The 144,179-nt window shown below is 38.6% G+C and overlaps 3 protein-coding genes and 3 pseudogenes across 4 annotated transcripts; 4 read left to right on the top strand and 2 right to left on the bottom strand.

Moving 5' to 3' along the window:
- Nucleotides 1–38,140: 38,140 nt before the first annotated feature.
- On the top strand, nucleotides 38,141–38,710 carry LOC149205310 (inositol hexakisphosphate and diphosphoinositol-pentakisphosphate kinase VIP2 pseudogene; annotated as a pseudogene).
- A 20,475-nt stretch (nucleotides 38,711–59,185) lies between these two features.
- On the top strand, nucleotides 59,186–121,081 carry LOC149205306 (UDP-N-acetylmuramoyl-L-alanyl-D-glutamate--2,6-diaminopimelate ligase MurE homolog, chloroplastic pseudogene; annotated as a pseudogene). The gene is made up of 8 exons (XR_016252438.1): nucleotides 59,186–59,479; nucleotides 95,338–95,442; nucleotides 98,054–98,158; nucleotides 110,607–110,727; nucleotides 110,850–110,976; nucleotides 111,099–111,219; nucleotides 111,342–111,468; nucleotides 119,791–121,081. The product of XR_016252438.1 is annotated as a UDP-N-acetylmuramoyl-L-alanyl-D-glutamate--2,6-diaminopimelate ligase MurE homolog, chloroplastic pseudogene (transcript).
- On the bottom strand, nucleotides 95,471–110,598 carry LOC149205307 (membrane protein PM19L-like). Its single transcript, XM_089394985.1, has 5 exons — nucleotides 108,506–110,598; nucleotides 101,709–101,904; nucleotides 99,669–100,811; nucleotides 99,177–99,396; nucleotides 95,471–96,677 (listed from the first exon to the last, which is right to left on the bottom strand). Exons 3-5 carry the CDS (start codon nucleotides 99,793–99,795, stop codon nucleotides 96,587–96,589), a joined length of 438 nt encoding a protein of 145 aa, XP_089251111.1. The 5' UTR covers nucleotides 99,796–100,811; nucleotides 101,709–101,904; nucleotides 108,506–110,598; the 3' UTR covers nucleotides 95,471–96,586.
- LOC149205309 (membrane protein PM19L-like) lies at nucleotides 100,588–101,205 on the bottom strand. The gene is made up of 2 exons (XM_089397370.1): nucleotides 101,079–101,205; nucleotides 100,588–100,811 (listed from the first exon to the last, which is right to left on the bottom strand). The coding sequence occupies exons 1-2, from the start codon at nucleotides 101,203–101,205 to the stop codon at nucleotides 100,588–100,590; spliced, it is 351 nt and encodes a 116-aa protein (XP_089253496.1).
- Nucleotides 106,636–107,424, top strand: LOC149205308 (uncharacterized). Its single transcript, XM_089394986.1, has 2 exons — nucleotides 106,636–106,969; nucleotides 107,215–107,424. Exons 1-2 carry the CDS (start codon nucleotides 106,814–106,816, stop codon nucleotides 107,383–107,385), a joined length of 327 nt encoding a protein of 108 aa, XP_089251112.1. The 5' UTR covers nucleotides 106,636–106,813; the 3' UTR covers nucleotides 107,386–107,424.
- Nucleotides 121,082–121,363: 282 nt separating the features above from the next.
- On the top strand, nucleotides 121,364–122,881 carry LOC149205305 (UDP-N-acetylmuramoyl-L-alanyl-D-glutamate--2,6-diaminopimelate ligase MurE homolog, chloroplastic pseudogene; annotated as a pseudogene).
- The last annotated feature ends 21,298 nt before the right edge of the window (nucleotides 122,882–144,179 follow it).

Here is a 144,179-nt window from a genome sequence, read left to right as displayed (position 1 = left end):
ACCACAATCCTTAATCTTTTTAATTCACCACAATTCTTAAATTTTAAATATTTACAAAATCTTTTAATTCACCACAATCCTTAAAGATTAGCTATTTAACATTCACCACAATCCTTAAAGATTAGCTATTTAACATTCACCACAATCCTTAAAGATTAGCTATCTAACATTTTCCCCTTAGATTGGTATTTAACATTTTCAATTCACCACAGTTTTGTCTTCCAAGATTCGAATTTAACATTTTCAATTCACCACGGTTTTGTCTTCCAAGATTTCAGTCTCTTTTTACTATTTTTTTAACATTTTCAATTCACCACAGTTTTGTCATTTTCAATTCACCACAGTTTTGTCTTCCAAAGATTCGAATTTAACATTTTCAATTCACCACGGTTTTGTCTTCCAAGATTCCAGTCTCTTTTTACTATTTTTTTGTTTTATTTCTATTTTAAATATTTACAAAATCTTTTAATTCTCCATACCACTATCCTTAAAGATTAGGTATATAACATTCTTCCCTTGGATTGGTATTTAACATTTTCCCTTTAGTCCAAGAAGTGATTGGTATTTAACATTTTCCCCTTAATCCAAGAAGTGTTTGTGAGTCCGAGCAATTTCCCCTTAATCTTGGTATTTAACATTTTCCCCTTCCTTAATCTTGGTATTTAACATTTTCCCCTTAATCCAAGAGGTGTTTGTGAGTCCAAGCAGTTTCCCCTTAATCCAAGGGGACCCCTTAGATTGGTATTTAACATTTTCCCCTTAATCCAAGGGGTCCCCTTGGATTGGTATTTAACATTCTCTCCTTGGATTGGTATTTAACATTTTCGCCTTAATCCAAGGGGTGTTTGTGAGTCTAGGCAATTTCTCCTTAATCCAAGGGGTCCCTTTGGATTGGTATTTAACATTTTCCCTTTAATCCAAGCGATATTTGCGAGTTCAAGCAAAAAGATGAAGTATCTAACATTCTCCCCTTAGATTGATATCTAACATATTGGTATCTAACATTCTCCCCTTAATCCAAGGGGTGTTTTTGAGTCCAAGCAAAACGATGAAGTATGTAACTCCCCTTAGATTGGTATCTAACATTCTCCCCTTAATCCAAGGGGTGTTTGTGAGTCCAAGCAAAAAGATGAAGTATCTAACATTCTCCCCTTAATCCAAGGGGTGTTTGTGAGTCCAAGCAAAAAAATGAAAGACAGCTGCCCATGAGTGGTTTTGGGATGACCACAAACAAGGCTGGATAGCTGCCAATGACTGAATATGTTTTTTCTGAATCCAGTGGTTTTGGGATGACCACAAACAAGGCTTCCTTAGAGGGTGGTTTAAGGATTACAACAATTTAAATCATGCTAATTTACTATGGCTCTGGCTACATCTCTGACTTTAACATTCAAAAATTGCAATGGGCAACAATGTAATTAGCAGATTTAGATGCTCTATCTTTCACCGAATTTGATTCCTCATCTCCATCCTTTATGACCTTGCCTTTCTTTGATCAGAGGACAGAAGGGATTTCTTCATAACCATTTTGGCTACAACGGTTGTAGTGAAGATCATATCTCTTTTTACTTTTACTGCCTCCATTCCTTTTATGACCTTGCTCCTCTTTGATCAGAGGACACATGGGATTTCTTCATGTCTTCACTTCATGGGATTTCTTCATGTCTTCACTTCATGCCCATTTTGGCCACAACGGTTGTAGTGAAGATCATATCTCTTTTTACTTTTACTGGAAGAGGATCATATCTCTTTTTACTTTTACTGGCTTCTCTTCCAGAAGATCATTTTATTGGTTCCTCCATTTTTTTTTATCAAGGCACACGGTTTCTCTAATGGCTAGGCTGTTCTTTTTTTCCCAAAGCTTTTTCATGTTCCACAACTTCATGAGTCAAATGCGATGGACTTCATGAGTCAAACGTGATGGACTTCATTTGGCAAGAATTCAAGAAAGTGATAGTATGTAGGATTGAGGGAGAGTAGGTAGGGTAGAGGGCTTTGATAAAGTTTGTGAGAGGAATGTCTGTCTTTACTCAGTGGCATCTATGTGAGACTATGTCATGCATCAGGTTTTGATCTGAGAGGCTAAAATCATGGGATCATCATTCTTCATCTTTCAACTCTAGGTTGAAGAGCTTCAATAACAGTTGTACAAGTTCTAAAATCATGGGTCATCATTCTTCATCTTTCAACTCTAGGTTGAAGAGCTTCAATAACAGTTGTACAAGTTCTAGTTACGAGTGAGTCATATAAGGTTTTAAATTCTTTTAAGGCTCCATACAAATTAAGTTCTAGTTATGAGTGAGAGTCATACAAATCCTTAACTTCTTTAAGGCTCCATACAAATTATTAATATGAATTATATGACGGTTCACCTCTTTACTTGCGATATCTCTTTACTTACTATTGAAGAAATTAGGAAATATGCTTTCTTGGCAAGCTATTTAACTGATGTAGCCTTGTTAGGTGCACTAGGCTTCTGTTGCACCTCTTCACTTACTATTGCAGAAATGAGGAAATATGCTTTCTTGGCAAGCTATTTAACTGACGTAGCCTTGGTAGGTCCACTAGGCTTCTGTTGCACCCCTTCTTCAATTCCTCCTTCACTGATGCCATCCCATAAATTTTAAAGATCTTTTTCCATCTCTCCTTCACCGACGCCATCCCATAAATTTTTAAAGATCAATGTGTTTTTGATCTTTCTAATGCCATTCAACACCAAACCAACGATGAGAGAATGCATCTCCAACCGAGCTTAAGAAGACTCGGGCAGTGAATGGTGGGAGAGTCCGGCTAATGTATTGCCATGGGAGCAATTGCCATCATATGCTGTCCAGACTTCAACCACGTGCTAGAGAAGACTGAATAGACATTTTTCCATCTCCCTTCCTCCAAGACAATCTTCTCTTGCATACAACCGAAGTAGTTTATGTGATAGATCGAAATCGAGCCATGTGTTTATTGGATATCTTTTCCCTCTGTAATTCGACAATATCCTGACGGTTGGTTACGCTAGAGCACCCAGGCACATGAGAGGCCGCTGATGTTGAGAGAGAGGGCATTCGAGAGAGTAGTGGGGAACAGAAATCAAGCAGGTGAAGGTGCCAAAAACCTTCATGGCCTTGCGAATGGGTAAGCAGAGAGGATAACATACACAGAGAGACACGATTTCCTATAACCAAACAAGATAGAAGGTTCCTGATGATGTGGAGGGAGTTTCACAAGCCTGCGTTTTTTTTTTCAACGTCCTCTTTCTACAATTGATGTTAAACACTACCCTGCAGCTTCTTTGAAACCCATTCTTCTTTATGAATATCTGCAAAGCTTCAAATAGCGAGCACTGGGGATCTCGATGTCCACCCACTTAATGCTATCATCCACAAAATAGTAGCTACTGACACCAAATCATGGTAGTCGGAAGCGGGGTTTGAACTCTTAATCTGCGACGCGAAGGAGAGAATGGATACACAGAGAGAATGGGCACAGGCAGTATGGGATTTAGAACAATTTGGTTTGTGGTCTATTATCGAATGCCGAAACGTTGAGACAGTTGCGTCTAGAGAGAGCGAGACTGGAGGGCGAGTGGATGTAGCCAGGGTTTCTCAAGTATAGACTAAGAAACAACTGCAGAAAAAGGGAGACACGGATCAATTAACGACGAATCTCAGAGGTCAGACCTGCAGAGGATATGGCGAAGAGACAGACCTGTAGAGACAGTACTGCAGAGAATAGGACAGGGGGACAGCTCTGCACAGAATGAAGCAAATCTTGAAGCTATGATCAGCTCTAATACCGCTGTTGGAAAGAGGAGTAATTCCATATTTCATTAATTTTCCAGTAAATCTAGCATTCATATATACGAGATTTTGTCACCTTTGGTTGTCTTCTAGGGTTTAAAGTTTCTGCCTATTCTAACTCTTCAGATTTCTCTTATTTTAAATATTTACAAAATATTTACAATTCACCTCAACTTCTAAGGATTAGGTGTCTAACACTATCAAGTGCCAAGAGGAATCAAATCCCTGGAGAACAAACATTTTCTTATGTGCTTTTGCCATTAAAAAAGTTTTTACTGTTAGAAATGTGATCCCTCTTGGTGCTTGATGGTGTTGAAAATATAGTGAGTGAAAGTCTTCTGGGTTATGCCTTAGCTAGTAAAGATCTCGATTTGTCTTTCTCTAGCATGAGTGTGAGCTTATGAGTTAGATTTCAGTTAGGACGAGTTTATTTCCAGATTATTGGAATGATTATCTAGATTGCATGTGTAGAGTGGGAGCTTCAGTGACATGGAATCTTCTTTGGTTTGACTATAGGATGAGGTGGTAGTTACAAGTTCAGTGAGAACGAGTTAGTCTTCAACAACATTGATTGAAGAAAGAATGAGTTAAGACTCCATTGTTAACATTTTCTTATGTGCTTTTGCCATTAAAAAAGTTTTTACTGTTAGAAATGTGATCCCTCTTGGTGCTTGATGGTGTTGAAAATATAGTGAGTGAAAGTCTTCTGGGTTATGCCTTAGCTAGTAAAGATCTCGATTTGTCTTTCTCTAGCATGAGTGTGAGCTTATGAGTTAGATTTCAGTTAGGACGAGTTTATTTCCAGATTATTGGAATGATTATCTAGATTGCATGTGTAGAGTGGGAGCTTCAGTGACATGGAATCTTCTTTGGTTTGACTATAGGATGAGGTGGTAGTTACAAGTTCAGTGAGAACGAGTTAGTCTTCAACAACATTGATTGAAGAAAGAATGAGTTAAGACTCCATTGTTGATTGGAGAGAGGACAAGTAGAACTCAATTAACTCGCAATCAGAACTCGAACTTCTAAATTGGATTGGGCCTTCTTGCATGCTCGAATTGGGTCTATAAAGAGGGGGATGAAGGCACAAGATTATCATATTCTTGTGAGATCATTCTTTGTATGGTGCACATAATTGAAGAGGTTGTCTGCTAGAAAATAGGAGGCCACAAGTGTGCAAGGAAATAGGGGATTTGCGCTAGGAAATAGGATCTCTTTTGTGCACTAGGAAATAAGAGAAGTGCACAAGGAAATAGGGGCTCCAGTGTGCAAGGAAATATGAGCACGGATCGAGGATTTGCAGAGTAGGTCAAGGCTATAAAATAGGGGAACAATTGTGTGCTAGAGGGCTGAGATTAAGCAATAATCAAGGCAGTCCAAGAGAAATTGTATCAACTGAATGAAGAGAATCATAATGTTTCCTTAGAGACAAATTGCTTTGTAATAGATCCAATTGCTCAAGAACTATCAATAAAATACGACAACAAAGAAAACGGGTTTTCCCATTTGGGTTTCCTGGGTAAACAAGCATGTCAATTTGTGTGATTGTGTTTTTATCTCTCGATTATTTTCCATTGCTTATAAATTGTTAAGAAACTATGTATCTTGGTGAAAGTAAATTTGGTTTCATTTTTCAGTTCCCTGTTTCCAGTAATTCATCTAAGTAGTTGTAGAGATCTTGGAAAATTAGCATGGTATCAGAGCAGATTTAGCGTAAAGACCCACACCAAATTATTTAGTAAGTGAAGAGTGCAGTTTAAGCAGGGGGCTTGCTCTAGAATTTTGAAGATCAATTTTTGGATAGCAGGATGTTGTTCCAAGGACTGAGGGCATATCACTGTTTAGAGGGAGCCTCTAACTTCTACTCATGGATGGAGCAAATATCAGTGGTGTTGGAAGATAATGGGGTGCTAGAATTTGTGGTGAATCAAATAGTTCCACCTCAATATGCCCAACAATTGATCTAGCATAACAAGAATGACACCAAGGCAAGGATGCTCATTCTTAACGGGCCCAAAGACCATATTATCCCTCATCTCCATGGGAAGAAGAAAACATATGAGATGTGGAAAGCCATCTTAAATTTGTATCATGGTTCAAGTTATGTTAGCAAGTTTTCTCTAAAGGACAAGCTAAGAAAAATATGGATGGGCAAAGGAGAGCCCATCATATTATCCAACTTCTCTGCTTAAGTTCACCATCATACATGGGAAAATTAAACTTAACATCAAGTTTTAACAAAGGCAGTTTGGAAGAAGAGGATTATGGAGATGGGGAAGTATTAAGAGAATCAACAACTCCTCTTTCAACTTTTACCAATGGTTCACTGTCACTAGAATTTTTTCATTCATGATACAACTCATCCACCATGGCTTTCATTGCCATGAATGCTTCATGGAAATCCTCTTCATAATCGAAAGTGTTCCCTCCTCTTGGCGATATCATTTCTTGTCTTTGGGTTGTACACCTTGAACCAATTTCAGGGTTGTATTCTTCCATTGATCCTTCTCCTTGTTTAAGATTTAATTGGGTAAGCATCTACACTTGCAAATCCTGTCACACATACTTTGATACCAAATTTGATAAAAAAATCTATGGTTTGATTTCCAATTATAAGTATGATTAGCTTAATGAGTGCATGAAAACACTGAACCGAGGAAATACAGAGTAGAAAAGGGAGAGACAAGAAGAACTCGAGTTGTTCATGCAGTTCACCCAATGTGGGCTACATATGTAGGCCAACTTCCAATGAGTGATCACTTTATCAAGTGATGTAAAAGTAAAGTTTACATTTTCCAAGTCTCCAACCTGGAACAACACTTATCCCCAAATCCGCTACACAGTTAGTGGTATTCAGAAAGGCATTATCTTCTCTCGAGTTGCCCAAAACAAGGTTAAAATCCCATTTCTTCAATTTACATAGGCTAACATACAACTTAAAAGTACAAAGGTTTGTTAATCCTTTTACATCTGCACTCTATGGCGCAATGGTGAAAGCACTATTTTAATATGCTAGAGGTCTCGGGGTTGAGCCCATGGGCTGTTGGGATATTTTTGAACTAGAAAAATATTGAAACTTTAACAATACATTCAACGTTTACAAGGATTACAATGTGGTGTAATGGCTAAGATTGGTGTTTGTAATCACAGAGGTTCAACCCTGTGGACTTGCCAAATTCAACATTGGATAACTTTCACATTTTAAATATAGTGGTGTTGGTTTCAACGACTATCAAAATTTCATTGGCACATTGACATACATAGCTTGGCTGTTGGCAGAGGTTGCAGGGTCGATCCTCGCTAACAACCATTTGTATAAATGGTTGTTTTAATAAAATTGAAATCAAAGTTCAATCACATCCATAATAATAGTCGTTCGTTGGCATATTGGTAAATCGTTGGATTTGTGCTGAGAAGGTTGGGGGTTCAATCCGCTTCCCATTACTCAAACGTTCTCGGCCAATCGGAGGCCACCATGTGGTAGCTTCTGATTAGTGCATATGGTAGCCTTTGATTGGCACATATCATGCATATCATGCATAGTCACTGCTACATCATCATCACCCATATGGTCAACATGCCATGTGTCATGTGCTTATTGGACCACTTGTTCTGCCCCTTGTCAATGTTCGTACTATTTGTACAACCATGTGTCACACCTTGCAAACTTTTTGCCTTTTTCTCAAAAACTTTATAATGCCATAGTTGTCTCATATGACATATATTTGATTTCATCCAAACATCATTGGAAAACTCTCAACAAGTTCTTTTCCATAGAGACCTTTGCATTAGCATTTGAAAGCACCAAATTTGATCTATCGTGAGGATCCACCTAGATCAAGGGATATGGTGGGAATCATTAATGTTGTTCATAGTATGGCTATTTATCGAGTTTGTGTTGAGAAAGCTAATTTGAAGCATCTTAGTAGACTTTAAATATTAAAATATGAATACCATCTTTGAAGCTTGGATTTTGGGTTCTTATGATATTATTGGGAAAGCTTTTCATAATGTTCAAATGCCATCCCACGGTTATAAAATCATGATCTAGCACCCTTTTGGGTTTGACAAAAACCCAACTCAATGCATACACGAATCTTGCCATTGAAGTACGTTGCAATTGGTGTTGGAAGCCATTCTTGCCCCATTTAGTGTTACTATTCATGAATGTTTGGTAAATGCTTTATTAATGTTGAGAAGTCCTTTGACATATTAGCTGATGGTAAAGCTTATAATACTTTGATTCATACTCTTAAGTTTTTTCCCCTTCCAAGTTACATGCCTTGAAAAAACCCTGTTAATTTTAGTTAACAATGGTATTTTCTATGCTTAGCACAATTACTTCAATGTTCCTTTAGCAGTCCAATGACAATTTCCAATTTAGATTTCCAATAGCAATCACATTAACCATTAATCACATTGATAGTAAAAGTAGACAGAAAATGAAACAAAATGCAGAAGACAAGAGGACACCAGATTTGACGGATGCCAGGGAAAAACCCCAATGTGGTGAAAACCCTTTGATCGATTCTTCTTATCATTATATCAAAATTTTCAGTAGAGAGAGAGAGTACAAAAGTCAATTTGACTTGACAAATTCAAAGTCAAAACAACTCTGTCAAAATTTGCAATCAACTGCAGTCAAATCAACCTTAACCAGAAAGTCAAAGATGGTCAATGTAGTTGTCAAACTTGCCTCCTTGAGCTCGGTCACCCACAATCAAACTCGATCTTCCTTGTTGGTCAAAATCAGTCCAAAACAATCCAGTGAAACTTTGTCAATGGAGAGAGAAAAACTAATGTAATTTTCTGCAGTCAACCTTGAAGTCAACACTCGTCAAATTGCCCAGATTTCCTCCATTCTTGTCCCCAGAAATGCGGCTTAAAAATACAGAAATGGTCCTCCAAAAATCGCAGGCACAGATGGTCAAAGAACACTTGGTCAACTCTGGTCAAACTTGGTCTGCGTCTTGAAATTTTCGGCCCTGCAACTTAGCCCAGAAATTTGTCCTTCTTGTGCCACACGTGAGAGAGAGAGAGAGAGAGAGAGAATGCCCAATGTTGTACGAACCAATGAGAGAAAGAGAGAGAATGTGTGAGTGATGATGATGCCAAATGAGGTGAGAGGTCACTTGTATTTATACAAGTCGTTGAGAGTGAAGAGTCATGTCCATTGGGCTTCATGACCCTACATGATGATGTGGCCGCCCTGAACAATTTGCACATGTGTGGGCATAAATTCAAAGTCACACTTTTGCTTGTCCAAATGAGATGATTTTTATATCAATTTTGGTCCTCTTGAAAAGAGGAATTTAATGCAATCATCATCTCCATCAAATGAGTTGTCCCAAGGTGGAATTTGGCCTTAGTTGCCAATTTTAACACTCCCTCTCAACTAGGGAGAATTCCACTTGTTAATCTTCGATAATCATGCCATCCCGTCATGTACCATCTTTGTGTTTCATCTCATCTCTCTGCTCTGTTGAACACTGATATGAATAATGAAAAAGAATCAATTAAGAGTGAGTCACAAGATTTTACCACTGTCTAATGACAAATGTTAGTCTTGATCTGGGATCAAGTTGTTGAACACTAGGCATCCTAGACATAGGGAGCATGACAGTACATGATGCATCCATCGATAGTGCTATGGTCGCTATCCACGTTTCCCAACTCATTAGCCAGATGAGAGGTACTTCCCATGAGTCCCAGACTACATGGGTAGGATATACGTTGGGGCATCGGCAGGAGAAGGTGAACCACTCATCCTATGCATATGTCAATCGTAGGGGAAGGTGAACCACTCATCCTACACATAGTCAACCATCATGGAGTATCACAAGGGAAGGTGAACCACTCACCCTATGGTCGCTCATAGTTTCAAGAAGTACCCCAAGCCCCCAGGAGCTCTTAGAGCGCAGTGTCCAACTCAAGAGGAACCCCCATAGGAGGGTCTTTCCATGACTCCAAGTCTCTCGGAAGGCTAAGAATTTGACCTTCCTAAGGGCTTTGTGAGGATGTCTGTGACCTGCTCATCAGTTCTGCTGTGTTGGAGCCTTATTGATCCCCATTGTACCATATTCCGGATATCAATGTGCTTGGAGTAGTCGTGGAACACGAGATTTTCTGAAAGGAGAATCCCACTTTGGCTGTCGCAGAATATTACGGTGGTATCCAACACGTGCTCAAATAGCTCACTAAAAAGCTTCCTCAACCAAACAACTTCACAACAGGCCATACTAGCTGCAATGTATTCAGCCTCAATGGTGCTTAGAGCAACCGATTTCTGCTTCCTGCTCATCCAAGAAATTGAAGCAGACCCCAATGAGAAGCAACATCCAGACGTGCTCTTATGATCCACCACACTGCCAACCCAATTAGCATCAGTATACCCACGTAGCCTCAAATTCTCGGTAGTGTATCTTAGTCGATAGTTGATTGTGCCACGAAGATATCTCAAGCGATTCTTTAGCAACAATCCAATGTATGTGATGAGGCTCGAACATAAATTGACTCTACCTATTCACAACAAAGCATATGTTAGGACAAGAGTTTACCAAGAACATCATGCCTCCCACAAGTTGTCTATATTCGGAAGGGTTTTCCAATTCGGGCCCAAGAACACTTCCACACAACTTGAAGTTGAGTTCCATCGGAGTAGACACAGACTTGCAATCCACCATCCCACATCTCTCGAGCAACTTGACAATGTATTTTCCTTGAAAAAGGAAATCTCACCTGGCTTTTACCAAACCTCTAGGCCTAGGAAGTAGTGCATTAGACCTAGGTCCTTCATGTCGAACTTGGAAGCCAACTCCCTCTTGCATTGATAAATGAGAGGGTCTGCACTTGTCAGAAAGAGATCATCCATATAAAGAACCAAAATGAGAGACATGTCCTTTTCAACCTTGAAGTATAGGTTAGCATCCGCTTTGCTCCTTGTAAATCCCAACTTCATAAGGTAACTATCAATCATTTCATACCAAGCCTTGGGGGCTTGCTTTAACCCATAGAGAGCTTTCTTCAACTTGCACATGTGTGCCCTTCGATCTTGTACTTCGAACCCCTTAGGTTGTTCTACGTAGACTTCATCTTTAAGCGAGCCATGTAGGAAAGCAATCTTAACATCCATTTTGTGTAGGCTCCATCCTTGAGATGCAATGAGAGAAATAATAGATCGGATAGTGGTATATCGGGCAACTAGTGCAAATATCTCGTCATAGTCCACTCATTTTTGAAAGAAGCCTCGAGCAACGAACCTGACCTTGTATTTTTCAGCACTCCCATAAGCTTCATGTCTAATTTTGTATAGCCATTTTGAGGTGACCACAGACTTGTCCTTTGGTCTAGGCACCACATCCCAAAGATTATTTTTCATGATAGATTCATATTCCTCATCCATTGCATCCTTCCAGAGTTGGTGTTTTACGACTTCTTTGAATGTACATGGCTAAGATTGAACAATAGTACTCATAGCAACTAAGTATCGTTGATACTTGTTCAACTTCTCGCTTTCACGAAATGTCCCTCTTGGAGCAATATGTCTCTTAGCATTTTCGAGAGGATCTTTGAGCCACAAAGGTATTTTCCTTGAGGTAGAGGGATCACTAGGTGGTGGATCAATGGGATCCATTAGGCCTTCAACATCAGGGATAGGTTCATCTGAAGGAGGTTCATCTTGTTTTTCTGCAACATCATCATTATTATCCTTCCTTGGAATGGGGAGATCTTGGGCCTTCCCAAGGGTAGTCTCTTCATCAAAGATGACATCATGGCTAGCTTCCACATCTCTTTGTCCATGCACATAGATTCTATATGCCTTTGAATTTTCATTGTAGCCCACAAATATACCTTTCTCCCTAGATGATTCCAACCTGTTTCTTTTCTCTTTAGGCACATGAAAATACACGGGACAAACCAAATATTCTAAAATGAGAAACATTAGGTTTCTTACCAGTGAAAACTTCTTCAGGTGTCTTGAAATAATTTCTTCGGGTGTCTTGAAATCTAGTGCTTGATGCAGGCTCCTATTTTGAACATATACGACAGTGTTGGCAACTTCTCCCCATAAGAACTTTGGTAGGCCTTTTAGTTATGGAGCATAGCACGGGTGGCTTCCATGATTGTTCGATTCTTCTTTTCAACAACACCATTTCGCTGAGAAGTGTATGGAACGGTTGTCTCCCTCTTAATGCCAACCTCTCTGCAAAAGTCATTGAATTCATTTGATTCATATTTGGTTCTATTGTTGGTCCTCAATATCTTGATCTTCTTCTCTGTTTGATTTTCCACCAAGGCTTTGAAAGAACGAAACCATTTGAACACTTCTTCTTTCTTTTTTAAGAAATATATCCATGTTTTGCGAGAGAAGTCATCCACAAAAATTGCATAGTATAAGTATCCTCCCAATGATGTTACAAACAACATACCAGATAGATCAGAATGGACCAATTAAAGAATGTTGGTAGTTTGACTTTCACTTGAAGGGAATGATTCCCTTGTGAGTTGCCCAATTGCACAACCTTGAAAAACTCCTTCATGGTTCATGTTGAACTCAGGGATCCCTGTGACCATTTTCCTTACCCCAGGTGAGGCTTTGTAATGAAGGTGAGCAGATCTTTGGTGCAATAATTCAGATTGAAGAGAAGTATCACAAGTCAAGGCTCCTAAAGGATTTCCTCAAACTTGATAGAGACCTTCAACCTTAAATTCGAGTGTAAAAGCATATTTAAGGTTTCTTTGCCAAATTCATACATTTCCATCAATGAATGCTACCTTGAAGCCCTTATCTTCCATCACATAAATAGACACCATGTTTTTCTTCAAATCGGGCACATACAACACTTCTTGTGGATGAATGGTTTGACCTTGATTCAAGTGAAGAGTGACAATACCTATTCCTTTCATGGGATAGGTGGCATTATCTACAAGTATGATTTCCAGGTTAGTTTTCTTTTCAACCAAATACTAGAGGGCTTCCTTGTACCCAGTGAAGTACCTTGAGGCTCCACTATCAATCAACTAATGATCCAAAGTATCCGGAGGAGAGGCAGCGGATAAAGCGGAAATAAGATAAAATTATTTTTGTTTTCCTACAACATTACTTTCCTCGTACTTGGAATTTCTTGTCCTTTTGGGAGTTCGATCATTTCTATCACGAACAGTGGGAGCATTCCTTTTTCATTTATTGTTGAACTTGTTGTTCCTTTGATTGCCATTTCCTTTTTAGTTGTTGTGGTTGTTGTTGTCATAATCCCTTGGAGTATCCTTCTTGTGAGGACACTCTAGCATAATGGCCAAGCTTGCTGCAATTGTAGCACCTTCCTTTTCTTCCTTCTTTGACTCCTTGATCCTGTTTTCTTGGACCCACATTATTCTTCCTCTTAGCATGAGCAAAGAAGGCAGTGGGATCATTTCCATTCGGAGGCTTGTCTCTCTCCATCATCCTCGTATCTTCTTGAGTGCATCTAGTCAATAATTCATCGAAACTAGGAATCTTTTCATTGTTGAGCATGGTGGTGTTAAACACATCCCATGCTCTTATAAGACCTCCGAGAGTGATGAGAGTGTGCTCCCTGTTAGCAACAATTTCTCTAGTATATAGAAGGTCATTCTTGATTTCTGTAATCCTCATGAAATAGGATTGGATAGATTTCCCTTTATCCATCTCGATGTCCTTAAACTTGTTCTTGAGAAAGAGGATTTGATTTGCATTGTTCACTTTGAACATCCCAACCAGCTTGTGATACATCTCCATAGATGTTCCTAAATAAAAAATATAAGCAACCAAATGCTTTTGAATGGAGTCTATAATAACTCTTTTAGCTTTGACCTCACCTTTCTTGTATGTTGTCTTTGCAACAACAAGTGCATTTGAAGGAGGCTTCATATCTTCTTGAGTGCATCTAGTCAATAATTCATCGAAACTAGGAATCTTTTCATTGTTGAGCATGGTGGTGTTAAACACATCCCATGCTCTTATAAGACCTCCGAGAGTGATGAGAGTGTGCTCCATGTTAGCAACAATTTCTTTAGTATATGGAAGGTCATTCTTGATTTCTGTAATCCTCATGAAATAGGATTGGATAGATTTCCCTTTATCCATCTCGATGTCCTTAAACTTGTTCTTGAGAAAGAGGATTTGATTTGCATTGTTCACTTTGAACATCCCAACCAGCTTGTGATACATCTCCATAGATGTTCCTAAATAAAAAATATAAGCAACCAAATGCTTTTGAGTGGAGTCTATAATAATTCTTTTAGCTTTGACCTCACCTTTCTTGTATGTTGTCTTTGCAGCAGCAAGTGCATTTGAAGGAGGCTTCACCACTCTTCTCTTCAGATAGTCCATGGTGTTGAAGAATCAAGGGCAATGATGTATATTAGGATTCTTCTTGACTTGATAACAATTTGTGAAGCACTTTTACAATTATCTTAGCTTGATCTTCTTCTTATTATTAGTATGTGTGTTTCATCAAACTGCTACCAAAAACATAAAGATAAGAACATAGATGTTGGCTCTCTGCCAGGGCCAAAACCCCTCTCTCTTAGAGAGGAAAAACCTTTGTAAGCTTCTCTTAGTGAAGCTTCTTATTGATCAATGCCAAACCCTAGACCCTTGACTAGGATGTCCTCTAAGCACAAGTCAAGTCCTTCCTCTATTCCACACTTTAATCCTCAGCACATAGACTTTTTCCTTCCGCCACTTTGCTCCAACGCTTCGTCCTCCTTCTTTGCTGCTTGTCTAGAGATAGATGTTGCTTATGTGAGCTTGTTGATGAGATATGTTTCTTCTTCTCTTAGAGATGTTCCTTACTTGAGGATACACCCTTCTCTTGATTCAACGAGATACTTATTGAGATATGTCTTCATACTGAAGTGACTGTACAACAACCCTAATTTTCCCACGTGTGGATGGTTCCCTTGGAAAATAATGATCCTTTTATCTTCAATAGAGAGAGGGACTTCTTCGTTTGACTTGAGAGGCCTTGTAGGCCTAGTAACTAGCCCAAACACCAACAAAACTTGAACTGTGATACTATTACTGTTATACCTGCAATTTGTCCTCCATCTCTTCGCACATGTGATTGTTTATGGTCCTAGAAACATTCCTCTACCTTTGCTGAGCTTCCTCCTTCCTTTGCTACACTTTTGGGGACCCTTCAGACTTGCTTCTCCTTCCTTTTCTCGGCTTATCTCTTCGCTGATTTCAGAGCTTGCTTCGTTGACTTTATGAGGGAGTGGAAAACCTCTATATATAGAGGATTGTCCCTCCTCTATGCTGACATTAGGCCGAAATTTTGTCTTTAGGCCAACTTGACCATATCTTCATTATTTTCATCATTTTGCTTCTTTTGGAGGACGTCGCTGCATGGAGAGGACTTGCACTTGTCTTGTAGGAATTCCTTTGACCTTATACATAGTGTAACATGCCCTCTAAGGGTCTTACATAAATAGATTGATCTTTTGACTTCCTAGAAGCACTTAACCATGTGCTTGACCTACTTTAATGAGCAAGAAACTCATTGACAAATAATATAAATAATTTCTCCTTTCTTGAATAAATATAAAATGTCAAAATTACATTTATGAAGACCAAACATCGTTACACTTTCTTCAACATTCCCTCTTAACTAGGGAGGTATTCATAAATCATTACAAGGTGTTTGGCTATTTTTCAATATTGAAGGATTCACATAAGAAAAACCGGATTTGCAATCCATCTGTTATAGCATCATATCAATCAACATTGTCATAGTGCAAGGCCTTGACTATCAACTCCATCTCTCCATGAGACCATGAGCTACAATGCTGGTGAGACCAATGATTTATAGACACCTTCATCATTGCCTCTTAAGGTACATACCCACTTGGGTGTTCACTGAGTATGACCTTATAGGACTATTCTTGTCTTGGGTTCCTAGCCCTCAAAGAATACCAGTCCTCTTGCCTACTCTTGTCTTGGATGCCCTACACATCCTCAAAGAGTATCAGATGCAAGATGATTAACCAATCCTCCCATTCTTTCTTCCCAAGTGAAGATAAGAATTTTGTCTATCACTTCTTCTCAATTGATGAAGACATGTTGAAGTATCTTTTGACAAGGTACTTGTCCAAGTTCCTTTGTAATTGGGAACTTGTTATAACTCCTTCTTAGCTAGGGACTTGTCCAAGTTCTTTTGTAATTGGGAACTTGTTATAACTCCCTCTTAGCTAGGGACTTGTCCATTCATCAACAACTTCTTCTTTGTGGGTCCTCCAGTTGCTTGGTCTCCTTCCTTTGATGTCATGATGTGTTTGTTCGAACTTCTTCTTGGTGGGGCACCATCCATCAATCACTTTCCTTCCTTCTTTGTCATGTCATTTCTTCCTTCGTGGAAAGTGGCCTTCTTGTCATGTATCAGGTCTCTCATCATCTGGTTATTCCTTGTCATCTTGTCTATGCTTTAGACTACTCTTCACATGGATGCTTTTTTGTACTTACTTGTTCCCTTGCTTTGGTCTAGTAGCTCTTCATGACTTCATCCTGATATTGCTTCAACATTAAATGGTGCTTTTGCTGGATGAATTCTTCATCATGACATCTTTGTAGAGTAGAATCAATTATTTGCACCTTTCATATCTCCAAGGCCTTCACAAGTGTCAAGGGTCCTTTGATCTTTTTCTTCCTTTGTCAGAGTTGTTATGCCTTCTTTTGGGAGAAGTCTTCAAAGTATCTTGTTAGATTGATTCTTGGTGATCATGGTGTTCTTCACATGCTTGATCTCTTTCTTCACTTGCTTCTTCTTTGATAGGTTGGTCAATCACCTTATGCTCCTTGTGAGAGCACTTCTTCATTGCTTGCTTCTAGGACTAATCAACATTTCTTCTTTACTTGCTTCTTAGTCAACAATCTTATACTCCTTATGTGAGTATTTTCTTTTGTTGACCTTCATTGCATTGTAATACATGCCTTCAAGCATGTCATTGGTGAAAGAGATTCTTTCCTACTTGATCATGTTATAAAACTATTTCCATGAATTAATATTATACAAATGATAACATGACTAAACTTTGATGCATACATACCTCATCTTGATTCTCCTTTGATCATCTTAGCTTCATTTGGTTGTCCTTGGTGTGGCCCTTCTTGCTTCATCTTAGCTTGCCTGCATATCATCCTTTTCTTGAATCCCGTGAATGAGATTCCCAATGAGACATCTACCTTTGTTTATGAATCTTCTCTTGAAGGTTCCATCATAAGATCTTTACCCTGAAAATGTTTCTTTCCTTTTGATGATGGAGGTCTTCTAAGATTCTTAATCATGATCAATTTTCTTTCATTGTGGATGAGGTCCTATTCTAGGTATGCTCCTTGTACATGAATATCTTGAGTTATATCTACCATGCTCTTATATTCTAGAAGATATTTCTAGCCATGTATTTGTTCTTATTTATAAATGCTCTTTCTACATGAGTATTTAGAACTCTATGTACTTAATGCTTCTAGATTCTAGAATATGTTTCTAGCCATGCACTTTTATTTTATTCCTACGTGCTCCTATCCTACTCAAAACTTTGAAAGAAGACTTTAAGTAAAGAGTTTGACTTAGTCATATAGTAGAGATCCAAATGATCTTCATTCTTTTGCTTCTCTTCTTTCATCTCTTGAGTTATATGAGCTTCTCCCCTTTTCCTTTTTTTGTTGTTGTCCTTCTTTAGTTTAAGACAATTCCTTTTGTAGTGTCCATATTCTTGGCATCCATAGCATTGGATTTTGGACATATTTTTGTTGTTTGTTCTTCGTGGACCAAATTTGCCAAATTTTCCTTTTCTCTTGGCCATGGTGGCAAATGATTTCTCCTTTGATCCCACATCTTCTTTTGCTTTGAGTCTTTTTTCCTCTATCTTGCATAGAGACCACATTTCACTTAGTGGGGTGGCTTCCTTCTTTTCATATATGCTTGATGTGAAGTTGCTCCAATCCTTAGGTGGAGCATTGAGTACTACAATTGTCATTTCTTTGTCAGACATGACTTCTCCTAGCTCTTCAAGTTGATCCCTCATCTCAAAGATCTTCATGAAGTAGGGAGCTATTTCTTCCTTTGATATGTTCATCTTGTACAATTTATTTCGTAGAGATATCACTTCTCCCATTGTGCTTACTGAGAATAGCTCTACTAGTTTATTATAGATTTCTTTTGATGTTTCACGTTTGGAGACACAAGGAATGAGAGAGTCTTTGATGGATTCTATTAGAATCCTTTGAACTCTTGTCTCATCCTTATTATACTTGGCTAAGGCTTGAGTTTGTTCCTTAGCAGGAATAGTGACATTCCCTTTCATGTGTTCTAGGAGTTCATTCTCCTTGAGAAGTAAATCAATCCTCTTCTTCCATGCAAGACAGTTATTGGTTCCTACCAATTTGTTGCTTTCCTTGCAAAAAGACATTGATGTATATTCAAAAGGGGACATATACTTGATAGATTTTGAGATGTAGTAAACTTGCTTTCTCCTTGAAGACTTGATGGCTTGCCTTCCTTAGATCTTGATGTTCTTCAAGTTGCTTTCTCCAAGTGGGCTTGCTTGATGACTTGTAGCTTGATGTAGGTCCTTCTTTGATCTGCTCTTCTTGTAGGCGCCTTTGTGTAAAGCCCTTCTTCTTGCTTTGTAGTCTTTCTTGATGAAAGATAGATGGTAGACCACCTTGTCCTTGATGTGATAGAGACTTCTTGGCTAGATGCTTCAACTTTTGTAGATGTTCTTCTTTGATGAGTGTTCTTGAGATGCCCTATCCTTGATGTGTCACCTTAGCTTTGATTCCATGTTGAAGAATCAAGGGCAATGATGTATATTATGATTCTTCTTGACTTGATAACAATTTGTGAAGTACTTTTACAATTATCTTAGCTTGATCTTCTTCTTATTATTAGTGTGTGTGTTTCATCAATCTGCTACCAAAAACATAAAGACAAGGACACAGAGGTTGGCTCTCTGTCAGGGCCAAAACCTCTCTCTCTTAGAGAGGAAAACCCTTTGGTAATATTCTCTTATTGAAGCTTCTTATTGATCAATGCCAAACCCTAGACCCTTGACTAGGATGTCCTCCAAGCACAAGTCAAGTCCTTCCTCTATTCTGCACTTTAATCCTCAACACAGACTTCCTCCTTCCGACACTTTGCTCCAGTGCTTCGTGCTCCTTTTTTGCTGCTTGTTTAGAGATAGACGTTTCTTATGTGAGCTTCTTGATGATATATGTTTCTTCTTCTCTTAGAGATGTTCTCTACTTAAGGAGACACCCTTCTCTTGATTCAACGAGATACTTCTTGAGATATGTCTTCACAATGAAGTGACTGTACAACAACCCTAATTTTCCCATGTGTGGATGGTTCCCTTGGAAAACAAGGATCCTTTTATCTTCGATAGAGAGAGGGACTTCTTCGCTTGACTTGAGAGGCCTTGTAAGCCTAGTAACTAGCCCAAACACCAATGAAACTTGAACTATGATACCATTGCTGGTACCCGCAATCAGTCATCCTTCTCTTTGCACGTGTGATTGTTTCTAGCCCTAGAAACAATCCTCTACATTCGCTGAGCTTCCTCCTTCCTTCGCTACACTTTTGGGGACCCTTTAGACTTGCTTCTCCTTCCTTTTCTCGGCTTATCTCTTCGCTGATTTCAACGCTTGCTTTGTTGACTTTATTAGGGAGTGGACAACCTCTATATAGAGGACTGTCCCTCTAGGCCGACATTCTGTCTTTAGGCCGACTTGACCATATCTTCATTATTTTCATCGTTTTGCTTCTTTGGAGGGTGTTGCTGCATTGAGAGGACTTGCACTTTTCTTGGAGGTATTCCTTTTTGTTATACATAGTGTAACATGCCCTCTAAGGGTCTTACATAAATACATTGACTTTTCGACTTCCTAGAAGCACTTAACCATGTGCTTGACCTACTTCAATGAGCAAGAAACTCATTGACAAATAATAAAAATAATTTATCTTTTCTTGAAGAAATACAAAATGTCAAAATTACATTTATGAAGACCAAAACTAGTTACACTTTCTTCAACACATGGCATCATGATCTTCCAAATTCAAGTCCAAAGTCATCTTCCATGCATGATAGTTGGTTTTGTCCTTGAGCTTATCCTCGGATTTGAAGTAAGATGTAGTAGTCATCGAAGCTAGACCAATATTCTTGTTTAAAAAATCTTAGGGATTGATTTTCTCTCTCTTGCTTGGGCTTTATATTCACCTGGGCTCTGATCCCATGTTAATTTTAGTTAACAATGGTATGTTTTATGCTTAACATAATTACTTCAATGTTACTTTAGCAACCTAATGACAATTTCCAATTTAAATTTCCAATAGCGATCGCATTAACCATTAATCACATTGACAGTGAAAATAGATAGAACATGAAACAAAATGCAGAAGACAAGCCAAGAAAGAGGACATCAGATTTGGTGGATGCCATGGAAAAACCCCAATGTGGGGAAAACCATTTGATCAATTCTTCTTATTATTATATCAAAATGTTCAATAGAGAGTGACTTGACAAATTCAAAGTCAGAACAACCCTGCCAAAATCTACTGTCAATTGCAATCAAATCAACCATAACCAGAAAGTCAAAGATGGTCAATGCAGCTATCAAACTTGCCTCCTTGAGCTTGATCACCCACAGTCAAACTCGACCTTCCTTGTTGGTCAAAGTCAGTGCAAAATAGTGTAGTCAAACTTGGTCAAAGGAGCGAGAAAAGTTGCTGTAATTTTCTGCGTTCAAAATTGCAGTCAACCTTGGTCAAACTGCCCAAATTCCCTTGATTTTTGTGCTCATAAATGCGGCCTAAAAAGACGGAAATGATCCTCCAAAAATCGCAGTCAAAGCTGGTCAAAGAACCCCTGGTCAACGTTGGTCAAACTTGGTCTGCTCCCTGAAATTTTCAGTGCTGCAACTCAACCCAGAAATTCGTCTTTCTTGTGGCACACGTGTGAGAGAGAGACAATGCCCAATGTTGTATGAACCAATGAAAGAATGAGAGAGAATGTGTGAGTGATGATGATGCCTACATGATGATGTGGCCAACTTGAACAATTTGTACATGTGCGGCATAAATTCAAGAATCACACTTCTGCTTGTCCAAATGAGATGATCTTTATATCAATTTTGGTCCTCTCGAAAAGAGGAATTTAATGCAATCATCATTTCCATCAAATGAGCTGCCTCAAGGTGGAATTTGGCTTTAGTTCCCAATTTCAATAAACCGTCAAGTACTTCTCCAAGTTTTGAGGATGGTATTGAGGGTAAATGTTAGATTCTATAGGGAAAAAGGCTAATAAAAAATAAAGCTTGAAGCCATTACAACAATACACTCATTATGAGGTGCCACTTATGGGAATTGAACTTGGATGGGGAGGATAACAATCATTCCTCCCAATCACTTGAGATAAACCCAATTGATTGACTCATGCCCATCTTACTAAATCTAACCATCTAAAATATTTATACAGCTATCTATAATATGCCAACTGGTTTGGAAGCAATTCTTATCATATTTAGATTATTATCTGTAACTTAATGTGTGCCTAACTTGTCCAAAGAACACAATCAACATCTTAATAATATTGCAGTTTGATGGATGCCCATTTTGTTGAGGAATACATTTAGTATTGTTGTTCATGTTATTTAGAGTATAGACTTAGCTCAAAAGCAAGCATGGTGAAAGCATAGATGGAGATATTTCTTGTATACTGGGGTGATTCTCACTACTTTCTAATGAACTAGACGTTGAAGCTACATCGTTGTTTTGGATTAAAGCCAAACTTACAAGCTATGCATTCACCGATACCTACAATGTAAACAAAAAATCTAATGTTAATGACGAGTGAAAATGGATGTTGGTGGCATTGGTTTTACACACGTGTATGGCACCCAGGGCGGATCTGTGATATATGAATGATTGGTTCCAAGGTTCGAAGGCTAGAACTCACATAATGTTGATGGGACATACACCATAAGTTTATAAAAATTTGTTTGCGAATTCAGCGTGTAAACATCTGTCCATGGAGACGCGCAAGGGTAGTGGACGTGTTAAGCATGTTGCTGCCACTAAAGCCCCCTTCATATTTTTTTAATTTTTATCAGTCATTATCTCTGTCATTTATAGATTATCATATGCCCTTGTTGTTTTGAATCTTTTTCTCATGTTATTGTATGGTCTAGAGTAATAAATGGTGATTAAAGTTTTTCATTGCATGAGAATAGTGGTGATTTCAAGCATGAAATTGATGAAAAGTTGAAGGATTCAAGTTGGCTTTTGATGCTAGTAGTTAAAGGCAAGGTGGTGACTATTTCTCAAGTTATTGATGACACTCTAAAAGGGACTTTGGTTCCTTTTCAGAATGGGAACTTTATTTATATGAATAGGGTTATAAGTTGTTTTATAGAGTACATTTTATGTGATTATTGGACTTAATTTTGATGTTTTTATAACTAGAAATGAACAAATATGATAGGGAGTAATAGAAGTGATATTCGTATTGAAGGTTGTAATGTTTTGAGAAGCTATAGTAGATAACTGGTTACATGTGACAACATTTATATTTTTTGTTTATTGAAGAATGATGAATGAAAATGGATATTTATTCTATTGTTACATGTATTTAACAAAAATTAATTTATCAAATGTCAATATTGGGAAATATGAAATAATAAGCTCTAAGCTATTTTGTCTTCTTGTTGAAGAATTGTTCACAATAAACTAGCTAGGGAGCCATTAATTTGCTTGAAGTCTTTTGGTCTTGGCTCTCCTTTCATAACAAGACCTCTCACCTACCAACCATCCGTTTTATTATTCAAATTTATTGTATGATATTATTAATTCAAGAGGAAATTATGACCCTTTAGTTGTCTTATTAGCCTCCATATAAAGAGGAATGGGAGACCTAAATAAAAAGAAATATCACACATGCTTGAAGTCTTCCATAGAGATTTAATTCCTAGTTGTTTGATTTCTAAAATATCATAATAGATTCCTAATAATAAAGGTGAAGAATTTGGGTGAAAGCCATTCTACTTTCTTGTAAAAGTATATTAATTTGCTTTCCTGGAATATGCATTTATATAAATATTTAAGATTACCTTACCCATAAATGAAAACTCCTTTTAGTCAATCTATAGGCATAGATTCCCAAAAGGATCTATATTGTTAAAGACATACATGGAATAGACAAGATGTGAAAGATAAAACATGAATTGCATTTACTTTTCACATTGATGTACATTTACAATACATTTATATGACTGTTGGATTCATATTCCAATGTCTCTTGGACTCTCTTTGACTATTAAGCTCCCACACTTTAACCCTTAGCGGATTAGGTGTCCAACACTCCCCCCTTAATCTGAAGGGGTATATACAAGTTCAAGAAGATAGCTCTAATACAAAAATACAACAATGCATGACAACAATAAGTTGAATGTTTCCTCTGAGATGATGGCATAAGTAGGAGAACTCGAGGTCTCAACTAACGATGGTTTAAGGATTATCACCAACATTGGAACACTTAGTGCAGTTCTTGGAACTCTTCCAAATCTGGTAAGAAGATGAGGTCTTTTGCTAGAGGAAGTGCTCCTAATGCTTTGAAGAGGGAGACCTTCCACCTAGAAGGGAGGTCTACAACTTGCGGTGGTTTAAAGAAGGCCACCAACCAAAGGAACGCTTAGTGCGATTCCTAGAACTCTTCCAAATCTAGCAAGAAGTTGAAGTCTTTTGCTAGAGGAAGTGCTCCTTAATGCTTTGGAGAGGGAGACCTTCAACCTGGAAGAAGGGAGGTCTGCAACCTGTGGTGGTTTAAGGAAGGTCACCAATCAAAGGCATGCTTAGGGCTTTTGTGTCTCTTGCTACAACTCTGAATCTAAGTATGGCTATCACTGGCTGTAGGCTCAGGCAACAGGTTTAGGTTGTGGTTCAGGGTCACTTGATTTATCTTTGAAACTTGTAAATGACCATTGATTCCCCTCTGTCAGATATAACGTGAGATGATGGAGAAAACTCAACTGCAAGACTTTTTAATACTTTAGAAGAAATTTTGACATATGACTGAATATCTTTGTGGCTATTGAAATCCATTGCCAAGAAGCGATCCATCCAAGGTGAATCTTTTTTCTTGCCGGAGGCTTTTTTTTGAAGCATCAATTTGAAGAATGAGTAGGTTGACTGCAATGCTTGCATGGGTGAAGATCAAAACAATGAGCTTTCACTTGGCATCCTCGGTCACAATGTTGGCATTTCACAATTCGCTGTTATGGAGGAGGAACAAGTGAGTATGAGTTGTCCTTAAGAAATCTAGCATTCTCAAATTGGATTGGCTTGGAATAGTTCGAAATATGAAATGACACATCCTTGTCATATCCAATATTGGTTTTGTTTTTGTTGTTGATAATCTCGTCCCAAGGTCTGATTATGGGCTTGAGAAGTGCAAATTGACCTTCTGCATCTGTTTGCACATCTGCTCTTGAATTGGGTACTGCATTAGCTGTTTCTTGTTGCTGATGGGAGTTTGTCTCAATCTTGAACAAAGGATTGTTCTAAACATGAAAATGGTTCAGAATGACAATTCTTCCGTTGAAGCTTATCTCGTTGACGGTGTGATTCAAGCTGCAAAAAATCAATCTTTTCCTGTACGTTTTGCAAAAAAAATTTAATGTCGGAAAGAGTGTATTTGTTAATTTGAATTGCGTTTTCACTAACAAAATATATCATAACATTCAATAACTCTAATAATTTACTAATTTGAACCATTTTTCAAATATGTGTTGAATTGGGTTGTTGAGGTTCAAGTTATTGATACAATGTCAAAAGAATTGGAAACATGAACCAATGGTGTCCAATGTTTGTTGCATTCACTTCACACATTGCACTGGGATATCAATCCACATAGATCTAAAGATTTCTATTCCCGCTATAATAAAACAACATGGCTTCCAAACTGCAACCTTTCATGTCGAAGGCATTCTCAACAACGTGTCATTTGATATCAAGCTTCGACAAAAACCAAAATTGTAAACTGAACCAAACTACGTAAATGCACGAGGCACAAAAAATTTCTACAAATAGTACTTGACTCACATAAGCTTCATATGCCATCCTTATGCACGACCTTCAAAGAGAACACTAACTCTTATTAAAAGAACTCAACATAACATACCATTGACAATAACACTCTGACTTCAAGCAACGATCTTCAGTGCATTTGACATGGAAACCATGAAGACATTACAATGCACACGAACCAACGCAAAGAAGGGACTGCTTCAATGGACCGCTTGACAGAATTGTAGGAGTAACCAGTGAGTAGCACCAGGGAGAACACTGAGTATAACACACAGTCACGACTTGCAAGAGTTACACACCATTGAATTAACTCACAGACTGTACCATTTACTTCAACGAACTTGAGATAAGCCAACGAACCAACATTTTCTTAATGGAAAATGCACATGTAAATGGCTCAACACACATATCAAATAAACTCTTCATCTCACATATATGTGATTCAACAAACATGGTTTTCAGAAAAATGTTCAACGCAACCCTCAAAAATCTATTCGACGCAGCGTACGACCTTTCAAAAAACATTAATATATAGTCCAGGATTTAAACGCAGGAGCAACCATATAAGCCAACATATAACAGCCAACAAACAACAATTTACGGGGATTTAACATGCCTCTCAACGATCTCTTCTTTAAATCACTTGATTCAACGTTGCACACAGGGACGAAGGCGTTTGACAATTTTATTTTCGTAGGTCACGAATAACAGGAAAGGATTGAGCGTTGATGTCACGAGTCATCCATTCATCTAGAGTAAGTGAGTATCTAGGAATTCCAATACTTCTGCTACGAGCACAATGCGTATTATCTATGATTCAACGCCTTCAATGCATAGAGAAATTGAATGGACACACAAACTTGAACATAGTTCACCCAATGCAGAGATTTAATGCATTGCTTCAACCACTTTCACAAGAACGTTCAATGCATTCACAACCAATGTACACACTTGTATTCAACTATGAAAATCACTACCAGTAGCTTTAAAAACGGAAGTGTCAATTGCAAGCATTATCTCTTCGAATGAAACTATCTCCAGAACGACTATATCGCTATAGTTGCTCCCAACTTCGGCTCAGTTTTGTTTTTGTCCGTAGAGCACCGTTACGTTCACTAAAAAACTACGAGGACAACATCGAGCAAACGCAGGATCCGAGTGCTATTTGCATGGGAGAATGCACAGAGTGTAGGGCTGTCAAGAGTAACAGAAATGTCAGCGATGGGTTCTTGAAGGGCGCAGATAGGATTTATGACATAAAAACAGATTCAGATACCTAATTTGTCAGATGGCGAACAACTAGTGAGAGAAACCATAATATGGAAAGAGATACGAGGAAATAAGTACGAGGCAAAGACATTACTCGCCACAAAACTAGTGGCTTAGCGCAGGTATTCGCTTGCTATTCTGATACCATGTTAAATACATATATGGAATAGACATGATGTGAAACATAAAACATGAATGGCATTTACTTTTCACATTGATGTACATTTATAATACATTGATATGATTGTTGGATGTATCTTTCAATGTCTCTTGTATTTTTTTGACTATTCATCTCCCACACCGTAACTCTTAGCGGATTAAGTGTCCAACATATATCCCACATGGTAACTCTTAGCGGATTAAGTGTCCAACATATACCATCTAAAGATTCTCTCACTTTGATTTTTTTTATTGCAAATAGCACGTGGTTTTAGAAACGTCTTTGTTGTCCAAACAATTTTCTAATAAAATAATAATTTCTAGGCACATGTACTATTTCTCTTTGTATTTGATTTTAACTGCATTTCTTACTTTGATTTTAGCTGAAAAACATTCTTCATATATTGGTTTCTTACTTCAATTTCTTTGTATTATACTTTCTTAAATAGTTATAAATATTGTATTGATACCTTTTTTATTTACATGTTGTTAATTTTAATCAATAACTTGCAAATTTATATTTCATCATACAAGGAATTTACAAGTTAACATTTGATCCATGCTATACTTACTGTAATTCATAGTCTATTTCAGCTCCTAGCTTATATCTTAGACTTAGTTCATCAATAACTCTACATAGTTCAACATTTAATTCATACCAATAAATATTAACAAAATGTTAACAAATGTTCAACCCTTCAAACATTAAGGAGACCTAGTGCCCATAATGTGAAAGAGCTCCACTAAAAAACTTAACAAAATTGATATCTCCCCGACATTGTGTGCCCTCTTGAGTTAGATAGTTTATATAATGAACAATAGTTCATTTATGAAATCTCCAACATAAGGATAAATAGTTGAAATCCCTATAGGAAAAATAGCTTTAATAATTTATTATGAATGAATGAGATGATAAAATCAACCTTGTGTTATTATAATTATATGAATTAATTAGTGACAAAGGTAAAGGGTTACATACCTTAGGTTGTGTTTTTTATATTATTTATTTATCATTGTTATTAGTAATGTTTATTTATGTATTTTATATTCATTATGTTGCCTCCCCCTTCAAGGATGCTTTGTCATTAAAGCATAAAAGGTTATGTCTTCATCCTTTTTTGTGATACTCAATTTTTGATGTTGTTATAGTCGAAACAATGAGACATTATAATCCTCAAAACACTGAACATAATTGCATATTGTTGAAAGGTCAGTTCACCTTAGTTCAATATTTTGTGGTTGGTGTGTTTATAAGGTTCTTGGATGGAACATTTTTATTGCAATTCCAAGAATTGTAATTATTTTGAGAATAGAAATGATGTTCTGTGAAAAAATGTCAAATATTGTTTTTATTTAGAGTGATGTTGATATGTTGGTTGCGTAAAATGTCAATTCTTGTGATTAGGATGTTGATGATGTGTCCTTGTAACATGATATTTCCTTTATAGTTTTATCATTTTCTTGATTCACCTTTAATGTTATATCCTCTTCATACACTTGTGTCATTCAGTTGATTATTGAAATTTTATTAGCAACGATACTTTGATTTGCTAAGTATTATGTATCCATTGTTTGTATTTTAATGTCTAAAGACATCCCTAATCTAATTGGACAGGTCATTGTTTCATTTTTTATTAGAGCTTCTTTATTGATAAATCTTTTCTTATTGCAAAATCTTTTCATTTTTTTACTTCTTAATTGTGTAATTAGCTTCAACTATGATTTCTAAGGTGAAAAATTTCTTCGCCCTTTGTTAATGGAAACCTTGTCAAAATTTCCCTCATGATCCTACATTTATTGCAATGACCTCTGATTATCTTGAAGGATTACATCTAACACATCTTTAAATTATTTTAATGAGGGCACCACCAGGTAAGCTTTGATTGTAAAGTCCAAAATTTTTATCTTCTTCTTATAGAAGAATGTTATAAATTTCTTATTCATGTTAGAGATGAAGGTACTCAATATCTCCATCTAAGTTGAACAGAGAGTTATGTTATTGTCTTTTCAAACATAAACATAACTTTAAATTGAGATATAAACATAAAATCGTTAATTCTCAATAATAGAGCATTCATTTCATACTGTTTTTTGTTATTGAATTTTATCATTTTGCTTATTCTCCAATTAGAGTTTAATATTCAATTGCTAATGCCAACATTAATCTAATTTTCTTTGTCATTCGGACAAATAACAATGCTAACATATTTTCCTTGATAAGTCCTTTTGAGTTTTAATAACGCTGTGCTAGGAGTTGCAAGACTCTTATATATAAACCTACCTTCTGTATTTTTATTAAAATCCAATTTTATTTTATTTTCAACTTCCCTTGGTAATTCAAAATATCCCTTTTATATATGTTTTTTAAAACTAGAATATGGAACATTTATATTAATTAAAAAGGGAAGAGACCTTTGTGCTAGAGCCAAACAATCAAATGCATTGTTCTAATAAATCCCAAATGGGTTGTACACATAGTTTCAGATCAAGATTCCCCTATCATTTTAGGACTAATGACAAAAACTTGAATAGGTTACATATGTGTAAATTTGACAAAAACATCCTAATAACAAAATCGACTAAAAATGCATAAGAGATTCAAAGCATGATGCACATTCCCTAATTCATTAGATCCTTCTATGAATGTATTAGTTCCATAGCTACAATATCTATTGTTTCATCCTACTATTGGGTTGTGCTTTATTCTTGCAACACTTTGTTTCCTTCAAATTCCACTAGTGCACATTTAAGAGCTTTAGAGTTGAATTGAGATGTTCAATGGGAGTTTTGGAGGAGAGAACATAAATGCTTTATTCTTGTTACACTTTGTTTCCTTCAAATTCCACTAGTGCACATTTAAGAGCTTTAGAGTTGAATTGAAATGTTCAATGGGAGTTTTGGAGGAGGAGAGCACATTTTGATTTCAATTGTGAAATATTTTGTTTCAAAATATCTATGAAGTTAACCAAAGATTCAATTTGAAGCCTTTAATGGAGGTCACAAGTTGGAATGAAAAGAGAAAAACTCCATTAGGAGGGCAGAGTGAGCTAAAGTGCCATAAAGAATAGATAAATAGAGTGACCATTGCTCACTTGGACCTTGAGAAGACTTGATCCTAAACACATGATCCCACCTACTACAAAGGAGACCTAACTACCACCTTCAAAAACCAGATTGCAAATAGAAATGTACATGCAAAGAGATAATATGACAAGAGGATCATTGAGCTAGGTGATGGCTTGAAATTTAGAAATGGTGTTGACTGTAAGTAGTCCAATTTTTTTTCCAATAGCCTTGTTGGCCTATATTGTGCTTCCTTGTTTAGTCTTCAAAAGACATGGAAATTAACCACTTCCTATATGATTCTCAAGAGGACTAATTGAAACCTTAGATTGTTTGAACTTCAATTCTTGATCATAGAAGAATTGACAACTAAATAATTCATAATCACAGTGAGAGAGTGAATTTGGTGAGTGAGGGCTAGTTTCAAACCTTGGAATAAGGAGTATGCCTTTGCTTGAACATTCGTGTTGCTTTTGTTGTAGCTAAAATTGTCCTTTTAAACATTTTTCTCTAATTCTTACAATTTTCAATTATTTTCTCACCCTACATGTGCGACCCTTAAATCCCTTACCTAACACTACCTAATTAGTGACTCTAAACCGCAAAATGTCCTTGTTATTTTGTCTATGCACAATATGATGCCATTTTTCTCAAATGTTAACATTAACCTTGCCATTTTTCTCAAATATTAACATTAACCTTTCCACATTCTTATGTTATCCATACCTACATTAATTATTAATCTAATCCATGATGGAAATTGAAAACATCTTAAAACAAAAATTTACAACTACTAAAGTTAAACATAAAAATTTAATGCTAAGATATGATATATTTAAAATATTAATAAAATAATATTACAATGAAATTATAAATGATTAATTATGGAATATTATAAGGAAGACATTATATATATATATATATATATAACATGGTTAGTGTTATATTTAATAAGATTGAAGCATGTTATTAAAACTTTTAATAACATAAATCTAAAGAATTAAAATTTATTAGTCTCTCCCAAAGCAGGACTTTAGTAATCGATTTGTAGTTTGATTGTTATTAGTTCACCTTTGATTTATGCAAAACCTAATGTTAAACTTTAGAAATAAACATCATATTTTTTTATTTTAATTAGAAAAAATAATTTATAAACATTTGATTGAACAAAATTTTTGATGTCTTATTTCAGTGTTAACTCCATCTGTCTCAGTCTCACCAATAAATTATTTGCCATATCTCTGAGAAGTTAGACCTTCACACTAAATAATGACACCTACATTATAGCATAATCACACTAGATAATGTCACCTAGATTATAGCATAATGGACAATAGTTCATTCAGTTGGATTATGTGCAACAATCACTTTTTGCATTACTTCATTAATGTAATTGTTTTTTAGTTCCATTGTTATAGCATTATTGTACTAACTTTAGGCTTGATGCTGTAAAACCTAGCTTACAGAGCATTAAATGCCCACAACAAGGTGCTCATTGCTTGCTTGCAGCAAGGTGATCATTGCTTCCCATCACATAAATGATAAGTGGAAGGATAAGCTCACATGTAGTACATGTGTGGGGTTGTTGTTTCTTGTACCTTCCTGGATATGGGTTTGCCATGGAGTTGGTGAATTCCTTCACACATATTTTTTTGCTTAACACAATTATTAATGCATTAATTGTAAATATATAGTTTCTCCTAGTGAATTACAATCATCATTTGTTGGGGTTTGCGACCGCTTCGATTTATGCCAACTCTTTTCAAGCGTGTTGGTGAGTTCCTTAATTTTGTTTTTCCTTGTCTAGACCGTCTTTTTCATCATTTCACTCACCATTTTTCTCTACTAGTTTGAGATGTTTGCAGGTTTGGGGCACATGGGTTTTCACTTTTGTTGTGCACAACTAGGGTTTTGAACTCAGACGACAAATCCCGGTGAAGAATTACCTGAATTTCCCTTATTAAGTTATTGATTATCGATAAACTAGTTAGAGCTTATGGGCTCATGGTCCTAAAAATCCATTTATGGAATAAAGATTTGTTATATTGGGCATCGAGATCAAACCCATTAGATTCGCTAATTAAAAATTCTAGTCGAAGCCAATTTGGTTTCCTTGGTTGTGGACAAGTTAGCATGGATTATGTGCCCTACAATGTTTCTGGATTGGACAAGGGCTCTGTTCGCTTCACAAAGAACCGATCCTTTGTTTTTTTGCATCATCGCTCTCGTAAAAATCTTTGTATCACGGTGGGATCTTTTGTGACGAAACCGATGGGAAACTTTCATGCCAATCGCTAATAAATTTTATGTCGATTAGCAATGGGAAACCTTTACGCCAACCACGATTGGAACTTTTATGCCAATTGCTGATGGATCTCTAAGGCGAACCACCGATAGAACTCTTCTGGTAAACCACAGATAGGGCTTTGGGAAAACATAGATGGAACTCTCGAATAAAGAATATATATAGCTTTTGGGCAAAGCATCGGTGGAACTCTTTGGTAAACTGCTGATCGACCTCTTGGCCAAATTGTTGGTAAAACTCTATCCAAGATCAATGAAATTTCTAAGGGACCGATGGGAAACTCAGTTAAGATAGTTTCCTATGAGATAAATTGAATGACACAGCGATGTAGAAAATGAAATCATTCAATTTATCTCATAGGAAACTATCTTAACTGAGTTTCCCATCGCAGTGATGTGTGGTTTAACGGTAAGTCAAACGGGCGAAGCTCGGGAGACCAAAGTTCAAATCTCATGGAGTACAGTGACCTGCTGTGGTGGCGGCTAGAGGGGCGGACCCCCCCTGACCGCTGGGTCTGCTCTTGCTAAAATCATAGGATCTTAGCATACCCGAGTTGCAGGTGGTTGGTTATGCTCTTGGTGTTATAGTGGCAGCAATGAGGTTTGATCCTGGGTCTCCCGTGGATTAAACTTGATAGTTACCGATTCACCATGTGGTTAAAAAAAAAAGATGTAGAAAATGAAATGAATTACTTAATGTTGAACTAGGGCAAGGAATTGTTAAAAGACCGCTATATTTAAAACACTTGGCGGACCTGTGGGTGATACACTGTCCCCATCTCTTTCATTTCCTCTAACTACAACAAGTATCTCCAATGGAGCTCTGGGAACTCCAACAACTATGACATTCAGCAAAACGATTTAGGGTTTTTCTTGTGTTGTGGTCATCAATTTACTAGAAACACAAGTTTGATTTTGTTAATTATCTTCGTGAAATTGCTTACATTGATTTTAATTTAATTTATTGATTATCAATAATCACAAATGATAATCCAATTCAGATACATAATTGTGTTATGATAAGAATAATGATTATGTAATTATCAATCTAACAAGAACACATTTACTTTGCCACTCATAGTGCAAACTGCATTGATCTTTTTAGAGAGAAAAATCTTCATAGAATTATATTGAGGCAATATAAAGAGTACATAAGATATGACGAGGATCAGAACACCTTGCAAGCATATAAATCAAAATCTTGCAGCCATAGGATATCCCAGAGGGGATCAACACTACATCATACCAAAATCAGCGCAAAAAGGTCTTATCAAAGGCAAGATCAGCAACTGTCTTATACATATATAGCAAAAGGAGACTATCTGAAATACACGTAAATAGATGGATGAAAAGAAACAAGGATCATATTCCCGGGATGAAAAAGTCCTCGATGAAACAGGACGGTCACCAACAGAAACCATCATAGACCAAGAACCCGGCGCCATAGACAGACCCTTCTTCGACAAACGGTCAGCTTGATCATTTTGGGAGCGAGGGATGTGGTGAATTGAGCGCTGTTTCATATTTGTCCAGAAATACATGATCCTGTTTAACCACCCAGACAAATGAGGACAACTGATGTGGCAAGCTCCCCTTACATGGTCAATCATTGATTTTGAATCACCGAAAATTGAAATGCTCTGAATGTCAAAAAATACACAGAAGGCAAGCAGTCCTGCAAGAGCCCTCGCCTCGGCCAAGCTGTTTGAGCCAATCCCACCATTCCAGGATAGAAAGTATTGCAGCTTCTCGTCCATAATAATGTGGACCCTGTTAGACTCCGTCTCATGTCAGAGATTGATTCTTCTTCAAAACCCTGTTTTGAAGAAGAAATCATTAATATGTTGTTCTAGATTATGTAATTTGTCTCCAGCTCTTCAAATAGCAGCGACTTCAAGCTCCTATCCCTGCACAAGCACAATTCAAAACATCATCAGCAATCAGAGGCATCATGTTTTTTTTTGACACTGCAGATATGTATGGGCCTTTCACAAATGAAATCCAAGTTAGCAAAAAGGTTTTCCCCGTGAGAAAGTTTAGCTGGTCACTAAGTTTGGCAATGTTGTTTTTCGTGTTAAAAGCTCAGTAGAGTATGCATGAAAAGTTTGAAGTAGAACCTTCCTCCTCATCATACAGCACAACTATATAATGCCATTATGGCAGGATATTTCAGAGAGAATAACGTTTGCAGGGCATCAAATGTAAATGCAGATACATACTCTTACTTGATACATCATGCTAAAAGTGAGGGGAGACCGTAAAGTACTATGAAGAAACTAAAAGATCAGGCTGCGCTTACAAAGAAAGTAACAACACAAGTCAAACAACTAGCAAAAGATGAAGAAGAAGGTCTTGTTGAGACAACTTCGGATGAAGCCCTTCCTCCATATGATCAGGCTAAAGCTCTTGGGAAGACGAATATGGATGTTGACAGAATTGCTGCTGGATTACCATGTGGCAGTGAAGGATTCCTCTTAATGTTTGAGTGCTGGAAAAAGCTGGAGCGAGACTTGTACAATGAAAGAAAGGACCGGTTTGATATCACACAGATTCCAGATGTTTATGATTCGTGCAAGTATGACCTCATACACAATGCACATCTGCATCTTGATGGCTTGGATGAGCTCTTCAAAGCGACTCAGTTGCTTGCAGATGGAGTTATTCCTAATGAATATGGCATTAATCCTAAACATAAACTCAAAATTGGGTCAAAGATTGCACGCCGATTGCTTGGAAAGATATTGATTGATCTTCGAAACACTCGCCGAGAAGCCATTAATGTTGCAGAACTGAAGTATTCTCAAGAATGCTCTGACATATCTTCTAATTTTCGGTGATGAAGTGATTTGGGCAGTAATATGTCTGCTTATTGTTAGTTTGAAACAAGTGACAGTTATGTATGGAAACAATAGACGACATCGACAAGTGGGATGTTAAGTTCCTCGACGTTGATCGTTTAACTCTATCTCACATTACATCTGCTGCCAACTATCTGCATATCGCAAGTCTTTTGGATTTGAGTTGTAAAACTATGGCTGACATATTAATTTGTTTGGAAACATGTGAATGTCCTTCGGGAGCTCAACATTGCAAATGATTTTACACCACAAGAGGAGCAGGAGATCAACGCCGAATATTAAAGGGCTTTCAAATATGAGAGGTTTAATTCCGCAGGCATTGTCGAGCCTCAGAGTTGTATTCAAGGAAAATCTTGATGGAAGATGACCTGTGGGTGAGCGAATTTATGCAGTCTTTGACAGCCAGCTACCTGCAACGCTTAAAGAGTTACCTTTTGATCGACATCTCTCATTATAGAATGACAGGAAGATGGTGTCTAAAACTGATGGTTATCAACCTCATTTGATAACTCGTGAATAAGGCTATTGAAGGCTTATTGATGGGGCTCTCATTTACTTCAAAGGACCAACAGAGGCATCTGTTGAAACGATTCCCCTTATATTGAAAGAACTTGTTCGAAAATCCATTAATGAAACAGAGGACTTGAAACATTTCCCTCGTCTTCAGGCTGAAATATCCGTCGCTGCAATAGAAGCTCTGGAGAGAGTCCGTGATGACAACATAATAGAACCCCGCTAACGCTATTTTCGACTCCATAATCACGGTGGAGTCAACGCAATGTTCTGCCCTCATCTATGCCACACAGTTATGATACAACGTAGCGCCCCTCCTCTGCACAGCTCTATACCAAGAAAATCACTTTCAGTGTAAACAGATGATGAGTTTCAGATCACGGGGAGCCTGAGACAGATGGAATTCCGTTTCATGATTTCCGCCAGCGATTGATCCTTTGGAGATTTTGTGGGTGATGTGGCTCTTAGAAGACGAACTGTGAGCTATTGCCGATGCTACCATATAGCATGTGGTTGGAGGTGTTGGAAATCGATGAGTGGCACAGTATAAATCTGAATTAAAATGGCAAATGCAACGTGGCAAACCGAACTTAAGTCAAGGCTATCTATCACAGCCAGAGAATGCGATTTGATTTCAATCCTGGTCCTATGGAGATCTGCGCTCCAGCAGTTATTCCATGTGTCGGCCATCAGAACAATTCAGAGAAACGAATTTGCCAATTTCGATCCTCAGTCATGATTTCATGAGATCTTTGCTCCAGATTTTGTCTCCTAATAAGCCAAATCATCAGCAGATTTAGGGGAACACTGTTCTATTTGTGGAATGGATGTAACGCTTTTTGTTAATTTTTGTAGTGCTAGTTAAAACAGCGCCCCTGTTTTTGGGCAGCTTTTTGATTTTATGGTATTAAAAAATTCATTTGTAAAAGAGAGAGAAAGAGAGAGGAGAAAATTCTGAGCGCTGGAGGAGAACTGAGCTCCATTGTACAGTCTTTGACAGAGGGATTTTTAATGAAATTTCACAGCTCTAACTTCTGAGATCCCTGTGGTATGTTAATTTAGCATAGGTGTTTCTTGTGTTTCATATGTAAACTGTTATGTTCCATTTCACTACATGATCATATCTAATTGAACAAATGAAGTGTTAAAGTGAGAATTCATGCCTGCCATGCTCCACTTTTAAGTTTGTTCAATTCAATGTTTTCTTCTGTTTAAGGAGGATTCAAAGTTATTGTTTGCCCTCCTTAGCTCCTCACCAGTCTTGCCATCCCATTTAAATCCAGATTTGATGCCAAATTCCTTGCCTACCTTGCCTCAGTCGTCAACCTGTGTTGTTCATTATATTTCTCTGTTTCAAGCTGTGATTTTGCCCATGCAGCCCAGAAAAACCCCGTTATTTAATTAAAAACCCCAAATCAATCATTCTAATCAGTTTACTAGCCTAACATCAGTGTTACCCATTTGGTCATCTCATCAATTGAAGATCTACCGAGATTGACCGGAGAGAGCCTTCTCCTGCCCCGTAGGGCTAGCTACGAGGCTGAATGGTTTGATGTAGCTTTGAGATTTGCCTTTTCAGCCTGAGGTGAAATTTCAAGTGCTAACATACTGGCGACCATACTGGGGAGAACATTCGACTTGTTGTTTGTCTTGTCCCAGTACATGCAATCAAGGTGCAGATCTGATGCTGATGGTGGACAGCAATCAGACACATTTGCAGGCTGAACCATTCACCTGGCGACTCCAACTCGATCCAGACATTCCAACGCATGCTGATCTGTTCATGCAATGGTGGAGTATGTGGCAGACCCTGCACTTCGTGAAGCTCTAAACGGAGTTAGAGAGTGGTTAGTAGATATTGAAATTAATGAAGAATTTTTCAGTATTTTCCTTCAATGTTTGAAATCTCCGAAGCTTCATCTTGAAAGCAAAACTAGATTTTGTGAGTTAGTTGTTGAAAGAGTTGAAAATGAGATTCAGTATCTCGATGAGCAAATCCAGTCATATGATTTCCAAGACCCTAAAAAGTTTTTGGAAATCGTTCCTCCGTTGAAACAAGAAATAACAGATTTGCCTATAGATGTATACATTGACAATGTGCAGCTGGAAGTATGCATCACAGAGTTGGGGCAGCCAACAGAGTCCGGCTTCCGTGATCCTATTGCGGCATACATGGACATGTTTTTCAGTCTGATTGACAGATCAGACTGTCTTTTCCGCGACCAGGCTCAGTACGTGCATGAAGGGCTGCTAGCAACTGCATCTGTGACTTCGTGGCAACATTCTCAAGCGGCACCATTCTCAGGTTTACTTGAATGGTTAATTTGGCATTTTAGTGTTACCTGATCTATTGTTTGTACAGCAGAGTAGAGTAGGTTTTGTAAATAAATAAGCAGCCATAAGGGCAGCATCTTGTTTTAGTTTGCTTGAAGATTGTTTGAGTTCAGTTTCAGTTTGAAAATAAGTCAAGAGTTGTGTTGAGGATGACTCCATTGCCCAATGGGTGGAGGCACTGTCTGCTTTCCCAAAGTTCTGCGGTTCTTGGCACCTCCACGGAGCGGCAGCTGCCATCCCAAGTGGAGCCGATGTTAGACTCCGTCTCATGTCAGAGATTGATTCTTCTTCAAAACCCTGTTTTGAAGAAGAAATCATTACTATGTTGTTCTAGATTATGTAATTTGTCTCCAGCTCTTCAAATAGCAGCGACTTCAAGCTCCTATCCCTGCACAAGCACAATTCAAAACATCATCAGCAATCAGAGGCATCATGTTTTTTTTTGACACTGCAGATATGTATGGGCCTTTCACAAATGAAATCCAAGTTAGCAAAAAGGTTTGCCCCGTGAGAAAGTTTAGCTGGTCACTAAGTTTGGCAATGTTGTTTTTCGTGTTAAAAGCTCAGCAGAGTATGCATGAAAAGTTTGAAGTAGAACCTTCCTCCTCATCATACAGCACAACTATATAATGCCATTATGGCAGGATATTTCAGAGAGAATAACGTTTGCAGGGCATCAAATGTAAATGCAGATACATACTCTTACTTGATACATCATGCTAAAAGTGAGGGGAGACCGTAAAGTACTATGAAGAAACTAAAAGATCAGGCTGCGCTTACAAAGAAAGTAACAACACAAGTCAAACAACTAGCAAAAGATGAAGAAGAAGGTCTTGCTGAGACAACTTCGGATGAAGCCCTTCCTCCATATGATCAGGCTAAAGCTCTTGGGAAGACGAATATGGATGTTGACAGAATTGCTGCTGGATTACCATGTGGCAGTGAAGGATTCCTCTTAATGTTTGAGTGCTGGAAAACGCTGGAGCGAGACTTGTACAATGAAAGAAAGGACCGGTTTGATATCACACAGATTCCAGATGTTTATGATTCGTGCAAGTATGACCTCATACACAATGCACATCTGCATCTTGATGGCTTGGATGAGCTCTTCAAAGCGACTCAGTTGCTTGCAGATAGAGTTATTCCTAATGAATATGGCATTAATCCTAAACATAAACTCAAAATTGGGTCAAAGATTGCACGCCGATTGCTTGGAAAGATATTGATTGATCTTCGAAACACTCGCCGAGAAGCCATTAATGTTGCAGAACTGAAGTATTCTCAAGAATGCTCTGACATATCTTCTAATTTTCGGTGATGAAGTGATTTGGGCAGTAATATGTCTGCTTATTGTTAGTTTGAAACAAGTGACAGTTATGTATGGAAACAATAGACGACATCGACAAGTGGGATGTTAAGTTCCTCGACGTTGATCGTTTAACTCTATCTCACATTGCATCTGCTGCCAACTATCTTCATATCGCAAGTCTTTTGGATTTGAGTTGTAAAACTATGGCTGACATATTAATTTGTTTGGAAACATGTGAATGTCCTTCGGGAGCTCAACATTGCAAATGATTTTACACCACAAGAGGAGCAGGAGATCAACGCCGAATATTAAAGGGCTTTCAAATATGAGAGGTTTAATTCCGCAGGCATTGTCGAGCCTGAGAGTTGTATTCAAGGAAAATCTTGATGGAAGATGTCCTGTGGGTGAGCGAATTTATGCAGTCTTTGACAGCCAGCTACCTGCAACGCTTAAAGAGTTACCTTTTGATCGACATCTCTCATTATAGAATGACAGGAAGATGGTGTCTAAAACTGATGGTTATCAACCTCATTTGATAACTCGTGAATAAGGCTATCGAAGGCTTATTGATGGGGCTCTCATTTACTTCAAAGGACCAACAGAGGCATCTGTTGAAACCATTCCCCTTATATTGAAAGAACTTGTTCGAAAATCCATTAATGAAACAGAGGACTTGAAACATTTCCCTCGTCTTCAGGCTGAAATATCCGTCGCTGCAATAGAAGCTCTGGAGAGATTTCGTGATGACAACATAATAGAGCCCCGCTAACGCTGTTTTCGACTCCATAATCACGGTGGAGTCAACGCAATGTTCTGCCCTCATCTATGCCACATAGTTGTGATACAACGTAGCGCCCCTCCTCTGCACAGCTCTATACCAAGAAAATCACTTTCAGTGTAAACAGATGATGAGTTTCAGATCACGGGGAGCCTGAGACAGATGGAATTCCGTTTCATGATTTCGGCCAGCGATTGATCCTTTGGAGATTTTGTGGGTGATGTGGCTCTTAGAAGACGAACTGTGAGCTATTGCCGATGCTACCATATAGCATGTGGTTGGAGGTGTTGGAAATCGATGAGTGGCACAGTATAAATCTGAATTAAAATGGCAAATGCAACGTGGCAAACCGAACTTAAGTCAAGGCTATCTATCACAGCCAGAGAATGCGATTTGATTTCAATCCTGGTCCTATGGAGATCTGCGCTCCAGCAGTTATTCCATGTGTCGGACATCAGAACAATTCAGAGAAACGAATTTGCCAATTTCGATCCTCAGTCATGATTTCATGAGATCTTTGCTCCAGATTTTGTCTCCTAATAAGCCAAATCATCAGCAGATTTAGGGGAACACTGTTCTATTTGTGGAATGGATGTAACGCTTCTTGTTAATTTTTGTAGTGCTAGTTAAAACAACGCCTCTGTTTTTGGGCAGCTTTTTGATTTTATGGTATTAAAAAATTCATTTGTAAACGAGAGAGAAAGAGAGAGGAGAAAATTCTGAGCGCTGGAGGAGAACTGAGCTCCATTGTACAGTGTTTGACAGAGGGATTTTTAATGAAATTTCACAGCTCTAACTTCTGAGATCCCTGTGGTATGTTAATTTAGCATAGGTGTTTCTTGTGTTTCATATGTAAACTGTTATGTTCCATTTCACTACATGATCATATCTAATTGAACAAATGAAGTGTTAAAGTGAGAATTCATGCCTGCCATGCTCCACTTTTAAGTTTGTTCAATTCAATGTTTTCTTCTGTTTAAGGAGGATTCAAAGTTATTGTTTGCCCTCCTTAGCTCCTCACCAGTCTTGCCATCCCATTTAAATCCAGATTTGATGCCAAATTCCTTGCCTACCTTGCCTCAGTCGTCAACCTGTGTTGTTCATTATATTTCTCTGTTTCACGCTGTGATTTTGCCCATGCAGCCCAGAAAAACCCCGTTATTTAATTAAAAACCCCAAATCAATCATTCTAATCAGTTTACTAGCCTAACATCAGTGTTACCCATTTGGTCATCTCATCAATTGAAGATCTACCGAGATTGACCGGAGAGAGCCTTCTCCTGCCCCGTAGGGCTAGCTACGAGGCTGAATGGTTTGATGTAGCTTTGAGATTTGCCTTTTCAGCCTGAGGTGAAATTTCAAGTGCTAACATACTGGCGACCATAATGGGGAGAACATTCGACTTGTTGTTTGTCTTGTCCCAGTACATGCAATCAAGGTGCAGATCTGATGCTGATGGTGGACAGCAATCAGACACATTTGCAGGCTGAACCATTCACCTGGCGACTCCAACTCGATCCAGACATTCCAACGCATGCTGATCTGTTCATGCAATGGTGGAGTATGTGGCAGACCCTGCACTTCGTGAAGCTCTAAACGGAGTTAGAGAGTGGTTAGTAGATATTGAAATTAATGAAGAATTTTTCAGTATTTTCCTTCAATGTTTGAAATCTCCGAAGCTTCATCTTGAAAGCAAAACTAGATTTTGTGAGTTAGTTGTTGAAAGAGTTGAAAATGAGATTCAGTATCTCGATGAGCAAATCCAGTCATATGATTTCCAAGACCCTAAAAAGTTTTTGGAAATCGTTCCTCCGTTGAAACAAGAAATAACAAATTTGCCTATAGATGTATACATTGACAATGTGCAGCTGGAAGTATGCATCACAAAGTTGGGGCAGCCAACAGAGTCCGGCTTCCGTGATCCTATTGCGGCATACATGGACATGTTTTTCAGTCTGATTGACAGATCAGACTGTCTTTTCCGCGACCAGGCTCAGTACGTGCATGAAGGGCTGCTAGCAACTGCGTCTGTGACTTCGTGGCAGCATTCTCAAGCGGCACCATTCTCAGGTTTACTTGAATGGTTAATTTGGCATTTTAGTGTTACCTGATCTATTGTTTGTACAGCAGAGTAGAGTAGGTTTTGTAAATAAATAAGCAGCCATAAGGGCAGCATCTTGTTTTAGTTTGCTTGAAGATTGTTTGAGTTCAGTTTCAGTTTGAAAATAAGTCAAGAGTTGTGTTGAGGATGACTCCATTGCCCAATGGGTGGAGGCACTGTCTGCTCTCCCAAAGTTCTGCGGTTCTTGGTACCTCCACGGAGCGACAGCTGCCATCCCAAGTGGAGCCGATGTTAGACTCCGTCTCATGTCAGAGATTGATTCTTCTTCAAAACCCTGTTTTGAAGAAGAAATCATTAATATGTTGTTCTAGATTATGTAATTTGTCTCCAGCTCTTCAAATAGCAGCGACTTCAAGCTCCTATCCCTGCACAAGCACAATTCAAAACATCATCAGCAATCAGAGGCATCATGTTTTTTTTTGACACTGCAGATATGTATGGGCCTTTCACAAATGAAATCCAAGTTAGCAAAAAGGTTTTCCCCGTGAGAAAGTTTAGCTGGTCACTAAGTTTGGCAATGTTGTTTTTCGTGTTAAAAGCTCAGCAGAGTATGCATGAAAAGTTTGAAGTAGAACCTTCCTCCTCATCATACAGCACAACTATATAATGCCATTATGGCAGGATATTTCAGAGAGAATAACGTTTGCAGGGCATCAAATGTAAATGCAGATACATACTCTTACTTGATACATCATGCTAAAAGTGAGGGGAGACCGTAAAGTACTATGAAGAAACTAAAAGATCAGGCTGCGCTTACAAAGAAAGTAACAGCACAAGTCAAACAACTAGCAAAAGATGAAGAAGAAGGTCTTGCTGAGACAACTTCGGATGAAGCCCTTCCTCCATATGATCAGGCTAAAGCTCTTGGGAAGATGAATATGGATGTTGACAGAATTGCTGCTGGATTACCATGTGGCAGTGAAGGATTCCTCTTAATGTTTGAGTGCTGGAAAAAGCTGGAGCGAGACTTGTACAATGAAAGAAAGGACCGGTTTGATATCACACAGATTCCAGATGTTTATGATTCGTGCAAGTATGACCTCATACACAATGCACATCTGCATCTTGATGGCTTGGATGAGCTCTTCAAAGCGACTCAGTTGCTTGCAGATGGAGTTATTCCTAATGAATATGGCATTAATCCTAAACATAAACTCAAAATTGGGTCAAAGATTGCACGCCGATTGCTTGGAAAGATATTGATTGATCTTCGAAACACTCGCCGAGAAGCCATTAATGTTGCAGAACTGAAGTATTCTCAAGAATGCTCTGACATATCTTCTAATTTTCGGTGATGAAGTGATTTGGGCAGTAATATGTCTGCTTATTGTTAGTTTGAAACAAGTGACAGTTATGTATGGAAACAATAGACGACATCGACAAGTGGGATGTTAAGTTCCTTGACGTTGATCGTTTAACTCTATCTCACATTGCATCTGCTGCCAACTATCTGCATATCGCAAGTCTTTTGGATTTGAGTTGTAAAACTATGGCTGACATATTAATTTGTTTGGAAACATGTGAATGTCCTTCGGGAGCTCAACATTGCAAATGATTTTACACCACAAGAGGAGCAGGAGATCAACGCCGAATATTAAAGGGCTTTCAAATATGAGAGGTTTAATTCCGCAGGCATTGTCGAGCCTGAGAGTTGTATTCAAGGAAAATCTTGATGGAAGATGACCTGTGGGTGAGCGAATTTATGCAGTCTTTGACAGCCAGCTACCTGCAGCGCTTAAAGAGTTACCTTTTGATCGACATCTCTCATTATAGAATGACAGGAAGATAGTGTCTAAAGCTGATGGTTATCAACCTCATTTGATAACTCGTGAATAAGGCTATTGAAGGCTTATTGATGGGGCTCTCATTTACTTCAAAGGACCAACAGAGGCATCTGTTGAAACGATTCCCCTTATATTGAAAGAACTTGTTCGAAAATCCATTAATGAAACAGAGGACTTGAAACATTTCCCTCGTCTTCAGGCTGAAATATCCGTCGCTGCAATAGAAGCTCTGGAGAGATTCCGTGATGACAACATAATAGAGCCCCGCTAACGCTGTTTTCGACTCCATAATCACGGTGGAGTCAACGCAATGTTCTGCCCTCATCTATGCCACATAGTTGTGATACAACGTAGCGCCCCTCCTCTGCACAGCTCTATACCAAGAAAATCACTTTCAGTGTAAACAGATGATGAGTTTCAGATCACGGGGAGCCTGAGACAGATGGAATTCCGTTTCATGATTTCCGCCAGCGATTGATCCTTTGGAGATTTTGTGGGTGATGTGGCTCTTAGAAGACGAACTGTGAGCTATTGCCGATGCTACCATATAGCATGTGGTTGGAGGTGTTGGAAATCGATGAGTGGCACAGTATAAATCTGAATTAAAATGGCAAATGCAACGTGGCAAACCGAACTTAAGTCAAGGCTATCTATCACAGCCAGAGAATGCGATTTGATTTCAATCCTGGTCCTATGGAGATCTGCGCTCCAGCAGTTATTCCATGTGTCGGCCATCAGAACAATTCAAGAGAAACGAATTTGCCAATTTCGATCCTCAGTCATGATTTCATGAGATCTTTGCTCCAGATTTTGTCTCCTAATAAGCCAAATCATCAGCAGATTTAGGGGAACACTGTTCTATTTGTGGAATGGATGTAACACTTTTTGTTAATTTTTGTAGTGCTAGTTAAAACAACGCCCCTGTTTTTGGGCAGCTTTTTGATTTTATGGTATTAAAAAATTCATTTGTAAAAGAGAGAGAAAGAGAGAGGAGAAAATTCTGAGCGCTGGAGGAGAACTGAGCTCCATTGTACAGTGTTTGACAGAGGGATTTTTAATGAAATTTCACAGCTCTAACTTCTGAGATCCCTGTGGTATGTTAATTTAGCATAGGTGTTTCTTGTGTTTCATATGTAAACTGTTATGTTCCATTTCACTACATGATCATATCTAATTGAACAAATGAAGTGTTAAAGTGAGAATTCATGCCTGCCATGCTCCACTTTTAAGTTTGTTCAATTCAATGTTTTCTTCTGTTTAAGGAGGATTCAAAGTTATTGTTTGCCCTCCTTAGCTCCTCACCAGTCTTGCCATCCCATTTAAATCCAGATTTGATGCCAAATTCCTTGCCTACCTTGCTTCAGTCGTCAACCTGTGTTGTTCATTATATTTCTCTGTTTCAAGCTGTGATTTTGCCCATGCAGCCTAGAAAAACCCCGTTATTTAATTAAAAACCCCAAATCAATCATTCTAATCAGTTTACTAGCCTAACATCAGTGTTACCCATTTGGTCATCTCATCAATTGAAGATCTACCGAGATTGACCGGAGAGAGCCTTCTCCTGCCCCGTAGGGCTAGCTACGAGGCTGAATGGTTTGATGTAGCTTTGAGATTTGCCTTTTCAGCCTGAGGTGAAATTTCAAGTGCTAACAGACCCCACATCCACAAATATTATTTTGCTCGGCCCCATCGAAAAAAGCACAGGGAGCAGCAAAGGAAGTATCATCAACCTCTTTTTTGCAATCCTTTTTCATCTTGGCCTTTTTCACAGGCATCATATCATGAAAGGCCACTATGCGATGCAGGGATGACTTTAGAGGCTCTTTGGAATCTTGGAAGATCTTGGCATTCCTCCATTTCCATAAGCACCACAAGGCAATAATAAACAGAGATCGCCAAGAGTGCTTTTGCTCGCTCCACCATTGAAAAGCAACCTGAACTGAAACAAAGACAACGTGAGGAAAACCATAAAACAAAGATAGTTCATACCAGATCTGAAGAGAGGAGTTGCATTGGAAGAACATATGGAGATTAGATTCCTCCGCAGCTTCGCACATAGAACATCTGCTCGGGCCATGCCAGCTTCTCTTCCTCAAATTTTCCCAAGACAGATTCCTGTTGTTGAATACCAGCCACGAGAACAGAATCATTTTGAGAGGGCATCCCGATTTCCATAAGCACAGGGGATATAAAGAACTGGAGCTTGGAGCCTTTGAAGAGATCATATCTGCATAGATGTCTTTAACACGAGTAGGCGACTTTGCATTTGGAACGATCCATATAAGATGGTCGTCAGTCCCAGAGCGATGGAGACCCAAACTACATAAGGCTTCTTTTACTGATTTCCACACCGGAAGCAGCGGGCCTGGCAGATGAAGATCGAGGCCATCTTTCCATAAAGGGATGGGACCGCTCCAGGATGAAATTAATTTATCCCATGTAAAGCAACCATTCCTGTGAAGAAAAAATAATAGGTTTTCAGGGAAAAACACACATTCCCGGCCACCCACAATGGAGTCGATACCGATTAAGATTCGGGAGCCAGAGAAGAGATTCCATCTCAAGTTCTCCAAGAAGTATTGCTGAACTTTTCTGAGACTGAGCCAGATAGCAGAACCTTGTCTGACTCCGATAGATCCCCTTTTGTACCAAAATTCCAGATCTTTATCTTGCAGATATTTCTTTCTGATAGTAAGACTCCACAGACCATCACCAAAAATGCCTCTCCACAGCGATTTGCATAAGAGCGCTCTTCCAAAAGATCGCATATCAAGCAAGCCCCAACCACCTAGCTTCTTAGGCACAGAGATTTTGTCCAGCTTCGACAAATGGATTTTGCTCTGATTGGAGTTTCCACCCCATAAAAAATTTGCCAACAGTCTGTTCATTTTATTAATGATGCTCGCTGGAAGGAAGAAGATATGAGCCCAATAAACCGCTAATTACGCTAAGACTGCCTGAGTAAGAACGAATCTACCTGCCAGAAAGAATGTCTTAAATTCCCAGCCTAAGATCCTTTTATAGAATCTTTCCAACAACCATTACCAATCCCAATCCGCTTTAGAGTAGCCCTTGGCCTTTAATTAAACTGCATTGATCGCGATGTTAAATGATCAACTTCCAATCTCGTGAATGGGCGTAATGCTAGAGAATTTAAGTTATTGGCGTAGTTTAACAACTTTCTTTTAATCCAATATTCTCTTTTATAAATATTAAAAGATAAAAATATAAATAAATTAAAATGATTAAAAACGAAAAAACACTCCACATGAAAATATAATTAATTTTCTGTAGTTGTGTTTGGTTGAATGTTTCTTCGATGTGCCATTAAAAAATGAAGAACTTAGAAGAAAAATACTTGTGTCATGTGGCTTCAATTTTGGTCCCGTATTTTCTTCAATATAAAGAATTCTTCGGTGTCACGAGACTATCATTTGGAGGTTGAAGGCCGATTTGGTTATAAAAATAAATAAATTCTATTTACCGGTAGCTACTGCGTCTAACCTCTTTTTTTTCAGAAAGAAAAGCAAGAAAAGCATTTTATAAGGAAATATATTTTACATCATAAAATTGATGGGTTTTTTTAAACAAGATCGCGATAGAGAAAGTCTATGATATGAAGATAACAGCATAGCCTTGATATCAGAAACATTACATAGAAAGATAATGTGGCAAAAAAGCTCATTGCTGGAAAAAAGCTTATCACTAATAAGACATATAGCACCTCTGATCAGAGTCTACAAAAACAAAATTGAAAACTTTATACCCAAACAGACAAGAAGCTGTCATGTGGGAGGAGGATAGAGTGCCAATACTGAAGATAGGACGAAATTGGAGAAGATGTTTGAGTCTTCAAAAATTTTTAGATTCCTCCATTTCCAGAGGCCTCAGATTGTTGTGGGAAGGATTGGGCGAATGTTTGCATTTTGTCCTCCCCACCAGGTGAAAGCTGGAGACGAAGCCCGAGCGCCCAGCACGTTCAGTCCATGAAGACCATACTTCCATCGTCCATACAGCAAGAAAATAAAGGGGAGAAAATTCAGGATGAGAGTTCAGTAGGTAAAACGCCGAGGGAGAGTGCGTGCCGAGGAATCAAGCTTTGAAACTATTTAAACAGAAGGCCAGAAGTACAACGAAGTCCAGAAGACTGTAGGTGGCAAGATAATGAAAAAGGTGGCGAAGGCATCGCTCGGACCAGAGTAAAAACAGACCAAAGCAAGGCTGCCAGACCAAAAAAACGTAATAAGGGAAGATAATAGCTTGTGCAGCCAGTTACCACTTACAGCATGTTGCGTTACGTGTCTGGCGTTCTCAAGGATGAGTGAAAGGTGACGTCAGGGAAATGATAACTCGTTGCAGCTCCGCATTGATTGCAAGAGACGCATGGAAGCAGAGGGTTACAGAGAGTGACAGGCTACAGACGCTGAGACGCTGGCTTCGCTCTCTCTACTGGGTCTAAGCTCCTTGCACTTTTGTGTCCTCGTATTAACCAGTATTGCGGTGTGCATGTGGAGTTCTAATTTAATCCAACGTCCGAGGTCGTTAATCATCCAATTCCACGACACGTGTTATCAATAATTTGATTGAATTTGGCAATGAAATTAAAAAAAGAAAAATAAAAATTAAAGGCAAAACTATCATTGCAGAAGGCGCAGACAAGAAAGTTGCGATTACATGAAAGTAACTAGGCTTCTCCTCAACACTGGATGAAGTGGCAGAAGGGGATTGGTCTGTTACTTATCCTTCATATGTGTGTGAGCGAAGCCATGGAATTGTTGCAGAAGAAAAGAAATGGGATTGTTACAGAACAAATTGATGAACACACCCTATCGCGGATCTGACAATGATATCGTTAAGCGTCCTCGCATCTTTGTTGCTTCTCCTCTCGCCACATTTCTCACTGAAATTTTACATGTTTGAGCCGAAGAACAGTTATCAACTCAAATAGAAAATATTCATCATCTTACCCTTTTATTGATTTTATTAGAATAAGATTGACAACCCTTCCACCCAAAAAAAGACCGTTGCATCTCCTGTTTTTCAGAACGAAAAAGCATCAGTTGCATCTCCTGTTTGCGTTACAGGAATATTGTACAACTCCTCGTTACTTTTAAAATATCAAATATATTACACTGCTAAAGGACCTTTTTCCAAGCAAGCAATACCCATGCAGCATCATGTATATGCTGTAGGATTTACTGATCGATTGCTCCTTTCACCATTATTAATTTATTTTATAAGGTTTAATTTTAAAATGAAATATGCTTATATTTTTATTTTTAAATATGAGGTTTAATTTTAAGTTGAGATATGTTATTGTTTAACTTCATAATTTTTATGTTTAAATATGATTGATTTATAAAATGATTTTCTAATTTTTTTACTACCGCATATATATTTTATAAAAGTTTTATTGAGAATTACTTATATATTATTGTTGAATGATGCTTGGTTAAGCTTTGGCTTTGGGTGCAGAGATGTGGATTGCATGTTTAATTAGGTTATTCTAATAATTTTATGAGCAATTCTTACATCACTCATGGTTTATCTTCATTTAATTGTGTGTAAATCAATTACACAAAATCATTAAAATAAGGTCATAAAGATTTAATTTATATAACTTTGTACATGAATTGAATTAAATGCTTTTGTAATCACTTGGTTCAAGCTAATAATTAAGTAATATTCTCTTGCAAATTTGCGTGGTAGTTAATAATTAAGTAATATCCTTTTGCAAATTTGTGTGGTAGTTAATAATTAAGTAATATCTTTTTGCAAATTTATGTGGTAGTGATGCATCTTGCTTTGCATTTTGACATGTTGATACTTCCAATTAAAGTGTCATTAAACAATATTGGTTATCATAACTACAAGTTAGAGTACCATTGTTCTTATCCATTAAGCTGAGAGCATTTCTTTTAAGTTCCGTGCTTGTTGAATTGAGCAAAGAGGATTTCAAGAAGGAATTGGAGGTCCGAGGTCTTGTTTGTGCATTGAATTTGGGTAGGAGACGACAAGGGCTCGTGATAATTCTTATTATGCTCAATTCCAATAGTATATCCATCAAGTTCTTGCTACTTACTAACATTTGATTCACATATGATTTGATTTCTATAATAGAGGGTACTGAGGTGCCAATAAGACTCAAGGTATGCTAAAATATTAAGAACAAATCTTACACATAAATATAGATAGTCAAGCTTAAAATTGAGTCTAATTATGTAGTTTAATTTAAAAATTACAGCCATAGATGCTGATATTTTTATGTAAAATTTGCACAGGCATCCTCTTCGCTTTATGTGTATGCACAAAGACCAAGGGATTTGTTAATCTATATAAAACAACGGTATAACAATCTATTTATATTTTTAACAGAAAATGGTAAGTAAATCACATTATTGGTTTCAATAAATCTCGACATAACGCTAAAATTTGGTTGCAGGAGTAAATGACTTCCATGTGGAGAACTTTGATCCATTGGTTGATGAAGGATTGAATGATACCTGATGTATAAATCACTGTTCAGAGCATTTGTGCTACATACTTCAAGCCATAAGGTACAAGTGAAGCACTATGACATTCATAATCTATTTCATTCCATTATTATATATATTGTAATCAAACAAAAAAGAGAAGATGTGTATAATTCTTTGTAGTACAAAGTCTCTGTGAAGCACTATTATATACAACTGCAGTTTTAATTATTATTTTTTCCAAAGCACAGATAGTAGAAAATCCAAAAGCTATAATATGATGTTTTGTAGGGAAGGTGTGGATGACTATGGATTCTTTGCTTGGTCGCTTATGGATAACTTTGAATGGGGATTTAGCTATACATCTCGATTTGGTTTTATTTATATTGATTATAAAGATGGTTTCAAGAGATACGCTAAAGCATCTGCTCATTGGTATAAAAAGGTTCTTGTTGGAATGATGAAAAACTTGTGTCATGCTCCATTGAGCTTAGTCACTCAACCAGGGAAAGTTTGAAAAAATATTCAGACTAAATGTATACGTTTGTAACTGGTTAAAAGAAACAGGTTATCCCACTCTGGAAAACAGGTTTTACATGTATCCTCCTCCACCAACCATAAATAATTAATCAGGTGTGTCACACATTGATATTCTTTATTCGAGGTATGTCACCATATTTCTAGAGGTATGCTCCATTTTTAATTGAATGTTGGAAGCGTAGAAGTTGATTACTTATCAACACTGAACACATTTTCTTTTTGTAAGTTCGACATTGGTGAGGCTACACCATGGTCATGTCCAAGAATAACACCCGAATAGGGCGGAGAATTGAACTGATGACTTAACATCTAGGAGTGCCTTAACAACATACTAGGTCATCTATTCAAGACCCCATGGACAACACTTAACACATTTAAATCAACCATGCCAATCATTATCTAGATGGACATTAGTTAGACACTCGTGACATTTAAGTAGAAATAATAATAATAAGAAAATAAATAACGACACTTACGAAGGTGCCTGTATACATTATGACTGTACATTTGTTTGACTGGTGACGTTGAAATATAAATGCAGATTTTCCACTTCATATATCAATTTGCAATTTTCCTGAAAACATAACTTCCACTTGAATGGTAGGGACCACAGCAACCCAAAACACTTGTTATATAAATAAGATTTGATACAATACTACGACATATCAATACCATATGCCCAAAAAAACTATAACTCACTTCACATGACACTTGTTCATATATTTTTTTTAATTAATCAATTTAGATAAAATAACAAAAAGTGCATAACTACTTTGAAGATATTTCTCAACCTTTGATTTGTGTAAACTACTAAGAATAATCTAGAATATTTTAGTATGGATATTTCCATAGCCAATAAATTATTGGTGATGATTTCATAGAATTGTGTGTGGAAAACATGGATATTTCCATAGTCAATAAATTATTGGTGATGATTTCATAGAATTATGTGTGGGAATCATGTGTTTGCCCAAATTATTGGTGATGATTTCATAGAATTGTGTGTTGGAATCATGTGTTTTCCCACTATTTCAGGTGAACTTTTCACCCATCTTGAGGGGCTTGAAGTTTACTGATGATATGAAGAATGCTAGACTCCTATAGATAGAGGATAATGTTAAAAAATTTAACCGTTAGAGGATAAATAAATATACTAGAAATGAAGCAATCACTAATTAATATTGATTTTTAATAAAGGAGACTTAGAAACAGAGCAAAACAAAATTAAATTATTAATGAATTAAATAATCAACTAATAAATTTGAGTTGAATAAAAGATCAATTTTAATTTAATTGAAAATGTCAAATCTCTCCAATGTAAAAAGATGCATTATAGGATAATAAATTATTATAGACTTAATTAATAAAATTATTATTATAGACTTAATTGATTAAATTTATCTTTAACAATTAATTTTTTTAACACCATCCTTTATTTATAGGGTCTAACACTCTTATATCATCAATAAGCTTTAAGCCACTTAATAAGATGGGTGAAGGGTTCACCCGAAACATTGGGCAAACACATGATTGCGACATACAATTCTCCAAAAATAATCACATTTATTCCAAAATAAACACATCTATCAACCTAATCATATCTTAACAAATTACAAGAAAACTTTTAATTTATACACCAATCATATTTTAAAATATAAATTTTTAAATGTATTAAAATATATATATATTATATATGAGAAAAAATAGCTATAATTAAAAAACAAATAAATTACTATAAATTTGCTTTGGAAAATAATATAATGTTACTTTGAAAAATGTTAATAAGAAAATTCATTTATTTATTACTAAATTTCTATAGTGCTATGGATTAGCTTGTTGACCACTATTAGTCTAGCATTGACCAATCCAAGTTATAATGTTTAACTTTGAAAAACAAATATTTATTTTTCAAATATTTGATTGGATCATAATTTTGAAGATATAGCCTTTGTGCCATGTGGATAATTGCTTCATATTTTTTTGGCATAAATTTTGGATGTAGTTGTAATATTTATGCCATGCTTTTTAAATATTTGTGCCATAAATTTTCATTTGTTAAGATTCATAATTAAAATCCTTGAAAATAGATCATACTCACCTAAATAATCTATTTATCATCATTTAAGACATACCATAATTTAATAATTTAAGCAAGTATTTCCATAAAAAATGAATAGAAATAAGATGGAAATACATATACCTACTTATAATTACTACTTACAATTATATATGTTTTCTTCAATACTTTAACTCATAAGAGTAAAAGTGTAAATGTGCCAATTTAGAAGTCCATATTCCTTAATAGGTCATTAGCTTTTCTACTTCAAGTATCAATTTGCAATTTATCTGAATGCATAAAATCCACTTAAGTGGCAAGGACTACACTACTCTACAACACTTATTTGTATGATAAACGATTAGGTAATTATGTACACATGATTTTTTAGGATAACCAACAATGAAAACAACCATCTCTAGTTGTTATCTCTTTATTTTTTAATGCTATTTCTCACTGACTTATCATCATTATTCAAAAAAAATATGGTAGTGGCTAAAGGGCAAACTTTATTTCTGCCAGAAATATCTGAGTATTGGTCCATTAACCAATTTCGTTATGTGCAAAGAATATGGTCAAATTGAAAAACAAAAAGGGTCACTATAGTCGAGTTGGAAGAAGACACAGTCCCTGATGATGATCAACGATGATGAAGGGTTGCTAATGATGATAATAATGAAAATGAAGATTAATAAAGTGAAAGATGAAAATGAAGATTAACAAAGTGAAGGCACCATCTCTGCCCCTGAAGATGATTCATTTGAGTTACATCATTTTATTTTAAACCATTTATTCATTGCGTGTGTGTCACTAAGTGCTGAAATTCGATGAACGGTTGTCGGCTTCAAATCACCACGTTGAAAATGTATATGTTTGGCCGGAAGGACCTACGGTCGAGCCCACACTCCTTTCCAGACGAACACGTGTTCATGGAACTGCCTATCGACAGTCTACATTTCACCTCTCGCCATAGCCATCTGCTCGTAGCTCTATTACACCACCTACATGCTCAAATCCTGCCCATGCATGGCCCCGCTTCCTGAATAGGGGTACGTGGAACGCTATCGCTCTAAGCTTCATGCAGGCCTACCTCTATTTAAGCCTGCGCATATTGTTTCAATCGGTTTCCTTCCTCCAGCCTCGAGGGCTGGAGGCTCTCTTCGTTTCTGCATCTCCGTATGTCTCTTGCGGTCTGTTCATGGCTTGTCGCTCCTGGCTTCGCGCGGCTCCCTCTCAGGTCAGTTTTTTATCCTTTTATCCTCTATAACGTTTAGTCGTTAATTTTTCTTTCTGTCAGGAAAGATCCTTCGTTATATGATAATCCTGTTCGGACAATAGGGGATTTTGTCTGGATAGACTTTGCGTTTTCTTTCTTGGACTCAGGTGTTAGTTGTTCGGGATATGCTTCTGGGCAACATGCATATTGCAATTTCTGTCTGCGATTCTAGATAGGCTGCTTATCGTTATTACATGGATTAATCATTCTGGCCTCTTCTATCTATTGTCTTTCCTGCTTAATGCGGATGTGGTTTAGTGCATTCATGAGCAGAATCAGAGCCTCGTTTTACATCTATAGTCCATGTCGAGATATTCGTTTTCGCATCTGTAAATGGTGGTGTGTTTTTCACTGTTGCTGCTGTTGCATCGACTGTAACTCTTGATCCCGCCATCGACTCTCCTCGAGGACGTGAGGTTTTTCCGTCTACCCTCCCGGAATCCATTTTGTCTATCCCCCCGGAATTCCTTTCAAATCCTTTTTCCGTCGTCATTTCGCATTTTCAAAGTTTCCTCCATCTGGCTCTATTAATGTAATCTGCCACCTTTTCTATCAACATGGCAAAACGGCGGCAGGCTCCCGTCACCTTTCTCCAAAGGGACTTTTTCTAGATTATTCTTTGATTTTGGGTCGGTCCTTTTCCCGTCCTTTATCCTCAGAGATCCTTCTCTCCAGGCAACATTCTCCGCTGGTTTCTCTCCCTGAGATCTTCTTTTGTACGAGGGATCCTTCTCCTGGCATCTTCTTTAGTACGGGGGATCCTTTTACAGGGATTTTTTTCTGATCTCCTGACTATTTCATTCCTCTCGGGATGGCCACAGACAGTGACTCACCGGCCACCAAGGAACTTTTTGCCGCGGCAATACAAGCTGAGACAGACCATAATTTGATCCAGAGAAATCCTCGATGGCACTCCACGCTGTCCGACTTCCTGCCACCAGGGCTAAGGGACCCTCCCCTCTCGGGGACCATTGATTCTAACCGTTTCACAAAGGGATGCCACAAGCAAAAAGGTCCAGTCAAAACGGTTCCTCAACCGGCTGTCTCTGTTACAGGTCCAACTCTGGTAGAACAAATCGAGAGCCTCCAAAGGCTCGCCCTTGTGGGGAAATGGTATTTTCCGGAGCTCGATGAAACACAGATAAGAAGTTGGGTCTCCAAATCCTGGACTCCCATTATAGGTTACACTCCAATCATCTCTCGGTTAATGAAGGACTGGTTCTCCTTCCATTTCCAAAAAGAGGAAGACCTGGAATTGATTCTGAATCGGCCATGGGTTTCGGGCCGAAGTTTTCTTCCTCTCACAAGATGGTATCTTGGTTTCGATCCTCTTAAGAACACCCCCACCCACAGCATGATTTGGGTCAAACTTCCGAACCTTCCTCTGCAGCTGTGGACGCCTGAGATTCTCGCCACTATCGGAGGTGCCATTGGAAAATTCATTTACGTCGACCCCTGGGTCCGAGGTGAAAAGGACAAGAGAATTGCATGGATTCTTATAGAAAGACCATATAAAGGGGGTTATCCCGACCAAATCGAGATCTCTTGGGATGGAGCAAAGATCCTCCAAAGGCTCGATTATTGGGGCATTCCGTTCCGTTGTTCCGCATGCCATCGCACCGGCCATCTAGTCAAAGATTGTCACTATCGCAGACGCAGACTCCGTCCCCTCTCTCGGGTCAATGAGGAAAATGATGGATCTGTCTCTCGCTCCGATAAAGCTGGCCCCCTGGGGGAGAATTTTTCTTTCCAATCTGCAGATTACAGATGTTCAAAAGAGGTCTCCCAGCTCAGACCAGAATCGCCAATATTCACAGGTTTTAGAAGCACTCCTATCTCGCCGGGGGCAACCGAGGTGATCCCTTCTTCTCCAAATCCCATCTCGAAGGAAGATTTTTACAGCTCCCCTGTCAATGAACAGCATGAAGAGGCTCCTGTTACTGCCCCCCCGACCATGAACGTCTCAGACTTTGTGGTCGGCTCTCATCCCATCATCATCTCCTCCTCCACGTCCCCCCCCTCTGCTACCCAAAAAGGGAAAGAAGTCCACCTCTCCCCGACCCCTTTCAATTCCCCATCGGACTCCCCGGTCAACACTCTTGATAGTGACATCGAACACCTGCTCAACTGTAACCCTCCTGTTTTGGAACCTTTGACAATACATAAACCATCCTTCCCCTCTATCAGTCCCAACTCGGCCAAAAACATCACTGTCAGAAAAAAGACCCGTGGTGGGAGTCGTCACTATAAAGGCCGGGCTATATCCTCTGAATTGGGATTATCAAACCTCCCCCTTATTGATGTTCCTATCTTCGAGTCCCCTCCTCCTCAGCCCCTTAGAGCAAGCTCGGCTGGCCAGCCGTCCAAATGACCTTCCTTATCTCTTACAATATCAGGGGCCTTGGAGCCGGCCCTAAGTTCTTGGCTCTAAAGGGCACTTTCCTCTCTGCTCGGCCCTCTATCATCTTCATTCAAGAGACTATGCACCCCAGCACGGTCTCCTTAGCTTTCTTCCGCAAGATGGTTCCTAATTGGCACATGGCCGCCACTAATGCGGAAGGTCACTCAGGAGGATTGGTTTCCATGTGGCACCCTAATTTGATCAAGGCAAAGGCATTTAAATGCTCCGCAGGCATACTTCTCTCTGCAACTATTAGAGGGCGCCCGAATTCAATAAATTTGCTGAATATATATGCCCCTTACAGGCACAGATCTCCCTTTTGGGATTCTTTATTCTCCACAGGCATTATGGACATTAATTCGTTGCTAGTTGCTGGCGACCTCAACCTCACTTTATGTACAGAAGAATGCTGGGGGCATGGCCAACCAATTGACAGGTTGGCGGTCAGAATGCGGAGGGAGTTTTTTAACCGGAACCTTGTCGACATCTGCCCGGTCGTTATGTCCCCCACTTGGGACAATGGCAGATTGGGCTCCGCCTTCATAGCGAAAAGGATAGATCGCTTTCTTGTGCACGCCAGTGTTATCCTTCAATGGGGGATGCCACATGCTAAGACAGGTGGGGAGCTCACCTCCGACCACAAGCCCATTTTCCTTGAATGGGCACAGGCGGATCGAAGAATGGGATACTCTTTTAAATTCAACTCCATCCACCTTCAGGACGAATCCTTCAATGAATTTATAAAAAAATGCTGGGAGGAGATCATCAGTTCTCAAGATGCTTTCCTTCTAACATTTCGGGACAAGATTCAACTTCTAAGAGATAAAACAAAGACATGGCAGCATTCAAAGAAGCTAAAGGATGCACAGGATCTTATCGACATCAACTCAGAAATAGACAGAATTGCTTCCTCTATTCATACCAGTGGCAGAACGATCGAAAAGGTCTCCTCCTTGTGCTCCCTCGAAAGGAAAAAACATGCTCTACTCATGGGATTGTCCAACATGGCACAAAAGATTCCCTCATTTGGTCCATCGACTCCAACATTCATCTCATCTCTGTCCGGAAAATATACTCCTCCATCATTGCTGATCTCCCTCCCCTTCCCTCTGTTTTTCCAGTTAAGTTCTGGAAGGCCCCTTGCCCTCTAAAAACCATTCTTTTCTCTTGGCTGCTCTTCTTCGATAAGAACCTCACATGGGATGTTTTACAGAGGAAAGGTTGGCATGGTCCTGGCAGATGCCTTCTCTGCCTCCTGGAGAATGAATCCAACTCCCACATGTTTCTCCAATGCCCTGCCGCCCAAGCAATCTGGTATGAACTCTCGACACTCTTCGGTTTTCCTCACTGTTTATTCTCCTCTGTACAGGATGCTTTTTTATGGTGGGCAGATCAAAGTTCCGATAGACAGGCTCTTTTCTGCCTTACATGCTGGAATATCTGGACGTGGAGGAACATGCGCATCTTTCAGGGCTCCTGCCTGCCGCTGGTCTCCATTCTGCCTTTTATTATGGGATCCATGCCCTCTCAGATCTGACTGCCGAGACCTTCCTGCATCAGCGCATTGAAGCTCGGTTTTTTCTTATATGTCAATGATTCTCTCAATATTATCCAAAGGCTGTAATATTTGTTTCTCTGGATCCCTCTTTATTTTAGGCACACTCATTATCTTGGCGCAGTTTCAATCGCACAATTGCTCTCTATTTTGATATCCATGTCAACTCATGCGCACATATTCTATTTTTATGCTCCACATGCTGCTGTCTCCTTCTACGCAATCATATGCGCTCATCTGGATCCAATTATATATGTATTTTCTTCCCTCGTCTTTGTGACCGAGGACTTGATGCATTATATTCAGAACATTACACCAAGACTGCGGTCTTCAAATTGTATCCACGATCCATATATTACTCTCAATATATAACATGACGATTTTTTCTTACTGAAAAAAAATATATAAGTTTTTTATGCGAAGATTAAGAAATAATTTGACGAAATCTTGAAGTAAACTAGAAATGTACTTTTAAGAGGTGATTTTCCGATAGGCGATTTTCTTTAAAAACAATGGGAAATAGCAAATGGGTTTTCATCTGAGAGACTGGGTCGGTGCTGACCTTTCAAACCATGCTGGGAATCCGGTTGCGTCAAATCGACTTATGTCCAAAAGTTGAGCTTCACTGGCATAACATGAGAACTAGCCGCTACGTTTTTCTTTTATTGCACACAGCATTTGCTCATATCGCAGGCGATTCAAATCCCCAAACAACCAATTTTGACTTCTGTTCTGGGACTAGTACCCAAAACCAGGTCCGGTTGCGGTTATAATCAGTAGTCTTTTTTTTGAATTTCTTAAAATGTATTTTTGAATGTATAATTGAATTTAATATTCTGAAAACTCCAAAGACATTTAGATTATGTGAATCATACAATTCAAACTTGTGATTCTAATAAAATTCTACCCAATAAAATTGACAAAAAAAACCAAAACTTGAAAAAATTAAACTACATCAACAATGCCCTTGGTCCATTCTGTTGATTCTAAATGGTTAATAATGATTATTCTCGTACATTGCATATATTCATGATGTTAATATGGGTTATCCAAACACTCCAAATAAAATTTACTATTTAAAAAAAGTAATTATACCCTTTTGTGTACCAAGCGAGTGCTAAATATTAATTTTTAAAGGAAAACATTACTTGTATTGTAGGTTCTTGAGCTAGAATTCTCCACCACCCTCATTGAGCTACACTGAGATACTGGATGATGTCAAGGTGGTTCCAGTTGTTAATTAAAGTTAGAGATGGAAGGGTTCTGCTAAATTTAAAAGTAAATTTGGCAAAGGAACCCACAAGTAAAGCTACTACGCAATTTTATTTTTTCTTAATTTTGACTTAAGACTAATTGATGAACGGACCGTTGAGTTTCAATCTCAATGGTTTTTGGAAGATGGAAGGCCAAGTCAACCTTAGAGATAGGAAGGGCACAAACTTAGCATATTATTATAGTATTATACACTAGAGGCTTCTTGTTTTAGCTCAGCGAAGAAGGTTTTCAGTTTTCCGCATTAGGGTAGAGACAGAGGCCGAATCGCCTCAGTGGTTTTCTCAGCTAGCGTGCTTTACCTTCCAGGGCCGAGTTAGCCTACGTAGGAGGGCTGAATAGCCTGTACGAGTCCATATAGCTATGTATGCAGAGGCCGAGTTGGTTAGAAATATGCAAAAAAATGTGTTGAGGGTCAATGAATTGAAGGGGATTTTTTTGCCAATCAATTTCTGAGATTTTTGCTGAGCAGAATAATAAAACACACAAGTTGGCAGGGTTTCCCAGTTGGGGTTTCTTGGGTAATTTATGATGTATTTTTTATTGTGTGCTTGGTCTTAGTGAATTTATTTTATGTTGCTATTATTTGTTAGAATACTCAACGTATGTAGTAAAAGTGTTTGGAGTTCAGTTTTCAGTTTCTTCATTGCAAGATTTTTATTAAATTAGCAGTTGGGTATTAGAAAGCTAACATGGTATTAGAGGGGGTCTTTGCTTGAAGACCAGAAAACATGTTATTTTCCTCAAGAGCAAGTGAAAAACCCAGGAAAGGGGACACAGTTCACTTCAGGGGTTTCTAGTTGCGTGATCAAGACATAATCTGCACAGGGGCTTTCTTCTAGCATGCTCTGTGCAAGGGTTTTTGAGCAGTTCGAACTTGCAGAATGGCATATTTAGGGCTGAGATTTGAGGACTGCCTTGAAGGTGCCTCAAATTTATGTTTTTGGAAGGAGAGGATTGGTGTAGTGTTGTAGGAGCAAGGAATTTGGGAGTTCGTGGACTGTCCACTGGCCCAATCACAAGAAAGACGGAAGGGTTAGAAGAATAATTCTTGAAGGAGTCAAGGATCACATCGTACCTCACCTTTCTGGAAGAAGACAATTCACCATGTGGAGAGCTATCTTAAGGCTGAACCAGGGTACAAGTGAGTCCAGGAAGCTGGTACTCAGAGATAAACTAAAAATTATCAAGATGACTAAGTTTGAGTCCATGATTTTTTACTTGACCAAATTCACCCAAGTGAAGGACGAGTTAACCGGGGTTGAGACAGTGTTGGACAAAGACCTTGTCATTTTTGCATTATTGGGCTTTCCCAAGTCATGAGAAAACTTCACTGATGCAATGAGTGGCAGAGAAAAGCTTCTAGATTGGGAGCGACTATGGAGTGATTACGTGCAAGAGGATATCTGAAAGCAAACTAACTCTGGGTCTCATGCGAAAAATCAGGAAGAGGAAAACTTTGCCCTAGTTGGCAAAGGGGGCAAGGCCAAGGGCAAGAAAAATCTAGTAGGGGCCGAGTCCAGTTTTGCAGGCAGGAAGAAAAAAAAATCTTAATAAAGTGAAGTGCTTCTCTTGTCATCAGGTTGGGCACTACTCCACTAAGTGTTCAAATAGGAAGAAGGGATCCAAGAAGGATCACGTGGCAGTATCAACAAAGATGGAAGAGTTCACTTCTCAATTTGAGAAGGAATTTTTGCTCATAGCTTGCATGGCAAGCTCAATGGCTAGTAGTGTGTGGTATATTGACAGTGGAGCATCCTTTCATATGATAGGGAACATGGGATATTTTAGCCAGTTGACAGAGAAGGATATATGCAGTGTCATAAAGATGGAGATGATGGTAGGTACCTAGCACAGGGCATGGGTATTGTCAAGTTTGAGAGGGAGTCTAGGAATTCTCTCTACCTTAGAGATGTCATCTATGTCCCATGGTTGAAGAAAAACCTTGTTTTGGTCTCAACCTTGGAAAACAAAGGTTATGAGGTTATCTTCAGCAAAGGAAAGGTTATCCTCAAGCCCTTAAATTCTGGAGCCATGAAGCAAATTAGAGTGAGGGTCAAGAACCTCTACGAGTGACAGTTTAAGCCAGAAGCGGCCTTGAGTAGCAAAGAGATCAGTGCACATAGATGTGACCTCGAGGAGCTTTGGCATAGGCATATGGGTGACTTACACCATGGAGCGCTGAATATTTTTAGGGAGATTGCCACAAGGTTGCCATGGTACATTGTAGATCAACATGACGTGTGCATGGATTTAACACTTGGAAAGTATGCCAAGACATCCTTTTCTAACAGAGACAACAGAGCCAAGAGCATCTTGGAGCTGGTACATTTAGATGTACGCAGACCATTTTCCTCTCTATCCTTGATGGGATACAAATATTATGTCACCTTCATTGATGATCACTCGAGAAAGACTTGGATCTTCTTCATGAAGAAGAGAGATCAGGTCTTCTCGAAGTTTGTGGAGTTCAAAGCTTTGGTGGAGAACTAGACTGGTAGGATCAAGGCGCTGAGGTCAGACAATTATGGAGAGTACATTCCAACACCTTCAGAGATTTGTGTGGCAGGGAGAGCATTAGGAGAGAGTTCACCACACCTCATAACCCTCAGCAAAATGGGGTGGCTAAGTGCAAGAACTAGAGCATTGTTGGAGTGGCTAGGGCTATGTTGCATGACCAGGGGTTACCTATGTTTCTTTGGGCAGAGGCATGCAACACTACAATCTTTTTGTAGGACTAGATTACACATAGGGTGCTAGGTAGAGTCACACTAGAGGAGGCTTTCATAGGCAAGAAGCCTGCCATGTCTCGCTTTTGGATCTTTGGCAACCTTGTTTACTGCCATGTGTCTTCTAATAACTGGAAGAAGCTGGAGCCCACAATAGAGAAGGGCATTTTCGTGGGCTACAATGAGACATCTAAGGCATACAGGGTGTATATTCTAGCACTCAGGAAGACAGTGATTAGACGTGATGTGAAGTTCGAGGAAGAAAGGGCTCTCAAGAAGTCCTTGGAGTGCGAGCAGGGTGCAGAGCAGGAGGAGGAGTAACAAACTCCCAAGCGGGAGGCTCAACGAGTTTCTTAGGCTTCATCACAATCAGTTGTTGGACAAGCTGACCAACACGCAGTTGAGAAGAAAGCGCAGGAACAAGATGAGAGGGTAGAGTTAGAGGGGCCCACTTAGCTAATGACTCCCAGTCGAAGGAGAGGATGAGTGAGGTGGGCTAATCGGTTGATAAGGGAGGCTCATGAGAGAGTTGGAACTCCTAGCTCCACATTCAGATAGAGTAAACAACCACAAAGATATCCCTGGTACATGGCACTTATAACTTGTTAAATTATGCAACTAGGGTCAAATTCCACTTTGGACATCTCATATAATGGAGATAATTATTGCATTGAATTCTTGTTTTGAGAGGACCAAAATTGACCCAAAGATCACTCAAATCGGACAAGGAGAAGTGTATTTTTGAATTAAAGCCACACACGTGCAAATTGTCAAGGTCGGCTACTGATCCGGACTTAAACAGGAATGCAACAAATTACAGAGATAACAATAAACATAGATATGCAGCGGAAATAATACTTCATTTCATTAATGTAAAATGCTGAAATATGCTTACAAACAGTAATGCAAATAAACCAGCTAGGGCGATGGTAGCTTATCTCTGAGAAGAGATGTGGTGGCTACATGCCTCTGAATTGTGTTACAATGAGGTTCGAAGACCTATTTATTGTTGAGAAACAATGGAAAACCCTTAACATTCCAAAACCTAACCCTAGAAGATGAAACGCCAAGTTGTGGGCCCCGTTTGGGTAAATTGGTACATCAATTTCCCGGGGTTGTAACTTTGGCATACGATCTCCGTTTGACGCGTACAATAGCTCGTTGAAAAGATCTATCCAAGAACTACCACTTTGGGAAGGGTAACATCGGTCCATGGACCCATGTTGCCCCCAGATTTCCCAAAAAACGTCGTTTAGGGCCTCAAAACAGCTCCGGAAGTTCAGGACCCGAAAAACTGCTAAAAATAGTAAACTGTGCTACAATTTAGGAAACTGAAAAAGCTGACAGAGACAGTTGTGAGGGTCCAAATGGGATAGGTGGGCGGGCACCAACATCCACCTGGATCAGCTACACCATCATGTAGGTTCATGAAGCCCAAAAGTCATGTCTTTTCACCCACATGGATTCATATAAATATAAGAGACCTCACACCTCATTTGGCACTTATCAACACACAACATATCTTCTCTCTCCTCTTCCTATTAGTTTGTACAACTCAGAAAAGGAAGGTTTCTCTCGCACATGCAAAGGACAGGTGGTTGTTTTGATTGGGCCAAACTACAGGATTGTTGGAGGGCGTTGACCAACTTTGACTTGGAATATTTGGCATATTTTGACTCCGTTTTTGGGTGAATAAATTCTATTCTAATAGACTGCAACTGTTGGTGCTTAATTTAAGGTATTATGTGCTACTTCACCGAAGCCCTATTTGCAGAGTTTGACCATAGATTCCATCTTCACATTGACCAGGTTTGACTACACCAAATTGATCTGCTTTGGGCTCATTTCAATCTCCTAAGGAGGCCACATTTATTGCTCCAAAACTGAGCTCCTTGAAGACCATTTTTGACTGTTGTCCTATCTTTGGTTAGCGCACACTTTGACAATAGTTGACTGCTGTTAACTTGAGCAGATTTCAAGAAGTTTAGCTTTGACTACAGTTGACTCCATCTCTCCCTTGGATAGTTTCTTGGCATATTGACATTAGTTGGATATTGAAATTGATATTGGATGATGCACTCTCTCTACTGAACATTTGAAGACAATCTAATAATAAGAAGATTTGCAAAGGTTTTCCCCATAGTAGGTTTTTCCTTGGTCATTGACCAAATTTTGGTGTCTCTTGTCTCTTGGCTTGTTTCCTGCATTTAGGTTTGATGTTCTTTCATCAGTTACTGTCGTATGATAATGGTTAATGTGATGGCTAATGGATTAATGAAATAACTGACCTAATCAAAGAACATGTCAACTAAAAAATTAACATGGTATCAGAGGTAGGTGGGAACAAGCTCACGCAAGAGTGAAAGAGAAAGCAATCGCTAAGAGAAGTTTGTTGACATGTCTCCATGATCTCCTCCCCTCTGTAATAGAAAGAGTGGAAGCAAGTCATCTAGTCCAAATTCCTAGAGAGAGAAACTTATTGAAGCCCTAATTAGTGACTAAATTACAAGTGAAGAACAAGTGCCCGTGAGCTCTGTGCTGGAAGTCTGAGGAGCTAGTCCAATAGCATTCAAGGCCAAACATCTTATCAAGCGAAGTAGTTTTGATATGTTATCTAAAGTGTGAAGTAATGGCCTGAGTAATAGCCTTATTAAGGTCTTTCCTCTAGAAGGAAAACTCTCCATAGAAGATAGAAAATTTTGGGTATAATTACAAGCCCTAGTTATAGTGGTTATGCCACAAGCATATACAGGAAGAACGATGTTTGTTGAGTGGTATATAAGCCCTATTCTAGGGGACCGAAAGGCTAGTCCTGCAGCCCATTCAAGGCCGAGCACCTTGACTAAGAGAATGCAGTCTTGGGCTCTCTTGTTATACTTTGAAATCACCTCCAAAAGATCTGAACCTTTGTACTACTTCAGAAATTATAAGCATCCATGGATATCTTTGTGTGATTCAAGTTGTTTTAAGATCCAAGACCACAGAGGCCTGTGCGTCTTCTTCTCTTTCCAAGCTTAAGTATATATGTTGAAATATGGTTGAAGCCTCCTTAAAGAGAAACCCGAGTAAATCCATTGAAGACTTTGCTAGAAAAACTATCTTAAGGTTACAGAAAAGGTCGATATCACATAAATGCAACCACTGTCATATCAAGAGAGGGCCGAGACCAAATCTATAGGCCTGTATATTAAAGTCTTCTTCATCACTATATTTGGAAGAAGAAATCACAGATATATGCACCTTGAAGATCAAAGATCAAGCCACCATGCTTAAAGGAAATATTATTATATTAGTCCTATACAAAAGTATAAGAAGTCGAATTCTTGAGATAGAAGGAAGCACAGTTCTAGAGTTTACATTTATATTATGTGGACTTAGACAATGACTCTACAATGATACAAAATTATCTTCTTTGGGCTACCAAGAGTGGGAATTCATGACAACAATGATAATACAAATCACTCTTTCAGTGAGGTGACTTTGATCCAATGACCAATATCTGTGATGTTACCCACTTGAGTTCTACAACGTAATACAAAGTAATTTAAGTAATGGTAAGAATATGAAGGCTCTTCCATGCAAGTCATATTACCCGTGATTCAATACTAATCTATAGTTGTTTGAGATAATGGTTCTGTTCTACAATATGATGCGAATCCTTCCAAAGTAAAGCAAGTCATCTTCTGTCTTAACAATAATACAAGTCTTTTTCTTGGCTTGTCGTGATAGTAATATAAGTTTCTGAGTGATGTGTCCAAGGCAAAATAACTATTATATGAGGGGATAACTTTGGAATGAGTCAAGTCTCCTATTTTTAGCCGAAGAGCAAAGTTGAGAGGCTCTAAGATACTATTAAAAGGTATAGTTTAAGTTGTCAGATGTTACAATGAGTATGATGTTGTGAGATCCAAGTTGTTCATAAGGTGACAAATGCTACAATTGTTTGATCCACACATTACACAATTTATATAATCTAGTGACAAAGTTTTGTTATATGGAGTGCTCAAATTGCATATAGTATACAATGCATATAACATGTACAACATAATATGTGTGTGATGCAAGTGGTATGCGTTTAATCCAAGCCATCTGCTAAGGTATGACAATGTATGAAGTGAAGTATGTTGGAGTATGTATGTGAGTATGTGGTAGCATTATACATGATCCAAAGTTCCTATTGTATGGTTGATTTATATAACTATTGCTAAGTAATGATGCGAGTCTGTGTACACCCTTATAGCATGTATGTCATTAACAATGAAAAAGACATGGAAGACAATATATATGACATGGCAGATACCCTGGATATGTATGGCAAACAATATATAAGACATGGCAGACACCTTGGATATGTATGGCAGAAAATATATAATACATGGCAGACAATATATATTGTTAAAATTTGACAGCTCAGGGATGAATTTCTCCTAGAAGAAATCATATCTTTTAGTTTTGTTTGAACCACCTATAATAAAATTTCATTTCTAACATTCTAATATGACTTTCCAAAAATAGTAAGTCACATTTCAATTTTGAAGTGACTTTCAAAAAATGGAAAGTCATGTCTAAATGATCAAGGATGATCTCGACATATGGAATCCGTTTTAAAATCAAATCAATAATGATTATACAAGTCAAGAATTAATATGTTTATCCTTACTAGTATTATTATTACTATGATACTATTATTTATAAAATAGTCTAAATTCATTCACCTTTATTGGATTAATAAAAATGAATTCTCTCATGAAATAAGTAAATTAACTTGAGAATCTCTTACTTGGCAAATTGAATCTCTATCTTGGAATAAAATAGTAACTCCACACTCAAGAGAATGTAACTCTCCCTCACTAATTCAATGTATGGCAAAAGTGTAACTCCTCATTAAATGCACGTGTAACTCCCTCATTCAATTCGATTTGTAACTCTCACCAAATATTCTCTCATGTTTTAGTGTAACTCTTTCTCTCCTTAATTCGAATTTTAACTCCTCAAGGCATGTGTACCTCTCTCTCTATTCTTGGGATGAGTTACACTTCTCCTCAAGTAACTCCTCCCTCATGGAATTCAATTCCCCTATCATTGGCTCAAGGCATGAATTCATTTTGTAACTCCTCTCCTTTCTCATCTATTTAAGCAAGAGAAAATGAGAGTTGATGTAGCATTTTCATCATGAAGAAGGAGAGCTACTGTTGAGTGTGTGCAAAAGAAGTGTGAGAGCAAGGGAAGAGTAAGAGAAAGGGAAGGGATGGAGCAAGTATGAAAGACAAGATCTGATCAAGAGAAGGAGGAGATCTTGAATCAAAGATTAAGAGCTCTCCAGTTGCAAGTTGATCAAACATTTGTGGCTTTATTCATTCTCATTCTCTCTCTCTCTCTCTTTGTACTCTGTTGGACAATTGAAGAAATCTAATAGAAGAAAAATCATTTGGGTTTTCCCCTTGTGGGTTTTGCCCTGATCATTGGACATAACTCTCAGTGTCTCATATTTGAGCTTCGCTGTCTTCATATGATCCTTAAGTTTATGTTGTATCTACAATTGCTGATCTAAAAAGTTGTGAAGAAGAAATTTGCATTCTAAGTAATTGTAACAACATAGAACATTCAATTTTCTACGAAGTACATTCAATTTTCTGCAAGTAATTCAGTTTTATGCATAAAAATTTCAAGTTTCTGCAAATAATTTTTTAAATTTCTGCATAGAGCTTTCAGATTTGAACACATATGACATGGAAGACACCCTGGATATGTATGGCAGTCAATATATAAGACATGTAAGACAATATATATGACATAGTATACACCCTACATATGTCTGACATGGCAAACAATATATGTATGTCATGGCAGATAGTATGTACAACATGGTAGACAATATTTATGATATGGCAATCATCCTTATGATATGTGTGACATGGTAGACAAATCCTCATATGGATATGGCACATTATATTAATGGCAGACATGATCCTCATATGGATATGACATATTATATTAATTCATATGGCAGACAAAATTTTCATATGATGAAAAACCTTATCTTTCATATTGGCAGACTTATTATTCGCTTGACATGGCAGACATGATACTCTTATGTTGGAAGAATAGGCTAGCCATAGAAGGGCTTGTATTTCTATGATCATCCCTTAGGTTGGATGCATGAATGAGAAGACTAAGAGGGAACTGTCCAAATTTCAAAAGATACGTATTGTACCACTTTTATTTTCTTTTATCATCACTAATGTTTCTTGATGATGATGTAAAATCCTTAATGATGATGGTGATGATATGAACCCATAAAATGTTAAATGATACGTACTCCTTGTTGACTATGATTGATGACATGGATGGTGTGGTGATCTGTTAAAATTGGCAACTAGGGCCAAACTCCTTGTGGGTCATCTTATTCATGGCAGCTAATATTTTTCGTAGATTCCTCTTGTCAAGAGGTGTAGGATTGATCTAAAGACCATTCGATTCCGATATGTATTCATGGAGATATGAATTTATTTGTGTTATGTGACAATTCGTCAAGGTTGGCCAACAACCAAATTACCCCCATCTATCCTCAACGTTGCACTATAAATAGAGGTGGCTTGCAAGTCATTTTAGACATACCTCTTGTGATCTCTTCCTCTCCATTTGTCTTTGGGTTTTGGTGGTAGGAAAGATCTAAAGAGGATACGCTGCCCTAAGAGGATGCCCTAGCCCTAGATGTTGTCAAAAGAGAAGGCCTTACACAGCCCTAAGAGGAGACACCTCTACACAGTCAAGGAGGATTTATCTATGCAAGGAGAGGTCTTTTATCCGCAATCTTTAAAGAGACTAGGCCATAGTTTAAGGAGGGTTTTTATGTGCCCTAACCGCAGTGAGTACAAGCCCTAGTCGCAGTCTTATTGGGAGGACTATAGTCTTACCCTAGCCGCAGATAACAAAAAGATTTGGCCACAGTCCTAGGGGATCTCTAGCAATCAAAGAGAGCTACAATACACTATCTAAAAGGTTCCTAATCCACAGTCTTATCTGCAGTTTCAAAGAGGGATCTATCTGCCCTAGTCATAGTGAAAGGAGAAGGTTCCAGCCACAGAAATAGAGGTCTCTAGTAGCTGTCAATTTGTGCTTCAAACCATAGTCAAAGTAGGGCTAATGCTGCCCTAGTCTTAGCCCTCAAGGAGGTCATCTTGGCCGCAGTTTGAGAGGATCCTGTCAGCCACAAATGATGAAGGAAAGCCATAGTTAAAGAGGTCCATATCTCAGTAAGAAAGGAACCCTTAGACGCTGTAAGGAAAGTCAGCTAAAGTAATCATATCACAACTTGGAGGATATGTCCTAATGCCACTACTGTAGGTGACAACATGGCCCATTTGAGATCTGTTCTAGGCATGTTGACGTTGTTCTTAAGGGGAAAAAGAATCCACAAAGAGAGAAGTTAGGGTCTACTATTTAAGGCTTGTTGGATCACTAAGCTACAATGAAGAAATACCCTAACCAGTCACCATGTTATCAGCATCAAGTCTCTTAGTGACTATGTCCTAGAAGTGTGGTGACTGTGCAGTAATAAGGATTGATTGGAAAACATTGCTATTCAAGGGTAAAGATAGCTGGGTACTGCGTGTAGACCTTGCTGCTGGGCTAGGTTGTAGGCCGTAGCCAGTAGTATAGATTGTGTTAAGGGTTGAAAAAGTCAGTCTTGAAAGTATGGCAGTACTGTAACCTCAACTTGGATCATGACTATATCAAGGATGAGGGCTGAAGTTTGATACACCATCTCATGTAGCAGTGATTGCGAGTACTGCAGGAGGAGGACAACATTCTGTTAGATGCAACATGGTTAGATGCAACATGGTTGGATGTAGCATGGTGTTGGATGCAGCATGGTGATGGAATCACCTTGGAGAATCAGTTGAAGAAGTATGCCTTCACCTGAGTTCGGATCTGCAGTCCTTGTCATCAGATCTGCAACCTCATTGTGTCATCTTCATTGTGAAGATCTCTGATGTTTGATCTTGTCAAGTCAAAGTGTTGACTTCTGATGTATATGTACTATCTCTCTCTCTGCTGAACTATTGAAGAATATAAGAAGAATTGATCAAGGGTTTCCCCACATTGGGGTTTGTCCCTGGCTGGTGCCACATCTTGTGTCCTCTTGTCTTGGTTTGTTTTCTGCGATTTATGTTTATGTTCTATATGCACTTTACTATCATGCTGATGTGATTGCTAATCTGAATATTGTCATTGGGCTAATATGGAAAAATTGAAGTAAATTGCGCTAAGCATAGAACATACCTAAAATTAACATGGTATCAGAGCTGAGGCGAAGACAAAGCCCAAGCAAGAGTGAAAGAGCAATCACCGAAGACAGTTGGACAAGGTCAAAGGCTCAATGGGTTCCTCATCCCTCTTTCCAACTGAAGTCAAGCACCATGAAAAGTCTATCATGGATGGAAGATGTCACTGAATCTGACATTGGAAGAGCAAGAAGTGCTGGATTACGTGAAGGGTAAAATCCTTGAGCCTCCATGAAATGCACCAACTGCTACAAAGAACAAGTACACTAAGGGTGGAAGGAAAGGCAGATGCCTTACTTGTAATAAGTTTGGCCATTATGCAAAGAAGTGTTCGAATAGAAGGGACACATCACTTGATGATGATAACAATCATTCCAGGGGCATCTTCAATGATCGAAGGAATGACAGGTACAATGGCAAAGGAAAAAGGAATGCAGGGCATCATGAAAATGGCCGACTCTTCAAGAAAGTAAGGGACTCTAGGTATGAAATCAAATGTTGTTTTTGAGTATTATCTTATGTCGACCCTCTCCATAGGACTTGTTGGGAAATCTGGCTTATTGATAGTAGTGCTTCAAGGCACTTCATCGAATACAAGGAAGCTCTCTCTAATTTGATAGAGAAGGAGACAATTGTAGAGATTATTCTTGGAGATGATGTCACCTATCCCGGAAAGGGTGTAGGGAATGCTACCTTCAATTGAATAAGGGTAGCATGATTCATTTACAAGAATTTCTTTATGTACTTGATCTCAGGAAGAACCTGGTGTCCATTTCGGCAATGGAAGTCAAAGGTTTCAAGGTGGCATTCATCGATGGAAAGGTACGTGTCTGAAAAAGGATTTTTCAAGATGCTTTTACTCTTGGGTTCAGGGTTGGCAATTTGTACCAAGTTGCAGGAAGTCCAATGGAGACCATGTTGTGTGTCACATCTCTTCTATGGCACCAGAGGGCTGCCCATCTTCATTGTGGGACCCTACCCGATGTGAGACAGATGGTGACAGAGATGCCTGAATTCAAGAAGAGCATGGAGGTACATGTCTAAGATGTACCGAAGAAAAACTTCAAGGGGACCATTCCCTTCATGTAATAGCAAAACCACAAATGTGGATCAACCCGAGGGGTTTGAGATTCATGATCAGGAATCTCATGTGTGCAGGTTGAAGAAAGCTCTCTGTGATTTAAAGCAATCACCCCGAGCTTGGTGTGAGAGGATTGATAGATATTTGATGAAGCTGAGATTCACTAGGAGTGAAGCCGATTCAAACCATTTCCTTAAGGTTGTGGATGATAGACCTCTCATACTGGTACCTTATGGAGATGACCTCTTTTTGACAGGTGCAAACCCTCTCATTTGCAAAAGTAAGAGGGAGTTGTATTCCGGATTTGGAATGGTGAACTGCAAGCCCGTGACTACCTTGATGGAGATTAACTTTAAGAAGTTATGCGATAGTACTGTCGGAATTGATTTTGGAAATGCCTCTGAGTTTCGTAACATTGATGTTCTTGGAAAACTCCCGTTTCGATAGATGTGTTGCAGTTAGCATGTTGAGCTCATACATGGTTGAGCCTCACTGGATTGGTGCCAAGAATCATTTGAGAGATCTTCAGGGCACAATCTCTCATGGATTGAGATACACTGCCGGAAATGTGAAGCTACATGACTATTTTGATGCTGACTAGGATGGAAGTGTGGAGGATCGCAAGAGCACTTCTGGGTGTTGATTCTCTTTGGTTTCTACTTCGATATCTTGGATGAGCAGGAAGTAGAAGTCAGTTGTTTTGAGCACTGATGGGGCCGGATACATAGCTGTGAGCATGGCCTCCTGTGAAGCTGTTTGGTTGTGGAAGCTCTCCTGTAAGCCATTTTCTGTGACAACCAGAGGGGGATTCGATTGTTGAGGAATCCCGTGTTGTATGAACGCTCCAAGCATATAGACATCAGGTACCACTTTATTTGGGATATGGTACAATAGGGAGCAAGAAGGCTCCATCACTCTGGGACTGATGTGCAGGCCGCCGATATTCAGATGAAGCCCTTGGGAAAGGTCAAATTCTTGACTTTCCGAGAACGACTAGGAGTCGTGGAGAGACTCTCTCCTCAAGGTCCAGTATAATATGGAAATTGATCTCTGGGAGCTCCGGGGGGCTTGGGGGTACTTCTTGGAGCGATGAGCAACCATAGGGTGAGTCGTTCAATCTTCCCTTAGTGGTTTGATATGTAGGTAGGATGAGTGGTTCATCCTTCTCCTGCTGAGATACAATCATAGGGTGAGTGGTTCAAACTTCCACTAGTGATTTGTTGTGTACAGGGTGAGTGGTTTAGCCTTCCCCTGGGATACCCTTGGCGACATGTAGGCAGGATGAGTGGTTCATCCTTCTCCTAATGAGAAATCCTACCCATACAGTTTGGGACTCATGGGAAGTACATCTCATCTAGCCAATGAGTAGGGAAATGAGGATAGGGACCATAGTAGTACCGATGGATGCATTGTGTTACTACCGTACTCCCTATGCTAGGATGATATTGATCGGGGAGCAATTGGAACTGACTTCGGGTTAGTAAGAGTGGTATGATACGCTCTCGTTATTTGGAACTGATTTCAGATCAGTAAGAGTGGAATGAGACACTCCCTTTATTTTGAATTGATTTCGTATCAATGAGAGTAGTATGAAACACACTCTTTATATGGGACTGACTTCAGGTCAGTAGAGGATGGTATGATACATTCTCGATCACTTCTTCTTCTTCATAGTTCAGCAGAGCAGAGTAGTGCAGGGCACTGATGGCAGAGATAGTACAGACTGACAGATGGATTAGTAGGTGGAGTTCTCCCTAGTTGAGAGGGAGTGTTAAAATTGGCAACTAGGGCCAAGCTCCATGTGGGTCATCTTATTCATGGAAACTGGTATTTTTCTTGGATTCCTCTCGTTGAGAGATGTAGGATTGATCTAAAGATCATCCGATTTCGATATGTATTCATGGAGATATGAATTTATTTATGTTATGTGGCAATTCGTCAAGGTCGACTAGCAACCAAATTACCCCCATCTATCCTCAACGTTGCACTATAAATAGAGGTGGCTTGCAAGTCATTTTGAGACACGCCTCTTGTGATCTCTTCCTCTCCACTTGTCTTTGGGTTTTGATGGTAGGAAAGATCTAAAGAGGATATGCTACCCTAAGAGGGTGCCCTAGCCCTAGATGTTGTCGAAAGAGAAGGCCTTACACAACCTAAGAGGAGACACCTCTACACAGTCAACGAGGATATATCTATGCAAGGAGAGGTCTTCTATATGCAATCTTTAAAGAGACTAGGCCATAGTTTAAGGAGGGTTTTTATGTGCCCTAACCGCAGTGATTACAAGCCCTAGCCGCCGTCCTATTGAGAGGACTATAGTCTTACCCTAGCCGCAGATAACAAAAAGATTTGGCCTCAGTCCTAGGGGATATCTAGCAGTCAAAGAGAGCTACAATACGCTGCCTAAAAGGTTCCTAATCCGCATTCTAAACCCCCAGTCTTATCCGTATTTTCAAAGAGGCATCTATCTACCCTATCCGCAGTGAAAGGAGAAGGTTCCAGCCATCGAAATATAGGTCTCTAGCAGCTGTCAATTTGTGCTTCAAACCGCAGTCAAAGTAGGGCTAATACTACCATAGTCTCAGCCCTCAAGGAGGTCATCTTGGCTGTAGTTGGAGAGGACCCTATCAGCCACAAATGATGAAGGAAAGCCATAGTTAAAGAGTTCCATATCTCAGTAAGAAAGGAACCCTTAGACGTTGTAAGGAAAGTAAGCTAAAGTAATCATATCATAGCTTGGAGGATATGTCCTAATGCCACATTGCTGTAGGTGACAACATGGCCCATTTGAGATCTTTTCTGGGCATTTTGACGTTGTTCTTAAGGGGCAGAAGAATCCACAAAGAGAGAAGCTAGGGTCTACTATTTGAGGCTTGTTGGATCACTAAGCTACATTTAAGAAATACCCTAACCAATCACCACGTTATCAACATCAAGTCTTTGTGACTGTGTCCTAGAAGTGTGGTGATTGTGCAGTAATAAGGCTAATTGGAAGACATTGCTAATCTAGGGTAAATATAGTTGGGTATTATGTGTAGACCTTACTTGCTGCTGGGCTAGGCTGCAGGCCATAGCCAACAACATAGATTGTGTTAAGGGTTGCACAAGTCAGTCTTGAAAGTATGGCAGTATTGGAACCTCAACTTGGATCATGACTGTATCAAGGATGAGGACTGAAGTTTGGTACACCATCTCCTATAGCAGTGACTGCTACTACTATAGGAGGAGGACAACATTCTGTTAGATGCAAAATGGTTAGATGCAACATATTTGGATGCAACATGGTGTTGGATGCAGCATGGTGATGGAATTACCTTGGAGAATCAGTTGAAGAAGTATGCCTTCACCCGAGTTCAGATATGCAGTCCTTGTCATCAGACCTACAACCTCATTGTGTCATCTTCATGGTGAAGATCGCTGATGTCTGATCTTGTCAAGTCAAAGTGTTGACTTTTGATGTATATGTACTATCTCTCTCTCTGCGGAAATATTGAAGAATATAAGAAGAATTGATCAAGGGTTTCCCCACATTGGGGTTTGTCCCTGGCTGGTGCCACATCTTGTGTCCTCTTGTCTTGGCTTGTTTTCTGCTAATTATGTTTATGTTCTATGTGCACTTTACTATCATGATGATATGATTGCTAATCTGAATATTGTCACTGGGCTAATATGGAAAAATTGAAGTAAATTGCACTAAGCATAGAACATACCTAATATTAACATGATCTGAACTCCTTAATACTGATGATGATAATCTGGGTTATGATGAATTAGACTCTTTATTGTGAACTCCTTGATGATACAATTGATCTATATACTCTATTCCTTGGATTTCTTGATTATATAAATGATGTGGATATCTTGATGCTAACATGATTTCTTAATGTTGATGTGGACTTATGGATAATAATGATGTGGACTCGTGAATGGTATGGAGACATTAGACTACATGGATATGCAGATGCAGATTGGGCTGGCAATGTCATTGATAAGAAGAGTACTTCTGGATGTTGTTTTAGTCTGGAATCTGCAATGATATCATGGATGAGCAAGAAGCAGAAACCTATAGCCCTTAGCATTGATGAGGCCGAGTATATTATAGCTAGCCTTGTGAGTTGTGACGCTGTTTGGTTGAGGAAGCTCTTTGGAGATATATTTGAACATGTTCTAGACATGATAATCATCTATTTTGAAAACAAGAGTGGGATTCGTTTGTCATAGAATCCTATTTTCCACGACAAGTCCAAGCATATTGAGATTATATATCTTTACATCCGAGACGTGGTGCAGAGATGAGCCATAAGAATTCTTCACATTTAGACAGATGAGCAGATAGTCGACATCCTCACTAAGGCTTTGGTGAAAGGGAAGTTCTTGGTCTTCAGGGAGCAACTTGGACTGGTTGAGATGACCCTTTCAAATAAGGGTCTTGGCTGATCAAGAACACTGAGCAATGCTCTTCCTCCCTGGTTGAGCTCTTAGGGTGAGGAATGGTGCTATAGGGCTCTTGGGGATGAGAGACCTCTGGCCGGTAGGATGTTGAGACCTGGGATCTCCCTTAGTCAGAGTATGCTCTAGTTAGTATCTTTCCCACTCTGTGGGATAACCTCTCCCATCTGGCCAATGGTTTGAGTGTTGGAAAATCAAGGATATTATATTAGGGTTTGATTCTCCTTTCTTGATAATTACTTATGAGTGTGTTGGCTTCTTTTACTTCTTTATTATATTATCTTTCATCAAACAATTATACATACATGAGGATCACAAAACAAGAGACACAAGATTTAGGCACATGCCCGGGCAAAACCCCCCTTGAGGGGAAAACCTAGTCAAGATAATTCTTCCTTTCAGTAGTATTCTTTGAGACTCTTTACCCTAGACCAAGACCAGACTTTCTCTCCACACCATGTTAGCCTCCAAGATCTTCGACCCCTTCTAGCGACTTTGACTAGGCAACAACTTCCAGCAACATGCAGCTTATGGCAACAACGAAGAACTTAGGAGACTTCGATCTCCCAACCGAAATCACGAAATAGAGAGATAGAGGCACCAAAAGTTTGATTTTCCTCTTCTTTAGAGATTTCCCCAAACCCGCACTTCTTTCGTCCTCCTGGCAACAAACTTCACACTTCACCAAATCTTCTTGGGATATCAAACTTGCTTGAGAGAGAGTGCTCCAAATGTCTTCGACCTCCTTCAATATATATGTTAGGTCCCTATAATACTAGTGTATTCCCTCATTGTTATTAGTGTAGCCCCGTTATTGTTATTGTTTTTCCCCATAGAAGCCCACTATTCTCTCATTGTTATTAGTGTAGCCCCCTTATTGTTATTGCTGTGCCCCATAGAAGCCCATTATTGTTATTATGGTGCCCTTACATTATTATTGTTATGTCGGCTCTGATTATATTATGACCCCTTAGACTCCTATATATAGAAAGGAGGTTGTGTCATTTGAATCATCCAAGAATTGTTCATTTGTGTAATGTAAAGGAGGTTTCCCCCTCGAATAGGCTGATTTTGAAGTCGTTGATCTATCTTTTCTTCTATTTCTTGAGCTGGTTGCATAACATTTGGTATCAAAGCTTTGGATTTTAGGGTTTTGCTGCTCCAAATAGGTCATCGTGGCATTTTCTCTATAAATTTTTTCTACAACGTTTCAGAAGCTAAAAAAAACCCTTTTGAGCTGAAATATCTTTGAACCTCACGTCCGAATTTTAGATCTTGTCTCGTTATATTTTCAAAGATATGATCCAAGGAAGTTAGGGTTTTTGTAGCATCCCGAATTACATCCCAAACAGGTGACCTTGGGAAAATCGTCATGGCTTTCTCTCTGAGTATCAGATTGAAATTTTTAAGAAGGCACAGAAAGAGGACAGACTATAGTTTTCTATGTAGCGTTTGCAGATTCGAAGGTTGAAACAGTGATACATAGCACTTCGTACAAGTTCTCTCTACTGAAGAAGTCTATAATCAAGTCATCGAGGGAGATTTGGCCTAACTATTTCTTGAAGACTCGAATATTGATCAGACCTGTGGGGTTAGAAAGAGGACTCAGAGGGCTACCACAGATGAAATTTCAGACCTTGGAGATCTGAAATTACAGAGATACAACAGATTCAATATTGAGCTCCTACGAAACAAAAAAAAAGGTGTGTAGTCTTTTTAAAAAATTGCATAAGTTTGGTTTGAAAAATTAGTTTGAAGTGGTTCAAAGGGCATAGTGAAGCATAATTATTATTAATTGATGCCCCGTACAAAGAAAATGGAAACACCTAGTAAGCAACCCACAAGCTCCACTATGACACATGAAGAAGAGGAAGAAATGAAACATGATATATCAAAATTGCAAGAGCAAATGCAACAAATTTCGCTCTCGCAAAAAGTAACAAAAAATGAATTGGAAGCTATGATGAACATTCAGATAGATGGTATAAAAAGGGACATGGTAGTTTTGAATGATGGTTTAAAATCAGACATGGAAGCAACGATGAATGTCAAGATAGAAGGATTGAAATAAGGTTTGGCAAAGTTGCTAGAAGAAAGACATCCCATTGGTGATAATGCAATCCATGAAAATCATGATGAAGGCAAAAGAAATATCAATCACGATTTTAGAGACTACCATGTGGGGTTTAAGAACCACCACATTCGAAAGATAAAGATGAGGAAGTTTGATGGCAAGGAGCCGGTAACTTGGATACTACAGATGGAGTAATATTTTGATCTACAGGATTTGCAACAGTACATATTGCATCTTTATATTTAGAACCCAATCAGTTTGTATTGTATAGATGGCTTTGTTCTCATAAACCACTTGTCACCTGGTCAATTTTTATGGAGTAAATGATAGCACATTATGAAGATACAAAGAGCAACACCTTCTTTATCCAATTGATAAATCTCAAACAAAAGGGTTCAATGGTGGAGCACATTGAAGACTTCAAAAAATTGAATATTAGGGTAATCGATATCCGGAGCGGCATAGGATTGATGTCTTCATAGGGACTTTAAAAGATAACATCCAACATGAGGTTCACCTTTGGGAACCTGATTCATTGGAGAAGGCATTCAAGGTGGCAAGAAAAGTTGAAAGCAAAATTATGGCAACAAGGAAGTCTACCAATCACAACTATAAAGATGGAAGTGTTACTAGTCCTAGTCTTCCACAACCTACAAGGTTAACACCACAACAATTGGAGGAGAAAAGAGCAAATGGGCTTTGTTGCAGTTGTGATAGAAAATACACTAAAGGTCATAAGTGTGCCGATAAGAAATTATTCTACATAGATTGTGAAAAGGAGGAAGAAAAGGAACAAGAAACATCAAAAGAGGAGGATATACACTAGGAATCAACCCCAGAGAAAGAAGAAATGAATCCGACCATATCTTGTAATGCATTGGTAGGAATTACCACTCCTCAAACTCTCAATATAGAAGGACATATCAAGAAGAAAAAGGTAATAGTGTTGATTGATTTGTGTAGTACCCATAATTTTATTCATTGTAAGATAACAAAGGAATTAAATTGCTTCCAATATCCAGCACCAGAGTGTCAAGTGATGGTTCCAAATGGAGGAACCATAAATTTCTCTAGAAAGTGCCATAGTATCAAGTTATCCATGGGAGAATATGTATTGAATAGTCCAATGTTTTCCATTCCAATGGGTGGTGCTGATGTTGTACTAGGAGTCCAATGGTTACAATCTTTGGGTACGATAGCTTTTAATTTTCAAGAAAATTTCTTGAATTTGTTTTGGGAAGGTAAGGAAGTTGAATTAACGGGTATTGCAGGGAAACCAAGAAATATAATCAGCTCTAATAGCATGACAAAGCTTCTAAGAAAGAAAAACGAGGCGTATTTGCACAATTATGTTCACTAGAGGTTCAAACATCGAAATCATCTATTTCTCCAGACCTCCAAAAAGTCTTGGGCAATCATTCCAAGGTATTTGAGACTCCTAAAGGCCTCTCACCTATTCGTGATCATAATCATGCTATTCATTTGATTCTAGGAAGTTTTCCTCCAAACATCAGGCCTTACAGATATCCTTATGCCCAAAAGAGTGAAATTGAACGTATGGTTGCAGAAATGCTAGAGGCTGGTATAATCCAACCTAGTCAAAGTTCTTTCTCTGCTCCAATAGTATTGGTGCACAAGAAGGATGAATCACGGCGCATGTGTTTGGATTATAGGGAGCTCAACAAGCTCACTATTAAAGCTAAATTTCCCATTCCTGTCATTGATGAATTATTGGATGAATTACATGGAGCAATTTACTTCAGCAAGTTGGATCTTTGTTTAGGATATCATCAAATAAGAATGAAGACTGAAGATGTCCCGAAAACAACATTTAGAACTCATGAAGGTCATTATGGATTTTTGGTCATGCCTTTTGGCCTTACCAATGCACCTTCTACATTTCAACATTTAATGAATTCCTTTTTCAAACCCTTCCTTAGAAAATTTGTGTTAGTATTTTTTGATGATATACTAATCTACAAGTCTTGGAAGGATCATGTTGACCATTTCGAAAGGGTGCTCAAGCTATTAGAGGAGAAACAATTCTATGCAAAGACCTCCAAATGTTTCTTTGGAGTACAAGAGGTGGAATATCTGGGTCATATTGTATCTCATGAGGGTGTTAAGGTAGACCCTAAAAAAATTAAAGCCATTAAGGAATGGAAAATCCCCACATCCATATAACATCTACGAGGATTTCTCGGGTTGATAGGGTATTATTGCAAGTTTGTTAGGAATTATGGGAGAATAGCAGCACCTCTAACAACATTACTGAAGAAAAATGCATGTTCTTGGACTCCAGAAGTAACTAAGGCCTTTGAGCATCTTAAAGAGGCAATGTGCCAAACACCGGTCTTAGCTACGCCAAACTTCACAAAAACCTTTATTGTGGAATGTGATGCCTCAGGAAATGGAATTGGTGTTGTTTTAATCCAAGAAGGAAGACCATTGCTTTTGAAAGTTGTCCAATAAAAGGAAAGTATTTACACAAAGCTATTTATGAGAAGGAAATGTTGGCAATACTACATGCACTTAAGAAATGGTGACCTTACCTAATGGGAAGGCACTCCAAGGTAAAAATAGATCATGATAGTCTTAAATAATTTCTAAAACAAAGATTATCTTCAGAAGAGCAACAAAAATGGGTCACAAAGATGTTGGGTTATGATTTTGAAATCATCTACAAAAAATGGAAGCAAAATGTTGTTGCAGATGCACTCTCAAGAAAGGGTGAGGATGTGTAAGCATTTCTTTGTGCCATTTCTATTATCCAACTAGATTGGATAATCGAAGCGAGGGATGAATGGAAGAATGACGAAGAAGTGTGGGCACTCATCTAAAAGTTGCAACAAGATCCTAGTACAAAGATCGCTTATATCTTTGTAAGAATTCCCAACTCAAACAAAATATTCTTCTGGAATTCCACACCTCTCCCTTAGGAGGGCACTTAGGATTTTTAAAAACTTACCACAGGATTAAGAAGGAATTTTTTTGGGATGGCCTTAAATTTGATATTCAAAAGCTTGTGGCGGAATGTTTGGTTTGCCAACAAAATAAAGTTGAGACAATTAAGACCCCGGGTCTGCTACAACCTTTATCCATTCCAAGTCAACGTTGGGAGGAGGTTTCAATGGATTTTATCATAGGTTTACCCAAGTTTGAAGGAGAGAGTGTAATCATGGTGGTAGTTGATAGACTTACCAAGTATGCACACTTTTGTGCATTATCTCATCCATTTAAAGCTAGTACAATTGCTACTGCATTTATGGAAACATGTTATGAAACCAGCTCAAGAAAAGATAGAAAAGATAGATCAACGCCTTAGAATTCAGCCTCTTCGAGGGGGCAACCTCCTTTACATTACATAAATGAACAATTCTTAGATGATACAAATGAAAAGACCTCCTTTCTATTTATAGGAGTCTAAGGGGTTATAACATAATCAGAGCCGACATAACAATAATAATGTAAGGGCACAATAATAACAATAGTGGGCTTCTATGGGGCACAATAGTAACAATATGGGCACTACATGGGTACATCAATATAATAAGTGGGTTATACTAATAACAATAAGGGGTTACACTAGTAGTATAGGGGCCTAACATGCCCCTCTCCTTCAAAAAGCGTTGTCCTCAACGCTTGAGTAGTTCTTGATGCTTCTGTATAAAATTCTTGTCCTCCCATGTGGAATATTCAGCGGGTAAGTTCTTCCACTTGATGAGATACTCTGAAATTGATCGATTTCGTAGTTGTCGGGTTCTTATTTCTGTGACTGCTCCAGGTTCCAATATGATTTTTCCTTCCTCTTCAATTTCTGGCAATATTGCTTGAATTGGGATCTTTTGCAACTTTTGAATAAGTGGTCATACTTCTTCGTCCTTCTTCCATTCATCCCTTGCTTCGTTTATCCAATCTGGTTGGATAATATAAATAGCACAAAACAATGCTTCCACATCCTCATCCTTGAAGAGTCTTCCCATTCGGTAAGGTCGCCATTTTTTAAGTGAATGTAGTATTGCCAACATTTCCTTCTCATAAATAGCTTGCTTGAGATGTAGCAGTAAAAATACCCAATCACCTACATCAAAACATTTTTCACTACGATGTTGATCTACCTGTTGTTTCATTTGATTTTGCACCGAAGTGGCGTTATCCTTTAAAAGTTGGAGAACTTGCTGTGGATGCTCGATGTGATCTTTCTCTGCTTGAACCTTTTTCTTCTTGATATGTCCTTCTATCTTTTGAGGAGTGGTAATTTCTTCCAGTCCTTTACAAGATATGGTCGGATTCATTTCTTGATGCTCGATGTGATCTTTCACTTCTTGAACATTTTTCTTCTTGATGTGTCCTTCTATCTTGATAGTTTGAGGAGTGGTAATTTCGTCCATTGAATTACAAGATATGGTTGGATTCATTTCTTCTTTCTCGATGTGATCTTTCACTTCTTGCACCTTTTTCTTCTTGATATGTCCTTCTATCTTGAGAGTTTGAGGAGTGGTAATTCTTGCCAATGCTTTACAAGATATGGTCTGATTCATTTCTTCTTTCTCTGGGGTGGTGTCCTGGCATATATCCTCTTCTTTTGATGTTTCTTGATCCTTTTCTTCCTCCTCTTCATATTCTATGTAAAATAATTTCTTCTCAGCACACCTATGACCTTTAGTGCATTTGCTATCACAATTGTAACAAAGCCCTTTTTCTCTTTTTTCTTCCAATTGTTGTGGTGTAACCCTTGTAGGTTGTGGAAGGCTGGGAGAAACAACACTTCCATCCAATGTTGCACGAAGCGGGAGCGAAGCGGAAGCGTTTTTTGGAAGCGGGGACGCCGAAGCGTCATTTTCCAAAAATCTAGGAAGCGAAGCGTCCGCGGAAGCGTCTGCTATATATATATATATATTTTATATTTTTTTGCATTTATACTCAAAACAAACATCCCAAATACCAAATTAATTGTAGAAGACATGAAAACATGCATATTTTTGCATAAATCAAGATAGATATGGCATCCATGATTCCATTGTAGTTACTAGTATGTACAACAATCATCTATATTCTAGCTATTACAAACATACATCAAATTTTTAAGCATATTATAAAACATAAAACATTTAAGCATATTATAAAACATAAAACATAGAGCATATTATGATTTATCTAGCAAGTGAGCAACTGTCAACATTTGTCATGTCCAAAATTCAAATAATAATGTTTACAAAATATGTCACTTGGTCACCGCCAAGCCAAAAAGGTTCAAAATTCAAATTCACAAGTCTACAAGTCTAATGAGTAATCTATGACAAAAAGTAGTAGATTGTGAATATATCTACTAATCTCTCCTCCTTCCACCACGAATAGAACGTGGTGGCGGGCCTCCACGTGGTGGCAATGAAGAAGATGGTGCCTGTGGAAGTCGTGGCACTAAAACTGATGAAGAAGAACCCCCTGCTGTTGGTGTTGAACCATGGAACCTAGGAACCAAGGGACCAGATGGGGGTGGGGGTGGTGGCATATCAACACGGTCATCATCATCCTAGAATCGCTCAAAAAATTCATGCAAAAAAAAAAAACACTAGTTAACAAAAAAATTAAAAACATGAATTAGAGAAATGCTTTATAAGGGAAAATTGGAAAATTCATACCACAATGGACATACCTGGATAAGAGCATCCTCTAATTGCTCTAATCGCAACACTCCATCCTCCAAATTGGGCTCCTCTGGATTCTTGTCCCAAATCAACAAGTCTTTATTAGACTTTGCATCTTCACAGTAATGGGACAACAATCGCAAGTTGTAATGAACATAAACCAAGCTCTCTGCCCGGTCTAAATTCTACCTGTTCCTTTTAACACTGTGGATGAAAGAATAAGAGCTCCAACACCTCTCTGCAGAAGAAGTGTTTACCACCTGTGTTAGCACCCGCAATGCCAAACTCTGTAGAAGTGGAGTACCCCCTCCATGCATGTTCCACCACTCAAGAGCAGAAAAAGTCTCTCGATCTTTAATTGCATGCATGCTCCCAAATGGACCAGTGTTGAGCGTATAGTTGCTCACCTGTCTCCGTACCAATGCAGCCTCCTCCTCATCAGGGATTAATTTACTCAATGCAGCCATATATTTTTTGTGAACCTCTTGATCTTGGTGTGGTTTTCTCCTGCTTCCCCCCAGGTGCTGGTGTTGAAAGCCATGATGGATGATAGTATTTAGGTGTCAAAACATATGCTAATGCATGCAATGGAACATTTAGCATTTCCCATCGGTTTTCCACCTCTACATGAATATAATTGTACAAGGTGGTATCTCTAGGCTCAACAATGTCTTTAATCTGCCCCAACATGCTATCCATTTGCTCATACACCTCCCCAATTACTGGTCGATCTGAATCTGCAAACTTGATCATGTAATAAATTGGTTTGGTGAATTGAAAAACATATTTAACCTGTCCCCAAAAGTAACTGTCAAGAACAGTGTCCTTGACTGCATTAGCACCATCTATGTCAGTGTTAATTTCATCCCATGTTTCAGCACACACCAGATTAGTTAAAGCTTGTCTCACCTTCACTAGCCGCCTAAAGGTGAGGTAATAACTAGCAAATCTTGTCTTTGCAATTTTAAGCAATTGCAACTTGGAGTAAGTGCCATAGAAGTAGTTTACCCTTGTATGCCCTGTGATGAATTTAATGAGCTGCTTCCCTCTCCTGTAAACCTCAGCAATCCACCCACATTCTTTGTGTTTCACAATATCATGCATCAAAAGGTTCAATGTGTGAACCAGGCACCCAGACCAAAAGATGTGTGGATGAGTACGCTCAATAATTTTTCCTGCTGCCTTACAATTTGCTGCATTATCTGTGATCACTTGAACCACATTATTCGGACCAACATCTTTGATTGATTTCAATAGGAGATCTGCAATGTTTTGTGCAGATGCAGTGATGGAGGAGGAGTCATGACATGCAATAAATACTGCACCACTAGAAGAAACACCAAGAACATTTATCAAATGCTGGTTTCTAATATTTGTCCACCCATCTGATACAATGGATACCCCAGAATCTACCCACTCATTTGTAAAACGTGTCAAAGCTCTTTGAACCTTAGCTTTTTCTCTTTCTAATAACACTGTTCTAGCTTTCTCATAGTTGGGGGCCTTGTATCCTTTTGGGGCTTCATTGATGGCCTTTACCATTTCATGCCAATAGGGAGAGCGAAGCACATTGAATGGTACACCGCAAGCACAAAGAAAACGGACTATCTTTCCATCCACATCATCCCTCCCAGCAACATTAAGGAAATCCCCTATTGTTCTTCTACCTCCAGAGCTTGCAGAAGTACCATGAGGAGATGAGCAACTACCAAATTTAGAGGTTGCACTTGATTCAGAATGAGTTTTTTGTTTCTTGTTTTTTTGTTGTGCAGCCATCTCTATTTGGATGTATTTTCTTCTTTCTTCAGTTGAAATGTTGGGCAAATTTGTACCCCCACAGGACCCTTTTTTTCATCACTGTCCAGCACCCCACAAAGATGCCTCCTCAGACGGGTATATGAACTACAATATGGTTTTCCTCCATGACAACCATGAGGGCACACAAATTTGTAAGATCCACCACCCTTTCCCCCATCAAGTTTGGTCACATAGTTCCACAAGGGTGTTGATGTAGCTTTCCCATCTTGTGTTTCAGTGTCCCCTTCAGGTTCATCCCCTTCCTCTTCAAACCCTTCCTCCTCATCATACATTGGGTCACTCCTATTAGGACCATCACCAGTGTCCTCTTCTGTTTCTTCCCTTCTATTCCTCACCTTTGCCATCATTAAAACCAAGAGTGGAATGATACATAGAAGCCAAAAGAACACCATCTTGGAATATGGATATAGGTGGTGGACAACCTGTAAATAAAGGAGCAAGTAGAAACAATGGGAAAGAGTAGGAGAGGGAGGAGAAAAATACAAAGAAATTGTCAAAAAAACAAGGGAGTTTGGGGTTTGAACTTACCTCTTTAGCTCTTGTAGATGAAGTCCTCCAAGCTCTTGCTCCAAGCTCCTCCTTCTTCTCCTAGCTCCTCCTTCTTCACTCCTCCAAGCTCTCCTCTCTTCTCATCTCCTTTCCTCTCTTCTCTTCTCCTCTCCTCTCTTCTCTTCTCCAACTCTCATAAACTCAAAGTGAGAAAATGAGGAATGAATGGGGGCTTTATTCTTTTCATTCCTCACCTTAACCTCACTCTAACCTCACCCTAACCCACCCCCTTAATGTTGAGTGAACATAACTTAAAAAAAAATTAAAAAAAGAGTGTTTTTTTTTTTTTCCCTTGGGCGCGCCCCTTTTCACCGAAGCGTACTGAAGTGTGCACGAAGCGGCCGCTTCCTGCTCCGAATCGCCGCGCTTCAGAGGCCCGAAGCGCCGTACGAAGCGCGCTTCGGAGGCATGGAAGCGGCGCTTCCGACCGGCGCTTCGGAAATTCCAGGAAGCGTCTTAAAATGCCGAAGCGCCGCTTCCGAATTCGGAAGCGCCGCTTTCGATGAAGCTTCCTAGGCGCTTCCGTACGGGACGCGCTTCAGAGCTTTGATCCGGGGGGGGGGGGGCGCTTCGTGCAACATTGCAAGTTCCATCTTTATAGTTGTGAGGGGTATGCTTCCTGGTTTCCATAATTTTTCTTTCCATTATGTCACAACGCCCTTTTACTCTTTCCAATTGTTGTAGTGTTGCTCTAAAGAAGGTGTTGCTCTTTATATCCTCATAATGTGCTATCATTTCCTCCGTGAAAATTGACCACATAACAAGTTTTTTACGAGAACAAAGCCCTTCATACCATAAAAATTGATCTGCTTCTAAATATGAAGATGCAATACATACCTTTTGTAACAGTTGTACACCATGTAGATCAAAATATTGCTCCATCTGAAGTATCCAATTTACCGGATCCTTGCCATCAAACTTTCTCATCTTGCTTTTTCTTGATTTTAGGAGCTCGACATTGAAACGACTGTAACTCTGTACTTTCAGATCTTTAAGTTCTGAAATTGTGAAATATAGTAGCCCTCTGTGTCCTCTTTCCAATGCCACCAGTCTGATCCAAATTGGATTCTCTAAGAAAGAGTTATGCACAATCTCCCAAGATGACTTGATTATAGACCTTTCCAGAAGAGCGAAATTGTATGAAGTGCCACGTGTCACTGTTTTGACCTTTGGATATGAAAAATGCATACAAGAAACTACAGTCTGTCCTCTTTCTGTACCTTCTTACGAAATTTCAATTTGATTCCCAGAGTGAAAGTTATGACGATTTTCCCCAGGTCACCTGTTTTGAATGTAATTCAGGAGTCTGCAAAAGGACCAACTTCCTCAGATCATATCTCCGCAAATATCACGTGAAAAGCTCTGAAATTTGGACCCAAGGTTCAGCGCGATTTCTTCTCCAATGGGTTTTTTTGTGACTTCTGAAACATCACAGAAAAAAGTTATAGCGAAAATGCCACGATGACCTGTTTGGAGCAGCGAAACTATAGAATCCAAAGCTCTGATACCAAATGTTATGAAACCAGCTCAAGAAAAGATAGAAAAGATAGATCAACGCCTTCAAATTCAGCCTCTTCGAGGGGGCAACCCCCTTTACATTACATAAATGAACAATTCTTGGATGATACAAATGAAAATACCTCCTTTCTATTTATAGGAGTCTAAGGGGTTGTAACATAATCAGAGCCGACATAACAATAATAATGTAAGGGCACAATAATAACAATAGTGGGCTTCTATGGGGCACAATAGTAACAATATGGGCACTACATGGGTACATCAATATAATAAGTGGGTTATACTAATAACAATAAGGGGTTACACTAGTAGTATAGGGGCCTAACAAAACAATTCAAACGCTACATGGAATCCCAAAGATTATTGTAAGTGACAAAGATCCTATTTTTCACTAGAAATTTTTGGATGGAATTATTTTCTTGTTTGGGTACTCAATTAGCTCATAGCTCATCTTATCATCTTCAATCAGATGGGAAAATTGAGATAGTAAACAAATGTTTGGAAGGATATCTTCGCTGCTTTGTATCTGATAAACAAATAGAATGGGTCAAGTGGTTACCTCTGGCTGAATGGTAGTATAACACTTTCTTCCATACTGCAACAAAAATGACCCCATTTATGGCACTTTATGGATATCATACATCGTCCATCACATCATCTTTAAGAGAAAATCCTAAGGTTCAAGCAGTGGAAGATCACATAGAGCATCAACAACAAGTTCTCCAACTCATAAAGGATAACCTCACTTTGGCGCAGAATAGAATGAAACAGCAGGCAAACCAACATCGTAGCGAAAGAATATTTGATGTAGGCGACTGGGTATTTTTACGGCTACAACCATACAAACAAATGTCCCTCAGCCAAGCTAAGAAGTATAATAAATTATCACCAAAGTATTATGGTCCTTACAAGGTGTTGCAAAAGATTGGTACTATGGCATATAAATTGGAGCTTCCTACATCTTCCCGAGTGCACCCAATTTTCCATGTTTCATGCTTAAAGAAGGTTATAGGTGACAAGATCCCAATTCAAAAAATATTGTCAGAACTTGATGAGGAAGGAAAAGTCATATTGGAACCTGAAGCAATCACAGAAACAAGAAATCGACAACGACGAAATCGATCAATTTCAGAGTATCTCATCAAGTGGAAGAACTTACCTGCGGAAGATTCCACATGGGAGGATGAGAATTTTATACAAAAGCATCCAGAACTACTCAAGAATTGAGGACAATGTTTTTTTTGAAGAAGAGGGGCATGTTAGGTCCCTATAATACTAGTGTATTCCCTCATTGTTATTAGTGTAGCCCCCTTATTGTTATTGTTTTTCCCCATAGAAGCCCACTATTCCCTCATTATTATTGGTGTAGCCCCTTTATTGTTATTGTTGTGCCCCATAGAAGCCCCCTATTGTTATTGTGGTGCCCTTACATTATTATTGTTATGTCGCCTTTGATTATTATGACCCCTTAGACTCCTATACATAGAAAGGAGGTTGTGTCATTTGAATCATCCAAGAATTGTTCATTTGTGTAATGTAAAGGAGGTTGCCCCCTCAAAGAAGCTGATTTTGAAGTCGTTGATCTATTTTTTCTTCTATTTCTTGAGCTGGTTGCATAACAATATAGGCTTCTTACGGGTCAAATGGGGGTCCTTAGGCCGACATGATGTGGAGGAAACATAATTCATATTTGACTTGATACAAAACCTTTTTACATGATCCAAAAGCCCAAGAAGGGTCTCTTTGAATGTACAATGACTCTATAAACTCAATATTAATCCTAGGAGTCCCCAATGGGGACTTTGACTAATATAATGATGACCCAAGCATGAAACCCATGCTTTAATAAGTCATTGTTACAATAATAAAAATTCTTTTCTTTATTCTTTTGACAAGTACATTAGTTAATGACTCAAGTACATTATTGAAGACCGAACATAGTTACTTTTGCCAACATTGAGGGACTTGGGATATAGTGTGATTCCTCCCCCTTGCAGTAGGTGGATCTTGCCCAAGTTGGTGGATGCATGTGTTCTACCATCTTACTCTTCAGGGTTAAGATGGATGATCAGGGACAATAGGGTAGAGTGTGAGCCTTACCTCCGGTAAGTTGATCTCACCTATTGTCAGGGACTCTGGAATAAAGTGTGATCCCTACACTTGGGGTAGGTGGAGCTCGCCCATTGTCTTTAGTTTCGGGTGTTAGCCATGGTTCCTAGATGATGATGACGGTGATGATGATAATTCCGGGTAGTAGCAGAGTCTCCTTGATGATGTTAGAGACAGGGTGGTAGCTGGAGCTCCCCTACAACATTTCTTTTTATTTAGATTGAAGAATGTTCAACATGAGATGAGCAGAGACAAGCAAAGATGGTACACATTGATAGGATGACATGATGATCGATGGACAAATATTGACAGGTGGAATTATCCCTAGTGGAGAGGGAGTGTTAAATTACGCAACTAGCATCAAATTCCACTTTGGACAACTCATTTGATGGAGATAATTATTGCATCAAATTCCTCTTTTCGAGAGGACCAAAATTGACCTAAAGATCACTCAAATCAGACAAGGGGAAGCATATTTTTGAATTAAAGCCCACACGTGCAAATTGTCAAGGTCAGCTACACCATCATGTAGGCTCATGAAGCCCAAAAGTCATATCTTTTCATCCACATGGATTCATATAAATATAAGAGATCTCACACCTCCTTTGGCACTTCATCAACACACATCTTCTCTCTCCTCTTCCTATTGGTTCGTACAACTCAAAAAAGGAAGGTTTCTCTCACACATGCGAAGGATAGGTGGGTGTTTTGATTGGGTTGAATTACGTGACTATTGTAGGGCGTTGACCAACTTTGACCTGGGAATATTTGGCATATTTTGACTTTGTTTTTGGGTGAATAAACTCTGTTCTAGCACGCTGTAGCTGTTGGTGCTTAATTCAAGGTGTTCTATGCTACTTGACCGAAGCCCTAATTGCAGAGTTTGACTGCAGACTCCATCTTCACATTGAACAGGTTTGACTGCACCAAATTGATTTGCTTTGGGCTCATTTCAATCTGCTAAGGAGGCTGCATTTATTGCTCCAAAACCAAGCTCCTTGAAGACCATTTTTTTACTGTTGTCCTATCTCTGGTTAGGGCACACTTTGACAACAGTGGACTGCTGTTGACTTGTGCAAATTTTACGAAGTTCAGATTTCACTATGGTTGACTCCATCTCTCTTCGATAGTTGCTTGGCATATTGAAATTAGTTGGATAATGAATTTGATATTGGATGATGTACTCTCTTTGCTGAACATTTGAAGACAATCTAATAATAAGAAAATTTGCAAGGGTTTTCCCCATAGTGGGTTTTTCCCTGGGCATTGACCAAATTTTGGTGCCTCTTGTCTCTTGGCTTGTCTTCTGCATTTATGTTTGATGTTCTTTCATCAGTGCCTGTCATATGATAATGGTTAATGTGATTGCTAATGGATTAATGAAGTAACTGACCTAAGAAAAAGAACATGTTAACTAAAAAATTAACATGATTGAGGTGATAGACTCACAAAACCTTCTTGCTATAAAGAGGTAGCTTCTCAACAGGAATGGCGAGATGCCATGGTGGAGGAATATTCCTTTGTCATGCAGAATGATGTTTGGGAGATTGTGCCAAGACTAGTTGGCAAGTCAGTGGTTGGTTCACTTTAGGTATACAACATTAAGCATGCAACTGATGGGAGTGTGGAGAAGTGTAAGGATATATTTATGGCCAAAGGGTTCTCTCAGGTCGAAGGGATAGACTGTGATGAGTCGTTCACACTAGTGGCTCGATAATCGTCTATTAGGACTATTCTGGTGATTGCAGCGTAGATGGGGTGGAAGATCCACCAAATGGACGTGAAGGTCGCCTTCCTTAATAGAGTTGTTGAGGAAGCGATATATATTGAGAAACTTGAAGGGTTTGGGACTTTTAACATAGACACGCATGTGTGTAGGTTGAAGAGAACTCTTTATGGGCTCAAGCAAGCACCAAGGGCATGGTATGCTCGGATAGACAACTACCTTCTCAGATTGGGCTTCACCAAGAGTGAAGTTGACCCTAACCTATACTATATTGTGGTTGAGGTCCAACCTCTCATTCTTGTGTTATATGTTGATGATTTGATATTGATAGGGGATGAGGAGCTCATTTGTGATTGGAATAGAGATTTTGCAAAGGAGTTTGAGATGAACGATATAGGGCTTATGCACTATTTTCTTGGATTGGAGGTTCGAAAAGGTGATGGGGAGATATTCTTGGGACATGGAAGGTACATGCAAGAGATTCTCAAGAGATTCAACATGCAGGATTGCAGGCCTATAACCACGCCTCTAGTCATAAACTGGAGGAAGGTGGATGCTACTAGAGGTGAGTGAGTGGATCCCACTCCCTATAGGTAGCTCATAGGGTCATTGATGTATCTAGTGAACACACAACCAGACATTTGCTTTGTAGTCAACCAGTTGAGCTAGTTCATAGTTGAGCCAACCATAATGGATTGGGTTTGTACCATGCATGTGTTGAGGTATCTCAAGGGCACCACAGATTATGGGTTGTTATACAAGTAGGTTGATGGAGTGAGTCTTCAAGGATCCACGAACGCAGATTGCGCAGGAGGTTTAGTAGATAGGAAGAGCACTTCAAATTGTGTTTTTAGTGTTGGGTCAGCAGTTGTTTCCTGGTTCAATAGGAAGCAGAGATCAATGGCGCTGAGCTCAGTGGAGGCCGAGTACATGGCTGCCAACTTGGCAACTTGCAAGGCTATTTGGTTGAGGAATCTACTTGTCAGGTTGTTTAGTCAGAGGTTGTAGCTCACCGTCATAAACTGTGATAATCAGAGCTGCATCAAAATCTATGAAAATCTAGTATTTATTGACCGCTCCAAGCACATCGAGATTCGGTACCATCATATCAGAGATTATGCCCAAAGAGGTAAAGTCAAACTCTAGTACGTGCCTATAGAAGAGTAGATAACAAATATCTTGAACAAGGCATTGGCAAGAGGCAGATTTGTCTACTTCAGATATAAATTGGGTGTAGTACAAAACACCTTCCTCTCTAAGGGTTCTGCTAAATTTTGAAGTGCATTAAATTTGGCAGAGGGACCCACAAGTGAAGCTAAGGCGCAATTTTATTTTTTCTTAATTTGACTTAGGAAAATTCTAATTTTCCTATACTAAAAAACATAATCAATCTCAACCGTCCATTGAGTTTTAATCTTAGCCATCCATAGAAGATGGAAGGCCAAGTCGACCTTATAAAGAGAGGAAGGGCACAAACTTAGCGTATTATTATGCACTAGAGACTTGTGTGTTTAGCTTAGCGAAGAAGGGTTTCTAGTTCAACACATTAGGGCAGAGACAGAGGCCGAATAGCCTTAGTGATTTCTTCAACCAATGTGCTTACTATCCAGGGCCGAGTTATCCTACACAAGAGGGCTGAATAGCCTGTATGAGTCCGTACAACTGCGTATGCAGAGGGCGAGTTGGTTAGAAAGATGCATAATGGTGTGTTGAGGGTCAGCGAATTGAAGGGGATTTTTTCCTATGTTGCACTGGCTGTGGGGACGGGGGGGGCGCAGGGGGGGCGGGGAGATGAGTTTCTGCGACGGCTAGAGCGCACCCCCAAATTTTCAAGGGACGGCGGGTTGGGGACGACAAGTGCGGCAACTAATTTTTATATTTATTAAAATATTAGAATTAAAATAAAATTTAGTAATACAACATAAACATGAATCAAAATGATAAATTAAAATATAAAAATTAGAACTATTACTATTTTGAAATTCAAATTACAAAATAAAATACTAAAATTGTTGGGCGTGAAGGGCGTGAGCTGCTGGGCGTGAAGGGTGTGAACTGTTGGGTGTGAAGGTTGGTTGTTGCTCGTTGCTGGGCGTGAAGCCTGTGTCCAGGTGGGCGTGAACCCCTGTCGTGAAGCCTGCCCGAAACCCTGTGTGAAACATTGAAAACTGCTTGCCTATCATGAAGAAAACCCTCCTGCGTGCGTGAAGAAAACCCGCCTGTGTGAAGCTTGGAACTCTCCCTGTCGGTTGAATGGTAAATGAAATCAAAATGTTATGTGGGTTATGTTTTACCTTTGTGAACTTAGGTATGCACTAGCGTAAGTAATCGATGTAATTTTAGTTTTTTTTTATATACAATTTTGAATTAAGTTTTGATTTTTTATAAAAAATGAAAAATTTTAATATTTTTTTAAGTTGTAAATTGAAATTATATTGGGGATGTCTAGAAGTCCCCAATTTATCGAGGGACATTTTGGAAGTCCCCAAAAAGTCCCCAATTTTTAGAGGGACAGCTAGGGGACGGTCTTGAAGTCCCCAAGTCCCTATGGAGTCCTCGGCAAATTTGGATTGTTTCCGAAGAGTTCCAAAGTCCCCGGATCGCCGGAACGGAGGAAATGTCATAAATTATGGCAGGGACGGGTCCCGTGCAACATAGATTTTTTCCCAGTTTTTGTAATCAATTTCTGAGATTTTCGCTGAGCAGAATAATAAAACACACAAGTTGGCAGGTTTTCCCCAGTTGGAGTTTCTTTGGTAATTTCTAATGTATTGTTTATTGTGTGCTTTTGTCTTCGTGAATTTATTTTCCACTGCTGATATTTGTTAGTATACTCAACATATTTATTTGTGAGTATACTCAACATATTTAGTAAAAGTGTTTGGAGTTCAGTTTCAGTTTCTTCATCACAATTTTTTTATTAAACTAGCATTTGCACCAAATGTTGCAAAGGAAACGCCGTAAGGCATAAATTCGAGAAGAATAGTGAAATATAAAAGATCATTGGATATAAAAATTAGTAAACAAAATATAATAAATTTCTGGGGCAATACCAGAGCCAACAACAACTACATTTCTCATTATCATGATGATGACCCATGTCCCTCCAAACTACCCCCTTTTTACCTCTTGGTTTACTCTAGGATGGCCTCATACCACTTGTACTTGGTTCAGTTAGTTGCAGCATCATTTAGTCACCCTTGTGCAAAGCATCAAAGCTGAGTCACCATTATGTTCCATGGAATCCATTCACAACCATCTTGAGTCCTATTATAGTATGTCAGCCCCTTTATGGGTCGTACCTGTCCTGTATTGTGGAGATTCAATCTCTAGATGTCCCATTGGTTTGTTGATGTCTTTGAAAAGCCTTTGTCCTAGTAATTGGCCATTCCCTATTGAATGTTTTCAATCGTTTCCAAGTCATCCTTACATGCTATGCTCTAAATAAAGGAATTCATAAGTCCACCCTTTAGACCATCATTCACACCTCAGAGTCAATCTTTGTCAGTCACATCATACAATGTACCTCATGCCATTGCTGAGGACTCATCATTGCCTCAACTTTGACATGCTTTCCTCTATTGTCTTCAACACGTGTATTCTAGGGGAGTGGCCTAGAGGGTGATGTACCTTAAATCCATTTTCATCATTGCTGGGTGTCTCAGATCAAGCAGGTGGAAACCTTAGTGCCTTCTCGCATGCTCGACTTCAACTCATTATCACATTATCAACCAATCAAGGATCATACACTTGATGGAGCATACTCTAGTTCTTCAGCACATAAAAATTCAATAAGATGAATTCCCATGAACTTGGGTCTTTCCAAGATGTGAGAAATGCCGTTTTCTAATATCATTGTTTTTTTTACACAAATAAGAACAACTTTGCTATTTATTATGTGCCTGATCATAGCAAGATAACCCAAATATTTACATCATGTTTAGAAATATCAAAGGATTTAAGAGGAAAGAAAAAGATTTCTCCAAAAGATCTAACTGGTTTTTGCTACAATCCTTCCTACTGTCAAAACTTAAACTTCTGCTATTGTAAATTCTACAAAATTGGCCAGCTATCAAAATACATTTGCATGGAATGGTCATAGCTTAATGAGGGGGATCAATTGACATTTGATCAACAGGGGCATTTCTTGTTGTGCTTCTAGTGTCTTCATTGTTCCTGGATCTACGTTTCGAACTATCAAGTGTAACACCATTATATCCTTAATTGCAAGAGTTTTGCATAGTTGTTTTGAGATATTCAGTTTCAATTTTGCAAAGCATCCCTAAGCATCCTTAAAATTTATGGGGTCTATTGTTTATGGCTATTCTATGATGAACTGTTTTTATGACTAAGCACAAAATTTTATGATCTGTTGTTGAATTTTGTTCAGAGCGATATGCAGGATTTGGTGTTCAAGCCCTCTGAGGAGTCGATGTTGTGCCCTTGTTCAAGACCCGGTTTGCTGGACAGGCAATAGAAGCCCAACATAGATCAGGTGGCGCTCAAGTTCCCTCGCTGTGATTCATCTAACACCAAATTCAGCTACTATAACAACTACAGCCTGTCTCAGCCTCATTATTTCTGCAAGACCTGCAGACGGTATTAGACTAATGGAGGTTCTCTAAGGAACGTCCCTGTTGGGGGAGGGTGCACAAAAAACAAGGGAGCCAAGAGAACTGGGGATCAACCTGTTAATTGCAGTGTGCAAAATATTGAACCCACTACTTCCACTTTTACTATCAATAAGAACAATGAATTTAATAGATGTTCTTCCAATTTAGATCAAACTAGTCTTTCAGCCCTTCCCTCAGTGTATTTCAGTCTTCTCAACGAAGGAAATGATGGCCTCGGGATTGCCTACACCAGTCGTTCTCTGCACCAACAACAAGCTTTGAGGGTGGCATATCAGTCTTTATTATGATGAGTCTGGCACAATAAACACAAAATTCATCAACCCTTCATGGAAAATTATTGAAGAGTTATGAGTTTGAATGGTTCAGGGTAGAATGAGATTTGACTATGAAGCAAATATATCCTTACTATCCTAAAATCTAAATGAAATTATTAGATCAATAACATAGTAGATTTAGAATATAGTTGGCTACACCAATAGGTATGAAATTTAGAAATTAGATCTTAATTATTGTTGTGATCAAATCGGTAAGATGAGAAGCTTGAACACAATCCACCATAATGGACTATTGATTGAATAATTTACCATGAAAAACCAATCAACTATAATTGACATTTATGATATAACAATGAAGGATAAGTAGACATAACAACCTAGACCTAAAATCTCATCAGTTAAATTCTAGAATGTGCAAACAAATTAATCAAAAGAGGAAGAATGAAAGAAAGAAAGCCCTTTTGATTCGGATTTTTTTTGTGTTTCTACCACTGTTATGGATTTCCTTGCATGCCAACCTGTAGGTTTGTAATATTGAAAATCATGATGAGCTCATCTTCTAATTGGTTACCATAATTGTCACAATATTTATGTGCTTACCCCATGGCCAATAGAGTGAGTGCCCAAGCTGTCATGGAGGAAGCAGCACAGGAAGCCAAGCTCTAGGCACCCCAAATCTGGAGATGATGGAGTCCTGAAAGACATGAAGTAGCTCTTACAACTGCAACTATCAAAGCAAAAATAACCATGAAACCCGTTGCTTCATTCCCCACTGGAAAAATAGATTGGAGAAAACCCTAGAGGAAGAGCTCTTCCACGACCTGCAAGTAAATTATGTAGTCATTTAGCAACACACTTCATCATATATTTAGCCCAAAAACATACTATGTACAGAAGGAAAAATAAAAATTGTGATTCATCTAGGGATTTATGTGAACCTTGAATTAATAAAAGTTCAAAAAATGAAAAAAAAACTTGAGACACAGATATTAGTGAACAGTAAAGATTTTATAAAATGTATCAGTTTGCCATACTGTAAATGCACCAGAAAAACAATATGTATATTTACTAAGAAATTAATAAGTACCAGTATAGTAAGTGTGGTCAAAGGTGTAGTTGAGAGCCCATCCAGCAACAACACCCACAACAAGAAACATGCAGAAGTTCAACAGCAACAGAAAAGCCGCAAGAGACTTCACCACTCCCAACGCCATTATAATTATAAAACTATGGTTTCTTTACAAACTACAAGTACTGACCAAATGGGGCTTAATTGGGAGATGGAAAACGACCAATTACCAATCTATACCATGCACTAGATTATTAATTTGCAGAGGATGAGATCAAGCTGAAAACAATGGTGGTGGGAGATCACAGGCAGGAATTACTTAAATAATAGACCAGAAGCACTGTATTTCTCGTTTGATACACAGTAGCATTGAGATATTAAAGCACGTATCATTTTTTTTGAATTCACAGTTTACTTAGTTCTGCATTTTATTGGTGTGCTAATCAATTTCATTTCCTGTGATCCTTCATTTATGCAAATCAGTGAATTTTTTGGGAAATCTCGATAATAATTCATTGGGATTAATTCAATAAGATGAATTCCCATGAACTTGGATCTTTCCAAGATGTGAGAAATGTCGTTTTCTAATATCATTGTTTTTTTTTACACAAATAAGAACAACTTTGCTATTTATTATGTGCCTGATCATAGCAAGATAACCCAAATATTTACATCATTTTAGAAATATCAAAGGATTTAAGAGGAAAGAAAAAGATTTCTCCAAAAGATCTAACTGGTTTTCGCTACAATCCTTCCTACTGTCAAAACTTAAACTTCTGCTATTGTAAATTCTACAAAATTGGCCAGCTATCAAAATACATTTGCATGGAATGGTCATATCTTAATGAGGGGGATCAATTGACATTTGATCAGCAGGGGCATTTCTTGTTGTGCTTCTAGTGTCTTCATTGTTCCTGGATCTACGTTTCAAACTATCAAGTGCAACACCATTATATCCTTAATTGCAAGAGTTTTGCATGGTTGTTTTAAGATATTCAGTTTCAATTTTGCAAAGCATCCCTAAGCATCCTTAGAATTTATGGGATCTATTGTTTATGGCTATTCTATGATAAACTGTTTTTATGACTAAGTACAAAATTTTATGATCTGTTGTTGAATTTTGTTCAGAGCGATATGCAGGATTCGGTGTTCAAGCCCTCTGAGGAGTCGATGCTGCGCCCTTTTTCAAGACCCAGTTTGCTGGACAGGCGATAGAAGCCCAACATAGATCAGGTAGCGCTCAAGTTCCCTCGCTGTGATTCATCTAACACCAAATTCAGCTACTATAACAACTACAGCCTGTCTCAGCCTCATTATTTCTGCAAGACCTGCAGACGGTATTAGACTAATGGAGGTTCTCTAAGGAACGTCCCTGTTGGGAGAGGGTGCACAAAAAACAAGGGAGCCAAGAGAACTGGGGATCAACCTGTTAATTGCAGTGTGCAAAATATTGAACCCATTACTTACACTTCTACTACCAATAAGAACAATGAATTTAATAGATGTTCTTCCAATTTAGATCAAACTAGTCTTTCAGCCCTTCCCTCAGTGTATTTCAGTCTTCTCAACGAAGGAACTGATGGCCTCGAGGTTGCCTACACTAGCCGTTCTCTGCACCAACAACAAGCTTTGAGGGTGGCAGATCAGTCTTTATTATGATAAGTCTGGCACAATAAACACAAAATTCATCAACTCTTCATGGAAAATTATTGAAGAGTTATGAGTTTGAATGGTTCAGGGTAGACTGAGAGTTGACTATGAAGCAAATATATCCTTACTATCCTAAAATCTAAATGATAAAATAATTATTAGATCAATAACATATTAGATTTAGAATATAGTTGGCTACACCAATAGGTATGAAATTTAGAAATTAGATCTTAATTATTGTTGTGATCCAATCAGTAAGATGAGAAGCTTGAACACAATCCACCATAATGGACTATTGATTGAATAATTTACCATGAAAAACCAATCAACTATAATTGACATTTATGATATAACAATGAAGGATAAGTAGACATAACAACCTAGACCTAAACTCATCAATTAAATTCTAAAATGTGCAAACAAATTAATCAAAAGAGGAAGAATGAAAGAAAGAAAACCCTTTTGATTCGGATTTTTTTTGTGTTTCTACCACTGATATGGATTTCCTTCCATGCCAACCTGCAGTTTTTTAATATTGAAAATCATGATGAGCTCATCTTCTAATTGGTTACCATAATTGTCACAATATTTATGTGCTTACCCCATGGCCAATAGAGTGAGTGCCCAAGCTGTTATGGAGGAAGCAGCACAGGAAGCCAAGCTCCAGGCATCCCAAATCCAGAGATGATGAAGTCCTGAAAGACATGAAGTAGCTCTTACAACTGCAACTATCAAAGCAAAAATAACCATGAAACCCATTGCTTCATTCCCCACTGGAAAATAGATTGGAGAAAACCCTAGAGGAAGAGCTCTTCCACAACCTGCAAGTCAATTATGTAGTCATTTAGCAACACACTTCATCATATATTTAGCCCAAAAAACACACTATGTACAGAAGGAAAAATAAAAATTGTGATTCATCTAGGTATTTATGTGAACCTTGAATTAATAAAAGTTCAAAAATGAAAAAAAAAAAAAAACTTGAGACACAGATATTAGTGAACAGTAAAGATTTTATAAAATGTATCAGTTTGCCATACTGTAAATGCACCAGAAAAACAATATGTATATTTACTAAGAAATTAGTAAGTACCAGTATAGTAAGTGTGGTCAAGGGTGTAGTTGAGAGCCCATCCAGCAATAGCAACCACAACAAGAAACATGCAGAAATTCAACAGCAACAGAAAAGCCGCAAGAGACTTCACCACTCCCAATGCCATTATAATTATAAAACTATGGTTTCTTTACAAACTATAAGTACTGACCAAATGGGGCTTAATTGGGAGATGGAAAATGACCAATTACCAATCTATACCATGCACTAGATTATTAATTTGCAGAGGATGAGATCAAGCTGAAAACAATGGTGGTGGGAGATCACAGGCAGGAATTACTTAAATAATAGACCAGAAGCACTGTATTTTTGGTTTGACACACAGTAGCATTGAGATATTAAAGCACGTATCAATTTTTTTGAATTCACAGTTTACTTAGTTCTGCATTTTATTGGCGTGCTAATCAATTTCATTTCCTGTGATCCTTCATTTATGCAAATCAGTAAATCTTTTGGGAAATCTAGATAATAATTCATTGTGATTAATTCGCTTCCTTTGCAAATTTGATGTCATAGGTCATAATGGAAACAACTGATATATCCTAACACCAAGAACATGTCCTCATGTGTTTCCAAATCAGCTGAAAGAAACCCCATGTACATAGACAAACCACAACTCCAACCTCTCGTCAACTTTGAATGTTGCAAGCATGCCAAATTGATTATTTGTCTTCAGTGCTTCAGAAATGTCTCAAATATCAGCTCTAGATCTGCCAGTTACTTATGGTGATTCGGTAGATTCTGATATGGATATTGATGAAGGTCAAGCAACTAAAACAGATGCTCTGTCCGGATTGCCTATTAGTGTGAGAGCATGTGAAAATGAACTTTTAAGATTGAAAATCATGATGAGCTCATCTTCTAATTGGTTACCATAATTGTCACGATATTTATGTGCTTACCCCATGGCCAATAGAGTGAGTGCCCAAGCTGTCATGGAGGAAGCAGCACTGGAAGCCAAGCTCTGGGCACCCCAAATCTGGAGATGATGGAGTCCTGAAAGGCATGAAGCAGCTCCTACAACTACAGCTATAAAAGCAAAAATAACCATGAAACTCGTTGCTTCATTCCCCACTGGAAAATAGATTGGAGATAACCCTTGAGGAAGAACTCTTCCACTACCTGCAAGTCAATCATGTAGTCATTTAGCAACACACTCCATCATATATTTAGCCCAAAAAACACACTATGTATGGAAGGAAAAAGAAAAATTGTGATTCATCTAGAGATTTATGTGAACTTTGAATTAATAAAAGTTCAAAAATGAAAAAAAAGACTTGAGACACAAATATTAGTGAATAGTAAAGATTTTATAAAATGTATCAATTTGTCATACTGTAAATGCACCAGAAAAACAATATGTATATTTACTAAGAAATCAGTAAGTACCAGTATAGTAAATGTGGTCAAGGGTGTCGTTGAGAGCGCATCCAGCAATAGCACCCACAACAAGAAACATGCAGATATTCAAGAGCAATAGAAAACCCACAAGAGACTTCACCACTCCCAACGCCATTATAATTATAAAACTATCGCTGCTTTATAAACTATAAGTATTGGCTTAATTTGGAGATGGAAAATGACCAATTACCAATCTATACCATGCACTAGATTCTTAATTTGCATATGATGAGATAAAGCTGACAACAATGGTGGCTGGAGATTTTCTGGACTGCCTATTAGTGTGAGAACATGTGAAAATGGTCATGAACTTTCTGGCATTGCAGATGCCACTAGAAGTGATGTCTGTGTCCAAAATCTGCCAGAAGGTCAACATTTTTCCTCCAACTAGCTACAAAAATAAATATAGAATAAATGATGAAACTCAGATTCCCTTTATAGTAAAAATCAATCAGCTACAGAAAGGTATTTTTGGTTACTCCAGCTTGTGAAGTTAGTTCTGATACTTTGAATAATCCAAACAAAAGATTGAAAAAAAACTTCAATGAGCAGTTATCTTCTTAGCAGTCAATGTGGGAATATTTATATGAAGGTTTATGAAGATAGTAAAGACCTTACTAGCTCAATCAATTCTTCCACTGGAAGTATTAAATGTGAGTTTGTCTCCATAGATGCCCATAGATGCTCTGAAGCATAACCTATGTGGACAACATTGTGATCTCTACACCTCGAATCGGTGGCATTGCAGATGCCACTAGAAGTGATGTCTGTGTCCAACATCTACCAAAAGGTCAACACTTTTCCTCCACATTAGCTGCAAAAATAAAGAGAAGAAATGATGAAACTCAGATTTCCTTTATAGTAAAAAGCAATCAGCCACAGAAAGGTATTTTGGTTCCTCCATCTTGTCAAATTAGTTCTGATACTTTGAATAACCCAGACAAAAGCTTGAAAAAAACTTCAGTGAGTTGTGCTCTGCTTAGCAGTCAATGTGGGGATATTTATATGAAGGTTTACGAAGATAGTAAAGACGTTACTAAATAAATTAGAACATAAATTATGGACTAAATAGAAAAATGCCCAAGGCCAGACAATTCTTGGAAAATGGTTGTTGGCATTCCGATCCAAAGAATTGGAAAGAAGCCCCAAATTCGTCAACTTTGAATGTTGCAACCATGCCAAATTGATTATCTGTGTTCGGTGCTTCAACATAAATTATGGACTAAATAGAAAAATGCCCAGGGCTAGACAATTCTTGGAAAATGGTTGTTCGCATTCTAATCCAAAGAATTGGAAAGAAGCCCCAAACTCGTCAACTTTGAATGTTGCAACCATGCCAAATTGATTATCTGTCTTCAGTGCTTCAGAAATGCCTCAAATATCATCTCTAGATATTCTGCCAGTTACTTATGGTGATTCGGTAGGTTCTGATGAGGATAACGTTGAAGGTCAAGCAAATAAAACATATCAAATATTCAAATTACAGAATGTGTCACCCTCAAGGTGGACAATGAAGGCTGGGTTTAATAAGGAAATTAAAGACTCAGTACAAACTGAGAGATAAGGTTCCATTTTTGCTGATGTCGTTTGACATTGAAAGTTTTGGGCCGAAAAGAATTCTGAGTAGACTTAGAAAGCTTCAAAACCGCGTGAGTCTTCCAAAAAGACTTTTCCATAAATTCAGGGCTGCAAAACCTTTTTCATGCTGGTTCTTACATTCATTCTGATCTTGCATACTGTTTTTAAACATATCAATATTTATTGTATGCATACATTGCTTTTAGTCCATGAAAAAATAATTGCAGTCCTACTCTGCTTTCATTTGCAAAGCCATCATTCCAGGACTTGATGTAATGGCCATTTGATGATGTGGTAGAAAGTTAGAAGAGCAGTGTTGACACTGTAGGTAGTGGTTATATGCGCTGGTTATAATGGACAAATCTCACAATAATGGTCTTGTATTTCTATAACTCTGTTCTTGACATATTTAAGAACCTGCAGTTTCATGGCAATCTCCAAATTATTCTCTAGAATAGAGGTGAACTGAAGTCCATCTTTCTATATTCTAAAGAAGGAGGTCCTATCCCAGCTCGGTCAGGGGGTGACGGCATCAGTTCAATGGTCAGGGTGGAAATCTGGGCAGAGTTATAGGCTCTTGGAATTGCCTGGAGGTGGCCCTGTTGATTCAGCCTGGTCTTCACATGGACCAGGTACGACTTGAGAGTCCAAATTATACCCAGCAAAGTACTGCTATTAAAAAGTGTTCAAATTATACAAAATAGAATAAGGATTCAAAAATCTCCTTAATTGCTAGCAATAATAATCAAACTAATATGATGACTGTCAGACCTGACTTTCATGACAATATGTAGCAGTGGTCAAACAGTAAAACTTATGTTACATGTAAGATCTCAATAGCAGGCCATATACAAGTACTTGAAGACTAAAATTACCGAACTGGTCAAGAGCACCAACATCTAGAGCAAAGTAGGTGACAAGAGATTGTCCAAAATGATTGGCAGAATGGGCAATAACCACCAAAGAACGAACACTTCAAGCATGGGTAGATAACCAGGGCATTGGTCCATTGATGAGATCAAGTGAGTGTTAAGCAAAATCCACCGGGGCTTGCATTTTTGCCTGGATCTGCCCCACCAAACTGTTTCAGTTTCAAAGGAGTAAAACCCAATGCAAGGCCCAGACCATTTTGGTAGAATAGCAACCTCTTGGACTGGGCAACCCCTTTTGGGGTATGTTTCTCAAATCACTTGTAGAAAACACATTCCAAGATGATGGTGAAAAATCAAGATCACTCAAAAACTCGGGGAATGGTACCTGATGGGATCAAGGGAGTGTTACGCTGTCAACCAGCGTTATATTTTCAACCAGATCTGCAACACCCAAATAGTATTAGTTTCAAAGAGATGAAGCCAACTGCAAGCCCTGCACAATTTTGGCAGAATAGCTACCTCACGGACCTGGCCCGTAGCACCTTGGCAGAAGGAAGTCTGCTCTAAACAGGGCAGCAACCTTTGGGAATTGTTTCTTAAAGCACTTCCAAAAAAAAAAATCCTGGATGAGGGTGTAAAATCAAAGTACTAAGAGACTAGAGGAATAATAGTCACATCAAACACCTAAACTGATTGTATTTTCAATGAACATGGAGTAGACTGACCTGTGTCACAAGGGCATAAAGTGGAAGTGTGATGTAACTACATAGAAACTGCACAGCAACCCTAGACACAAACACAAGCAACCCAAGGTAATCCTTATCAGATGATAATGGTATTGTCACCTAATTTACCTGAAATTTATATACGGAAGAGTGACACATTTAAATATTCAAATTACAAAATGTGTCACCCTCAAGGTGGACAATGAAGGCTGGGTTTAATAAGGAAATTAAAGACTCAGTACAAACTGAGAGATAAGGTTCCATTTTTGCTGATGTCGTTTGACATTGAAAGTTTTGGGCCGAAAAGAATTCTGAGTAGACTTAGAAAGCTTCAAAACCGCGTGAGTCTTCCAAAAACACTTTTCCATAAATTTAGGGCTGCAAAACCTTTTTCATGCTGGTTCTTACATTCATTCTGATCTTGCATACTGTTTTTAAACATATCAATATTTATTGTATGCATACATTGCTTTTAGTCCATGAAAAAATAATTGCAGTCCTACTCTGCTTTCATTTGCAAAGCCATCATTCCAGGACTTGATGTAATGGCCATTTGATGATGTGGTAGAAAGTTAGAAGAGCAGTGTTGACACTGTAGGTAGTGGTTATATGCGCTGGTTATAATGGACAAATCTCACAATAATGGTCTTGTATTTCTATAACTCTGTTCTTGACATATTTAAGAACCTGCAGTTTCATGGCAATCTCCAAATTATTCTCTAGAATAGAGGTGAACTGAAGTCCATCTTTCTATATTCTAAAGAAGGAGGTCCTATCCCAGCTCGGTCAGGGGGTGACGGCATCAGTTCAATGGTCAGGGTGGAAATCTGGGCAGAGTTATAGGCTCTTGGAATTGCCTGGAGGTGGCCCTGTTGATTCAGCCTGGTCTTCACATGGACCAGGTACGACTTGAGAGTCCAAATTATACCCAGCAAAGTGCTGCTATTAAAAAGTGTTCAAATTATACAAAATAGAATAAGGATTCAAAAATCTCCTTAATTGCTAGCAATAATAATCAAACTAATATGATGACTGTCAGACCTGACTTTCATGACAATATGTAGCAGTGATCAAACAGTAAAACTTATGTTACATGCAAGATCTCAATAGCAGGCCATATACAAGTACTTGAAGACTAAAATTACCGAACTGGTCAGGAGCACCAACATCTAGAGCAAAGCAGGTGACAAGAGATTGTCCAAAATGATTGGCAGAATGGGCAATAACCACCAAAGAACGAACACTTCAAGCATGGGTAGATAACCAGGGCATTGGTCCATTGATGAGATCAAGTGAGTGTTAAGCAGAATCCACCGGGGCTGCATTTTTGCCTGGATCTGCCCCACCAAACTGTATCAGTTTCAAAGGAGTAAAACCCAATGCAAGGCCCAGGCCATTTTGGTAGAATAGCAACCTCTTGGACTGGGCAGCCCCTTTTGGGGTATGTTTCTCAAATCACTTGAAGAAAACACATTCCAAGATGATGGTGAAAAATCAAGATCACTCAAAAACTCGGGGAATGGTACCTGATGGGATCAAGGGAGTGTTACGCTGTCAACCAGCGTTATATTTTCAACCAGATCTGCAACACCCAAATAGTATTAGTTTCAAAGAGATGAAGCCAACTGCAAGCCCTGCACAATTTTGGCAGAATAGCTACCTCACGGACCTGGCCCGTAGCACCTTGGCAGAAGGAAGTCTGCTCTAAACAGGGCAGCAACCTTTGGGAATTGTTTCTTAAAGCACTTCCAAAAAAAAATCCTGGATGAGGGTGTAAAATCAAAGTACTAAGAGACTAGAGGAATAATAGTCACATCAAACACCTAAATTGATTGTATTTTCAATGAACATGGAGTAGACTGACCTGTGTCACAAGGGCATAAAGTGGAAGTGTGATGTAACTACATAGAATTGATTTCAGAGGGAGATTTGTCCATTATAACAGAGTTATGCAAATAAAGTATTGCACGTGTGCTTCAATCTGTAATGAGTTCAACAGGTTACAGAATTCTAAGAAATTTGGAGTAGGAAATGGGAGATAATCATTATATCACCTTACGCCGTTAGATCCTTTGTTAGACGATTAGATTATCCTCAGCCGTTGATTTCAATTGGTTGGTGACCGGTTGGGACTCGCTGGGCCCGTTGCTTTCCCTTCATGTAACTGCATCACAAAGAGACACTCAGTGATCATAACAGCACAATTTCGAACTCTAGATTAGCGCAAGCCCTTTCTAGTGGTCGGCCGCAGCGGCACAACCAGACCAGATCGCAGAGAAGAAAGATCATCCAGGGTACAACATCCTGTGTAAATACTCCCCTCACTCCTCTTTTGGACACCATTCTATTTAATTTCTAAACGAGGGTTTTATTTTTGGACACCATTCTATTTAATTTCTAAACGAGGGTTTTATTCAGCTGGCCGAATTCACAGTGTAATGAGTTACATTGTTCCATAGAGTCCTCAGGTATTGGGATCGAGTATTTGCAGCTGCGCTTGAGTTCGAATCCCTGTGGGCTGTGTTAGATTTTGATAAGAGAGTTTACAATGGCACCCATAGCAGTCGGTGATAAGATTCCAGATGGCGTTCTGGCCTATTTTGACGAAGAGAGCAAGCTCCAGCAAGTTTCCGTCCACTCTTTGGCCGCTGGGAAGAAGATTATTCTCTTCGGCGTCCCGGGGGGCTTTCACTCCCACTTGCAGGTCAGGGTTTTTTTAATTCTTCTGTAACTTGAATTTTTGCTTGGTTTGAGCTATGATTGATAGTTCTATGCTCTCGCTTTCGGATGATTAGAATCTTGATTTAATTATTAGGTTGTACGGTTAAATGGCTGATTGAGCCTCTTCTGGCTATTAAATCGATAAGTCTTTTGTAACTTGAATTTCTGCTTGAATGCTTGATTTGAGATATGATTGATAGTGCTATGCTCTGGCATTTGGATTATTAGAGTCTGGGAGATAAGCAAGTTAACCTGCTCGTTAACCCTGAGCTCTGTGTGTTACGGGATACGGTTGTGTTAGCCCTACGCTTTGCCCTAGTGTTCTATCACACATCTGCTCTGTATGAAGAAGAGACACCAGTTCATAGCATTCACCAAAAACGAGCAGGAAATCCATGAATCCCAATGCAGGTCATGAAGTATCTAACCTTTGCTCTATCTTAGCTAAGGTCGTTCACATTTAGCTTAATTTTAGCTTTATATCTATTGAAGATTTTGTGTTCACATATAACTTAACTTCGCTTTGTATCTATTAGATATACAAAATCTGCAATTAAAATCAAGATAATCAAACAAGAATCTAAAGGTTTGGCTTCCTGAAACAACCCTAACCATAACTAGAAGTCTCTTACTTTCACAAAAAAGAAGAAGAAGACTACATTAGCTACAAAGATAAGCTAATGAGAACATTCACTCTTAATAGATTCAAGAGTTTCCATTGCAAGTTTCTGAGATGATTGGGCACTTTGAATTTCCTAAAAAGATGCAAAGTAATTTGATGGTCGCTTCTGAGATGACTGGGCACTTTGAATTTCCCAAATAGATAGCAAAGTAATTCGATGGTCGCTGAACTTTTGTTTCAGAACAATGGCACCATTGGGGCAGATTCTGAGATAATTGGGCATTTTGAATTTCCGAACAAATACCAAGTAATGTTGCTTTACTTTGATTTCAAAACGATGGTTTTGACTATTTTTTTTTTCATGTTTTCTATTTTTATGGATCTGAAGATGTCGTGTTTTCTCAAAAAAATACTCTTAACCATGTGGTAAGGGATAAAACTGGTTGTGAGTCCGCCATGAACGTTTTTAGTTCATATAAATGAATCTGATTAGTTGAGATCAACCTTGATAGAAATAATTCATTCTGATATCAATAAATCAGTAATGGTTGAGGAAAAAGCTTTAATATCAATGAATCAGGTAGCAGGTTTTATGCTCTGAAGGAATCAGGTAGCAGGTTTTATGCTCTGAAGGGTTGAATTGTTTTTTTGGAATCAGGTAGCAGGTTTTATGCTCTGAAGGGTTGAATTGTTTTTTGGGAATTTCGGATTAAATCCGAAAACTATGATCATATAGATTCGTTAGCTTATGCATTTCTGAAGTATAATATACATTTAAAAAAAAATTGTTTGCAAGAATTTTGGTTTAAATTGTTAGACACGAGATTTCAACTGAACAAAAGTTCAGTGGTCATCAAGTAGTGAAAAGATAAGAGAGTTCAGTGGTCAATAAGTTACCTGGACCTGCCTAAGAACGGTACCCTGCTAAGCTTCATATTCTGTTGACCTGAACCAAACCCTGCTGGTCAAAGTTGCCTTTTGCATTTATCTCCATGGTGGAGGACCAAGTGTATTTTATACTAGTTCCTTTGTATAGGCACTCATCCATTCTTGTAAATACAAATTACCCAAGTTGGGTATTCCCCTGCAGTTCCAAGTTGCTTTTCTTGGTGGAGAACCAAGTAAATTTGATACTCTAGTTCCTGTGTATCATTCTCATGTTTTCTTGTAATTAGAAATTACCCCGTTTAACATTAACTCGGATGTCGGGATAAAGACATGTCAACTATGGTTCGAGCTCAAGTAATACGTGTTAATTGCTTGCTTGTAGAATACAGATTAATAATAACAACAATTTTTTTAAGTCATCCGACATTGCGTAATGTTTTCTCGTTATCACTCTTTCAGGTTTCTCCTAGTCATTAAATGTTCATAGATAGATATTGAGCAGAAGAATTAGCTGAATCGACGCAAGCTGTCCCACTGAGCAATCTGTGTTTGCATCAATTCTTTCTATCTATGTTAATTATGCTAAAACATTGGATTTTCATTACTGAATTTTCTACCGTAGCCCCTTTTCTTCGTGTAGCAAATTTCTAACATTTGATAGATCCACGAAACTTTGGCTTTGCTATTCATTGTCTTGTAGCCATTCTACGTAATGTTCTGAAATATTTCTCGGCCCTGAACCATATAATCGAAACTTTTCAACAATAGCTTTTGTTGCCTTTGCTTCTTTTAATTGTTTCCTAAATTATGCTTTTAGTGTTCTGGATTATATTGACCCTTAATTTTTACATTCGAGAAGGATACCAAATTTGGTCGGTCTTGAAGCATTTGCTGTAAATTCTACGCTGAATTTACCCTCAAACTTATCTAGTGCTTTAAAGGCGTTGACTTTTACAATGTGGATATTTCTGAAATGAAGTGGCAGTTGAAGTTATGTACTCTGTTTTTAAATTAGAGAAAGTATATATATATAGTCACTTGTGGACAATTTACGGGACAAATTGCCAAATTCATGACTTTCTATCTGATCCCAGAGTCCAGATGACAGAAGTTATCCATTGTAAGATCCTATGAAAAATTCTATCCATGGTAAAAGGTCATCTGCATTTGTCATCATAACTAAAACTACCCCTCACTGATCATTGCTGATTCATGTAGCAGAGCTGGCCTTTTCTAAAGAAATGCTGTAATCTAAAGAAATATTTACTTGGTGGTTATCCTTACAGCCATTATTAGAATATTGGGTTGACCAATAATGACTGTAATGACATTGGGCTTATCCGATTTATTTTACAACAAACTACCCCTCACTGATCATAGCTGATTCATGTAGCAGAGTTAGCCTTTTCTAAAGAAATGCTGTAATCTAAAGAAATATTTACTTGGTGGTTATCCTCACAGCCATTATTAGAATATTGGGTTGACCAATAATGACTGTAATGACATTGGGCTTATCCGATTTATTTTACAACTTTGAAGCAGGAAAATAAGACTATCACTTACTTGAAACAGAACAGTGATTTAAATCGGATCCCAATCTTTCAGCCCGACTTTCTGTTTTAATGGATTGCTCTAAATTCTTGAGATCTGGTCTTGAGTCTTGGAAATAATTTTCAACTTGCTTTTCTAATAGGGTACATGATATAGGAGTTTGGCTTGTAAATATATCTCTTTGCCGAAAACTTTTAAGATTCCAGTCTGATAGTTTGTATTCCTTTGCAAACGTGCTAAAGCAATTTCCCAAGATTTTCCCAGATTCCTACTTCGTTGAAATAAATTTAAGTTCCTTTCCCATAACGTTTCTCTAATTATTTGTTTTGGGAGAGGGAAGGGGGAAGATTAGTTATTTATAATCATATGGGCTACTGGCACCTGTTACCCCGAAAATTCTGCTCATATGATCTATCATAGGCTGCACTTCCAATTTCCCAATAACAGAATGGTGCCCTGAATATTTATTTGAACATATTTTGTTCCCATATAAAATATTAAGCATTCCTTGAAATTGTGGGTTTCTTGACTTTTGACCAATAACTATTTGTTTTGCTAGGATGCTGATGATTCACTGCCTTTCTTTTGGGGCACTGCCGCTGATGATTACCTTGTACTATCTGATGAGCCAAATGTCCTGAAAGAAGGATGTAGAAAATCTTTTGCTCCATTTCCCCGAGGTAATATAGGACTGCTAAATTAGATCTTATCTGTTTTTTAGCTATCTGGCACATGAAAGTGTAGCTGAATGTTGGCTATAGAGCCTCTAATGTAATATCGGTTGTTGCATTTGCCTTCGCAGGTTGTTACTTCTCTACATCAGGTGGATTGCAGAGCTTTGAACATCCAATACAACACATACCAAAAAGACTAGTATTGCTGTCAAAGTATTAGGAGACAATGTCTATGGATCCAATTTTAAGCTTGAAGTAAGGGCATGACCATGCAGGATCACACAACATTCACATTTCATAGCTGAAACAATTTCTGCCTCATGTTATAATTCAGTTATTGAGTGGGACTTTTGACCAATAACTATTTGTTTTGCTAGGATGCTGATGATTCACTGCCTTTCTTTTGGGGCACTGCAGCTGATGATTACCTTGTACTATCTGATGAGCCAAATGTCCTGAAAGAAGGATGTAGAAAATCTTTTGCTCCATTTCCCCGAGGTAATATAGGACTGCTAAATTAGAGCTTATCTGTTTTTTAGCTATCTGGCACATGAAAGTGTAGCTGAATGTTGGCTATAGAGCCTCTAATGTAATATTGGTTGTTGCATTTGCCTTCGCAGGTTGTTACTTCTCTACATCAGGTGGATTGCAGAGTTTTGAACATCCAATACAACACATACCAAAAAGACTAGTATTGCTGTCAAAGTATTAGGAGACAATGTCTATGGATCCAATTTGAAGCTTGAAGTAAGGGCATGACCATGCAGGATCACACAACATTAACATTTCATAGCTGAAACAATTTCTGCCTCATGTTATAATTTAGTTATTGAGTGGGAAGCCAAGAACTTGTTAAATGTCTTTTTATAGGCAAACGCCATAAATGAATTGCTGTTAATTTTTGAGTTAACATGTTCTTTGCTTAGGTCAGTTACTTCATTAATCCATTAGCTCATTATTAATTCCATTAATTCATTAGCAATCACATTAACCATTATCATATGACAGTAACTAAGCTGCATTCTCTTCACTTTGGACAATGCTTCAGACCATAAACTTGCAGTCCTGTCTCCAAGACTATATGACAGAATGATTTTGAGACTTGCTTCAAGGTTTAACGGGTAAATATATAAACATTTCCATTATAATTTTATCAGGATAATTCATTTAAACAGGTTGGCTAATAGTATCAAAGATGAGGTCAGCTAATTGTTAACACTATTCAATACTGGAGTACAATTAAGAAAGCATGGTAAGCTCAAGTAGAACTGCAAGATTATTGTGAAAGCCACCATAACTCCTTCCTTTCAGAATAGAATTTGAATTAGTATTTGTGGGATTGCTTGAAAAATGGTTGGAAAGACATTGGACTTCACTCTTCTATTTCTGCCAAAGTCAGGAACTTATGGAAGGTAAATTTCTTCTACATGTCCAGAGTTGCACATAAACATTTTAGGATGGTTATCAGTGGCGTGTCCGTTATACTTAATTCTCAGTTGCAAATGACATTTTTTTAGGATGGTTATCAGTGGCGTGTCCGTTATACTTAATTCTCAGTTGCAAATGACATTTTTTGTTATTTCACTGATAGTCTTCTCTGTGTGGATATTACAGCACAGAACTCCGGCAGCTAATCATAAAGGCAGCCTTATAGCATCAGTGAAGCCTCATGCATGCAAAATGTATGTTTTGACATTTAGCCCCTACAGTCATACCTCTCCATTGGACTGGATTTATGATACTTTTGGGATACCATTATGTGATAAGAAGCATTAAGAAAATAAGAAGCATTGAGAAAATCGATTCCCCTCAAGGAAGATCTAGGGCATTCTTAAGGGTGACGTTTAAGAGAAAATCATGAATGAGTGGCACTTAACAAGTTGTTAAGACATCCACATGCATTTTTGTCCTCCAACGTTGAAGGCAATAGGAACTATAGATGATTATTAACATTGAGAAATTGTTCATTTGTCAGCAGCAAACTAGTGATCATATTAAAGTGGTCTAAATATTAAGCAATATTTATTTAAGAAGTCAATTAAGTGAACTCTTTGGAAAGTTAACTACTCTGATGAAGATGTCAAATTATTATTTTTTGTCTCTTAGCATGTTTTTAAAATGAAATGTGCAACTGTTCTGAATAGAACATGATTTTTTTTTCTTTTAATGACATATCATGTCCAGAGGGGTTGCACTGCGAATAGCAAACTACCTTTGGCTGTGCTTAGCCTGAGGTGTAGTTATTCCAAGAATGGAACCTTGGTGGACAGATTATTAGTCAACCTCCCCAATAAACAACACCAAAAAGTTAATCGTTCAATAAGTGTTCATGATCACCTTGTTATAGTATTGATTGGATGTGAAGTTCAATTGGAAAAATAGAGGGTAGTTGTGCAGATCCATGGATTACAAATTCCTGACATGAGACAACCTCTTTATCTTAAATTCTCTAAACTTGAGGTCTATTTTTTTCAATAACTATAAACCTTAGATTTCATATTCCTTTGTAAAAAATGGGTATATACAAGAGATATACATTCACTAATAGAAGAGGGGAGTGTATAGATTTGACCAATATAATCTGAGAAAATGAGTCTATTTTTTTTTATTCCTTGTGCTGAAGTTATAATGAGCATTTTCACCACCTTGAGATAATACATTCACTAATGGAAGAGGGGAGTGTATAAATTTGAACAATATAATCTGAGAAAATGAGTCTGTCTTTTTTTTTTATTCCTTGTGCTGAAGTTATAATGAGTATTTTCACCAACTTGAGATACATGTGCAATTTGCCTCCGACTACTCAGACTTGTGATTTGATCTTCATTGTTGTAATCAATCCTTTGCCTAAGCAAAGATTACAAATGCATGCTTGTCTTCTCTAAGGTCAGCCACTGACCTGGCCATGTTTACAACCATAGATATACGTTGAGCCTCTGAAGTAATTGGCTATGCATCTGAAGATAAAATGGCCTTCCTTTTTTACAACATTTTTTATATCATTTTAATCAATTGAAATCAAAATCTACACAATTGAGCATGACAGATATTCAAGGGAAACTGCTCTGCTAGGGTCTAGTGCTTATGGAGATAGATCTAGATTATAGAAAAAATATTTATTTCTTCTTTGGAATGTGTTTTTATCTAAATTCGTGGGGAGTGAGTGAAAGCAGGTTTGGCAATGTTATTAGGAGGCCCACTAATTTTGAATGAGACATCGTTCTTTAGCTTTTATTCTTGTATGTTTCTTTCCAGATGAACACAGGTGAAAACCAATTACAGTCTCTTTTGAATTAAGATAATTTACCAGGGAAAATCAATCAAGCATTTTGAATAATAAATCAGTGGGTTTCTTCTCAGAGAAAAAGTGAAGGATAGACCAGCGGCTCGAACTTTAATGAGAAGGATGGATCATGTAGGGAATAGTGGAAAGTGCAACCTTTGTTAGTTTCCACCTTGTTGGTGTTGCCAAAATACCATAATAAGTGGTTTTGTTGGCACCTAAAGACATGCATGGAGAAGCTTCTTGTTGTGAAGAGTTATATTACATCTTTGTAATGAATAGCCCTGTTTCAAAAGAACAAATATATTCAGTGTCTGGCTTTTGACTTAAGTTATTTTTAGACATATGGTTGTCTTGTTCTTCAACTTCATAGTTGTAATCATAAGTGATAGGGCTGAAGCATCCTCTTTGGCCATTTAAAATTGCAGCACTTATTAGGGTGGGTGCCATTACATGGTTTGATAGTTGTAATCATAAGTGATAGGGCTGAAGCATCCTCTTTGGCCATTTAAAATTGCAGCACCTATCAGGGTGAACTGACCTATGAAAGGAAAATCAATCCAACTGTTAATTTTAATGACTTAGCTACCTATGAGCTCTGTTTTTTGTGGAGACTGCTAGTCATATATGTAGATAGATCGATAGATGTTAGTGTGAGAAACTAAACTACATTTTATTGAGTGAAGGAACGAATGCAAAGTATGTGATTACATGGTAGGCAGTGACTGTGCCTAGTATCTACAAACTTTCTAGATATAAACTTGATTTTCATATCAAACTTGTCAGACATACGCACCTTTTTGGAATGAAATCCAGAACTTGTCATCACGGAAGGAATAAGATTAGCTGGACTTCATGGAGAGAGAGGTGTGCTCAGGACTATAGTTGTGCTATGTTTGCTAATGAAAATGGAATGAGAATATAGTATATCGGAGTAGGAGCATGACAGAAAGAAAAGCTATAGCGGTAGAAGTTCTAGAAGGAAAAGATATAGCAGTCAAAGTGTGCTCAATGTTCTCTAAATAGTGAACTTACACTGCTATATCTTCTCCTCCTTGCAATTTTACCAATGATCGCCAATTCATAGAGAACTTGCCTGGTCTTCTGACTAAACATGTATTGGTCACTTCGTTTTGATATCCTCCAACGACTTGTTTTATTGTGATCAAGAATGAAAAGAAATAGCAATAAAAGTGCCAGAAGGAAAAGATATTGCAGTCAAACTGCACTCATTGTTCTCCCGACAATGAGCTTTTACTGATGTATATATTCCTCCTTGCAATTTTACTAATGATCACCAATCCAAAGAACGCTTGCCCAATCTTCTGATTAAACATGCACCGGTCACTTGGTTTCTGATCATCCACCCTTGCTTTCAATAATTTCCATTTACATGTCCGCTATTCTTCCCCACTCTATGCCTTACGGCGTTTCCTTTGCAACATTAGGTGCAAATGCTAGATTCTGCAGATTCCTATGGTCTCGTAAGTGAATATTGTAGGAAGGCCTGTCAGATTCTGCAGATATTCTCTGTCGAATTCATGGGCACCTTCATTCTGTTTCCGAGCAGATCGTTCTCTCCGCAGGCTACGATATTTCCAGACCAATTTACCGAGCAAAAAGGAGGCAAATAGGCCGCCATGGATTCGGTGGACAATATATGCATATGGCGCAATTTCCTTGGCTGCGAACTGCAAGACAAAGATGCTCACTAGAAAAAGCAGGCCCAACACCAGGGGACTGAAGAAGAGTAAGAGTAAGCTGATAACTTGAGATATATAATTTGAGATATAAAACCAGAATCCATTTCTCATGGTTGTCAGCTTACATTAAGCGGATTCAATGCTTACATTTTATAATGATTATCTCTCATTTCCTACTCCAAATTTCTTAGAATTCTGTAACCTGTTGAACTCATTACAGATTGAAGCACACGTGCAATACTTTATTTGCATAACTCTGGTTATAATGGACAAATCTCACAATAATGGTCTTGTATTTCTATAACTCTGTTCTTGACATATTTAAGAACCTGCAGTTTCATGGCAATGTCCAAATTATTCTCTAGAATAGAGGTGAACTGAAGTCCATCTTTCTATATTCTAAAGAAGGAGGTCCTATCCCAGCTCGGTCATGGGGTGACGGCATCAGTTCAATGGTCAGGGTGGAAATCTGGGCAGAGTTATAGGCTCTTGGAATTGCCTGGAGGTGGCCCTGTTGATTCAGCCTGGTCTTCACATGGACCAGGTACGACTTGAGAGTCCAAATTATACCCAGCAAAGTGCTGCTATTAAAAAGTGTTCAAATTATACAAAATAGAATAAGGATTCAAAAATCTCCTTAATTGCTAGCAATAATAATCAAACTAATATGATGACTGTCAGACCTGACTTTCATGACAATATGTAGCAGTGGTCAAACAGTAAAACTTATGTTACATGCAAGATCTCAATAGCAGGCCATATACAAGTACTTGAAGACTAAAATTACCGAACTGGTCAGGAGCACCAACATCTAGAGCAAAGTAGGTGACAAGAGATTGTCCAAAATGATTGGCAGAATGGGCAATAACCACCAAAGAACGAACACTTCAAGCATGGGTAGATAACCAGGGCATTGGTCCATTGATGAGATCAAGTGAGTGTTAAGCAGAATCCACCGGGGCTGCATTTTTGCCTGGATCTGCCCCACCAAACTGTATCAGTTTCAAAGGAGTAAAACCCAATGCAAGGCCCAGGCCATTTTGGTAGAATAGCAACCTCTTGGACTGGGCAGCCCCTTTTGGGGTATGTTTCTCAAATCACTTGTAGAAAACACATTCCAAGATGATGGTGAAAAATCAAGATCACTCAAAAACTCGGGGAATGGTACCTGATGGGATCAAGGGAGTGTTACGCTGTCAACCAGCGTTATATTTTCAACCAGATCTGCAACACCCAAATAGTATTAGTTTCAAAGAGATGAAGCCAACTGCAAGCCCTGCACAATTTTGGCAGAATAGCTACCTCACGGACCTGGCCCGTAGCACCTTGGCAGAAGGAAGTCTGCTCTAAACAGGGCAGCAACCTTTGGGAATTGTTTCTTAAAGCACTTCCAAAAAAAAATCTTGGATGAGGGTGTAAAATCAAAGTACTAAGAGACTAGAGGAATAATAGTCACATCAAACACCTAAACTGATTGTATTTTCAATGAACATGGAGTAGACTGACCTGTGTCACAAGGGCATAAAGTGGAAGTGTGATGTAACTACATAGAAACTGCACAGCAACCCTAGACACAAACACAAGCAACCCAAGGTAATCCTTATCAGATGATAATGGTATTGTCACCTAATTTACCTGAAATTTATATACGGAAGAGTGACACATTTAAATATTCAAATTACAGAATGCGTCACCCTCAAGGTGGACAATGAAGGCTGGGTTTAATAAGGAAATTAAAGACTCAGTACAAACTGAGAGATAAGGTTCCATTTTTGCTGATGTCGTTTGACATTGAAAGTTTTAGGCCAAAAAGAATTCTGAGTAGACTTGGAAAGCTTCAAAACCGCGTGAGTCTTCCAAAAAGACTTTTCCATAAATTCAGGGCTGCAAAACCTTTTTCATGCTGGTTCTTACATTCATTCTGATCTTGCATACTGTTTTTAAACATATCAATATTTATTGTATGCATACATTGCTTTTAGTCCATGAAAAAATAATTGCAGTCCTACTCTGCTTTCATTTGCAAAGCCATCATTCCAGGACTTGATGTAATGGCCATTTGATGATGTGGTAGAAAGTTAGAATAGCAGTGTTGACACTGTAGGTAGTGGTTATATGCGCTGGTTATAATGGACAAATCTCACAATAATGGTCTTGTATTTCTATAACTCTGTTCTTGACATATTTAAGAACCTGCAGTTTCATGGCAATCTCCAAAGTATTCTCTAGAATAGAGGTGAACTGAAGTCCATCTTTCTATATTCTAAAGAAGGAGGTCCTATCCCAGCTCGGTCAGGGGGTGACGACATCAGTTCAATGGTCAGGGTGGAAATCGGGGCAGAGTTATAGGCTCTTGGAATTGCCTGGAGGTGGCCCTGTTGATTCAGCTTGGTCTTCACATGGACTAGGTACGACTTGAGAGTCCAAATTATACCCAGCAAAGTACTGCTATTAAAAAGTGTTCAAATTATACAAAATAGAATAAGGATTCAAAAATCTCCTTAATTGCTAGCAATAATAATCAAACTAATGTGATGACTGTCAGACCTGACTTTCATGACAATATGTAGCAGTGGTCAAACAGTAAAACTTATGTTACATGTAAGATCTCAATAGCAGACCATATACAAGTACTTGAAGACTAAAATTACCGAACTGGTCAGGAGCACCAACATCTAGAGCAAAGTAGGTGACAAGAGATTGTCCAAAATGATTGGCAGAATGGGCAATAACCACCAAAGAACGAACACTTCAAGCATGGGTAGATAACCAGGGCATTGGTCCATTGATGAGATCAAGTGAGTGTTAAGCAGAATCCACCGGGGCTGCATTTTTGCCTGGATCTGCCCCACCAAACTGTATCAGTTTCAAAGGAGTAAAACCCAATGCAAGGCCCAGGCCATTTTGGTAGAATAGCAACCTCTTGGACTGGGCAGCCCCTTTTGGGGTATGTTTCTCAAATCACTTGTAGAAAACACATTCCAAGATGATGGTGAAAAATCAAGATCACTCAAAAACTCGGGGAATGGTACCTGATGGGATCAAGGGAGTGTTACGCTGTCAACCATCGTTATATTTTCAACCAGATCTGCAACACCCAAATAGTATTAGTTTCAAAGAGATGAAGCCAACTGCAAGCCCTGCACAATTTTGGCAGAATAGCTACCTCACGGACCTGGCCCGTAGCACCTTGGCAGAAGGAAGTCTGCTCTAAACAGGGCAGCAACCTTTGGGAATTGTTTCTTAAAGCACTTCCAAAAAAAAATCCTGGATGAGGGTGTAAAATCAAAGTACTAAGAGACTAGAGGAATAATAGTCACATCAAACAGCAGTACAAAGGGCCTATTAAAACGAAGTGGTCAACCAGCAACTGCGATCTATCATGATGCCAGAAGTATATAAACAAATTCCTAAAACCTTGAACTGTATTGGGAAGATATGTAGATCACCAGATAATGCAAACATATTTTTACAATCTAAATACTGAAATGGGCAGATGGATAAATCCCTAACTCTGCAGCTCGAGGTGTGTGATCAATGAGGCAGTAGCTAGGATGAACAACGCACTCAAAAAATGACCTTCAGTGAACCAGGACTTACAGCTCTGCCGCATTGACACAGAACCAGAGTTTATGATATTAACACGATTTCTCACACTTCGGGAAGACTTGGTTGATAGCAGGACGCACGCCACCTCTCAATTCGCGCGGAACCAGTGCTTGAAGATTTATATGGGCGTTCTCCCTAGCAGTGGCCAAGAAATCGCAGTGAAATGCATAACGAAAGTGTTCAGGTAGGGAATGACAGGGTTAGTGGGACGCATGTAGCACTAGAGCCCGGTTCAGCTGCGCGGATGAAACTATTCGACCCGATGCCAAATGAAACGCCCAAACCGTTTGGGCAACCCCTTTGAATCAACGATCAACGGCTGAAATTGTTGCAATCGTCTAACATATAATCGTGTGGCTTACAAGATGACAGGTAGGCAGAGAGGGGAGTTGATTTCAGAGGGAAACGCCTTACGGCGTAATTAGCAGCTGGGTATTAGAACGCTAACACCAGTGTCTATTGATGGAGATTCAGATGCAGAGATCACAGGCATCCAGCATGTCTCCCGAGAAGTGAACCCCAGGGGTTTATTCGTCTGCTGCACTGGTATGACAAATTCAGTAGACTCCAGAGGTTTATTCATCTGCTGCACTGGTATGACAAATTCATCTACTGCACAGGTATGACAACGGATGGACACCTGTACCTGATTGAAGCTGTGAAGAGAGGAGCCGTAGTCATCATTGCTAGCAAAGAGATTACAATAGATGAATCCATAAATGTGAAGGCCATGGTAATGGTGGAGGATGGGAATGCCATTCTCCTGGCATTCGCCCATCGTTTTATGGTAATCTGCCGCAGAAATTAGCTGTGATTTTAGTAATGGGCACAAATGGAAAAACCACTACTTATTTTATAAAGAGTATGTATGAGACTATGGGTCTGAAAACTGGGCTTCTTGGTACCATTGCTTATTATATCCATAGTGATCACGAGCTGGAAGTGCACACTACCATTCCTGATGCTGTTCATGTGCAGAAGCTGATGGCAAAGATGGTTCACAATGGTACTGAAGTTTGTGTTATGGAGGTTTCTTCACATGCTCCTGTGCAAGGTCGTTGTGATAAAATGGATTTTGATATTGCAGTTTTTATGAATTTAACTAGGGATCATAAGGACTTTCACAAGACAGAGGAAGATTATAGGGAGGCCAAGGGGAGGTTGTTTGCCAAGATGGTTGATCCTGAACAGTATCGTAAAGTTGTTAACATTGATGATCCAAAATACCCCTTATTTTATCACAAAGGGCAATATAGATGTGCCTGTGATAACATATGCAATGGGAAATAAGAATGCTGATGTTTATGCTTTGGAAGTTCAGCTTTCTTTGTTTGAATCTCAGGTGCTGATCAGAACACCTGAAGGAAATTTGGAAGGCATACTGTATATAACATTCTTGCTGCTGTGGGAGTAGGGATTGCAGTGGGAGCACCATTAGATGATATAGTGAAGAGAATTGAGGAAGTTGATGCAATCCCTGGAAGATGTGAATTAATAGATGAGAAACAGGCATTTGCTGTTATTGTAGATTATGCACATACTCCAGATGCTTTAGCAAGGCTTCTTGACACAGTTAGGGAATGTGGAGCTCGATGGATAATAACTGGTACACATGATTCTATATATGATTTAAGCATTTCACATAAATACATTAAAAAATTGAAGCAACTTTTTTTGCATCCACCCACAAATTCCCACTGCCCATGAACAGAAAATATCCTAATGAAACAAAGTTCCAGACATGTTAGAGATATTTTTGACTGCATTTGTGCACCCTCTCATGGCATTGGAGCCTATGTCTCAGAGTCAACCTAAATAGCATCAAGCCTTGGGGATTGTACAAGTATATCTGTGTGGGTGCATGTACATCTCCAATATAATCAGTTCTACTTTGTAGCATTGTTTAATATATAATCAATTTTACTTTGGAAATTCAGCTTTCATTGTTTGATTATAATCAATTCCATTTTCTGCATTGTTAACACTGTCTTGATATACTTATGAAAGGTTTTGTTATCTCAAATGAAACCTCAACAGTGAATACGGCATGAACTACAGGGGTGAAATAATTTTTGTTTTTAAATAGAATACATTGGCGATGTCCAAATTTCAAAACGCCTTACGGCGTAATTAGCAGCTGGGTATTAGAACGCTAACACCAGTGTCTATTGATGGAGATTCAGATGCAGAGATCACAGGCATCCAGCATGTCTCCCGAGAAGTGAACCCCAGGGGTTTATTCATCTGCTGCACTGGTATGACAAATTCAGTAGACCCCAGAGGTTTATTCATCTGCTGCACTGGTATGACAAATTCATCTACTGCACAGGTATGACAACGGATGGACACCTTTACCTGATTGAAGCTGTGAAGAGAGGAGCCGTAGTCATCATTGCTAGCAAAGAGATTACAATAGATGAATCGTTAAATGTGAAGGCCATGGTAATGGTGGAGGATGGAAATGCCATTCTCCCAGCACTCGCAGCGTCGTTTTATGGTAATCCGTCGCAGAAATTAGCTGTGATTGGAATAACGGGCACAAATGGCAAAACCACTACTTATTTGATAAAGAGTATGTATGAAACTATGGGTCTGAAAACTGGGCTTATTGGTACCATTGCTTATTATATCCATAGTGATCACGAGCTGGAAGTGCACACTACCATTCCTGATGCTGTTCATGTGCAGAAGCTGATGGCAAAGATGGTTCACAATGGTACTGAAGCTTGTGTTATGGAGGTTTCTTCACATGCTCTTGTGCAAGGTCGTTGTGATAAAATGGATTTTGATATTGCAGTTTTTATGAATTTAACTAGGGATCATAAGGACTTTCACAAGACAGAGGAAGATTATAGGGAGGCCAAGGGGAGGTTGTTTGCCAAGATGGTTGATCCTGAACAGTATCGTAAAGTTGTTAACATTGATGATCCAAAATGCCCCTTATTTTATCACAAAGGGCAATATAGATGTGCCTGTGATAACATATGCAATGGGAAATAAGAATGCTGATGTTTATGCTATGGAAGTTCAGCTTTCTTTGTTTGAATCTCAGGTGCTGATCAGAACACCTGAAGGAAATTTGGAAGGCATACTGTATATAACATTCTTGCTGCTGTGGGAGTAGGGATTGCAGTGGGAGCACCATTAGATGATATAGTGAAGAGAATTGAGGAAGTTGATGCAATCCCTGGAAGATGTGAATTAATAGATGAGAAACAGGCATTTGCTGTTATTGTAGATTATGCACATACTCCAGATGCTTTAGCAAGGCTTCTTGACACAGTTAGGGAATGTGGAGCTCGATGGATAATAACTGGTACACATGATTCTATATATGATTTAAGCATTTCACATAAATACATTAAAAAATTGAAGCAACTTTTTTTGCATCCACCCACAAATTCCCACTGCCCATGAACAGAAAATATCCTAATGAAACAAAGTTCCAGACATGTTAGAGATATTTTTGACTGCATTTGTGCACCCTCTCATGGCATTGGAGCCTATGTCTCAGAGTCAGCCTAAATAGCATCAAGCCTTGGGGATTGTACAAGTATATCTGTGTGGGTGCATGTACATCTCCAATTTAATCAGTTCTACTTTGTAGCATTGTTTAATATATAATCAATTTTACTTTGGAAATTCAGCTTTCATTGTTTGATTATAATCAATTCCATTTTCTGCATTGTTAACACTGTCTTGATATACTTATGAAAGGTTTTGTTATCTCAAATGAAACCTCAACAGTGAATATGCGCATGAACTACAGGGGTGAAATAATTTTTGTTTTTAAATAGAATACATTTGCGATGTCCAAATTTCAAAATGCCTCTAGTTACTTTCCTATGGAATCAAGCTATCAATAAGTTGTATGCAATGCTGTCTAGAAGCACTCACTGCTTTAGTTATAATAATTGTGTGGGAACATCGTTCTTTCTTTTCTTAGCATAAAGAATTACCAATGCATGCCCACATTAATCGCTAGCATTATGCATGTTGGCAATAGTGGTTGCAGTTATGCATGCTTACATTAATGTTCCTTTTACTCATGAGGTCCTTTCCAACTCCACCAATATTTAGTCTTTAGTTACTCTCACTCATAAGTATCAATGATCGAGGATTGTAACTCATCTTTTTGTGGATTCCTCTAGCATGCAAATTGGCAATAAATAAGGCTTTTAGGTATTAGAGCAAGGTCCTTTGTGAAGTGTGCTATTGCAGGTGGTCTGGAAGAGAGTCAAGAGACTGTGCAGGCCATTCTGCCTTGGATTTGGCCCAAGTTGGTTTCCACATCTACAGGAAAGTTTGACTTAATGTGCTGAGGATTTTGGGTGTTCAGGGGTTGTTCCTCCAAACTCATAGCTGCTGTTGATTTTTCTTCTGCTGTTAATGCTATAAAATCTGCTGTCAAATCTATTGCTGCAAAATTACTGGAATTATATGGTTAATGTTGAATCTACTGTTGCTGGTCTCTACAATAGTCACTGCTGTTTTTGTGTTTTGTTTTCTGCTGCTGTTTGCACCTATCTGTTCAGGTGTTTTCCAACAAACAAAAGGAGTCAGATTCCAAGTTTGGCTCATAACAATGGTATCAGAACCCCAACTGATAGCAGATTTATATCAGATTCTTTAGTTATAATAAGGTTTATAACATTTGCATTGGAGCCACTTTCTTTGCTTTGTTTAGTAATGCATTTTCAACATATTTCCCTAGATGCAAAGAGAATACAATAGGAGTGGTAATGCATCTATTATTCCTCGTCAACGAACATTTGGGCTTGTGGGGAACTTATGGTAAAGGAAGCTATTGAAGAAAGTTATCTAGAATGTTCAAACTAATGAGGAATATCAGAAGAGATCAGAGGCTAAGGGTGAGGACGATCATAATTCATTGAATGGAGGAGCTACTAAAGATCCTTACCTTAAGGATAGCTTTCCCTTCATGGGATGCACTATTTTGGAGAATTGATGGGTACAATCCACACAGAAGGACAAACTCCTTGATTTTGATACCATTGAGGAGATAATGCACACTTATTAAATTACTATTATTGGATCTGTAAGCATTTATTCTAATTTCTGAGTAGCATTGCAGGTATTGGGTTAAAGACAATTCTTAGCATTGAGGGTGCACCCACCTGAGGCTATATTCATCATTTCCATTAGAAGTCATTGACAGGTGAGGGTGTAGTTATTGGAGAGAGTTACATGTGCTTTGAGGGTGCTGCTGCCAGGTGGGGGGCACACTCCACCCTATTTTTGGACCAGTTTCATACATCCATGGCAACATGAAGGTGTTATTTCCAAGGCTAAGAATAATGCATAAAAGAGGTGATTATTATTTCCTTCTGAATTGGAAGCCTTCCCTGCCACCTTGTTTGGAATATTTCTTGAAGCCTCGCTCCCTTTGAACTTGTTACTAGAAGCCTCATGCTCTTGAACATCCTGTAAAGTCATCTTATACCATGAGACCCTCTTGACAAACTTGGAAGGATTTGCTGATTGCTCCTCCCCACCTGAACCTGAAGGTTGACTCCTTCTACTACGTTCAACCTTCGAAGCTTTCTGCTTATTGTTATCTGTCACGGTCCTGTTGCTTGCCATTTCTTGAGTAGGCTGGCCCTTTAGCCTATACAAGTTGCCTTGTCTAACTCCAATGACGTTGTCATTGTTGTTGAAATATGTAACTAGGTTCGGTCTTCATATTGTCTTACGTAATCTTGATTGTGTAAAAGAGAAAAGAAAATTATTATTATTATTTTTACGGCATGGGTTTCATGCTCAAAGTCAATTTATTTATAGGTCAAGCACCCATTGTGTGCTTCTAGGGTTTTGTCATAGATTCAAGTAAATCAAAGAAGTCATTGTCATATGTATTAGACCCTATTGGGCATCTTGTATCTAGTCAAAAGAATTTATTTGAGTCAAAATTGTGTCAAAAGACCCTCCAGGATCAAGTCGGCCTCATTAGCGCTGTATGAGCCTCACAAGGAAGACTATATATAAGAAGCCATCGACCTCATTTGAAAGATAATCAATTCAGCTCATCTTTGAAGCACAAGAAGAAAGGAAAAGATTGCGAAGAAGAGGAGAATTCAAAGAAGGAAAATCGAATTTTGAGATCTGTTTTTGGGCTACATTCTCCCACACGTGCGAAGGAATTAGGGCACAAATTACAATCATCAAAAGAGCTGAAATATGGTGCCAAGAAGATCAAACTTGCAAGCCGAAATACTATGGAAGAAGAACCTCCCCAAGCAAAGGAAGAAGGAAGCTCATTTCACCATATTTCACTCACCCGTGCAAGTTAGGGTTTTTGCAGTAGAGGCAAAAAAATTGCAGACCTGAAGCCGTAGCTGAAATTCTGAAATAGAGGCCAAAATCTGAAGTTTGAAGCTATTTAACTTGGGTTGAATTTGTGGAAGAGAAGGTTCATCAAAGAGAAAATTGACTTGGTCTTGGAGGGGTCTTTGTCTTGGGTCTAAAGTGTCTTGGAATTCATCATTTGAAGATTCTATAAGAAGAGAAGAATTCTTGTGGGTTTTCCTCTCTAGGAAAGGTGCCCTGGCTTGCAGCCTATATCTTGTTTCCTCTTTTTCTATTGATCTTCATTGTTTGGTCGCTGCTTGATGATAAGAACATTAATATAATCAAGAAGAAGAAGCTAATTACAAGTACATCAAGTTTAAGAAAAAGAACATCACAAGCAATTATCAAATATAGAGAAATCAACTTAATCTAGCTGCCATAGATTTCTCAACATGGTATCAGAGCTAAGGTGACAAGAAGAGGCAGCTTGAAGATCACTCAATTGAAGAAGGATACATAAGGGCCAAATACAAGAAGAAGAGCATCAAGGAGGACTAGTCAACACATCACAAAGACTCTATCATCTTGAAGGAAGAACTCTTGAAAGAAGAAGAAGACCTCAAGGACCCTATCTCCACTCAAAGAAAAAAGGACTCTACACACTTGAAGTATTCTTGGAAGCCTCCACATTCTACAATCATCAACCAAAGGAAGCAATAAGAGCACTTCATCATCAAAATCAAAGTAATCTCCCTCACATTGAAGAAAGGATCACATCTCAAACATCTTTGAAGGAAGAGAAACATCTCTCCTTATATTGAAGAAGAAGCATTGTCATTCTTGAAGAAGGAAGATCATCATCAAGAAAGAAATCTAGTGGAAGACATCATCAAGGAGGCATCTTCATTTATCAAGTAAGTACTTTATATTTTATGTCTCAATCTACAAACCAAATGACTTCTTTCTGCAAGGAGAACAATAAACTTGTTAGGACATCGAACTACCTTGCATGGAAGAAGAGAATATATTAAATTCTCATAGAGAATGAAGTTATTGAATATGTCAAGGGCTCAATCTCCAAACCTCCATAAGGGCAATCTCAAGCACTATCAAAGTATATGAAGGGAGAAATAAGATCTCAAAGGATCCTCATTGAATTGATCAAGGATTCTCTCATCCCCTATGTAGCAAGTTGAAGACACTGAAAGAAATATATGACAAGTCGGTGGAATTGTTGTCTGTAAGTACAACAGGAGAAATAATATCATTAAGAACCAAACTATACAAGATGAAAGTATCAAGAGAAGAAGGGGTAGTTTCATATCTCATGAAGGTATCTCAAATAAGAGATCAACTACAAGAGCTAGGAGAAACAATGTCAGATCTAGAAATGACCACTCTTGTACTCAATGCATTACCAGATGAAAGGACAACTTTGTATCAAGCATCTATAGAAGGAAGAAGCCACTCTATTCAGTGATTTGTGGTCATTATGTAAGATTGAAGAAACCAGATTAAAGACAAAGAATGACGTTGGATCAAATGAGCAAACACAAGCATATGCAGCTATGACAAGGAGGAAAGGGAAGTTTGGAAAATTTGAGCCTCGAAAGAAATTTCAAAAGAAAATTGACATGTCTAAGATTCAACTATGAATGTAATGAATATGGGCATTTCAAGAGGAATTGTCCTAAACTCAAGAAGGGCAACAAGAAAAGGAAAGAAATAAGTGAAGCCCATGTGATCGAAGAAGTAGAAGAATCAGAAGAGAAGAAGTCAAAGAAGGAAGAAGTCAAAGACCTCTACTAATGAAGGTCTCACATACATTTAGTTTATTTTCAGTATATAGAAGTTAACAAATCATGGTAGGATGCATTACAATCATGATAAGATGAAGTATAGCAGTATTGAGATGACATCATATTAGAAGCATGGAAGGATAGCCGAAGTAGCAATTTGTATGGTCGAAGCAAGTTAGGAAGATAAGAGTTTGTCACATCTCATCATCATTAGAAAGAAGCATTTGTAGAATAAGGATCATCAAGATCCTCCTTTGGAATATTTGTTAAAAAGTTCACCTCTACTTAGAAGAAGCAAGTGCCACAATTCCACCTAGTGTGGAATCCACAATTTAGAAGAATGAAGGTAGGGTACAAGAAAAGTGAAACATGACAAGATAGTTGAAGCATTTTCATCTTCAAGCAAAGAAAGGAAGCTGCCAAAGGAAGCCTAGATGATCTCATGAAGGAAGAGGTATGCATATGCATATATTTGTTAACTTTGATAAATAGATAAAGCCATGTCATCACTTAATTGTAGATAGAATGGTTAGAATGCTCTATCTCATGGGCATGATTGAAGAAGAAGGGGCTCTTCCTTATGAATGATACGTGAAGGCATGAATATAATGTGCCTTGAACTCTTCTGTATGATGATATGATGGAATCAACATTATATGACCTCATGAAGAATATGTGGTGGATGGCAACCATTGTTCCTATAATGAAGGAGCTATGTATAGAATTCTCGAGAAAGAAGTATATGAAGTTGAAAGAGAGTTTGTAAAGATGTATCTATAGCCACTTAGAAGATTATTCAACATCTAAAAGGATTAGCTATGACATCTCCATGAAGAAGTTATGAAGACCCTGATAAGTATGACGAAGAAGGAAAACCTTGATAGTAAATGTCTCGGAGATGGGTTCGAATAGTATGCGGGATGTTGATGTTGTGAAAGTAGAAGTCATGATGAAAGGCCATCATGAAGAGGTAATTATATTTTTGAAGTTCACTTTTTGACTTTGAAAGTAAGCATCTAGTTGGGTTGGAACAGGGCTACTGGAAAAATGGTTGTAGAAATTCAAGTACAACTAGTACACATAATATTGATAGATAATTCTGAAAGGAACATGACTTGGAAAGAGGTAGCAATATGAAGGATAACCAGATGATGACGAAGAAAGGTCACTTTCCGATGAAAAATAAAACATGACATGACTAGTAGTAATTAAGTTCACCACTATGTTTTGTTGAAGGAAAGTGATGAGAAAGTTGGCCGAAGCCAAATAAAGAAGACGTTGGCTCCATGATGAAGAAGTTGAAGTCTATTCAAGATGATGCAGAAAGGAGGAGCTGTACAAGCAATTGACATTACCATGATCTCCACCAAAGAGCATATAACTATTGTTGGAAACAAGTCCCTATTTAAGAGGGAGCTTGTGTATATTCCTTTATAAGAATGAGTAGATCATCCCTAGTTGAAAGGGAGATATAGACACATCATTCTTGTCTTCACATTATGAAGAAAGAATGGAATATTGGGTAAGCATCTGAGACCAATACCAATACTCTTTGAGGATGAGGTAGTGCATCCAATAGTTAAGAGTAGTCGAAGAGGAAATTCCTTAAGGATGTGTAAATCCAAGACAGGAATGGTCCTAAAAGGACATACCTTGTGAACATCTAGATGGGGTATGTGCCTTGAGGGGCAATGATGAAGGTGTCTATGAATCATTTGTCTTCCCAACACTGTGTTCTAATCTAGTGGAGAGATAGGGCAGTTAGTCGAGGCCTTGCTATCTAACAATGTTGGTTGATATGATGAAATGTGCTTATATAAGCTGAGAAGATAGCTTATGAGATGGCTTACCAATCCGACTCTTCTTATGAGAATTCTTCAGTATGAGAATGTCCATGTATCATGTATGTATTATGAATACCTCCCTAGTTAAGAGGGGGTGTTGAAATATGTAACTAGGTTCGGTCTTCATAATGTCTTATGTAATATTGATTTTATAAAAGAGAAAAGAAAAATATTATTATTATTTTTATGGCATGGGTTTCATGCTCAAGGTCAATTTATTTATAGGTCAAGCACCCATTGTGTGCTTCTAGGGTTTTGTCATAGAGTCAAGAAAATCAAAGAAGTCATTGTCATATGTATTAGATCCTATTGGGCATCTTGTATCAAGTCAAAAGAATTTATTTGAGTCAAAACTGTGTCAAAAGACCCTCCAAGATCAAGTCAGCCTAGTAGAGATGTAGTTGGCCTCATTAGGGTTGTTCAAGCCTCACAAGGAAGCCTATATATAAGAAGCCATCGACCTCATTTGAAAGATAATCAATTCAACTCATCTTTGAAGCACAGGAAGAAAGGAAAAGATAGCGAAGAAGAGGAGAATTCAAAGAAGGAAAATAAAATTTTGAAATCTGTTTTTGTAGAAATTTTGAATAATATGACAGTTATTCACAGAGATTATCCTGATTATACACTATTGCGGAATGCATGCATAATACATAACCTCCTCTACGTTGATCATCAATTTTGCGGAATTAAAAACAATGAAACATCAATCGCATGCGCACATTAACACAGTATGTAATTCGGGGAAAGCATACAACTGAAAACCCCACACTATCTGTATATTATAATGATTGAGAACATGTAACAATACATAGTACAATACTCCTCACAAGTACTCAGTACTATCTCCACATGTTACACACAAACTAGCTCAGATCTGAATCAATCACAGTTTCAAATCTCCTCCACTGCTTGCCTGCCTCCACTGCGTAATCCTGCGTGAGAATAGATGAGTATGGCTGATCCAAATTCGTATTTCCCTTGGCTGAACCATGCAATCCTCATTGGCAATACTCAATCCATTTATTGTGCAAATCTCATGCACAAACATAGTCACAACTGATAGCAATTTCAACCTCTAACACCTGTCTCCACTGAACTGTCCATGCACTGAGTTAATTGATGTATTCTTTAGTTTCTTTATGAGTTAATAATTAGTGAATTAATTAACAATTAATTCACATCACTCATCACTAGTGTATTTGCAGTTAAACTAAATACAACTAGTTGAACCAAGTCAAACTGAACACAACTCCATCAACTCCTCAATCAACTCCACCAAACTCAATCACTTGAGTTCTAACTGAAGTCCATCATGAAATAGCTCAACTGACCCACAAGAAAAGCGTATTTCCTTCTGACAGCTGCATCTGCCACATTTGTAGCTCAAACTGAAGTGCTCCAAGAGGATAAGATAATGTTTATAGTCCAAATATTATTATGAGCTAATAATATTCGACTGTTCTATTTTTAGCCTGACAGTGTAAAAATAGAAACCGCCCATATGTCTAAAAATAGAAGTCCATCTATTTTTACCAACATGACCAATCATCCACAAATAGCATCCTGCAACTCATAGACTATGATCCATATGTCTAAAAATAGACATAGTCTAAAAATAGACTTCGCGCCAAAAATAGCCTACGTGCCCACTTAGTGAAGGCGACTTCTTTCCACTAAGATCCATCATCTTGTTGCATTCTCAACACTCCCTCTCAACAAGATATGGATTATCAGCAACCCCTATCCTGCCTCGGTGGCATTCGAATTTGCTCCTGGTGAGCGCCTTCATCAAGATATCACCATCCTGATCCTCCGTTGGAATGTATGAAAGTAACATGATTCTCCGCTGCACACAATCTCTGATATGATGGTACCTGATGTCAATGTGCTTGGATCTATCATGAAATACTAGATTAGCCGAGGCCCGAGAGTTTAATGCAACTCTGGTTATCACAATAAATCACTGTAGGCTCCAAGTATGAATTGAACAACCCGACCAGGATCTTCCTCATCCATATAGCCTCGCATGCAGCCAAACTTGCTGCCATATACTCGGCCTCTGCTGAACTGAGTGCCACAGATCTCTGCTTCCTGCTGTACCGAGAAACTGCTGTCGACCCGATACTGAAGACCCCTCCAGATGTGCTCTTTCTGTCCGTTGGGCTCCCTGCCCAATCTGCATCTGTGAAGCCACATAGCTTCACCTCATCCTCCTGTCTGTACCATAATCCATATCCCAATGTGCCTCTGAGATAGCGCAATACATGCTTGCCTGCCTTCCAAAATAGCTTGGTTGGCTTAACCATAGCTTGTGAAAGCTGGTTAACAGCATAGCATATATTGGGTCGTGTATTGACCAGATACATAAACGACCCCACCAACTGTCGATAAACAATGGCATCCACTACTTCCGCTGAAGTAGCATCCTCCTTCCTCCAACCTCCAGGAAGAGGAGTATCAACATGCTTGCAGCCATGCATGTTGAACTTCTCCAGTATCTCCCGAGCATACTTACTCTGAGAAATAAATAGTCCGTCACTGCGCTGCCAAATTTCCAATCCCAGGAAATAATGAAGGAGGGCCAAGTCCTTCATCTCAAACTCCTTAGCAAGATCCCCCTTGCATGAAAGTATCAACAGCTCATCACCTGTTAGAATCAAATCATCTACATAAAGTACAATGATAAGCAACTTACCCTCCACCATAATCTGGTATAGGTTAGGATCCGCCTCACTCTTGGAGAATCCAAGTCCGGTGAAATAACTGTCTATCCGTGTGTACCAAGCACGTGGTGCTTGTTTCAACCCATACAATGCTCTCTTGAGCCTGCACACATGCGACTCGCTGTTGAAGATCTCGAAACCTTCGGGCTGCTCTATGTACACCTCCTCCTCAATGAATCCGTTGAGGAACGCAGTCTTCACATCCATCTGATGAATGTGCCACCCCATCTGCACTGAGAGAGCAAGAATCGTCTGTATGGAAGAATACCTTGCGACAGGTGCAAAGGTCTCCTCATAATCGATCCCCTCTATCTGTGAAAAGCCTCGGGCAACAAATCTTGCCTTGTACTTCTCCACACTCCCGTTAGCTGCCTGCTTCACTTTGTAGATCCATGTCGAACCCACCACTAATTTCCCCTCCGGTCTTGGGACAATCTCCCATGCACTGTTTCTGACAATCGAATCATACTCTTCCACCATGGCATCTACCCATGCGAGATCCTCCACAGCTTCCTCGAAAGAGGATGGCTCAGTCACGACACATTTTCTCACAAGAGCCATGTATCCAGTGTATCGATCAGGTGACTGTCTCTGTCTACGTTGAGCTGTAGGTGGTCCTACAACCTTCTCTGCATCTTGATCCAGTCGCTTAGCTTCTGTCATGCGCTTTCGCCCTCTGATGGTTGGCGCTGCATGAGTGGTCTCTTCCACTCCATGAATTTCGTCCTGTGGCTAATCCACGTCCTGAAGCTCATCCTTAGGAACTAATAGCTCCTCATCTACATGCAAGTGTGGCTCCCTCTCAAGCGAACACTTCATGGCTTTCTCCTCCTGATATTTGATATCCCGTTGCACAACAGTCTTGCGACTGTCTGGAAAATACACACGATAGTTGTGGGGCGTATCAGTGTACCCCACAAATATCCCAACCTCTACGGTCAGCTCCAGCTTCTTCCTAGCATTCTTCGTCACATGCATGTAAACGTTAGAACCAAAAATCCTCAAATGAGAAATATTAGGCCTCTTACCAGAATAAGCCTCCTCGGGTGTACTCATGCCAAGTATCCTGTGAGGACAACGGTTCTGCACATAGACTGCAGTATTGCATGCTTCTGCCCACAAGTGAAGGGGTAGGCCCTGATCATGCGACATCGCCCGTGCAGCACCCACAATCGTTCTGTTCTTCCGCTCAGCAACCCCGTTCTGCTGTGGGTTATGGGGAGCTATGAGCTCTCTTCGAATCCCTTCTGCGCTGCAGAAATCCTTGAACTCGCCAGAGATGAATTCACCACCATTTTCGCTCCTAAGAGCCTTCACCTTCTTCCCCGACTCCTTCTCGACCAGTGCTTTGAACTCACAGATCTTTGAGTATGTCTCGCTCTTCTTCTGCATGAAGAAGATCCAGCACTTTCGAGAGAAATCATCAACAAAGATCACATAGTACCTGTGCTTTGCTGTCGAAGCTACTGAGAAAGGCCCACATACGTCTGTGTGAATTCTCTCAAGGATCGTCGTGGCGTGACTATCCTTCTCGTGAAAGGTGGCTTTCACAAATTTTCCCAAAGTACACCCCTTGCACTGATCTGACTGCGCAAGAGTGCCTTTAGGAAGCCCAATAGTAATCTACTGCAGTATCTTCAAGGCTCCATGGTGAAGGTGGCCCAATCTCCTGTGCCACAGCTCACCATCATCCCGGCTCACCAATCCTTCTACCTTGCATGCCATTGCTGCGCAACCATCTACATGCAACTGATAAAGGTTCCTGACTCGAACCCCTATCTTCCGGGTTTCTCCAGTTGTCTTACTGCGCAGGAAAGCCTTTCCCTCGCTGAAAACAACATCATATCCCTTGTCTTCTAACATCGCCACAGAGATAAGATTCTTCTTCAATCCTGGAACATGCATCACTTCCTTCAATACGAAGGGTTTACCAGACTCCCTCTCAAAGGAAATGGTACCGATATTGGTCGCACTGTATCTACCATCATCGCCCATCTCGATATGCACTTCAAGATCTTTCTCCTCCAGATCAGAAAACAAATCTCGATCTCCTGTCATGTGAAAAGACACACCACTGTCCAAGAACCATACCAATCCCATCACACTTGATACCAAGCATGCGATCAACGAAAAATCAAGCTCAAACTGTGAGGCTAAGGCCTCTCCCGCTGCAGATCCAGCAACTTTCTTATTTTTCTTCTTCTGCGAACAATTAGTGGAATAATGTCCGTGCTGGTGACAGTGAAAGCACTTCACCTTGGACATGTCCTGCTTCTTGCCTTTCGCACCGGAATGAGAAGCTTTCTTGTTCTTCCCCTTCTTTGCTTTGGCAGCCAAAGCGCAATTTTTTTCATCAGGTGCCTTTGATGAACATCCGTCCCTGGTATTCCGCCTAATCTCCTCCTGCACAAGATCTGACCAAAGTCTCTCCCATCTTGGCAATTTATCCCGACCATTGACAGAGTCCTGATAGGAATGCCAACTCTCCGGAAGACCAAGTAGAGCCAAGCTCACCAAGTCCTCATCATCGACAGTCACCCCCACACTTCCCAGCTCATCCCTGCACTGAGTGAACTTTGTGAGATACTTGGGAATACTGTCTCCTTTCTCACACTTAATGTTTCTGAGTTTATCCTTGAGCGCCAACTTCCTCTGGTCGCTCTTGCTTTGTAATAGATCTGTCAACGCTTTCCACATCAAGTATGGAGAATCCTTTCCATGCAAGCTGGACACAATGTGATCCTTCACGCCCTCCATCAAAATCCTTTGACACTTTACTGTCTTCTTTTGCCAAGCCTCAACTTGAGCAGTATCAGTAGGCTTTGGGACCTCAGCCTCTATGAACTCCTTCAACCCATTGTCATCTAACACCGCCTCCATCCTGTCTTTCCATGCAATATAATTCGAGCTGCCCTCAGAGGCATACTCCAATCGCAATCCGTTGAAAGACATTTCAACTTTGACACCAAGAAAACACTACTGCAAATTCGAATTCCACCAGCTCAAAACTCAACCGCTTCTGATCTAAAATTCTTGAGAACAAAGTATTTCTTATACAGAGATTGACTGTATGGGCTTTTACCGGATATCTCACCTTCCAAAGGAAGGATGAATCTAGAGGCTACCTGGCCCGATTACAGACTCTGCCTGAAGAAATAAAATGTAAACAATTTCTGAATAATAGATCTGATGATCAACAACTCTGATACCATGTAGAAATTTTGAATAATATGACACTTATTCACAAAGATTATCCTGATTATACACTATTGCGGAATGCATGCATAATACATAACCTCCTCTACGTTGATCATCAATTTTGTGGAATTAAAAACAATGAAACATCAATCGCATGCGCACATTAACACAATATATAATCCGGGGAAAGCATACAGCTGAAAACCCCAAACAATCTGTATATTATAATGATTGAGAACATGTAACAATACATAGTACAATACTCCTCACAAGTACTCAGTACAATCTCCACCTGTTACACAGATCTGAATCAATCACAGGTTCAAATCTCCTCCACTGCTTGCCTGCCTCCACTGCACAATCTTGCATGAGAATAGATGAGTATGGCTGATCCAAACTCGTATTTCCCTTGGCTGAACCACGCAATCCTCATTGGCAATACTCAATCCATTGATTGTGCAAATCTCATGCACAACTATAGTCACAACTGATAGCAATCTCAACCTCTAACACCTGTCTCCACTGAACTGTCCATGCACTGAGTTAACTGATGTATTCTTTAGTTGCTTTATGAGTTAATATTTAGTGACTTAATTAATAATTAATTCACATCACTCATCACTAGTGTATTTGCAGTTAAACTAAATACAACTAGTTCAACCAAGTCAAACTGAACACAACTCCATCAACTCCTCAATCAACTCCACCAAACTCAATCACTTGAGTTCTAACTGAAGTCCATCATGCAATAGCTCAACTGACCCACAAGAAAAGCGTATTTCCTTCTGACAGCTGCATGCGCGACATCTGTAGCTCAAACTGAAGTGCTCCAAGAGGATAAGATAATGTTTATAGTCCAAATATTATTATGAGCTAATAATATTCGACTGTTCTATTTTTAGCCTGGCAGTGTAAAAATAGAAACCGCCCATATGTCTAAAAATAGAAGTCCATATATTTTTACCAACATGACCAATCATCCACAAATAGCATCCTGCAACTCATAGACCATGATCCATATGTCTAAAAATAGACATAGTCTAAAAATAGACTTTGCGCCAAAAATAGCCTGCGGGCCCACTTAGTGAAGGCGACTTGTTTCCACTAAGATCCATCATCTTGTTGCATTCTCAATAGTTTTTGGGCTGTATTCTCCCACACGTGTGAAGAAATCAGGGAACAAATTGCAGTCATCAAAAGAGCTAAAATCTGGTGTCAAGAAGATCAAACTTACTATACTAAGGAAGAAGAAGCTCTCCAAGTGAATGAAGGAGACTCATTTCACCATTTTTCACTCACATGCGCGAGTTAGGGTTTTTGCAATAGAGGCCGAAAAATTGCAGACCTAAAACAGTAGCCGAAATTCTGAAATAAAGGCCGAAATATGAAGTTTGAAGCTATTTGACTTGGGTTGAATTTGTGGAAGAGAAGGTTCATCAAAGAGACAATTAACTTGGTCTTGGAGGGGTCTTTGTCTTGGGTCTAAAGGTTCTTGGAATTTTTCATTTGAAGATTCTATAAGAAGATAAATTTTTTGTGGGTTTTCCTCTCTAGGAGAGGTTTTGGCCCTGACTTGCAACCTATATCTTGTTTCCTCTTGTTCTATTGATCTTCATAGTTTGGTAGTTGTTTGATGATAATAATATTATAATAATCAAGAAGAAGAAGCTAATTACAAGTACATCAAGTTTAAGAAAAAGAACATCACAAGCAGTTATCAAGTATAGAGAAATCACCCTAATTTAGCGGCCATAGATTCCTCAATGATTGTCAGAACATGGGATATAATAAGTGCTTGTACATCCTAGAATGCTACAACAAATCCCTTCTTCTTTATCATAGAGACTGAGAGCAAACTCTCCTGAGTTTTGTACGCATAGCATTTCCTTCACTTTCAACATGCTTCTTGACTTAAGTTGGAATAATACTGTCCCAACTCCCTTCATTGTATGTTTGGTATCAACACAAAACTCTACATGCATCTCTGAGTGCTACTTTGACAGGTTATCAAATAACTCTCATGCTCTTGCCATATGATGTGAGGCTCCACTATCAAATAGCCACACACTAGTTGGTATGGGGCTTGAGGAAAGCTAGGAAATAAGTGCTAATTCCGTCTCAAAATTCTTGGCAAACTATTCTGCTTGAGCTTCTGCCGACACAGCTACAACTAGCTGTGTACATGTTAGGTCAAGGAATAACTCCCAAATTGGATGATTTTTGCATTGATGCGAACATGTTTATATAACATTACGAAAATGACCCTTCATCTTCCAAGGCCGGTTCCTATTCTAACTATTCATATTTCCCTTATTTGCATATTTACAAAATATTCACCAAATCCCCAATGTAGGTGTCTAACATTCCCCCCTTAATCCAAAGGGGTGTTAGTGAGTCCAAACATCATTATGATTTTTTCAAAATTTTATCTTCCAAGTGCTTTGGTGAAGATGTTTGCAATTTGCTTATTTGTGGAACGATTTCTTAGATAAATAGTCTTGGCCTCTACATGATATCAAATAAAATGATACTTTGTGTTGATGTGTTTGGTTTGATCATGGAATTTGTGATTCTTGGCCAACTTGATTGTATAAGTATTGTCAATCAAAAGAGGAGTAGAATTCACTTGTTTCTGTTGCAAGTCTTCAAGAATTCTCCTGAGCCACACAATCTCCTTTGTTTCTTCTGCAACTACCACATATTCTGTGTCGTGGAATCTATTGGAACTAATTGTTTCCGTGATCTCTAGGAAACAACTCATGATCCAAGACTCATAAGATAACCTAAAGTAGACACTGCATTTTCTTTGTCTCCATCATAGTCTGAATCATAATATCTAATCAAGATGAAGTTATCCACACGTGAATATTTGAGTCCAAAGTCTTGATTTCCTTTCAAGTACTTTAGAACTATTTTTGCGCAGACTAATGTTCTTCACAAGGCTTTTACATAAATTTGGAAAGAATTATGAGAACGAATGAGATATTTGGTCTGGTAGTGGTGAGGTAGATAAGACTTCCTACAAGTTGTTTGTACTTGGTTGCATCCTCAAATTCATTCCCTTCTTTTGAAGTGAGCTTCAGGTTCTATTTCATTGGAGTGGATAAAGGATTGCATTCAACCATTCCAAACTTGTTCAACATTGTTCCAATGTCCTTCTTTTGAGAAATGAATATATACTTTGGATGTTGAGCTACTTCAATTCCCAAGTAGTAGTGAAGATGTCTCAAATATGTCATCTCAAATCCTTCCTTTAACTCTTTGTTTATGGATGCAATATAGTTTTTATTGTTTCTTGCTATCAACAAATCATCTACATATACTACAAGATAGATAACAATTTTTCCAATTTTCTTGACAAACATAGCTTCATCATCAAGATTAAAGTGGTTGAATTTTAATTTCAAAAGATGCTCAATCAAATTCTCATACTGCTTGTTTTAGCCCATATAAGGATTTGATGAGTTTACATATTTTCTGTTCTTGTCCCTTCATGACAAAACCTTTTGGTTGAGCCATGAAGACATTTTCTTTAAAGTCTCCATTCAAGAAAGAAATCTTCACATCCATTTGATGAACTTTCCTTCCATTCTGAGTTGCTAAGGCAAAGATAGTTTGGATGGTGGCCCATTTTGTTGTGGGGGAAAAGGTCTCTTCATAATTGATAACTTCTTTCCATGCAAATTATTTTTCCACGGGCCTTACTTTGTGCTTTTCAAGTGAACCATTTGATTTGCACTTGTGGACCTACTTGTGGCCAATTGGTTTGGTTCCAGTCTCCAGTTGGAGGGTCCACACCAACTTCCATGTTCCATTCTTGATGATAACATCATACTCATGCATTGGTTCTTTCCATTCATCATGAGAAGCGACTTCCTTAATGGAACTTGGTTCAAAGTTAGTAGATAAATTCAATTCACAATCATCTGAATCAGAACTATCTACATCACCTCCATCTTGTATGGTGGAACTTTTGGTTCTTGTCTTTCCACCTCATCAAGATGAACACTTTCAAGTGCTTTGGTGAGCCATTTTGGGGGACCTTTATGAGATGGTACAGGTTGCTCTGTTGATTGAGATAGGGCTGCATTAATATTTAGCCTTCCAATCCTCTCAATCACATCACTCAAAGGGTCTTCTTGATTTGAAGAAGTGGTCATAACTTCATGAGGGGGAGACAATGCTTCATAAGGAGATTCCAAAGATTGATCCAAAATAGGGACCCCCCCCTAAATATTTTGAATCTCATTATCAAATTCTTGATATGTCTTTGGATTAGAAAACCTATCCAAATGATCATGTTGTTGCTCAACAATGTTCTTAGTCTTGGAAGATTAAAAAAATATCGTTGGAATTGTAACTAGTATCGGTCTTCATAATTATTGTTTGGCTCATGACATGATGTAACTCTTATGTATTTTTCAAAAGAAGAAAATAAAATATTGTAAAGATCAAAAGAAAAATTATTTATAAGCATGGGTTTCAAGCTTTATTTATTTTATTTATAGGTCAAAGCACCCATTGAGTGCTTCTAGGTTTGTGTCATGAGTCATAGTCCTAGTCATCATGTATTAGACCCTTTCTAGGTTCTTTATGTAAAGAAAGAAAAATATTTCTGTGTCAAAAATGAGTTTTATCCCTCCTCCATCAAGTCGGCTTCTTCATCTATCAAGTCAACCTCATGAAGGAATTTTGTCCCTCTTGGAGACTATAAATATATGGTGACTTCGACCTATTGAGAGACTATCCAATCAAGGAATTCGATATGCAACTCATGTGGAAAAAGAAGTGCGAAAGAGACTAATAAAGAGAAGGAAAAACTCAAGAAAATAAGAAAGTTACCCTATCAAGCCTTGAAGGATCAAAATCCTTTGTTCTAGCTCACACGTACGAGAAAATATGAGGGATAGAAGAAGATGATGGCAGGGCCAAAGGTATAGGTCATGGTTGCAGAGATAAGAAGGAAGGCTGAGACCTTGTTTGGGGTAGATTTGCATTGATTTAAGTTGACTTTGGATGGTCAAAGGCTTGTTGACTTGTGCATATTTTTCTTGATGAAGGAAGAATGGTTGGAAGGCTGACTTGGTGGATGGTGGAAGTCTTGTTGTTGGTCTAGTGGTCTTGTTTTCCGCACTTTGAATTAGTTCTTGAAGAAGAAGATAATTTTGGTTGGGTTTTCCCCTAGGAGAGGGGTTTTGCCTTGGCTGAGAGCCTACACATTGTGTACTTTTTTGTTTTTGATCTTCATGCATTTATGTTTTGGTAGTTGCTTGATGAAAAGAAGTTAAAGGAGACATAAAGAAGATAATAAGAATACAAATACATCAAAGTTAATTAGCAAAGATAAGAAAATATTTTTGTCTTTTCGATTTTCTAACATGGTATTAGAGCTAAGGTGAAGAAGGGAAAAAGGCATATTGAAGATCATCTGCTCTCTAAGAAGGATTCAATAAAGGATTCAAGGAGAAAGAAGAAAAGTTTTGAGATTTTGTTTGGGAGGAAGAAGGAGGTCTTAGAAGTGTTGAAGGATCATATAGATGTTGGAAAATGTAACTATGTTCGGTCTGTTGAAGAAAGTGTAACTAGATTCTGTCTTCATAATGACATTGTAATTATGATTTTTGTAAACAAGAAAATGGATTTATTACTATGCTTGCTTCATGGGTTTCATGAGCGATAATTTTTATGTATAGATGGCTCCCATTAAGAGCCTTAGGATTTATCTTTAAAGGTAAAAGAATCAATGTAATGAAGAACCCTTCTTGGGCATGTATCAAATGTATTTGAGTCATAAACAATGTCAAGAATCCCTCCAAATGATAAGCACAATCCTCTTCGTCATGTCAGCCTGCAAAATCAAATTAAAAGCAGTCATAAGGAGACACATTGGTTCACTCTATCATGTCGGCTCAAATATGGAGGAAAAACTACTATATATACTCAGCTAAGGTCTACGCAAAAGAGGAGCAGAACTCAGATTCTATGTGATTTTCGGATGGGTACCGGTCTGAGATCTTCACATATACACCTCTGAAATTTTGGATGGAAAAAATAATGAGACACTTTCGGATGGATACCACAAAGGAAAATCTCGACATAGCTTTGACAAGGAAGATCTCAACGCAAGGAGAACACAATCACAATCTCGGTGAAGATATCAATGCAGGAAGAAAACATAGTCATAGTCTCGGTGATGAAGATGATCTCAAAGATCCCATAGTAGCACACACAGTCTCGACATAATTATGATGAAAATATCTCACAATGACACACTCTGTCTCAACATACTTCAAAGTGCAGTCATGATCCTAGCATAGTTATGGTATCGATCTTAATGGAGACGTAGTCACAAGGTTATGATCTCGGTGAAGGTACAACTATGGTGAGATAGTCATGATCTCAGTGGATCTAGGTGCAACTCTCATGCACATATATACATATCTCAATATGGAGATCTCGTTGATGAAGACCTTGGTGAAGGTGCAATAATGGTGTTACAACAATAATGAATATCTCGGTGGTGTAGTAGTGATGGCCTTAGTGGTGCAACAAAGATGATGATCTCAACAGTGACAAAGAAGAGGATTGGTGTCTTGGTCTTGGAGTGGCTATTAGGTCAAGGGTCTTGGTCTTGGTATTCATCAATTGGAATCTCTATAAGAAGAATTTTTGCAAGTTTTCCTCTCAAAGAGTGTGAGGTTTTGGCCGTGGCAGAAAGCCAACATCTTGTGTTCTTGTCTCTTTTGTTTTGGTAACTATTTGATGAATTGAGAAGACACACTCTAATAATAACAAGCGAAGATTGTGCTAATAAGAAAAGTTAAAAACACCTCACAAATAGTTATCATGAGTAGAAGAATCTTATTAACCTACATTGCCCTAGATTCTTCAACATAATCTTCATTAATCTACTTGAGTCATCATGTAATGTACTTGTCAAAAGAATAAAGAAAATATTTATTATTATTATTATTGTGACTTATTAAAGCATGGGTTTCATGCTTGGGTCACCTTGTTTTAGGTCAAAGTCCCCATTAAGGAATTATAGGATTTATTCTTAGTCAATAGAGTCATTGTACTTTTAAAGAGACCCATCTTGGGTTTTTGAATCATGTAAAAGGCTAAGTATTGAGTCAAATATGATTTATGTACCCCCCACACCATGTTGGCCTAGAAGAAAATATAGTCAGCCTAAGGACCCTATTTGACCTCTCATGGAGCCTATAAATATAATTTCAATGAATTCATTTGAAGCATCATTCTCACACACAAGTTTGATTTCTATTGTAGTGGGAAAAAAGTGCGAAATTCTCTTGTAGCTGGGAAGAAGTGCAAAGTTCTCTTGTAGTTGGGAAAAGGTGTGAAGTATGTTGCTGGGAAGCCGAAGTGAATGCGAGTTTGGCAAGGTCTAAGGGGAAAAGGAAAATCGAAATTTTCATGGTTCTCTTTCTTTGTTTCGTGCTCTTGATTAGGAGATTGTAGTCTTCCCAGATTGTTAGTTGCCAAAAATTGTTGCCTCGTCGAAGTTGCTGGAAAGGAGTCAAAATTCTGGGAGGCTGACTTGGTGTGGAGGAAAGGTCTTGTCTTGGTCTAGGGTGAAGAGTCTCAAAGAATACTATTGAAAAGGAAGAATTTCTTGACTGGGTCTTCCTGTAGAGGGGGGTTTTGCCTTGGCATTGTGTTGAGAATTTAAGGGCATTTTATTTATTACAAATTCTCTTACTTGATTACTACTTGTGTACATCTTCTTATATTATCTTAGATCCTTATTATTGTGTGTGTTCAGTACATCAAATAGCAACCAAAACAATAAGACAATGACACAATGTTTAGGCTTTCAAGCCAGGGCTAAAACCCCTCCTCTTGAGGGGAAAACCCACAAACCTCTTCTTATAGATTCTTCCTAGATGAGCATACTGACCTTGACAAAGACTCTTTACATTGGCATGCCTCTCTGAGACACAGTCATCCTCCTCTCCATCTTGTTCTTCATCATGAAACACCTAAAATTAATTGTGGCTTTACTTGTGCTGAGTTTATAGTAGAAATCATCACCGAGATCACTGTGGAGAGACCGAGGTACATCCCTGTGGAACTATGGCACTGTGTTGACACCCAAAAGTTACAAGACTATCTTGGCATCCGAGAGTTGCAGATCTGATAATTTCAATACCAACGAGAATTACAGAAGAATGTCTGAACTGTTTATTTGTGGAGTGACCCTAGGCTCCTTTATATAGTAGTCAGTGCCTATAAATAAGCCAACCTGAACTTGATGAATCGTTGCGTCTCTATAATCATAAATATTAGAGTTGACATGACTTTTATCTAATAGCACATTGACATGTCATTCTTCATTGATGTTTCTTCATTCATTGAAGCTTGTTGAGGCGGGTGACTGTGCTCATAATGAGGAATTCTTGACTTTACATTCACTTCATAATAATTATACAAATCCTAGGAGACATCAAGAAGAAGTATTTGTCCTAGAATACAATCATCTTGCTCATGAAACCCATGATGCAAGGAATTATAATAAATACATTTTATTCTTCTTTGATAATTACAAGATATTATGAAGATCGAACCTAATTACATTCTACAACACTCTCTCTTAACTAGGGAGGTATTCATAATGACACCAGGTCACACTCAATTACTTGAAGAGATCTCATAAGAAGAGTCGGATTGGTAACCCATCTGTATAGCATCATAGTAACCAAAATTGTTTCCATGGCAAAGCCTTGACTGACAACTCTATCTCTCATTAGATTAGAGCACAATGTTGGCGAGACCAATGGCTATAGACACCTTTGTCATTGCCTCTCAAGGTACATACCCACCCGGGTGTTCACTGAGTATGACCTTCTAGGAATATTCTTACCTTGGTTTCCCAGCCCTCAAAGAATATCGCTCCTCTTGCATACAATTATCTTGGATGCCCTACACATCCTCAAAGAGCATCATATGCCAGATGATTACCCAAT

This window comes from Pinus tabuliformis, chromosome 1_2 (assembly GCF_031772625.1).
Source record: "Pinus tabuliformis cultivar Carrire ecotype Pingquan chromosome 1_2, CPIR1, whole genome shotgun sequence".
Taxonomy (NCBI): domain Eukaryota; kingdom Viridiplantae; phylum Streptophyta; class Pinopsida; order Pinales; family Pinaceae; genus Pinus; species Pinus tabuliformis.
Note: the sequence above shows the minus strand (reverse complement) of the source record. Positions and strands in the feature narration are given on the sequence as shown.

What these genes read in the sequence shown, in the direction of transcription:
- LOC149205308 (XM_089394986.1), top strand. Translation starts at nt 106,814, where the DNA reads ATGGCACCCATAGCAGTCGGTGATAAGATTCCAGATGGCGTTCTGGCC. An exon ending in GCTTTCACTCCCACTTGCAG is followed by an intron (nt 106,970 to 107,214) that starts GTCAGGGTTTTT and finishes TTGGATTATTAG; the next exon opens with AGTCTGGGAGATAAGCAAGT.
- LOC149205307 (XM_089394985.1), bottom strand. Translation starts at nt 99,795, where the DNA reads ATGGCATTGGGAGTGGTGAAGTCTCTTGCGGCTTTTCTGTTGCTGTTG. An exon ending in TGACCACACTTACTATACTG is followed by an intron (nt 99,397 to 99,668) that starts GTACTTACTAAT and finishes ATTGACTTGCAG; the next exon opens with GTTGTGGAAGAGCTCTTCCT. An exon ending in CTCACTCTATTGGCCATGGG is followed by an intron (nt 96,678 to 99,176) that starts GTAAGCACATAA and finishes ATTTACTTGCAG; the next exon opens with GTCGTGGAAGAGCTCTTCCT.
- LOC149205309 (XM_089397370.1), bottom strand. Translation starts at nt 101,205, where the DNA reads ATGGCGTTGGGAGTGGTGAAGTCTCTTGTGGGTTTTCTATTGCTCTTG. An exon ending in TGACCACATTTACTATACTG is followed by an intron (nt 100,812 to 101,078) that starts GTACTTACTGAT and finishes ATTGACTTGCAG; the next exon opens with GTAGTGGAAGAGTTCTTCCT.